General features: G+C 47.0%; 1 protein-coding gene across 1 annotated transcript; it reads right to left on the bottom strand.

The window, feature by feature from the left end:
• Positions 1-39,746: 39,746 nt before the first annotated feature.
• On the bottom strand, positions 39,747-119,676 carry LOC126529199 (ubiquitin carboxyl-terminal hydrolase 43-like). Its single transcript, XM_050176796.2, has 12 exons — positions 115,908-119,676; positions 103,833-104,051; positions 98,213-98,302; positions 87,296-87,486; positions 85,677-85,788; positions 79,974-80,149; positions 77,569-77,680; positions 74,807-74,926; positions 74,321-74,489; positions 63,909-64,326; positions 62,586-63,261; positions 39,747-50,302 (listed from the first exon to the last, which is right to left on the bottom strand). The coding sequence occupies exons 1-12, from the start codon at positions 116,829-116,831 to the stop codon at positions 50,204-50,206; spliced, it is 3,306 nt and encodes a 1,101-aa protein (XP_050032753.1). The 5' UTR covers positions 116,832-119,676; the 3' UTR covers positions 39,747-50,203.
• Between the last annotated feature and the right edge of the window lie 24,503 nt (positions 119,677-144,179).

The following is a 144,179-nucleotide window of genomic DNA, read 5'->3' as shown; positions in this document are numbered from 1 at the left end:
CTGCGCGCGACCAACGCGTTCGCGTGTTCCCGCTTTCTTTCTGAACAATGAGCGACGCAAACGGTGGAAATGCTTCGTCTTCCGCTGCTGCTAAGCGAGCTGCCAGAGCAGAGGCTCAGCGCCCCCGCCGAGAGGACCCTGTCGTTCAGAATGAAATTTTTTTGCCACAATGAATGGCGAATCTCTTGTTATTTTATTTATTTTTATTTATTTCATACTGCAGACCTAGAACAGGTCCAAGCAGGGTGGTTAAACACAACAATATTACAATGTGTTATTCAATCAAGTAAGGTGGTAAGACACAACAGTAATACAATGAGTCAATCAATTGAAACAGGCAACAACGAGTTATTCCAGTCTGTTACAGTTCGGGGAAAAAAAGAATACTTGAATACATCCGTCCGTGCAAAATAAGGTGTTAGTGAATTCGGATGATGGTGTCGAGTAAGCCTAGACGTAGATAGCTGTGCTCGAAATTCACATTTGGGAGTATCGTAATCGTCGGTTAATTTTTTTTAATGCAATTAGTGAGCTAATTAGCTTCGTTTAGTTGCGCGATATTTTAAATGTTTGCTTTATGGCACAATTGGTAATCGAAAGGTTGCAAAGCGTGATTACGAACATGTGCCCGATGAAGTTGTTTCCTTGACGTTACTTATTACACGATTCTTCTTTTTCTTTTGCGGCCTCAAAAAGAAAGGTAGCGATTTCATTTTTCAAACGTTACGCAACTGCGTTTCAGAACGTATGGATGGCAGTGCTCTCAATCATGATCTCCATGAAGAATTCGTTTTACTGAACGAAACCACGATATGAATATGAGGGACACGGCATAGTGGTGAACTCCGGATCACTTTGGACCATCCGGGGCTCTTAATCACGTGTCTAAATCCCAGTGCACGAGCATGTTAGCATTTCGAGACGTCGATCTCAGCAGCGTAAAGCCACAGCCGCGAAGCCACCGTCGTGGGTTCACAGTCATGTTTCGACAGTATGAAGCTCGAATGCACATCGTAAAAAAAAAAAGAAGAAAAAGAACATGTAAGAGCGAGTGGACACAGAATCAGACATGCATCAGCAATTTAGTTTCGAAGTAGTGAGAGCATAGATAGCTGTGCTTTGTCTGTTTATGAAGCTAAGATATCATCTGCATTTCTTTTTTTCTTTTTTTTTTGCTGTATGTTGCATGTTATTGCAATTGCCGCTGCTGACTGTTTTGTACAAACGTAGCTGCGGGCCTTTGTCAAGCTGCCTCTACGGAGAGCAGCTTTTACCCACAGCTTCCTTCATCGATGTGATGATGAAAATTATTATTATTATTATTATTAAACAGTTGAAGAAATTATTGATGAAATGTTGAAATTTAGTCCTGATCTTTACTTAAGTTGTTTATGTGTTTCTCTTTATTTACTATGTCATTGTCTGTTAACGGGTAACACTACCAAACATTCTTCTCGGAGTAGAAAAAAAAAATGTCTTATTATGTAAATGTCTACCTTTTCACTTTTTATGTAAATATGTAACCACATCGCTGTACCGACTCTGCCGGGCCTAGTCGCACAAGTCCTCGTGGACTTAGACAGGTCCGTTTCTTTGTTTTGCTTTTGGATGTGTGTCAATAAATATTATTATTATTATTATTATTATTATTATTATTATTATTATTATTATTATTATTATTATTATTATTATTATTATTATTATCTAAGCGGCGTAAGCACGCCGAACGGCAACGTGAATATCGGTGTCGCGCAGAGGAACAGCACCGACAGGAATCAGAGCATGAAATAGATGGGCGGAGGCATGGAGAAGCAGATCGGTAACGACGTTATCGAGCGACACTCAATAAAAGTCGCGCTAAGGCCATTAAGGAATGGAACGTGGAACGATACCGGGAACAGAGAGCTCAGCTTCGCCAAGACGAAGAGAAGCAACGTAAAGTGGTCGGTGACAAGTACTTGAAGGTCTCAACTTCATGGATGACCAATTTGGTTCTTCTTGCTCGGTGTGTGACAGACTGCGGTTTCGATCGGATGTGAGTAACGTGTCAAACGTTGCACAGAACGCAGCAAAAGAAGATTGCAATCCCGTGTAATCCGTTGTAACCTAGTGTAATCCCGGAATCGAATTGTGCTCGGAACGTTATGATGTCGTCAGAGCGGGATAGACCCGATAAGCAACAAAAACGCTACAAAAATTCTGAGAATCGTCTGCTACTGCGTAAGCGCTTTTTAGCTCCGGAAAAGCGATGGGTAGACGTGCCTAAGCTAGCTAAATAAGTAAGTAAAAGCGACGTAGCAGCCGAGTTAAAGAATGCTCGCTTACGCATTAGTAGACAGTTCTCAGAATTTCTGTAGAATTTTCTCTCCCCACCAACACTCTAAACGTCTCTTGCTTATCTCGAGTGCTGAGTGTTTGATGCCCTTCCATCCACCTTACATCCAAGCTCTTCTGGAAGATGCACTTTACCTACGGGTATCACTGAATGAATACCTTCTCATTCCATTGGGATGTGCCGAGTGATCCCCACATTTTCGCTGCAGCAGACACATGCTTCATATTGTTGAGAGTATCTACTGCGCTATGTTTTGGTTATTAGGCAACCAGCTCGATCCTCAAATACCAAGACACTGCCCTTCGTGTTATGGAATGGTAGGTCATGCATCAGCGCCCATAGCTGCTACCTCGCGGTAGCTGCTGGTTTCCACGTATGTTGTTCCTATAGACCATGGACGGACCAGGCAAGCGGCATGACCATGTGCGATTTCATGGGGTGTCGGCCTGCGTTTTCTTTTTTGCGAGAGATGGGGGCCAACTCAGCCAAAGTGCGATTCTGTCTGTAAATACATCTAGTATTCGTATGCATCCTATCGTGCGCATGTATTTATATCATGTCCTCATTGTTGTACATGAAATGATGTAAGCATTTCTTTAATATATTGCACGACAGTCATTTATTCAACTTTGGGTTGAAATGTACAAAATGTGGCCACCCAGTAATGGCCAAGATAGCCAGCAGTATCAGCAAAAAAAGAATGATGCAGATCCATTAATTATACACTTGTTGGAGTCGAGATTGGGCGAAGCTCTCATACAAGGGTCAATTAAATTCTATACAACAAACTTCAGTGTCTACAACGGTCCTTATTTTCATCCGATGTAACACTGACTCTTATGCAATGTTTGCTTGTGCACCGCACATATCGCAACCTTAATGTCATTTAATGCGTGCATAGGTCCGTAAACTCACTCGAATCAGCTCATTGGGCTTGGGCCGACCAGTGTTCCTTTGTGTCTTCTTTTGTCCCGTCTTTGAATCGCGCTACCGTACTCCCCTTGAAGATGCATTACCAACAAGCCCACATTGCAACCATAGTGAGGCTGAGTTCGTATGAGCCCTCCTGAGTAGAAGTTTGGTGAATGCGAACCGGAGTAAGCTCGGCTGTGCAGAATTTGGTGAGCCTCAACACACGAGAAATCACATCACATCATGGGAAGAATCAGTCAGGGAGCTGCATCTCACAACCTAATAAAAGGAAGATTAGGATACACAAATATCATGGCGTCTTTTGTATATATTGCAAGTTGCACGATACCCTAATACTAGGTGTAGTAATGACAGCGTGTGGTTATATGAGTCTATGCAGCAATAAATTTGATTTATTGAATTTGAGAAGCTTCGCTTATCTCTTGTTGGGCATGGCTTATTCCTCGTGATATGTCTGCGCACTTGGTTTGCTGTGCACCTGCAATATCCGTTCGCCCTTGAAAGGATGCTATCCTTCGCAGGAAGGGATGCAATTGGCTGACTTCACTGCATGATTTTGATCGATTAGCTTTTGCTTAGTGTGTCGTCCACTACATACAAAAAACATTGGTGTTTGCTTGCTTTCCACAGTGTTGCGTGTGTTTTACAGGAGGTAGAGGGAGAGAAGCAAGGAAAGACAGGGATGTTTACGGCGAATCAGTTTCTTAGAATAGTGTGATATGCTGCAGCCAGCATCAACGAAACAATTTCAATGCACTGAAGCAAGTGCAATACGAAATGACCTTTCTTAAAGTGAGTCGTAATACAGCTGTACAAGGATGCAATGTCTGCGACACATGAAAGGTTTATTTATTTCTGGGCAGGGAAAAAAAATGATAGATCGGGAAAAAAAAGTAAATAAAACCGTTTTAATTATACTTATCGCGCCTAAAGCTCCGATTGCAAATTGACGATGCTGTTTGTTCGTAGTCAAATCGTTAAATATGTTTTTGTAGAAAACCCATCACGAAATTTAGCTTGCACGTCCGTTTTGCGAGGTTGATAAGCAGTCGCGTCTCGCAGCGAAAGTAACGGAATCTTTAAGTGAGATAATTTACGGGGAACCATACGCGCGGAATCCGAAACTAACAGACTACAACTACACGGTCGAGCGTACGGCGCAATGTTGAAGCGTAGGATACTGTACTGAAGCGTCACATCCCATCGACACTGCCATTCGACCGTAGTCGCGTATTCCTTAAATTGCTCTTTCCGTTAAACCATAGCGCGCTACAGCCGTGACGGTTTTCGTATACCCCGAGCAGATTGCACGCAACAAACCAGAGAGAGAGAGAAAACAAGGATAGGAAAGGCCAACCAGAACAGCATCTGGTTTGCTACCCTACACTGGGGGTGGGGAAAGGGGAATAGAAAGAGGAAGAAAGGGAGAGAGTAAGAAAATCGGAAAAGCATCCGAAGGTCACGTCTTCTTGTCAGGGACACCTCGCACTATTTACAACTCACAGGGCGCGCGAATAAGCGGAAGGGCACGCAATACTACGTACTATGAGCACTCGAAGCCAACAAAAAAAAAAAGAAAGAGAGAACGTCGCTGAACTATATGAACTTATAGCGTGTCAATAAACGCATAGAACAGAACCGAATCTGCACTACAAACTTTCATCTGCCTTCTTCGCGTGTCGGTGCTGACGTTACGTACATCTCGCTCAATCCATGGCTGCACTCAATAAACAGCAGTTTCCCGGATTTGTTCCACGACACACACTTCCCAACAGCCTCCGCAACCAAAAAAAAAAAAAAAAACGCGAAATAGCCGTCACCGCAATTTCGACAATTCTTGTCCCCTCCTTTCTTTTTAATTTTAGTTTTGTTACGTTGGCGTGCAACATCGCACCGATGACCAACCGGTTGGTCGCAGTCGCCCGGATGGGGAGAGGAAAGAGTGGAGGGAGGTCGGAATCTTCGACGGCAATTTTCGTCGCTTGCGGCAGAAAGTGAACTTCTTGTACTAAGAAAGAAAATGGTACCACGTGAAACGGGCTTAACGCCTTTTCTACGAAATTCATAGAGCGGGACACGGGTGCACACACAGGCTTGGTAACAACAAAGTTCAACCAAAAAAAAATAAAAAAATTTGCAGCGAGAACGAAGCTTAAGGCCGAAAGGCGGCAGTTTCGTAAACGTGTCGTTCAACGAGAATCAATTAGAGGCGCCGCTGACTTCGGCAACTGGAATCTCCACGGAACGGATGTTGTTCACCCGTACCGGCAACACACTAGTCTAGAATAACACCCGGGGGAGTCGAAGAAATTGTTTGTTTGTTTGTTTTCGCACGCGCATCGACGCGCGTCGGTATACCTGCTACTGCAGTACTAAAGCGCCAAACAGACGACACAAGACACGCACGCTTCTTGTGTCGTCTGCTTGGCGCTTCAGTACTTCAGTAACGTGCACCAACTAGCCCAACAAGAAGTTGTGCTGGTATACCTGCTGTCGGGAGGTGATACAGGGACGAGCACGCGTCTATACACGGGCGTGGCGTCCTCGCAAAACAACTCCGCATATACACTTTGTCTCGAGTGCGCAACAGCTGGCGGTGCAGCTATAGGAGCACGCCTGTATAGCGTGTAGTGCTGTATATGTATGCCGCAGTCTCCCGGGAGTTGTCTGGGCGTTCGCTTCCCAACACGCACTGCGGCGTCTGGTATGACGCTAAACAGTCGCCCAATGTGTAGCAGAAAAAATAAATAAACTGTTGGTTGCATTGGAAAGTAAGCGCGCAGTGAAAATCGGTTCACGGGGTTTTCTAAAAAGTCGCAAAGCAACGCTGAAAAGCCTGTGAGAGACGTGCTTTAATGAGGTATCTTGCTCTTTTCTTTCTTTGTTCCTTTCCTTTTATTGTTTCTTTTTCCTTCTTGTGGTTTGCCCGATTTTCGCGTGTATTGTTCATCTGAGTATAAGTTATGAGCGCCTGTGGAAAAAATAAAGAAGAAGGAGTTGGAGGACGCATAAGCTTCGCCTTCGAGAGTGGAACGCAATAGCAGCATTCAAAGATCCCCGGCTGTTTCTCACGCTTACCGGCAACTGCAGCTTATGTAACCGAAACGTTTGACGGGAAATGCTGGCGGCGAACGCTATTCAAGAAGGCGAGCTTTCTGGTAGAAACGCGGTCGCTTACGTGGACCGCTACCGAAGGTTGTGCACAGCCGCGCCAAGAAATTACATCATTTTCAGGTTTGCACAATTGTTTCGCACTTTTAATGCTTAAGGTCTGAGAATATTTAACATAAAAGGCATGCGCTGTTTTGTTTCATGACACTTGGGGTTGTCACTTTCAAAATTCCGAGGAATGAACTTGTCAAGAATATCACAAGGAGCCAACAAACACTGACAACCAGGACAACATAGGGGAAATTACTTGCGCGTAATAAATGAAATAACTAAACGATAAATTAATGAAATATAAAGTGGGTGAAAAAACAACTTGCCTCATATATATATATATATATATATATATATGCGGCAAGTTGTAGCCTGACACGCTATATATATATATATATATATAGCTTGCAGTTCTTAACTGATTAACGAAATGATAAATAAATGTAAATAGCAGTGAATGAAAATCAACAGGCCGCAGTTGGGATATACGAACCCACCGCTTCTCATTACATGTGCGGCGCTTATATAAACACACACACACACACACACACGCACACACACACACACACACACACTGCTGTTCTTTTCCCTCTTCCCCCAGCGTAGGGTATACCAACCAGACTATTGACTGGTTAACATCCTCTGCCTTCCTGTATTCCTCTCTCTCTCTCTCTCTCTCTTCCCTTGTACTATAGTCGCGCTACACCAAACACCTCCCCAATTTCGTCGCATAGCATGACGTCGCTTAAAAGTAAACATACAAAAAAGGAAAGAAAGAAGACGCACTCAAGAACGATTTTAACGATCGCCGACGCAATGCCGTACCTGGCACCGGAAGCGGGATCCCCGTAAAACTTGCGGTCGCTGCACTGTTGTTGTTGTTGTTGTTGTTTGCATTCTTTTGTCGTGTTCTCGCTTCGCGGGCCACAGCAGTCACGCCATCTCCCACTTTGACGCCGTCCTAAATGAACCTGCGCGAAAAACCTTCGACTAGACGACAATGTTGCCGTGCCGCAGCCCGGAAGGGCCGGCGGAAGTTTAGCGACCGGAATTTGCGGCCCGGAAGTTTCCCCCGCGGCAGCTGGCGTGGAATCAACGAAAGTGCTCTATTCAAGAGGCGCGACCTTGCAGGTTCTTTTTTTAACGACCTGCCGCGCTGCGAGAACCTGCTACACGTCCGGTGACTGTTTCACTAAGCACGGCCGTGAGGCGGGCGACATTTCGCTGATGTCAGAATGGAACACGCGACGTAGTTTCAATATCAGCGTCGTCGTCGTCGCTGTTTGTTGTTGTTGTTGTTGTTGTTCTTGTTCTTCTTCTTGTTCTTGTTGTTCTTGTTCTTGTTGTTGTTGTTGTTGTTGTTGTTGTTGTTGTTGTTGTTGTTGTTGTTGTTAATGCATCGGTTTACACGCGGTGCATTATACAAAGTGTTCTACAGAGATTTTTTTTTATATAAGGAGGCAATAAGTACATGGTCTTGTTGCAGAGGGGCTGTAAGTTGAGGCGTGCGTAGTTTGCTATCATTTACCGGTGATTTAGCGGACCAAGCAACGAAAATTCGTTAATTAACTCTTCTTCCTCGGAAGTTGATTAGGACGGGGGTCTAACGCAGATGTGCGTTCCCAGAACGGAAAGAAAACCACGCCGGGGCCTGACACGGGCTGCGCCAAGCCCGTCCGCTTCACAGCAAACGGCTCATGGAACTTCCTGCAATAATTACTAGAGAGAACTTTGGCGCTGCGAAGGATCAGCCACCATGGGAACGATGCTTTATCTATGTGATCGTTAGCACATGGATGTGTCTCATCTTCGCGCGTGTGGCTTCAGACGCTCTTGTGGCTTTATTTACTGCGCTTTATCGTACCTACATCGGCCTGAACCTCGAAGCAATCATAGTTGTTTTTTTCTTAATGCAGATGGCATTAACACTCCGTGCGCATGCGCATTCGTTGCAAATTGTGGCGTTTATAACCCAGTGTTTTGTTGAATATGATGAGCTTGCAAAATCACAAATCCGTTCGAAGCCAGTAGGACGATGTTTAGTCAAGTTCACGTATACTAACCATTCTTTCCAGCGCTGTCTCAACCGCCTTGCTCGCAGCGCCCCTCAGATGGGCGCTTACTCCAGAGTTCCTTCTGTACTAATGCCATCTTCGACTGGTCGCCTCTGAGCGCTCTGGAGTGCTCTCGCGAGCGGCGTTGTCTTCGGCTGGTTGAAAGAGGATGCGCGCCCTGCGTTCGGCTGGTTCTTCTCAATTGCTCTCCTCCATCTTTGAGCGCTCTGAGGCGCTCCAAGCCCTGTCGTCGGAGCAGTCGTCGAGACTGAAACGTCATCGCAGCGCCGTGTCGCTGCTGTTGGCGACGGCCCACCGTAACCTAGGCAACCTAGGCCGCTGCATGCTGGCGTCTCGACGAATGCACGTGCCGCAGGCGCGTCCGCCGGTTTTCTCAGCAGCGCCGGGAGCTTTTCATAGGCGAAACATTGGACGTTGGCAGTAGTCACGTGGTTTCACATCTGCCATTTCCTCCTCCGAGAGCGAGTAGCACGTTCGGCTTGCGCGCTTGTCCTCTACCTCTGAGCTCGGGGAACGCCGGATCTGCCCAACTCTGCTTCGGGGGATGGAGGCGACCAGTCGAAGATACCATAAGTTTCGCAGGAAACTATACGAAAGGGTCGGTAGCCATTTCTGACCCTTTGCCCCTTTACATGGAGTACACTGTTCTGAACATTTATCGTCGATCATATATCGTCGAATTTGCCATCTTTTCAATTCCGATTCCCCCGGAAGGCTGCTACGGTCTCTCTGATTGGTTAAAGGTGCCGCAATTGCAGAATTTTACAATATGGCGGAATTGAACAAAGTCCAGAACAGCATATTCCCTTGAAGTGAATGGTTCAAGCATTATTCTTGCTTTGAACTAGTTGATCCCGCTCATGTCGAACGGGCACGCGTCCTGTTGCTCGTGTTCGTGTCTTCGTCATTTCGTGCCGCCTTATGACTCCCCTCCCCCCGCCCACTCTCATCGCCTCACTCACGCCTCCCCCCCGCCCACTCTCATCGCCCCACTCACGCCCCCCCCCCCCCGCCCACTCTCATCGCCCCACTCACGCCCCCCCGCCCACTCTCATCGCCCCACTCACGCCTCCCCCCGCCACTCTCATCGCCTCACTCACGCCTCCCCCCCGCCCCACTCACGCCCCCCCTCCCCACTCTCTTTAAGAAGTTCATGGTGTCGTACACTTTCGGGACCCTTCATCTCACCTCGGCAGCTAAGTTCACGCGTTATCTTGAAGCTCTTAGAGCTGGTTCTCGATATCGGCGTACGAAAGCCTAGCTTACGTTAGCACGCAAGCCGCTCGCCCTGTCACTGGCTTGGATGGAAGTGGCTTCAAGCATAACACCATCTTCTCCATCAGTGTTAGCTCGCCCCTCGAAACAGATAAAAATTGATTTTTTCCAGGAAAAATTCTCATTGATGTTATTGCACCTTACGCAATCCCTTGGATTGCACATTGACATATTTATTGTGACAACGTTTTTTATTATCCTTCTCCTTCTAATGTTTGTATTTCACATCAATACCATATGAACAAATCCACTCCTGCCTGGTTCACATGTTGGCCTGCAGTATTGGGTAGATAAAAGAAAAGTAAAACGCTCGTTGACATACTCCAACGTGGCAACTTGAAAGGCTAATTCTCTTTTTAGAATCTTAGGGCAGTTTATGTGACAATTTTTGAGAGCAGTGTTATTTTAGGGCGCCCCCGTTTTTCTTAGAAATAATGAAAATCGCGCTTCATGCGATAGATTGATCAAATTTCAACGCTCGAACGAGTCAATATCGAAACCGAGAGGGCCATAAACGCAGCTCGGCTCGGACGCCGTGACGAGGTTCCTGACGAAGCTTAAATGACAACACGCCACGGCAGATGCTTGCCAGGTAAAGCGGCAAGTCATCTCACGGGCACGAGTGAACTACCTAACTTACAAATGTCGTAACACACTTCGTCAGGAGACATTTCGTCTGACGTTATAGCGGGGCTGCCGTAGTGGCGCTCTCGGAACGCTCGGTTTAAATATTGCCTGGATAGAGTGTTGAAACTCGATAACGAATATCTAGAATTAGAGTGACTTGGAATATTTAAAAAAATCTAGAAAAAGCCAAGAAAAACGTGACTGCCTCTAAATTTGTCACATAAAGAATGCCCCTAAAGGGCCAATGGAAACGTTCACAATCCTTTATTCAATATCTTTATATGCTGGAGTTTCTTGGTGCCAATACCTCGATTTCATTACGAGGCACGCCATAGTGGAGGACTCCTGATTTCTTTCATCGCTTTGGATTCGTTAACATGCATTCAATGAACGGTACACGACCGGCTTTTTTAGCTCATCAGAACGCGTCCGCCGCGTCAGGGATCGAACCCGCGACCTAGAGCAAAGCAGCGACTACGATAGCAAATTAGCGGACAGCCATACGAAGCAGGGAAAGTAGTTTTATTGGCCGTATAAACTCGTAAACGTAGGCGCACTAACTACATTAACAAGCATGGTGTCACGCGCGCGCAAGCCAACATGAACGCATCTCACTCGATGACCGCGGAAACTCGCTGTCAAAACGCTGCAGCGAGGAAACGCGGCAGCAGCAGCGAGCGAAGTGACCTCCGTGCAGCCGCTCGCCTCAACGCGCACTACAGCGCGGACTCTGTACCCATCGCAGATGGCTTTCAAGATACGCCCGGGCCGCCAGGAGTAGAACGCTCCCCCCCCCCCCCCCACGAAGAGTTGCGCGCGACGGAAGGCGGCACGCTTCCTCCCTGCTTTTCGCCGTAGCGTGCGCGAGATCGAGCCGCGATCGCCAGCTCACCCCCCCCCCCCCCCCGAGCTTTCACTCGCACGTACAGCATACGGCGTGCGGCGATGATTTTATCGCCCTTGGACTTTACACGAAACCTCACGGTGACGCCAATTCCGACGACAAGAAGTGCGTCTGGAGTGTACATATATTGCTATCGCAGTAAAGGTATGCCCGCTTCACCCACAACTCCCTTACAAAAACTTTCAGCTAATATACGTTTATTTTTTTATTTTAAAAGGAAATATGTGCAATCAAAAGGAAAAATATCGACCTCTACTTATAAAAATGTGTGCGTGCCTTCTTTGTAAGGAACTTGCATAAGTGGCCTGGGGCGCCTAACGGCCTTAATTAACCGTTCGAAGTCCGGGTGCTGGTACGTCCGCATTCCCCCACCTCGAAGCACTTCGTCTCGCGTGGCCTTTGTCTCTCTACACAGCCTTATACAGCGCCTACGTCATTACCTAATTAAAGCTTTCCCTGGAAACCGTGGACGGCCCAATGGCCTGCATGCGGCACCTTTTATCCACCTAGATACGAGTTATGTTGGAGTGAGTGAGAGAGAGAGAGAGAGATGAAAAAAAACGCTTATAAAAATTTCAGTTCTTGCAATATTGAACTTTCCCAAACAAATACGAATACTCGAGAAATATTTACCCTCGAACATGGGGTCGAATATCTTTACCGTTTCTAAGCAGAGTGAAACGTAAAGTTTGAGTGAAGCTTTCACGGTAAAATAATAGTAAGCAAGGCAGATTTACCTTATTCGATAGACGTGTGTAGCGTCGTTCGCAACTGGAAGATTGGTCAGCTGGGACGCTCGTAAATGAGAAACGATCGCATCAGTTGCCTACCGCGCCATGACAATGATAGTAATACCAGAAGGGAACGGTAAGCCACCAGAAGCACGCAGAATGCTCTGCTCCTTGAAGATGAGGAGTCTGATACGTACAGTTCCGCGCACAGTTTGAAAGGAATGTAAGCAATCTTGAGACTGGTTAAAGTATTGCCTTCGCCTATATCGAGAAAACATGCAATTTTGTATGTAGGCTTGCTTAAAACGAAGTATACTTCTTTGTTGTATAGAATGGCTGGAAATTATTGAACAGCAGTTGTCTGGCCCCGTGCGCTCGCTCAGGAACTGCAGTTTCTGCAAGATAACCGCCGGCTCTCACGCCGCACAATCATTCGGAACAGTTCTTACTTGCGGCGTTGGTCCCTCTTCCTCGGGACTCCAGTAAGCCTAGTTAATTTCCATGTGCACAGAAACGAATATTAGGCAATTGCGAATGGCAAGTTCTCGAACTGAATACACATGGGAATAGCAAGAACTGTTCGATTCGTATTCGAAATTTCGAATATTCCTGGACCTACATTTAAAGTAAACAGCATTAAAGCAACCCCCGCCATGCTTCCATTGAGGGCCCCATATTAAATGGGTTGTATTAGCTTTCCCAGCCAGTTAGGCCTCTGGCAGACTTCCAAACCTATTAGTATAATAGCGAGCTGAGCAAGTTGGCTTCTCTGCAACGCTTATGCGCAATGCGGAAGCTCCGTGCGCAGGTTTGTCCTCCGCACCGTTATAGATAGACTAGCTAGACGGAAGGCCCTTCACAGACATTTCGCTGAACAAGATCTCATTGGTATCATAACCTCGCCCACCGCAGCTGCCGCGGAGGCCACAAGGTACTGTGATTCCTGGAGGACCTGTACGAGTGATGAACGCATTTTGAGAATACAAGGGCGTCAGAGAGCACTTTGCACCTCGCACACGTTTAGTCGTCATCTACGACTCTGTAAGGAATCGTAAAGTAGTGTAAAATGATTTTTTTTTCTAGCGTTATCCAAGCCACAGCAACCGTTCCGGAGCGCCCGAAAGTCTCTCGGCTGTGAGCGCCGTCGTGCGGAGAGGGAGCTAACCACGCCCACAGCTGAACTTAACGGTCGCTCCGTCCGGGTGGGACAGCCGAAGCAACAAAACTGGCAATCCCGCAGGCCATGGGTACAGTATAGAATGTTTAAAACAAGTTTATCAGAGGGTACCGGGGCGCCAGTATCTACGCGGGCTGCACGCATGGCAACTCAACCCGCATGATGCTAGACACACGATATTTTTCACGCTACGCGGTTTTTCTCTCTTCGTCGGAAGAAAATAAACGCGCCGTGCGTACTTAACTAGAAGCATCACCACTTTGGCGTCTCTTACGGTTATCTACGACTTCCGAACTGCCATCTTACAATGGGGAACAACAATACAAAAGTTAGTCGATTGTTTTCAATTAACTACCTGAATGTAGAAAATGAAAATGCTGGCGGTTTCTCGACTAGACTCCGAACGCCATGCACATGACTTTACTTGCGCTATTTTACGAGCTCCGTTTTTATTAGACTTTCTTCAAAGCTCCGTGCACGACAACTGCGACCCCCCTTTGCAATTGCTGAAGTCAAGCGCTTCTTGGATGAGCGGTCGCTTTTGATCACACTGGTTTGTAAACTGATGTAAAGCGCGATAAGAGAGAGAGAAAACAAGGGTAGGAAAGGCAGGGAGGTCAACCAGGACAGCATCCGGTTTGCTACCCTACACTGGGGGTGGGGGAAAGGGGAATAGAAAGAGGAAGAAAGGGAGAGAGGAAGCACTGAGTACGTGTGGGAGCGACACCATACACAAGGACACTATAAACGGTCTGTTAAGCCCGTGCACTTCACGCGCGATAAAAACAACGTAATGCTTCCGGCGTGTTCTTCCACAATGTTATTACTAGAGCTCAGTAGTGTTTTCACTCACTCACTCACTCACTCACTCACTCACTCACTCACTCACTCACTCACTCACTCACTCACTCACTCCACAACGTTACTTTTTCTTTCGACTACTTACAGCCTGAAGAACGACAAGCCTACCTTTTTTCTTCTTTTTAGTCTTTCTGTGCATGTGAGGAGCCCAGTCGAGTTTTAGGTATGAAATAAATTGAAGTTGTTGTCCTGTCGTTATTATTCGGTGATGCAAACGAACGTCAGCCATTTCAACCTGTTAAATTTTAGCTCCGGTATTAAACAGAAACTGAACCATTTTCTCATAACTAAAACAAAACTCTGAACGAAAAAAATAAGTTCCGAAACGAAAATCTCATTTTATGAAGGGTAATGCGTTTCTTACGAGCTAAACCTCTCTATAGTGCTGTTTTCATTTGCCCCCTCAGGCTTCTACAGGGGGGAGACAAAGGGGAGGAAAGACAAGGTGGTTAGCCAGTGTAAGTACCGGATGGCTACCTTGTGCTGGGGAAAGGGGTAAAGGGAATAAAAGGAGAAAGAAGAAGAATAGGGAAAAAAGGAAACTGGAGGAAAGGCTTCTACAAGCAACAAACTGCGTACAGTCAAATTCCTCTATAACGCAGGGCTCGGGACCTCCAAATTCCTTCGTTATACAGGTGCCTTCGTTGTAAAGGTCGCGCACCGTACGGTTCCCAGCAGAGAGAAGGTGGAGGTCATTCAACAAAATAAAATGCTTATTTAACATATATTAAAGCGAGACACAGTAAAATAAGTCGCACTTTTTTTTTGCGCACACTTAGTCTGACATAATGTGCAATTGCAGCCAAAGATTTTAGCATCCAAGGTTCACAGCACACTTGCTCAGCGGCGAAAAGCAGGAGCTACTGGCAAAGTAATGCTGCTGATTGTCGAATCGCCTCCCTTGCCGTCAAACTTCTTGGTTCGCTTACAGGATCTCCATCACTGTTGCCTTCTTTGACAATCGCGTGCTTTCCCCCCTAGATGGCGCTGAAGACGTAGTGGGTCTTCGGTTACGATTACGTCATCGCGTCGTCATCAACTGCGACGTTCCATCAGCCGTCGCACCCGCTCACGTGTTACAAGTAGCGTACGAGTAGAGATATTCCCTGAAGTAGTGCAGCAGGGTTGATTCTGACGTCAACACACCCTTCAAGTGCGTCGCTAACTAAGCGTTAGCGCTAGCGCTGAGATCTCACTTCAGTGAGATCTGTGGAGGGAAGGGGGCAGGGCAGGGCATCATGAATAACGCTACGTGTTATTCATGATGAAGCAGCAGTCGAAGCCTTTGCAATCATGGGGTTTTCGCAAGATGAATTTGTCATCGCGCAGCAAAACAACGAACAACTTCAACACCTAAAGATGAACACCAAGTGGACCTGCGGCATTTTCCGAGCAAGGACGATGCGCTCCTCCACTTGTGACATGTCCATTGGTCGTTATCGCCCTTTCGTTCCGCATCATCTAGGACGCGACCTACTTGAACATTTGCATTCTCTCGCTCACCCTGGAATCAATGTCGATCTTCCGGCACGGGCACGCACTTGTCTGGCTTGCCAAAGAAATAAGATACATCGCCATATCCGAAGTCCCTTACGGTAATTCATCCCGCCCAGTGAACGTTTCCAAAAGGTTCATATTGATTTCATCGGACCTCTCCCTCCATCAAAACAACATCTCTATGCCTTAACCATGGTCGACCGCTTTATTCGACGGCCTCAAGTCACACGACTCCCAGATATCAGAGCAGAAACTGTCGCAGAGGCTCTTGCAAGCACATGGTTATCACGATTCGGCGCCCCATCCGAGATTACAACTTATAGAAGTCGACAGTTCGAGAGTTCACTCTTCCGACAACTTACTCACCACCTCGGAATACACACACAACAAAAGGCGGCACTCAGGGCCAATGACGACTCGGCAAACTGGGTTGATGTCCTTGCAGTAGTACTTTTCGGTCCCCGTGCTGCTTTTAAGGAGCACTTGCAGAGTTCCCCAGCCGAGTTCCTTTGTGGTACCACCCTGCGTCTTACGGCCGAATTCGTCCAGCCTCTCCATCTCCGCAGCCTGGGACGCATCCTCACTACTCCAACGACGGCAACACTCGTTCACCGCGCTTCGACCCGTCCAGGTTCTCCAAAAGACCGCAGGACCCTTCACCTTCAAGAACATGAATACGACATCCCATGTTTTTCGACGGACCAACGCCACTCGACGGTGACTGGAACCTCCATATACGGAACCCTATCTTGTTTTAGACCGTAAGCCCAAACACTTCACAATTAACGTCGGTGGCAAGCCAACAGTCGTTTCCGCTGACAGACTCAAACTTGCCTCCATCGTCAACACCGCCATTCACAGTTTTGACATTGCCTCGTCTTCTCCACTTCCTACTCCCTCGCCGTCACTGTCTCCAGCCCCTTGGCGTTACAATTGGATTCACTGGCAAGCATGTCTCCGTCTCTCAAGGCGGGGGCCCCTGTGGCGTAAGTCTGGGCCACGATGCGCGCGTTGCCGGCAAAAGAAGAGACGGGAGAGGCGCGAGCTCGCCGTTCGAAAGGAAATGAAAATCAGTCTGAAGGGTTAGCCTTGCAAGAAAGTCGCGTCTTAGGTCTTGCCTGCCCATCGTGAGCGACAATACAAAACGCTCACATAGGAGAATACAGGTAGAACCAACTACAGAAGTACAAGAAAATTACTTCTTATAAGCAAGAGACAAAACTAAACGCACGGCGTCAGTTAGAATATCAAATGCCCCTGCCACAGGGGTGAAAACGATCACAAATATTTGCGCGTTTATTTAGCGGTATCTTGGTCAACGAAACAAATTGGCTGAGTGCTTCTCAACAATTATTTGCGTTGGATATGTGAACTACCGACTCGCGTGGCGCTTCAAACTGCCGCAGCGTGGACGTGAAGCGCGGTAGGTCTTCGTCAAAGCTGGCTTCTCCGCAAAAGTAGGCACGAAGCGGAGAAGCCTACTTCATGCCGTCGACATGGTTTCAACTTTTAGTCTTACAGTGTGCTAGGAGTGTCAAAGTGGAAAAAAGTGTATGTTGTGTGTGAAGTATGGGAAGCAGGTCGCGTGGTACAGAGGAGATGGTAGAGATTAGAGTATATATATATATATATATATACCGCTGCCAAAACGTAGTACGCCGCCTGAGTGGAAGCACAAGTATGCGCAAGTAAAACGTGTATTAATGGAAACTTGCGTCCACAATTTGTGATTGTAATTTACCGGGCGTTTCTTTATTAGTATTATTTATACCATACCGATTTCTTTAGTATATCGCCTGTAGAAGATAGCGTAATTTAACTTTTTCATCAAGATTACTCAGTGAGGCGGACATTGTTTATTTATTTATTTATTTATTTATTTATTTATTTATTTATTTATTTATTTATTTATTCCGTTTACCCTACAGGCTCGGAGGAGCATGGGTAGAGGCTGGGTTGCAGAAAAATGACAAATATTCAATGCAAGAAAGGGAACTATATAGTAGGAGAAACAAAAAGGTTTGTACATTGGAAAGAAAGGAACACTGGTAAACATTGGAAATAATACGTACAAAGTCAAGGGAATACAATGCAAAACAAAGCCTAAAAACGATGCAAAGGCGAATAGAATACAAAATCGTACAACATAGTCAATCGAACATGTGAAGTTCCAAAAGTTCACGAAATTTGGCAGGATCTTTTAATGAAACAATATTATTTGGAAGGCTATTCCATAGTGCGATGGCGCGCGGTAATGCAGAGTTACTTCCCCGAGAAATCGAGATGTATAAACGAGTAATTAATAAAAAAGGATATAATCGACGTTCTTAATTAATACCGTTATGGCCCATATTATAATTTACGAATTCTAGCCGGTGAGCTTGCAACGGTGCGAATTTTCAGGATGGACGCCAGCTTCCAGATAATTCCCAAAGTTTGCGACAACATACATGGGCGTTCCAGTTACTTTTGTGCTTCAATGCAGAAAACGGTGCTTGGTTTAAAAAATGTCGCAGTTTCGCACGAAAGGCGAATCATCTATTGCGATAACAAGTTAGTAGACAGACAACCATACGAAATACGGATAGTAGTTTTATCAGCCGTAGAAGCTCGCAAATGTTGGCGTACTCCCTAATTTAACAAGCATGGTATCACGCGCGCACAGCCAGACATAAACACATCTCACTCCATGAGCGCGGAAATCTGTCAAAACGCTGGCGTGAGGAAGAGTGGCAGCTGCAGCGGGCGAATTGACCTTAGCACTGCTTCTCGTTTCAACGCGAACTAAGCCACCCGAACACAGTGCACACGAAGCTATCAGCCCTCGGTGCAGCTAGACTGTGTACTCATCGCAGATCTCTATCAAGATAGGCCCCGCGCGGCCATGCTTTGTCGCGCCATACGCAGCCGCCGCCGAAGTAAACCTCCTCTCCCCGATGCCTCGCGTGCGGTGGAAGACGGCACACACTTCCCTTCCTCTCTTCCGCGCGCGAGATCAAGCCAACATTCTCTGCTCACCCTCGAACGTTTTCACTCGCACCTATAGCATACAGCGGGTGGTGTTATTTCACTTGGAATTTATATGGAACATCACCGCGACACCGACGGCAATGCGCTTGGAGTGTTCATATAATTGATATCGCAATAAAAGTGTGGAATCTCCGTATATTTCATATCGCACTTAAAGCGTTCACAGCAAGTTCCACGTGCGACATATGGGAACCAGTGTGATCCTTAGAATTCGTCCCAAGTGGATATGCCTTGCAAAGTGACCGGGTACAATTCACATATTGCAATGCGTGCCACAAATAAATTAATTGTAGTTAACTAGTATTTGTTAGTCAATTATGCATTTCGATTTCTCCTGCTAGTAGTGTCCGCCGCTTCGGGTAATATAGCTCAAGGACTATACAGTTACGCTGTCTGCCACACGGTTTTTTTTCTTAACTTCTGTATGGGATCAACCCCCCCCCCCCCCCCCCCCCCGCATGAAGTAGTTATATCGCAAGAAACGTTGCAGACCACGAACAACTGCACTGCGCCAAACGAGCGGGGTGACCTATGACCGCAATGATTGCGTAGCCTCAGCAGCCTTCGCTGCTAATCACCAGCTCTGTACAGTGCGGCGAAGACTAAGGCTTCGCCGCACTGTACAGCGGACGTCAGCCAACCGGTAACGAGACCCGGTTGTGCGTTGAGAGAATGGAGCAGCACGCCTCGCCCATTGCGCGCTGCTAATCCTTCCGACAAAGCTTCCAATCAGTCAGCGTCATGGGTAGGGTGATAACAGGCGGATAATGGACTATCGTTTCTTCTGGTTCTCTATTCTGATCGTCTGACGCGAGCCGTACAATATCTTTCTCCGCACTGCATGGAATTAGGCGAGGCGGAGTGCAGATGAGCATGCGAGCAACGTGGAAGCACAGCGAAAGGTAGCAAACTGCTTGGGCGTCCGAATGAGCTACCTGCACTTCACTTGTTCTCTCTCGCTAGCTGGTGAAAAGCTAATGAGATGCGCATTTACACCTATTTTCTTTTTCTTCTTTTTTTTCCCGGGCTGCACAAATTTACTGGTACAGAGTAGAACCGGCACGAAACCGTTGGAAATCGGCCGTACGTTTCGAGATGACCGTTTCGTAATCCACACGCATTCTCCAAGATGGCAAACGGACGAACGGAAGGAAGGAAGGAAGGACCGGAAGACGTTTCCTCCGTCGTTTCCGGTCTTTCGGCTCTCACCGCCGGAAGTGACCTCCTCGTCACCGCCGCCTTAAAGCAAACACTGGAAGGGATGCGCCCGTTTAGACGCAGTAAAAGAATAAAAGAGAGAGAGGGAAAGAGAGAGGGAAGACAGAAATCGTTTACGTCGCGGAAGGCGCATACATATATTTACGAGGCACGCACGGCCGAAAGCCGATCCGAAGGCTCAACGCTCTCGACGGCGTCCCTGCGACATTCTCGCGTGTAAGTACATATGCCGACGCGCCATGTTGTAGCCGGTTCCAATTCGGCGCGGCTCGTTTCCTGACTGAGTGTCGGGACCGCTGGCTGTTGCACGGTGCCGAGCCGCGGCTCCTCATGAATTTCTCAGGGGGGCGCCTATTTGCGAAGTTGCGTCGCACCTCATCAAAGCTTCAGAGGCCTGTTCCAACGACTTCCTTTTCGCCGTATAGCGCACAATGCGAGTGTGTGCAGAAGTGAGAACCGGCTTTGCTCGCGTGTGCCTTACAGCGCTGCGTATGACATGGATGACGCAATGAGCACCGCAACGCGCACTGAGGGGGCGCTCGTAGTCTTGTCTCCAGACGTAAAACTAGTTCGTCTGTTCTGTCCGACCCAGTATTCGTTCTTCTGCGTGTTTGTCTTCCGTCACTGTGATGCGAAAGAATGAAAATAAAACAGACGTATAGCCCATGCTCAGCCCAACTTCTGTCGTCGTTCGCTGAGCGGATAGCCAGGCATGACTCGCCGGTGTGAAATTGCTCCAGGACTGCGCAATAAACAAATATGGCAGAAGGACAGACGCGAGTAATGGTTACCAGTGACGCAACTCTGTTCTGCAAGGGAAAACTGTCGTCCACCCACCGTCGTTCTGAGGGCTCCCTTGTGGGAACCGAAACGGCTTTTAATTGTTCACTAAATGTTGCTTTAGCTAAAGCAACAAAAAGAGTAGAGTGCCCGTCCAAGCCCTAGGGCTTGGACGGGCACTCTACTCTTTTTTTTTTACCAGATACATATCTTGGGCGCAAGATCGTGGTTACTCAGCACCTGGGTCCTTTGTGAAGCGCAATGAGTCATTCTTGCTGCGACTTGGAGAAGCTCCCGGTTGGGCCGTCGAAGAAAATCGGTGGTGGTGGTTGGTGGTGGTGAATTGTAGCAACAGACGGGTTTAGCCTGGCGATCAAGGCCGGCATTTGCTACGCCCGAGCGTCTCGCACAATACCGCTGAAGGGTTTCACCATATGTCTATCAAACCGGTCTCTCTTAAGAATTCGATAAGGAGACGTGACGTTTCTTTGCGGGCTATAACTGATCCCTCTGGAAATATAAGGTGTTGCAGGCACGCATGCGGAAGGTCTTTTTTTTTTTTGCAGATTCTTCAGGAGAGCGTCCCTCTCATCTTGGAATTTCTGGCAGGACCACAACAAGTGCTTAATGTCTCCTGTCTCGTTGCATGCCGTACAGTTCGGAGAATTGATTCGCCCCGTCTTAAATAACCAGGCTGGTGTATTAGCAGATCCTGTCCTTATTCGATATAGAAGTGAGGCGGCTTCCTATCGGTGCAATCTCCTGGTTACGCAAGGCATATGCGATGGAAACCAAAGCGACGCAAAGTGATTTCGAATGTCAGATTTTTGCACTTGATTACTCTTTGGAGCCTTGGCTTTGGGAGGATGATAGAGCGTTGCGTATGCAAGCGCATCAGCTGTATCGTTTCCAGAGATACCAATGTGGGAGGGAATCCACTGAAACTTTACTGTGAAGCGTTTGTTGTTGAGTTCTTTCACGATGGCTAGTGATTTGCGTGGGAACTTGAGGGATGGCAGACCACGGTATACTTGTTGTAACGCGGCCTTTGAGTCCGTAAGGACAACCACATTCTGCGGAGGCAAAGTCTTTAGTTTGCGCAGAGCAGAAGCTATTGCTACGCCTTCCACAACTGTCGACGAGGCTACACAGTCCAGACGGCCAGATATATCTTAGAGAGGGAATATAGAATGCAGCTGCGCAGCGGTCTTCGTCTGCCTTGACAGAGCCATCTGTGTATACTTGTAGGCGAGTCGGGTAAGTCGTGTTCAGATATTCCAGGACTAATGACTTGGCTTCTGCAGATGGAATGCAGCTTGTTGAAACCTCAGTGTTGGCACGAGTTGTCGCAAACTCAGCGCTGACGCCCGTTGTTGCAAATGGGTCGCAAGCCCCAAGGGTAGGGTTGGCCTGGCGGCCTGGGGCACTGGAAGCATCCGAACGTCTCGGCAAAGCATGAGTCGACTGGTAACAGAACAACTGGTTTATTCTAACATCGCAAAAGAGCGGGCGGTCAGGTCGACCGAAGTGAGAGACGGGAGAGCACATAACTCGACAGAAGAAATCGGAGCCTCTCTCCCGGCGTCCGGGGGCAGCTGCTTTTATAGTCTCGGAGTCGAGGGCAAGAGGGAACGCCTCGATAGAGGCGCACGTGACGGGGCACGGACACGCTGAGAGACATGTTGAGACGAGTGTAGTGACGCATCCGCCAGGCCGGCGCCGTGGTCAGACCTCCTCGCTTCACACTTGGGGAGCTCCTCTCCCCGGCTGCCGCGCTTTGACAAGCGTGGGCACACACACACACACGCACACACGAAGACACGTGGCACTGAAACACGCCTGGACGCGCTTGGCGGGGAGGCGTATCGGCGGCGCTGAACGGGCCAAAATGTCCGCCGCTTTGAACGAAGCCCCGGCGTCCGTTGCATCCGCGCCGGCTATACCGCGTGTCGTAGGCGAAACGTAACAGACCGCCCCGCCGGGGGAAGGAGATCCCGATGGTCAGGGGACTGCATCCGCTGTCCGGAGGGATGTCGCTTGATGATGCTCATAACCGAAGTCGGTCGTCCTTCGGCGTTTCTTGAGCGCAGCGCACAGAGAAGGCCTCGTTCTCTCGTTCAGGTTCACACAGGACACTGCAAAGTGACTTCGGGAGAGTTGACATTTTTGTTCTCGTTCCCGGCAAGCGTTAGAACTACGCCGAAACTCAACCGCTCAGTCAGCAAGCACGGCACAACCCTCACTAAGCCCTGCCAGGCTCTTTCCCCTTTTATACTACTGCCTAGTTCCTTACAGTAGTTTAGCAGCACTCAGAACGCGTCCACAAATCGGAAAATTGCACTAGAAAACACATCATCACTTTGAAACACTACACAAAAGCAATATGTTAAAAATCCTGCCTCAGGAAGAAAAACATCAGTAACAAATAATTTTGAGGCTGATTCCCACGTTAGGGGCTTCGACTTAAGCCATCGGCGTTACCGTTGAGACTCCCCTTTTTGTAACGCACCTCAAAGGAATATTGTTGCAAAGCGAGGCTCCAGCGCAGGAGGCGGCCATTTGTGGAAGAGATAGTCTGCAGCCATTGGAGAGGGCAGTGATCCGTCTCGAAACATGCGAAGCGGAGATCGCAGCGAGCGACCGTACACTAGCTCAGCTGGCGAAAACCCCGTAGCCGCATGCGGCGCGGTCCTTAATGCAAACTTCACCCCAGGCAGACACAGCTCCCAGTCAGTTTGATGTTCAAAACACAATGCTCTCAACACGCGCTTCATGACGGAGTGGAGCTTCTCAACGGAATTCGACTGTGGGTGGTACACTGAGCTGTGTAACAGCTTTACCCCACACCTTTCGAGAAAGGCTGTCGTCAAAGCGCTCGTAAACACCGTGCCCTGATCTGACTGGATTTCCGCAGGAAAACCTACTCGCGCAAATATGGACAGTAGTGCATTGACTATCTCAACTGAGCTGAGTTCTTTAATCGGCACTGCTTCAGGGAACTTTGTCGCTGGGCAGATCATAGTCAAAATGTGTCTGTACCCCGTGGCTGTTACCGGCAGAGGTCCCACTGTATCAATAACGAGCCGTCTAAAAGGCTCCGTAATGATAGGTACCAACTTCAACGGCGCCCTCGATTTGTCCCCTGGTTTGCCCACCCGCTGACAGGTGTCACATGTCTTCACAAAGTGGTCTGCGTCCCGAAAACACCCTGGCCAATAGTACTCTTGCAAGAGACGGTCCTTAGTTTTCTTAACTCCTAGGTGTCCGGACCACGAACCCCCATGCGACAAGCGCAACAGATCCTGACGATAGCATTGAGGCACGATCAGCTGATCGAACTCCACTCCCCTGCGGTCTAGATACTTCCGGTACAGGACGCCACCTCTTTCCACAAAGCGAGCATTTTTCTTGGCGATACCTTCCTTGACAATGCAGCGTATGTTTTCTAGGCTGCCATCCTTCTTTTGCTCGGCTATCAAAGCCGCCCGGCTGACTTTTAGCAACCTATTAAGTCCGTCTGACGTAGGCGCGATGAGCAAATCTGCAGATAGCTCTTCTAACTTTCCCGTGTCGGGCATTTCCTCTCCAGTATCTGGTGCCTTTAACGCTACAGGCTCAATCTTATTCAGTTCGGGCGTGCTCTGAATATCAGCTTGCTGCGCCTCTGACCCTTTCTCATCGTTCGACAACGTCGGTCCCGCAACTACCGCCTTTGCAGCGAGCTCCCGAACCTTCGATCTGGTAAAGGCCTGAACGCTAGCCTCACCAAACAAAAGCCCCTTCTCGCGCAGGAGGTGATCGGACCTGTTCGAAAATAGGTACGGGTACTGGGGGGGGGGCAGCATAGATGACACTGCGGCCTCCGTCTCAAGCGCTCCGAAAGGTCCTTCAATAAGCACTTTTGCTACGGGCAGACACACGCTATGAGCTTCCACAGCTTGCTTGATCCATGCGCACTCGCCCGTGAACATATCGGGTTCTACGTAAGAAGGGTGAACTACATCCATTGTAGCTGCGGAATCGCGAAGCACTCGGCACTCTTTCCCGTTCACGAGGAGGTCTCGCATGTAAGGCTCGAGAAGCTTCATGTTCTCGTCAGTGCTGCATAATGACAAAAACACGACTTTTGTTTTTGTTTCTGGACACTGCGCCGAAAAGTGACCCGGCTTCTGACACGTATAACACACGCGCACTTGCCTCGTCTCGAACCGTTTTCTGCGTTCGGCTTCGGCTGCCGCCGTCTCCTTAGGTTCGGTCGGACACTGCGCCGAAAAGTGACCCGGCTTCTGGCACGTATAACACACGCGCGCTTGCCTCGTCTCGAACCGCTTTCTCATGGGCGTGAACTTCGGCCTCTCAAACTTCGAGCCAAATTCACCCTTTTGACCGTCCTTAGCTCCGCGAGCCCGACGCGTCACAAACTCCTCGGCTAGCTCAGCGGCTCTAGCCACCGTACTAACGTCTGGCCTATCCAAGACCCAGTACCGCACGTTCTCAGGTAACCGACTATAAAACTGTTCTAGCCCGAAACACTGCAGAACTTTCTCGTGGTCACCAAACGCTTTCTCTTCTTTGAGCCACTCCTGCATGTTTGACATTAGCCTGTAGGCAAACTCTGTATACGACTCACTTCTGCCTTTCTCATTTTCCCGGAACTTCCGACGGAACGCCTCCGCTGACAGCCTGTACTTTTTTAGCAGACTCGATTTCACTTTCTCGAAATCCTCTGCCTCCTCTCTCTTCAAGCGAGCGACTACGTCGGCCGCCTCGCCGGGTAACAAAGTGAGCAAGCGCTGTGGCCACGTTTCCCGAGAGAACCCCTGCTTCTCGCACGTTCGCTCAAAGTTAACCAGGAACAAACCAATGTCCTCTCCAAGCTTAAACGGCCGCATCAGGTCAGTCATTTTGAACAATACTCGTTCTCCTGCACCGTGTGCCTGACTTCCATTACGAGCGCGTTCCATCTCTACCTCGAGACGCTTCATTTCCAAAGCGTGTTGACGGTCGCGCTCTTCCTTTTCTTTCTCTTTTTGTTCTTTTCGTTCGCGCTCATCTTTCTCTTTCTGTTCTTTAAGTTCGCGCTCCTGTTTCTCTTTTTGCTCTTGAAGTTCGCGCTCCTGTCTTTTTGCCGTCTCCCTCTCCTCAATGGTCTCAAGGCATTCCGACAGCTCGTCATCCTCAGCTTCTAACTCAAGAATAGCCCTCAGCAGTTCTGGTTTTCTGAGTTTGTCTGAGACATCCAGACCCAACTCTCTTGCAAGCTCCAGCAATTTCGGTTTGCGCAACGACTTCAAATCCATGGCTGCTATGAATGCTGCTTTCTCTACTGCCTTCTATTGTCTTGCCGCAAACTAACCCGGCAGCAACGACAACCACAATTACCAGCTCTGTTTCTGACGCTAACAAAAGCCTGGCAAAACTCAGAAGAAGAAAGTCCCGCACTCACCAAACCTCGCAGCCAAGAATTCAGCGCAGTCGTTCCGCTGCAGGCAACCAGTCATCACACAGGGCTCGTTGCACTGCTCCCGGATGGTCGTTGTGCTGCTCAGCATACAGTCAACCGCATATCTTCGCTGCTGGCCTCCGTTGTCGCGATCTCACCGCTGGCAAACAGTTGTTTGAAATCGCACCACTGGCACGAGTTGTTGCAAACTCAGCGCTGACGCCCGTTGTTGCAAATGGGTCGCAAGCCCCAAGGGTAGCGTTGGCCTGGCGGCCTGGGGCACTGGAAGCATCCGAACGTCTCGGCAAAGCATGAGTCGACTGGTAACAGAACAACTGGTTTATTCTAACATCGCAAAAGAGCGGGCGGTCAGGTCGACCGAAGTGAGAGACGGGAGAGCACGTAACTCGACAGAAGAAATCGGAGCCTCTCTCCCGGCGTCCGGGGGCAGCTGCTTTTATAGTCTCGGAGTCGAGGGCAAGAGGGAACGCCTCGATAGAGGCGCACGTGACGGGGCACGGACACGCTGAGAGACATGTTGAGACGAGTGTAGTGACGCATCCGCCAGGCCGGCGCCGTGGTCAGACCTCCTCCTTCACACTTGGGGAGCTCCTCTCCCCGGCTGCCGCGCTTTGACAAGCGTGGGCACACACACACACACGCACACACGAAGACACGTGGCACTGAAACACGCCTGGACGCGCTTGGCGGGGAGGCGTATCGGCGGCGCTGAACGGGCCAAAATGTCCGCCGCTTTGAACGAAGCCCCGGCGTCCGTTGCATCCGCGCCGGCTATACCGCGCGTCGTAGGCGAAACGTAACAAGCTCTTTGACTGCAATCGTGGTACACTTAAGTTGCATGTGATGTCCTCGAATGTCCAGGGTGGTTCTATCCTTTCCCTCTGTCTCGAGCAGCGCAATCCTAATACGTGAAGCGTGTTCAGTGCTGCAAAAAAATGTGAGCGCGGCCTGTTACCTATACGTCGTAACAGGGCTTTCCCGGACGTAGTCTCACTCAATCGTAGTAGCTGGATCATGAGCGCCTGGGAAGCCTGAAGTCGCAGAGGGCGTGACTCAGCTTCGTAGAGCACTTTCTTGTTTGACGCTGGCTGAGGGACTCCAAGGCAAGGTCGGATACCTTTTCTGCGGATGGCTTCTAAGCGCTCATATTGGCTGTCTGAGGGTGACATCAGAGGTAGCTGATACAGGATCCGACTGGTAACCAATGCTGTATGTAGCCGTTGCATCGACGTCGGATGGTTGCCCCAGCGTATGCCAGCGACTCGCTTGAGCACATGTAGCCTGGGTGACGATGACGCCACAACGTGGTCAACACCGTGGCGCCAGAGTAGCCTGTGGTCTAAGGTAACGCCGAGAAATCGGACGTTGGTGACTTGTCGAATATGGTACCCGTCCAAATTCAGCGTCAAGCATGTAGATTTTCTTTTCACTCCAGGAAATAGTACGAATGATGATTTCTCTGCTGATACTGATAATCCTATCGTTGCCAAGTGGCCCTGAATGGCTTTTACTGCTCCCTGGGCTATTCGTGCGAGGCGGCGATGCTGGTAGCCGGAGACCCATATGCAGATATCATCGGCATATATAGATATCTTCACGGGTGTTCGATGGTTTAGTACTCTTGGGAGGCTACTCATGGCAATGTTAAATAATAAGGGAGATAAAACACTCCCCTGTGGCACGCCGCGAAATATACCTATTTCATCGCTCAAAGTGTCGCCAAGACGAACTCTGATGCGACGATCATTGAGGAACGTGTGTATGAAGTGCAAGAGATGACCCGTGAGACCTATAACTTGTAACTGGCTGATGATAGCTCTTTGAAACACGTAGTCGTAAGCCTTAGAAACATCCATGAAAACAGCAAGTGTCGCCAGGCCATCCGCACTGTAATGTTCTATGTGGCTTAGCAGGTCCAGCACATTGTCTTGAGCGCTTAGACGCTGCCGAAACCCATTCATGCACGATGGTAGTTTTCGACCCTGCTCGACATACCAAATGCGTCTTGTCCACGCCACCTTCTCCATTAGCTTCGCTGCACAGGAGGTCAGTGATACCGGTCTGTATGAGTCCAGAGCTGCAGGATTCTTTCCAGGCTTCAGAACCGGTACCACCCATGCTGCCTTCCATAAATGTGGCATATCCCCACTGGCCCACACTTCGTTAAAAATGCCAGCAAATCACGTCGTCTCTCAACAGGTAGGTTAGTCAGCATCTGATTACCGGTAAGGTCAGGTCCCACCGCACAGCGACGTCGGAGGCTGCTCATAGCTAGTTCCAACTCTGAGTGTGAAAGGAGCATCCATTAGAGACGACGATAGCGGCGGAGGTGGGTTGGTTGTGCCGGCTGACCCGCCGGAAGAGTATATTTCAGCAAAGGCATTCACAAGACAAGCGAGCGCCTTGCCTAACTTGAATGCTAGGGCTTCAAATGGCTTGTTTGGTCGAAAGTTTCCAGCAAGATTATTAACGACCCACCATATCCTTGGAACTGGCGTGAAGACCGATAGGCTTGCACAAAATGTTGCCCATTGATCTCTTCTTAGTTTCCTTGTGTAACGTCGAATCACAGCGTTAATCCTGTTATATATAGTCTTCATTGGTGGGTCGCCCTTCGTCCTCATCAGCCTCCGTTCCGCTCGTATACGGGCAGCGCATAGATTTTTGAGCTTTAGATCCGGAGCGGGGAAGTGGTCGGGTAGCTTCAGCTCAGCGGTAGCTTATCTCTTGCTACGTAGCATGTCCGCGAACAGGTCTCCAGATGATTCGGTTAGGCCGTCCCTCTGCGTCACAATGCGTCACAGGACAGGATCTTTCGCCGTTGGTTCTATATCCAGCAATGTTAACGAAGACAGGAAAATGGTCGCTGCCCATTCTATCTTTACTCGTCGTTGACGATGCGAGGATGTCCGCTGAGTGTAACGTCAAGTCAATAGAACATTACAGTACTGTAATGTTCTATGTTCGAGCGCTGTCCTTAAAAGCTACATCAAGCGAGCAGCGCACGAGCTCGCGCTGCAGCGCGATTCGCACGTACGTTACTGCGAGCTCGTATGTATGTTGGATCAGTTATTTATCAGTTGCTAAAGGGACAGATGGCCGCTACTACAGCGCAGGCATAACAACTTGTCTAGCGGCATGCAGTCAACAAAGATTGCAGGAGGCCCGCCGTTTCGCGGCACGTCGAAAGACCGCTGCCGTCGCGGCGCTTACGATCGTGCGCTCGAGCAGTTCGTACATGGCGGCATGCTGAAAGACCGCTGCCGTCGCGGCGCGTACCGTCGTGCGCTCGAGCAGTTCCGTACACATAATGTCTGCTTATCGCTGCTGTGAATTCATTTATAGCAAGCATTTCCTCGCGTCTGTGCGCCTGAATCTAGCAGCGTGCAAACCTTGACGTTCAACTTCGTACGCGACTCGCTTCACTTGCGATTGGCACCGCGCTAAAACTTCGCCGCTTACTTCTTGAACGGCGTACACGTATTCGGCGTTGCATAATTTATTGCCTTTATGCAGCGTGCCACCCCTGAAAAAAATATTCGGCGCCCGATATTTGCTGCAAGCCGTGGTACAACAAAACCGAAAGTGGCAGGTCCATATTGTAAGCGTGCTTTCCGAAGCAGACAACCGAGCTTGGTACTACCCAGTTCAGGACAGAGGGCGCTTTTTAGCTCCATTTTCGCAGCGCCCCCTGGGCAATGCAAGAGCCCCATAGACCTCGGCATCTTCGTCCACTTCTGAATTGAGATATCTCGATATGCCGCAGCGATGGCAATTTGAGAGCGATTGCAAAAGAAGCGTCCACAGCTTGCACGCGAGTGAGTAATTAGCTCGGAGCGCTTCCGCCATGGGCGATACAGTTGTGTATAGGGCAATTCTTTTAGAGCCTAGGCTCCGTTCATTGTTTGTAGGTTCATAAACGTCTGAGCGAAAAGAAAATGCGAAAGTGGTGTGGCTTTCAGTAGTGGTAATCACTCGCTTTTTTTTTCGTCGCAGGCGAGGGTGTCGTTCGCCGAACGAAGGTGAGCAAAGGGCAAGGAGCTTACCTTGGCCGAAGCACGGGTGGGGAACAAGGCTTGTCGTAGTGTTCTAGTCGAAACGACAACACTTGGCTGAGGCACTTCCCTTTAGTGACAAAGATCAGGCCGAAACGCTGGAACCAAGCTGGGGCATCCTCCTCTGTTAATTTACCGCACTAAAACGAAGTTCCCTTGCAGCACTGCGCTCTAGTACTGCGTTGGATTTGCGTGCTTTATTTTTCTGTTGCAAACTAAGTGTCTATCTTCGACGTGGTTAAAGGGGAGCCCAATCATAGCAAATAGACAAGTGCGTGGCTACACGCCTTCCTAGATGCAGGCGCCGCGACAGGAACGCTATAGAGATGAACTGCGCAGGCGCGAGGAACACCACAGCACGCACGAACAGTGGTTCCGCCGCGTTGTTTGCTGTACAGTCCACTTTATCTGCGCTGCGGTAGCGGTGTGTTCGTGGCACCAAGAAAACGCCACTCATGCGTTTTTGACAACCAAGTTAGCTCAGAAAAAATACGTATTTTGTCGCATATTGTACTGCAGGCACATATTTTTGGCGTGTTGAGATATAAGGAACGCACCCCTTGCGTACAGCTCATGTATTCTGCTTTCTTGTTATATATACTAAGCAGTAGAGTTCACTTGTCAGACATTCTAAGCGTACAGCAAAACTGGTACTAGAGCTGGAGAGTTCTAATTCTTGTAGGCTATTGTAACTACCGTTGTTGAAGGGTGGTGAACCGGAAGTCTTTCGGGAGCTGTCCGTAAACGTACTCTGAATGGTTTGACAGAGAAATGCGCTGGTGCGCGCCAGCGACCGCTCTTATCTGCCGCAATCCATCGGAAGTTTACCCACAATATGTGCGATCTTCTCAGCTATATATCGACAAGGAACCGAAAACGCCGAGCAGTTTTTGAAGCGAATCTCCCCCACGTATATTATGTAGGGCACGGCGCGGTAGCAAACGACATGGTGGGGAAAGCTCTCGCTGCGGTCCATGAGCCTGCGCTGTGCGTACAGGTCGGCGCAACCAAGTATGTAACGCATACCGTTTTTTACAGAAGATACTATAGAGGGAATTCGGGCACTGGTATATGCGAGAGCTGCGACTCTGTGGTGGTTCACCCGGCATGGTACTGACAGTTAGTACGTGGAATTGCCTAAACTTTCCATTCTGACTTCAAACAGCTTTTGTCGCTTTGAAAGTTATTAATTTTCAACAAAACATTGAACTATAAATGCCCTAATTGTCAATTATGATACGTCTGCGAGGACACTTATTGCCATCACGCGTTTAGAAAAAGACGTGATAAATATTGGCAGTTTCGCCCGAAGATCGAAGCACTAATAGCAAAACAGCAAGGCTTAGCTTTGCATTGAAGCTCATTTAGAGTGTGCTATAACGGACACGCGGGGGCGACGTGTTAGCGCTACGCAACTCGCGAAGTAACTGCTGCGGCAGAAACAGAGCCCTGGCAGTTTACAGCAAGGTGTTTGTGTGCGTTTGTGTGTTTGTCTGGTTGAACTCTGCGTCAACATGTGGCTGCACCATGCAGGCCGCTCAGGCTCGCGCATTCGCCCATCCGGCAAAACGCCCAGTTCGCCTGCGTCCAGAGGAATACCGGAGGCTCTAGAACTCTGTCGATTTGCTAATTTTTACGCTTAATTTAGTGATTTCGCGAATCTAACTGGCGTGGGCCAAGAGGTGGCCCAGACAAGCCACAGTATCCGCGATCGTTGGTTCAGTGCAAGTAATCACATTTCTAGAAAAAGTTTTGCATGCAGCCCCCCAAAAAAACATTACAGCAGAACCCCTCTCGCGATGTCTGTCAATGGTTATGCGATTGGCATTCGAGCAATGAAGTGCGATATCGCGATATCGTATTTCTAAAGGCAAGTTTATTTAACACCTATAGTTTTCATTATGAGAGTCCCGTTGCTCTGGCTACATGCGACGTAATCCGGTATCTTCCCACGTTGCTATCTCACTCGCTTGCCAAGGTCGCTCATGAGCACGGCGGCATTACGACTAATGTATGATGCCGACGCGCTGACCACTACGAAATGACGAAGGAATGACGTCGATCGAACAAAAAAGGCGATATGAAGACAACGTCGTGGCGACAATGTGATGACCATTCTTAAATGTTGACGATGGTTTGACGACGACGGTATCACAACAACCGGATGACGACGATGATAACACGATGACGGTTTGTCGGCGACGCTATGGCAACGGATGCATGATAGTGACTACCTGACGACAACATGATAATGGCGGCATAATTACGATTCTATGACGATAGCCTAATTACGACAGAGTGACGATGGACTGACGTCAATAGAGCGATGAAGGAGGTATGAGGACAACGGGCTGACGTTACTGCAAAGATGAGGGTGGTAAAAACGACAGCGTGACTATGACGGCACGACAACGGTATGACGACGACTGTACCACGACGATAACGTGACGACTGCATGACGAAAGTCGGATGTTGAAGTTATAATGACGATATTACGACGATATTAAAGCGAATGAATGACGACAAAATGATGATGGCATGACAACGGTATGAGGAAAACGGGATGACTACGAGTGCATGACAACAACGCTGTGACAACGCCGGCACGACGATAGTCGAATGCGAAGCTGGGCTGACGAAGATTGCACGACCGCGATGGCGTGATGGCGACTGCCTGACGATGACGCAATGATGACGATGGCATAACCATGGTAGCGCGCGATCAAAATTGAACGAAGACAGCATAATTGCGATAGTGACGAAGAAGGATTATGTCGATGGAACCATCAAGGCGGTGTACGACGACGGCGTCGTGACGACAATGGGAGGACGTAGCCGAAGGGATGATGATAATAAAAAGACAGCAAGACGACGGTGACATGGCAGTGGCATGACGACAACTGTGTGACAACGATGGCGTGACGTCGACTACATGCCTAAAGTCTGATGACGCAGTCAGAATGACGACGATGGAACGACACCGACGATATCACGACCGGGGGATGACAACGAATGCATGACCACGACTGTATGACGACGAAACAATGACGACAATGCCATGACAACGGTATGAGGAGAATCGGATGAAGACGAGTGAACGACGACAATTACGTAACGACTGTATCACGAAGCTTGTATGATGACGATGGCCTGACGGCGATGGGATGACAACAGCGGCATGGCGAAAGGAGACTGACCAAGCTGGAATGGCGACGATACAACGACCGCAATGGCATCACCATTACTAGCACCTACGTATTCGTCCAAGCTATTAGACAACATGGCCCAATGGGTCAGCTGACAAAGCTGAAAAACGACCACGACGCAACGACCACCTAGTGTCTCAAACTAGCAGTCAACTTCAGCCACTCTGTCGGTGTAAGAGGCTAGATACATAGGCCCAAACGCCTTAACGATGCAAATGATGCTAATCGCATCAAACTGTAGCAAACATGTTAGCTCTACACAAGACGCGTTTACCCATTCGGTCATTCCTTATTGCCAAACAATATAAGAAACCCATACCACGCAAGTGTGCGACCAAGAAATTCCGCAGAGACACTTATGACTCCTTACATGTGGGAATGCGAAAGCATTACACCGTTTGTAGACTTCGGAACGTAATGAACGGGCTCGGTTTATACGCTCGTGACGCGGCGCCACCTCCTCCCCATTGGCTGCGCCGTCACGTGCCCAATGACCACACGCACTAGGCCACATCTTTAGTCAGCCAGATGGATGTCACGTGACGTGTGGAACGACGCACGCACTATGGATACATTTCGTCAGCCAGAACCGTATAGAGCCGCCGTGGAGCCAGGGAACTGTGCTCGTATCGTACCTCGGAGGCCCGGGTTCGCTTCCCACCCAGACTGTAACATACCAAATGTTCTTTTAAAAATTACCGACGATTACGTTACTTCCTAATGCGAAATTTGAGCGCAGGGATAGATTCTTCTCTGCGACGGCGATGAGCTTCTGCTTCAGCCTCGCTTACTGCTGGTTGCTCTCTACGGCGGCGATGAGCCTCCGCTTCGGCGGTGCGAACGGCAGGGTCTTCACGGCGGCGGCGATGAGCTTCTGCTTCAGCCTCGCTTACTGCTGGTTGCTCTCGACGGCGGCGATGAGCCTCCGCTTCGGCGGCGCGAACTGCAGGGTCTTCTCGGCGGCGGCGATGAGCTTCTGCTTCAGCCTCGCTTACTGCTGGTTGCTCTCGACGGCGGCGATGAGCCTCCGCTTCGGCGGCGCGAACGGCAGGGTCTTCTCGGCGGCGGCGCTTAGCCTCTGCTTCGGCGACGCGTACTCCTGGATCATCTCGACGGCGGCGACGGTAAGCTTCTGCTTCGGCGGCACGCACCTCTGGATTCTGACGGCGACGGCGCTGGGCCTCTGCTCTGGCAGCTCGTTTAGCAGCAGCAGCAGCAGCAGCAGACGGAGGACTTCCATCGGTCGTCTCGCTCATGGCTCAGAAAGAACTGGCAGATAATTTCGCAGTGGCGAACGGCAGCGGCAATTTCGGCTCGGGCGGTGCACATATACAGATCCGCCGCCACCGATCTGGCTCTCTGATTGCCACCGCACAGGGCGAACGGCAGCGGCAATTTCGGCTCGGGCGGTGCACATATACAGATCCGCCGCCACCGATCTGGCTCTCTGATTGCCACCGCACAGGGGTTGCATTGGAGGAGGAGCGAAGAAAGGAATTAAGTTCGAGCCGGCGCTTTGACAACCGGAGACTCGCAGGAAGAGGGGGGAGGGGGGCGGCGTGTACACCCAGCGGCAAACGATGGGGACAGAAGCGCGCGCAGCAAGCGGACAACACGATAAAGGGAGGAGGGAAGAGATAGCAGCGACTGACTGATGCCGCTGACGCCGATAGTGAGTCAACCCCAGCTGCGGAGTTGGTTTCAGGGACAACGCCGCCGATGCCGACACAAACAATATGATACCCTCGCTTCCGCAGCGCTAAGAACCAGGTCTAGCCGTGGGAAGGTGGTCACGTATTCGTCGACGTGCCGGGGCCTACGTGAAATAACCGGCGCGTCGGCAACTGAAGAGCACCCTATCCGCCACACAAGAACAGGGGGGGGGGACCCTTTCCTCCTCTTTCTGCATGGCGGCGACGGTGTTCTATGCAGTCACGTTATCTTGACTCTCTAGCGGCGTCAGCGGCATCCAGCGGTATCAGTCGGTCGCTGCTAGCGCTGGGGGGATGAAAGGGGGGCGGAGCTGGTTACGAGGCCGACGACAACGCCGACGACGACGCGAAACCCAGGAACGGACGCCAAAGAGCTGCGCTCTAAAAACCATTAATGTACTTTGTTTAGAGGAACCTTCCTGAGAAATTCGACGTCAGTGCGAGCATTTTCGACGGGTTTTTACTCATTGCACCGTCGGCCATTTTTGGTACCATTTTTCGGTCACGCCGACGGATTTTCGCGTAATGGCACATGTAATACTTTCACATTAAAACAACGCACTACACGTTCTTGATAAGATATTGTACTACGAAGCGTGGCACCATGCCGCGGAATTTGCTGCCACCAGTGTTTCGTGGGACATGAAAACGTGAATAAATAAATTCTGTGAGTTCAATGAAAAAGAAAAAAAAAGGCAACGTATATGTTGAAGGGTTCGCAGGTCCCCTTCGAGCTCAAAAATAACGTACAGCGCGAAGGACAAGGACTGGGAGAGACGACATACACAGCGCTGTGCATGTCGTCTCTCGCAGTTTTTGTCCTTCGCGCTGTACGTTATTTTTGATCATGAATTACCAACTAGCCCAAGCAACCACCCTAGCTCCTTCGAGCACTGCAATACAACTGAAGTAAAAGCACACGATCCTGGATTGTAGCGCGAAGTGACACGGACAGAGAGTAGAAGCAGACAGGACGAACGCAGACAGGACGAGCACTCGTCCTGTCTGCTTCTAGTCTCTGTCCGTGTCACTTCGCGCTACAATCCAAGATCATGTTACCGTACCAACTCGGCCAACTTTCTATCCTTTTGAAGTAAATAAATTTGATTGATCTCACGTCATATCGGCACGTGTCAGCGGGTAAGAAAACAGCTAGGATTGCGACGCGCCTTCTAGACGAATTGAGAACCAAAATGGTGGTCCGCCAAATTTGTTGGTAAATAACTGCAGTACTTTTGCAGGTGTCGCTATCCTAATACAGCACTCTAGAGCGCATGTGCCTATAGATTAAGGCTCCCTGAGAGGGAAACGTGAGAGCATACCAGCTGCATACACGCTCTGAGCATGGCGCGTATCGGCGGTTGTAATACTGTCTGTCGTAACACTGTTTCAATGCTAATCGGCAGTAACGCCAATCGACATTCATCCTGAGGTGGCTTCTGCCGGGTTTTTCGCTTCGTTGAAGGAATAATGCGCTTGAAGGCACCTATGTTGCCGCGAGCATAATTAGGCATACAGGGCCGTTACTCCCGTGAGCAATAGTATACGGACCAGGGATTGCGCGATAAAACTCATTTTCACCTGTGTCTGTGAATGCAACGTCTGCAGTCCAAACTTGGCATTACGGATTTTCTAATGCACCCGTTAGTTTCCGTTTATGCGCGCTAATTACTAAGAAATTCGGTTTTTTCGGCGACCCTGTGGTCCGTATAGTTTTGCTCACGGTGGACACATAAGCCGATTAGTCATACGTGTCTTGTACCCAGCGGCCCGAGTGCCAGCGCGGAAAGGCGACTGCCATCCTCCTCTTTCGCCACCGCAGCCCTCTACTGCAGCCGCTACAGGGCGGAGGGGGGGGGGGCGAGAGGGAGGCGGGAGAAGAGGAGGGACTGCCGTTCCAAAGCGCTCCCTCTTCCGCTTCAAAATCACACACTCTCTCTCCGCTACAGCATCTAAACTACTGGAGGCCGCTCGTCGAGGCACTCTAATCTAAACATTCAAACGCCCCAAAGCTCTCGCGCGGTTCGACGGTGCGTCTCAAAGAGCTACAGTAGTTCTTATTATAGTAGCAGTGTGTCTGCCAAGCTGACATTTCCAAATTCCCCGAGTTTTCCAGGTTTTCCCTGTGTGCCTTTGCAGGATTCCCCGAGTGACATAGAACTGTGTTTTATGTCAAGACGGGCTGACACCATGTCGCCCGATGCTCTCACTCTCCGGTAAGCATGTAAAAAAACGACTTAATCCAATTTGAATGTGAGGAGTAGCGTTCATTTTAGTCAAAAAGAAAACGGTAGGGAGGCGTTAGTAAAATGCACAGCGAATAAAATATATTCGAAAAAAATTTCATCGCAAATAGAGTCGAAAATTTTCAGATACATATAAAAAGAAATGAATACAGAAGCAAATATTTTCGAATATGAGCTATTTCCATCAACTGATAGCAAGCTCATTGATATGAGGCCCGAACTTTGCCACAAGTGAGATACTCTCTCAGCAGTTTGAAAGTCAATCTCAACTGTACCGACATACTCTCAGCCCGCGCACAACGCCTCAGTGTTGCGTTTTACTGCTTCAAATAGTTTATTTTTGTTTGGATGAGGGACACCTGCACCTCGACGTCAGCCAACGCTTTGTTTTTTGAGCTCAAGCTTCTTCAAAGAAGCGGCGGCACACTTCCTTTCCTGTTCGATCCTCAATGCGTCGGTCCTTTCTGCCGCGCGTTCGTACCATGGACCATTTGAAGCATCCTCTTGGTCAGATGCACAGTCAACGTCCGATTTTTCGGACTCCCTGGGGGTCGCGGAGTCGTCCGAAAAAATGATTGCATGTCTTTTACTGCCCGGGCTCAAAGCACCACAGACACGCCCGAAAAAGCTCTGAAGGCCTGCCAGTACACTTATTAGGCATGTCCGTGCTCGTACTGTGATGAGACGGCGGGTGCACGCGCGTGTAATTTAGGAATACTTGCTGTGTCCCGTGACAATTGCTCTTTCTTACGCTTAAGCTTCACCGCAATACTTCGCGTATACTTCGCTGCCTAACATTTCTATATTGAGGCGAAGCTGACTTTCGGGAACCGGCGTTATGCAACGCGGCGTGCTTTACGAGCTTCGAAGTCAATCGCGAGGATTACAAAGGCGGAGCCGGTGCAATTGATGATAGCGGCGAATTCTTTGAATGAAAAACACGGCACAGAACGGCAAGAAGCTTAATAGCGAACGTTGAAGCAGCTCAACCTAGCGTTTCTGCGGTGGCGGCTACGCCAGCGGATTTGCATGCGAGAGCATCGATTCGAGGTGGCGAGATAATCAAAATGGCGGCGATAGTGGTTTTTTGGTGGTTTTGATTAATGCCGTTTCCGAAAAAGTCCGAAAAATCGGACGGCGAAGGGTTCCTGCGTCCGAAATTTCAGACGTTCTTATACACCGCCGTCCGAATTATCGGGCACGTTCAAAAAATCGCGTGTCCGGAAAATCGGTCGTTGACTGTACACTGGAAACGCCTCCAGTCGACGACACGGCGTCAAAGACGATTCGTTGCGATTCCTCTCTGTTCTCGAGCCAGCATTAGCGCGACTTTCGTTCTCTTTCAATTAAATTACAGCTAATTTTCCCTGATATAAGCACAAATGCCCCGAGTTTTCCCTGAGTATTTCCAGACTATGCAAAATCCCTGAGTATTCCCAATTTTCCCGGTTGGCAGACACCCTAAATAATAAGCCACGAGCGCACACCGAAACTCGGTTGCCCGGGAGCACGCGCTCTTTGCATAGGCGGTGGAAGACTGATCATCTGAAAACTGTCCAAGCCTGAATGATCAAAAGATAGCCATTCACTTTATTATTCTAGAACACTATGGCTCTTGCTGCACTCAGGGTGTTTTGGCATTTGTCCGTATTGTTTTTTTTCAGGTTTAGAGAGTTTGGACCCACGCTTGAAGCACACAAATGACACGTCAGGAACGTCACGTCAGTGCTTTTTAAAATGACACTGAAGAGCAGTCCTAAATAAAATTTGAATGATCGAATATATTTTTTCAGGACCCTGTTTAGATGTATTAGAAAACAGTTCATTACTACAAAGTGAAGACAAAGTTTTCTTGCGCTTTCCTTCTTTTTTTTTTTTTTAATTTCGCGGTAAAGCCGCGCAGCGCTTCATGTCATTGTTACGTCACTGACTATGAGCTATTCGGAAACGTTCCCGAAACTTGCGTGACTGTGTGCTGGGTTGCAGTCTGTAACATGGCATCCTCCTTTACCGATAAACAGCAAGAAGCAGAGACGCTGTTGATGTCATGGGTGCAGGCAGCCAACTTCGAGATGACGTGACCACCGATGATGTTGATGATATCAGCATCAGCATTGAAAAGGGGCGGTGGTACCATCTTTCCTTTTTCGAGAGGGGGAGGCACGCAGCTGACTAGAAGGAAAAGGGGAGGCAAAGCTAATACTAACACAGAAATTTCGGAGGTGCGGGGGGTGGAGGGCACGTGTCAAGTGTGTCCTCCCTCCCTCCCCCCCTCTTTCTACGCCACTGGAGAGCAGGTCCAGTACGGTTTTCATGGGCAGAGCTCGCACTGAATTCTAAGGTTGCCACCGACAAGAAAGAAGCCCCCCACGGTAAAGCTTCGTTTAATGGCTGCTTGGTTTATGCCAGCAACAAAACTGACAGAACCACACGTATAGTGAAGACAAGACGACGTAGGGAAAGCTTTAGAGATGTGTTTTTATTACTCCTCCAAGCCGAGAGTACCACTCTAAATAATTAGCCTCGGGCTGCTTAGGCTCTAAACCGAATGAACAACCGATCGTCGAATCACCACACCAAAGGCCACACGCGTACAATACGAAAACACATTGATTTTGCACTATAGCAAGCCTCCACACTAAGAAAAGCATCTGAATACAATTCGCTCACCAGTGATGACGTTCAGACACTTGCAGAAAGACGGTGCTCACACGCGCGCGCACAGCAATCATCTCAATTAAAAACCAGTGCCACACCATTTTCAAAACACTTTCAAGAATACAAACACCCCAAGGCAATCAAGAGTCAATGAGTGTGCTTACATGGTAGATGTTGCTTACATATGTACTTGATTTCACTTTATAGCAACTGGGTTTTTGCACAGAATAATAAATCTTCAATGCTACAATTTATGACTTGTGTGCAAGTTCACAACCCGAATTTACAAGAGCGCTCACATTTGGCAGGCTTCAATTTGTTGGCCATGTGAAAAAAAAAGAGAGAGAAATTCCTAAATTACAAAAACGTTCATCCGGTGAACAGTTTAAACAAGGCATTTGGGATCAGCGGTGAAAATAAAGGATAATCAGGTTGGGGCGGAATCCCCAAAGCTTTTACTTCACAAGAACGATTTGTCAGTGGCCAGTGGCTTTTAATCTTAAAAAGTTATTCGCCAAAAGAAGTTCTTACGAAGTGCTGTGCCATGCGAGGTTGCTCTGCGAATTCAGGCCCACATCCTTAAATGCACAACCGGGATATCTAAGCTGCGATTTCACAAATTTTTGGCATTGCGTTGACAAACCCAACATGGTGGCATTGCACAGAGAACAACCGTCCATGCCGCGAGAAGCAGGTGGCAAACACACTTCCATGCACGACGAAAGTGGCCTCGAAAAACCTGATCACAACCTGTCTGCGACCATTGTTGCTTCTTCACACACATAAAAAAGTGAAAAATGAACGACAGCCAAAAACCGAGTGACCTATTCTACAGTGGCCTGCTTATTCGAGGCACATTGCGCACTAGAAAAAAAAAGCAAGAACAAAAACAATATTTGAAGTGTGGGTTAAAATGCAACAACTAAATAACACGTGCATAGCTATGCATATAGACTATATAACAAATAAAACAAGCCTCTCTGTATGTACAATCTACACGTGAACAGAACAAGGTGCACGGTAAAATGCGTTGCGTCAGTTGTTCTAAAAACAAGTACAGCTGCGTTATAGGGCAATGCATCACACCGGGGACTATTTTTTCACTATAAGAACTTTTTGCACTATCTGAAGTCCTGTTTCCCACTACAACATGTGCAGGAGAAAAGAAATTCCAATACATACACAACCTAAACATATCTCTTCATATCTGTGTTTTGTAACAAAATACTATGTACACGAGCCGCCCCTCACTTCACATTATTCAGCCTACCTACAAGTCTCTCGCAGAACGACCTGAAAATACACCCTTAATGAACTTTAAGGTCAGGTTCCCCCAAACAGCAGCAAAAGTTCCTTCACTGGAAAAGTTTAGCAAACAGGCAACACACTAACATAGAAGTATACCGGAATAACAGAAGCCTTATCCAGGAGCAGCAGTGATGCTAGCACCATCTTCTGACATTGCACACAACGATAACATGCCACAGACCTTTTGTGTAGCCCGAAATATTTCTACCAAAAGCAAGTTCCAAAAATACCTTTGTTAGAATTAGGTCGCTGTTGGCACGCTTACGTAGATCGATATGTGGAATGCCACTGGTCAATGCAATAAAAGAATTGCATGCTTTTGTTGAACACTGTGTCGCTAGCTGGCGCCACCAATACTGCTGTTCACTTGCACGTCTCATGGTAGTCGTCCTGTAAACGTTTACTCTAGTAAGCAGTCACTGTGCCAGAACTCTCTATTATGGCGGCATGACCTTTTCAGAATGTGTTGGCTACGCCTTGGTGCTTAGTGGTCTGGTTATCAATACATTTGCGTCATGAAGTTTCATTTTGTACTGGAGCAGAGACTGGACAAACCACTGACTTGCACACCACCAGGTAGTCGGCCACATGTGCTACTATATATGCAAATGAAAACCACATGGCAAAATGTAAATTTCAACAGTAAAACTGTAGTACTGTTCTTGGACTAAAAGACACAGTACCACCCTTGACAGTGACTGTCAAGCTGCTGTTAGGGGGCTGCTTTTAGCTACAGCCTTCTCTACCTTTTTGATGGGGAACAAAATGTCACTGTATTACGAGGGCAAGTGAATTACCCCTGACACATAAGCTATCAATAAAATTATTTTCTCCTTTTTTTTTGTATATGTACTTGAACCATCCCATTCGTGCTCCAGTCATCCACGATAGTACAGCAGCTTATTCAATGCAGCAGCTGAGTCAGCATCTTCACACGAGCAACGCACTGATGCGCAGTTGACCAATTCTTTAATAGCACCGCGCGAGCGTCGACAGGCCAGCAAGTCAACGCCTTCTAACGGTGCAACGCGACAAGATCAGCAAGCTCTCTTGCTGATCTTGCCACTTTTGCACTGTTAGAAGGCACTGAATGGCCAGGCAGTGGGCGCTCATGCAGTACTGTTAAAGAATCGGTGGACTGTATTCTTGTGTAGAGCCAATTATATGCAAAGTGGGATTCTGCTAAAAAGAAATCACTTGCACTGCACGTAATTTTCATCCTATAGAGATGGCTTGCCACTACCGCGAAGAAGTTTTTGCTGCGCAGGGACGTTGACCTTGCGGTTAGGCAAAAGGGTGCACTATTGTAACAGACAAATGAAGAAGAAAAAAAAAAGAGCTAGACTATAGCAGCAACCAGGACACTGGGATGCAGGCTATATATGTATACATACTTTTTTATCACAGACCGCTGCCTCAAATCAAGACTCGACTACTGCTGCCGCTTGAGGCATAGAACTGAACTCCCAACTATAAAGCTCTTGTAGCAATTTTGTAGTGGCACAGGCAAAGCTGCCACATAAAAATTATTCTCTTCCCCTCCATTGATATACTTTATATTATATATTGTATATATATTTAACTTCTAATAGACCCTGCATATTCAATGCTATTTAAAAAATGGCTCAAGGCATAAAGATATGCAGGCAGCTATAAGAACAGCCTGAAAAGCCAGCACATTTGCCACTGCTATCTTAACGCAAGAGTGTTGATGGATTGCACAACACAGACACACACACACGAAGTTAGAAGCCAAGTGAAATGAACAAACTTTTAAAAAATGTTTCTTCTCGAAGGCTGTGAGAACATGCCTGTTAAATTCTTGCAGACATGAACTCAATGCTTTAATGTACATTAAAAATGCAATGCCAAGCGTACAGGAATGATGCTAAATAAATAAAGTAACGAGGCTTCCTCATCAGCTGCCTACGCACCAATGTAAAAGATAATCCACATCTGAAGCAGGCCCCAGTAAGAATATGTAAGCCCAAGCCACTATAAGAAGTGTAGCTTTAAGATACTGTTTCACAGTTCCCTGGCAAAATTGTGTTGTTCTGTCAGTTAAAAAAGAAAAGAAACAAAAGAAAAACAGATACGTCAGCTTTATGAACATGTATGGCCTAACGAGAGTCAAACGTCTTCTCAATGTCCATGTTCAGACAGTAGCTCTTTCCAGAGAAAGAACATACGTGCTATTGCCGAGCGAAACTTGTAGGATATATATACCGGACTGCCGCATAAAATATATTTCCATTTCACTGACGAGTTTCAAACAAGCAGTGAGCCTTGGAAAGCGTGCCTGGGTTACCTGTGAACTCTCTTAATCCTAAGAAGTGCTGTGTTTTTCCTTTTTCTGCTGATAAACGCACACACACGACCGATCACCACATTGCTTTGGTCCTCTGAACAAGAAAGGCTTAGGTGAAACAGCGTTGCAATCCCAACGAGACTGTGAAACATGTAGGGAGATGCACACTTCGGCAGCAAAAGCTCACACGTATTCACAACGGTAAAAATTTGCGCTCAGTCAACATTTTGCACAGCTTATTTCTTGTAATCATGATCACAATGCGACTTGGAGGGTCTTGCTTCCACAAACTCAGCATTGGTGCTACTCCGACAGAAGTAGACACTGAACTTTGCTAACAGGCGTGCAGGAACCCACCAATGAGATGACGCTAGAGTAGCAACCCTCCACTCTCCAGTGCGTTTTGACGAAATATGGCTCCTAAATCGCATAAGCACATTGCCGATGCTGGGGCGGTACATAGATAATGACAGGAATTAACCCTCCATTTGGTGATGTTGAGAAAGTGCTGCAAGTCAATTTGCCTTCGCAAAAAAAAAGCCATTTTTTTAAAAGCCTCGATTACAAATTTATGGTTTGTAAATCGCAGAAGTGTGTCAGCGTAGTATGGCGACTACACGAATAGTGACCGGCACTAACCCTCTGCTCGGCAATGTCGAGGAAGTCTCCCATCGAGTCGATCTGCTTTCACAAATACAGCCGTTCGCTTGTGTCGAACTTCTACGGCCTTCTCGTTTACAAGCAGCCGTCAAGTGCACATAAAAAAGCTTAAGTTTTCCACTTAGTCCAAGATCATCAGTCAGAATGACATTAGACAGAGTGCAGGGCCAAATTGAAACTAGCACTGCACTTGGCTCTTACAACAGCTAGCTTGCAAATGACAAGTACGGTCAAGAAAAAAAAAAGAGTATGAGGCCGTTAAGAATGTTGAGAGATCTTTCACACTGAGCACACTTTGCTATTTGCATGCAACTGCAGGCGGCACATGCACTTACAAGGACTGTGGATAAAGCAACGGATCTCTTAGTTGGAATGTGGCATTCAAGCTGGACTGCAGGCAAATTCTGGAGAAAGTTTGGAGTAACACATGCCAGATCACTGGCACCTCCCATTGCACATTAAGACAGTTACAGACTTCTGACACATTTAGCACAGGGACAGGCAGCAGTATTACGAGTAATAATTCACGAATGGTACAGAGAAAATGTAGATTTCAGCCCTCAACATTACTTCTGGAAGCTGCTTCCCCAATTGACCTTTTCTGCTGACATATACAGTAAGGTGGACCATACGAAGGTGAGCCCTGAGCAAAAGGTTAGTAAATGGTGAAAAGCTTAGAGATACCTTAAACATTCACACAGCTGGGTAACATTCCTTTTCAAACGATTATCGTTGCGTGTCCGGGAGTACAAGAGTAGCGAAGCGTGGCATCTCTAGCCCTTTTGGTTGCACTACATCGCTCACTAGCAAACACGCTATGATCACATATTGTACACCTAAAGATAACAATGTGTACATATCTGCATAAAAACAAAAAAAGCACAAACTCGCAGATCTATGGTGATGAAAGATGAGAAACGCTGAACACCTTTACAACTGACGAGACCAGAATAATAATTCAAACTATGCGCACGCTGTTCAACCAAGTCAGTTATGCGAACGACTAAATCGGTGCAAATGTAACTGCGTGTATGCGTGTTCGCAAAATAAATTATATTCCTAGCTTCGTTGCACATGCAAACGTGAAAGAAAAAAAAAAATGAAATCTGCCACTAAGCGACAGTCCTTTGCGTCTCTTCTATACTGCTGACAAACATCTCAGCTGTGAGTGCAATTTGTGACTATGCCCGAGCTCTTGGGGTTCAAAAAGCCAGGCCAAGCAAGACTACGTGCCCTTCATTACTTTGTAACAGATGCTTGCCTATAATTGCTATCTTCGTCAAGTTATAAACACCTAAATAGCTCTTTCTGGCAGTGTACGATACACACCACCCCCCGAAACCGTCAATGGATGGATGGACCGGCGAGACCAGTGCTACGGCTGTCTTAGCGTAGTGATGAATGAAACTTGTGGTGAGGCTCAGCCTTAAATGCCAATGTTAAGTTGTAGATTAGGCACACCCTGTTGAAGAAAGACGACACAGAATGTCCCAAAATGCGATGGAAGCTTCCACTGTAAGCTGGATATCCTGCAGCGACAGTTTTCTACTACGACAGAACTGTCCTTACAAAGCGACAGGACATCGAGCCAACCACAGAATTGACTGTCGCAACGGCAGTCGGCTCTCTTCGACACGATCGGTACGTTGTCTAACATCATATCCTTCTGTCGTCACGTCGATAAACATCTCACCGCAGAAACTTCAGTCAGTACGACAACTGTGGATTCCGAAGTTCAACGAAAATTCGTCCATGCCGAAAATTTCGGTTGTGTGTCCGACAGGCTTGCGTGCACGACTACCGACTGACCTGGCTGACACCATGTTTATAAAGACTACCAGTAATGCCGGCGCAGGTACCTAGCATAACAGCTCCCTAACAGCCGCACCATACAGACCAGAAGTAAACAAGGTTAGGGTGGCTGCCACTTGACAAGCAAGCACTGTATGCTCATAATCACAAGCCAAAAAAAAAAAAGTGAGCAAGAAAGTAGGAATGTACAGCACAATATGTTTCCCTGTACCAGGTAGCACCAGAGCTGCCAGCAACAGTGAATTTTTAATGGTATCTTTGACTGGCCACTTCAAAGCATGCCGGTAGGACCACACAGTAATGCGAGACAGCTACATTTCCAAGATAAGCAGACTCTAACACTGATAATTGGCTCTTACTTTGTTTTGTTATTCTCCGCATTTCATTTGGTCCAGGATGCTTCCTTTTTCATGCTTATTACCAGCTAAAGGCTTCCATGAATGTTTTTACAAAATACGTGCTTGCATATGGACTCGCTTCACATGTTATGTAGAAGATGTGGGTTCAGCTTCAAACTGGGGCAAGTTGTCTTTTTGTCCTCTTTCCTTTTCCTTGTGTTTTTTTACAGTTACCTTTATTTTTTCAGTTACGGTTATGGTTGGTACTGTTCTTGCATAGCGATTATTAAACAGCACTCGAGAAAGATGAGGACAAAGAAAAGGTAGACGTAACATGCGCTGTTATTTTATTTATGGACACTTTTCTTTGGTCCTCGTCTATTTTGAGCGCTTTTTCAATTTCCATGCCACTTTACCAACCTGCTCAACTTGGTGCACCTGTCAGTTTACTTTTCTTATTGCTGTTATTTTGTCTCATGAAGAAAAGCTACTTAAAAATTATATTGCCCATCTAGACCATGTAATGTAACTATATTTTTCACATTACGCTAACGACAGCAACTTGTGCTTGTACTGTTGGTCACTATCCTTGTAACTATGAGGCATCCGCCTCACACTACCGTGTCCGGAAATTGTATTGTTCAGTTCAATCGTACGATTACGCCTCAGCAGCCTAAGGCCCCATCAGGCAAAGTGGTTACACTGTTGGCCCCAGCTCCCCAGGACGTTTTTGTTAACGTCCCAATGAATTTTTACTTATAATAGAAACAAGCATCGTCCTGTAATAAAACCTAGTTGCTGCCTCACAAAACTAGAGAAATAATGCCGAAGTGCTTGGGAATGGTCAGTCAGAGATGTCACAAGAGAGCAATGGAATTCCAGTCACAATACGGCACACACTATGGACATGACTTGCACTGTACCAGGACCAGATTTCATGTCATCTACAACTCTCTGTTGCTACATTGCTTTTAACCATGGACCCTGCAGGAAAAGCAGACTGCATAGCATATAGTTAAAAGCACACAGGGCTGCTCACTTTAGATTCCATTCAAACAACCATAAAGATATTAACAGTGATGCCACAGTCATACTAATCTTTGCCAAAGTATATGCTACAAGAAAAAAAAATTCATAAAAAATTTGCTTAACGTTAGGCACCAAACAGACCCTTTTCAGAAACTTCAAGTCAGCTTTCTAGCCCGGCAAGGCTATTCAACATGGAAGAAATGGTCCGCGCTGACATTTTAGCACTGCCAAGCCTTTCCCATGATGCGGATGAGTCCTACTGACTACGACGTGTTGACCCAATAAGCCAAATTTTTGTGCATGCTAGCCATGTTGAAAAATCAATAAGTGCCAGTAGAAAATTGGAGTGTCTCCTATACGCAAACTTTACTTTAAAATGTGGCTCCGTGGCAATTCAGGGTGAACTGCTGTGAAGTGGGCGTATGAGTACGCGTTTCTTCTCCATTTTCCTTGCCTTTGTCCAAGGCTGTAATAATGGTCATGGGTTACATGCAGGCGCGAGTTATGCATCTGCAAAAATACAACAGGGCTGACGACTTGGAGCTTGTCACAGGTCGATGTACAGCTCACAGCGTGTGCCAGTGATGAGAATGAGCCTCAAATATCTTTATAGTTCATACCTATTACCACAAAATGTCTTTATGGTTCTAAATAACTTTTTGTGTAACTGCTTATTGCTGCCCTTTGCTGACTGGGAATGCATTTGCCGATGTCAAAGCTCAGCCCTTCTACGAGATAAATGTGCATCAACGCCAACTTTCAACTTTGTTCTTCCCTGAATGACGCGGTGCAGGCTTTCCTAAAAGTGAACTTTGCAGTTGTGCAAAGAAAGCCAGTGGCACTACAACCAGATCAAGATATTTAAATGTTTTTTTGGCTTGCATGCCAGAAGTACTCTCGGAAATTTTCTTTAAGAAGCCACTTCTGGAACTAAATAGAGTGATGTTGTTTAGCAGGGATAAGTAATTGCTACATACTAACAATTTTCCTGATATAAATTTCAATGCCATTTCTTTTGGCATGGAAAAGACTTAACAGACGTACACACACAGAAAAAAATATGAAAGAGCCATAAAACCACCATTCCAACCAATGCTGTGCTTCCACATTTTCCAAAAGGCAGTGCAGGAATGGCCACTTCCCCACTATGTGAAACAGGCTGATGGTATTTTTTCACAAACAGCAGGAGAACTTTACTGCAACGCCTTGTGCCCTAAACAAAGCAGTCAACATATTGTTTATGCTGCGTACACATCTGCTGCTACTGCAATTTGCTTTGTGAAATATTTGTTTGCAATGCAGTTAAAAACATGCCTTTTAACACTTCGATGGCGTTTTTAATTACAGGAATCATAGCCACATTTAGGGCATCCAGCTATGCAAGAAAGCCAAATCAACAGTTCTGAAAAGGGCCTATTATGAATGCCAAAAACACAGCTAACAAGAGTTTTAACTTATCACGTCCATATGCAGCTGTTGCAGCATAGATATGGACACAACTACAGAAAATTCTTGCACTTCCATGCATGCTTGCACCGTGCAAAAGAAGACGACAATGCTGGTCACAGGAGTTGCCGCAATTCGGAGACAATATGAAAGACTGGTATAAAAAACTACTAGCATCATAGAAAATCTTCTACGTTAATTGTGAAACTCCTTCGTTCTTTGTGAGTGGTTTTCTTTTGATTCTATGAGCAGTAACCTGACTACAAATGGAAGCGCTGTCGTCATTGTGTGCAGTAAGAAAGAACTTCGAGCCTGTGCAACGTCGAGCAGATGTCGCGCAGACGGCCAGCAGACGCCGAGCAGACGCCCACTCATTTTATGCCTTATTGCTGCAACAACCAAGCTAAACTTAGCCGATGATTATGATGAGAGGACGACATTCCTGTCAACAAAGTGCTAGGGGGAACACTGGGAAGGGGGAGACAACACTGTTATGGGTGCATTCTGTGGAGTAAGCATTCACAACCTTGTCGCATATTTCTCTATACTCATTCCACGAATATACGAATGACTCTGGGGAACTATATAAAAGAAAACTCTCGGGCAACTAAAAAATACAACAACTTGCGAGAAGTATATATATATATAACACACTCTAAAAAAGGGAACAAGGAGGGAGGCAGGAGGGGGGGGGGTTCCAAGGCAAAACGACAGGTTCTCGCAGCATAACATGAAGAGGGAGGGCCCTTCAAGACGTTGAAGGGAAAAAGGGGGCTAAACAAGACTAGACAAATGACGTCGTCGTAGGCTGCTCACACTGTTTCCAGAAGGCGCGGTGGCCACGTGCATTTTTCGTTGTGTGGAAAGTCAGTGCCAACCGTCTCTCATTTATCAACATTGCAGAGTGACTGCAACCGGAGTCCGGACCATGCGCACACACACACACACTGTCCTCACCTTCAGTGACTGCAGTCACAGCTGCCTTGTCGTTGCCGTCGCCTTGCTTCAAATGCAGTGTTTACAGTGCTGTCATTACAGTCAGCTTCCAGCAGATGCAAGGCTGACTGTCCTGTCGTTGCAGCTGACAGTCTTATCTTGCAATCGGCTTCAATTCAGAGGCAATGCTGTCCTTGCAGTCAGCTTCCTTCGGATGTAATGACCATCATGTCCTACCACATGGCTGCCTGTTGTTGCAGACCGCTTCTTTCTGATGCAATCTTTACACGCTGAGTGTTTTCAACTGGTGCAACTGCCATGGAGCAATGCAAGGGGTTGTGGCGCTTGTTGCGGCAGGTTTTCATTACTCAACCTAAATGTGTTACGCGGCTGCTTAGCAACCAGCTCGCGTACAGCTGGTCAGACAGAAGTGATTGTCCAGAATGCTTCTTTAAGCGACGCAGGTGTTCCGGCATCTTCAGCTGTGGAAGTAGCCTTGTTCTCTCGGCCAATGACATCCTGTAAAACGTAAGGGTTCAAGCTTCAGCCAGATGATAAAAAAAAAACATGCTTAAAGGTGAGGCTAGAAAAGAAACACCAAGTCAGGTTCAGGTTAGCAGCTTATTTCCTCAAGACTCCAGCTCCCAGATTTAGTTGAAAAGCTTCATTTGCAATTAGCATTGCAAAAAGGCCAAACTTTCTTTCTAGAATTTCCAGCATAAAACACAGATGGCAATGACACAAGTCTGACACAGCCTTGTTTGGAAGCTCTTTAACAAAAAGAATTATGTGGTGGTGAGATTTGAACCATGGTGCCTCAGTACAGTAGCCAGACAGTCTTCCCATCAGGCCTCTAATACCAGGCATGGAACAAATAACTGTCAACCTCACCCCTCTCCTTCCCCCGCAGCAGCTAGTGCCCCTTTGAGACTATCGACACACACTTCACATTTATAAGCAACAATTTGCTTTTCAAATCGAGACCACCTGTGCCCGCGGCAGCTTTCTCCATGGCGAGAACTTGGTGCTGCTGCGGAGGAGATGCAGAAGAAGTGGCCCATCGTGCAAATGATGCATAGATCAGCCATGAAGAAAGAGCACAGTGAGAGAGGGCACCCGGTCAGAGTAACGAGAGGCTGAATGCTTCCCTTAACCTGGCTTTAACCCAAGTTGTACCTGCACAGTTTTTAAAGTGCTAGCTTCTTTTTTTGACAATTCAATCCTCCCATCAATGTGCCGCTGGACCGAAGGCATGTGTTTAAGTTTGAATTTATTCAACCACATGGCAGGTACATAAAAGTGCACATGGATATGGTTAGTTGTGATGGGAAAAAAGCTGCATTTAACAGCTTGACTGGCCCCATCACCCGGAAAACAACAAAATCACAGGCAGCGGAGAGCGACAATATGAAAGGAACACACATGTGGCCCGTCACAGCAAAGCACGAGATAACACTCTGAAATATATAAAAAAAAGCATTAAACAACAAAGCAATAGATAATTGCATGACATTAATTAACCATCCCAAAAGTGACCTAATATTACATGAACAGGACATTCTATGTAGTATATCAGCATTGGACAAATTACGTAAACTTTCAATTGTTAATTTACATTTGTTCAGTAAACTTGGAAGGCAGAAATGTAATGTTTGCAGTCCGTAACTAGTACGAGGACATGGCACATGCGAATTCTCTGTATGTCGGGTGAGGCAACCGGCCGGATTTGGTTGCAAATCGGCCAACGTTTGTAAGAGGGTACTTCCTCTGCGTATTTCTGATTTAAAAGTTGACAAGAGCTTGTATTCGTAATAACTGTTCACTCTTAAAATTCTATACTTTATAAATAATGAAGCAGTGTGTGCGTTATGCGTTACACCTTCAATACACTTCAGGGCACCTTTTTTACAGCACGACCAGATTATTTAATGACGCTTTAGAGCCTGTGGACCAAACCAGATGACAATAGTCTAAATTACAAAAAAAAAGAGCATTATATAAAAATAGTTCTTGTTTTACAGGCGCTATATCGTGACACCGACGCAACGCACCTAAAACTCTGCAAAGTTTATGGCTTATGTGTTCTGTACGGTGATTCCATGCCATATGTTCATGGAAGAGAACACCGAGAGTTTTAACAGTTTGGGAAAGTTCAATTTTGTTATTATTAAGGGTTAGCTTGAGAGTCGTTTCGTATAATTTGGATTTCGTACGGAACAGTAGAGCCTTGGTATTAGAGCAGTTAATGTGTAGTGAATTTGCTATAGTCCATGCATATATTTTATTTAGCCCTTCATTTGCAGACACGATGAGGTCATCAGCCATTTCACCAGAAGAAAATAGACTAGTATCATCTGTGTAGATTACATAATCTACAGAGCTGTCAATTTGTACAGTGTCGTTGGAGGAAATTTATGCTGAGGGCGGTGCAAAAGAATTGAAGGAAAGTGGTCCAGTGGATTTGAAGAAATGAGACGATCAATACGGTGCAGCAATGGGGAAGCGGAGGAGGTATTGTGCACCTCTAGCTGTGTGCAACATCCCACACATAACAAATTGGCTTACGTAACTATCTCCGCTACACCTTAGGATGGGCTGGTGACCAGATCTGTTCTTTACAAAATTGCACAATGAAACAACAAACGGTACTTAAGTATCCTTACTGAAGCAAATGTACAACTTCAAGCACCCAATTCCCTTTATAAATGTCAAGCTTTTCTTGCCTTCCTCTCCAGGTTTTAATTTGTTCAATTGGGTCCTTGGCAACCAAAGTCAGTTCACCTCAGAGACAAACAGTAAACCGAGTTGATTCCATGCATAGGAACCACGTGGAACCAGTGCTGGAGTTTCAAATGCACTGTCAGCGCCCCCTCGTGGACATTGCGCACATTTTTTTAACCATACAAACAAAAGAAAATGGCTGGCGGTGGTACGATAGGGTAAGCACGAAATCCATAAAAAAAAGCACGGATGCCTTCAACCAGTAAGGCTGTAATATATTTCTATAGCTCTATCACCTCTTCAAACCATTACCGATGGCGACGCTGGATTTAGGTAGGGCAGGTGAGCCGGGTGAACATGGCCCTTTCACATCCAGTCGCACACCGTTTGAACTACTTCAACGGCTTGTTGAGCGAAATAGCTGTACACATTTAATTTTATTGAAAGTCAAAATGGGAATGACAGCGAACCTGGTTTCAGTGGAAGAATATATACAGCCGGCAATTTCCTGGGAATGCTAGAAGTAATGCTAGTGCCCTCTAGCATAAGCGCCCGCCGCATTTCCAACGGCACCTAGTGCCTGTTGACAGAAAAAAAAAAGGAGGCAAATAACACTGTTAACCATACCGTATTTGCACAAATGTAGTGTTCCTTTTTTTCCTCGAAATTTTCCCAGTCAAAATGCGCCCCGCGCTACATTCGGGTTCCTGACCACAATATAATGCGAGCTTTATTTTCTGTCTTCAAAAATTTTCATCCTTACAACGTGCCTCGCGCTATTTTCGGGTCTGTGACCCAATATAGCGCAGTTTTTTCTGACCTGCACCTTAAAACTGCAGTGATCGCATGTAGGATGGCACTGCGGTGCCAATGTCCGTGTGCATTGCAGTCGCCGCACACACTGCTAGACCATGCTGCGACCATCGCATTGCGCTGGGGCGGTCACACGAAACCGTGCATGAAAACTATCCAGAACAGCCTCGCTCTTCATTGTGCTTTCGTCGTGCTCACGTTTCCGCATTGCGTAACTCCCTGAGCCACTACAATCAACAGCGCTTAGTGTACCGCCTCTTTTAAGAAACAGGCGGTCCTGTAGCCCGAAGACGGAGGAAATTCAAATGCGGCGTGGCATTTTGGACTGAGTGAATCTACAATTCGAGCCTGGAGGACGGACTGGGATCGTGCCTTTCAAGCCGCACATACAGTCGAACCCACTTGTAACAACATTCGAGTGCCACGAAAATTCCATTGTTATGACTGATAATTTTTATAACCAGGTTGCACAAAAAAATTAAAATGAGGGGACGGCAGAGCTGATATGAGAAAACTATATAGGCAGGGAGGCCAGTGCCCCTCCCCACCACCTTCCTCCACCCGGCTGCTGATTGTGTTCACTCATTTAACTGCTTTAAGGGTGCTCCGATTACTTGTAACAAGCCGCGGCAGTTGGCGTTAAAGAATGGCACTGCTATAACAACTGCAAAGAGGTATCAGGGGTGACAAGCGATATGCGAGCACTGCCGAGGCATCGCATTGGTGGTCCCAAAAGGGGCCTTTTAAATATTGCGAGAAGGCTGCCGCGGCAGCCTGTCAGCTTGAGAAATCCAGAACAAACACTGAGGAGAGATTGCCACAAGCATCTCACCATGTACATCTCACTGCCTTGCACAAGAGAAGTCTATGTCCATCAGCTATGCATGCTGTACGCGAAGCTTGCCGACATCCTTCTCCAAGGCATCCAAGTGCTCCACATAACGCAGCAAAAGGTTCCTCGTGAAAATGAAGCCCCGGAGGGACTGAATCATGCCGGGCTTCCTGTAAGGACAACGTTGGGGCAACCTGCCCTACCGCGTCATCGCTGCCATTGTCGCTGTCGCTATCCGATGAAAGCACATTCGCGACGATTGTCTCATCGGTTAGAAGCACTTAGTTTCCAAATCTATAGCTGTGCGCTTTCTTTTCGCCGGCAATGTCGTGCATTGCCAATGATCGGCAGGCGGATCAGCCATCTTCTGTTTCAGTGGCGAGTCGAGCGAAGTTGACAAACTGCATGGCCAGGAATGACTTCGACACAACCAACAAAAACAAACGTGAGCGATTAAGCTGTTCTCAGAATTGCACTGAATGAGGAGCCAGTGAGCAACATGCGAGCAATCTGCTTGTGGCATAGTTGGTGCGGTCCATTTGTGTTTCGGAGGGTGGGGCGACGTGCAGCTATGGGTGCAGCCCATTCGTGTTTGGAGGGGTGGAAGGGTGACGGGAGAGAGCGGCGCGGAGGCTGTTGGAGCAGCGGCCTATCGTGGAGCGGCTCGAATTTCTCGTTTTCTTTCTTTCTTTTCAAGGATTTCACATTCCACTACCGTTCGGCTCGGACACGCAGCAGCCATACTTCATCGCTATAACCGATAATGCGGCATCGGGGCATTGTAGTAACCGGGTTATTTCACCATGCAAAACATACAAATGTCGACGGTGCAGCAGTTTCTTATTGTTATAATCGATATATTGTTAAAACCGGTATCGTTATAAGTGGGTACGACTGTACTTGAAAAGCATTTCGTGGATGCAAGAATGGCCACTACCCAACAATCGAGAAAGAACTGGCAGGATTCATCGGCAAACGTCGTGGCCAGTTTCTGCCAGTGCATGCTGAATTTGTACAGCTCAAAGCAAGAGAGCTTGCACATGAGGCCGACATGGCTCGCAACACATTTGAGGCCAGATGCTCTTGAGTGCTGAAGTTTATGCGTCGCACTGGATTTCGCCGAAGGACTTCGATCGGCCAAAAGCTTCTGGCCAAGTACAAGGAAAAACTAATGGAGTTTCAAAGCTATGTTATCAAGATGCACAGGGATCGCAACTACCCCAAAGGCCAGATAGGAAATGCGGATGAGACACCAACCTGTTTGGACATCTGGCCGGCTACATTGTTGATAAACGTGGTACCAAGGAGGTACTTGTTTGCTCAACGGGCAACGAGAGGTCCTGAGTAATGGTAATGTTGCCATGCACGGTAAACGGGCGTCGGCTGCCGTCATTCCTTATATTATGTGGGGATGCGCGACTCTCGCGCGTCCCCTGATGTTTTTCCCGCATAGCGCATCCCCTGATATGCTGTTTTCCCGCACGGCTCGCGTGGCCTGGCGCCCGCGGCGTGGTACAAGCGCGGTGCGAGAGATGGCGCGACTGTCGCGGCGGGGTTACTCGGGCGCCGAAAGGGAAGGCGCTTGGCTCTCTTGGGTTGGAGACAGCAAGCAGCACGGACGTGCCGTGCCGCGGGTGGAGCGACCTCTTTCCCGGCGGGTCGGGCGCACGGGTGGACGTCCCACGCGCGCGCGGCGACCCATGCTTCTGCGAGACCGCCTCGCGTGGCGGCCTTCGAGCGCGCCTCCGTTGGCGTGACCGAACACGCGAACGACCAGGCGTTGGGATCCAGCATGGGGCGAACATATTCGCTCGCTCGCGGTGAGTCGGACTTCTAGATTTGTCGCGCGCCCATCGGCATGTTTTGTGGATAGCCACTCGGCTAGCAGGCATGGATCTATGAAAGGTGCAATAAATGCCCTTGTGATTGTTTGCACTACTGTGTTGTCGTTCCTTTGTCCCAAGAGTACGGAGGAGGAGAAACCCGTATCTCCCACATCTGGCTGCCCAACGTGGACCTCTTGGGGCATCGGACGATAATTTTAAGTGTTGCTTCGTTCAAGACCTTTGTTTGAACCGAAGCGTAGGCCTAGCGTGGATTTTGATCGCTAGCGTCGGCGGCGTGCTTTCTTGAGCGAGGCGACGGTGGCTGTAGTGTGTTTGAACTTATCAGCATGCTAAGCCTTTTTCGCAAGTGTTTTTTTTTAATGACATTCGTCGGTACGAGAGCCACGGGGTCTTCATCCTGGGAGAGCGAGGCTGAGTGCCCGCGGAGCAGTGGCAAGCCTGAAGCGAGTGAGTACGGAAGCCTCGTGGGTGGTCCGAATTTCTTATGTAAATAGCTTCTTCTATCTCTTTGACTCGGATGAAGTCGCGGCTCTGGGAGCCGGGTGGCCGCGGGCCACGGGTGCCACGACGGGCTGACTGGTATTGCGGCCTGGCACCGGGCGCTCCGACACCGTCTGGGACGGTGGGCGCCGTCAACTCGGATGCTGTGTGCACCGAGCGGAGTAGGACCACCTCACAGAGCTAACGTCTCCTCGCGGCTGCCTGTTTTGCGCTCATTTTGAGTGTTGTTTTTGGATGCCGGTTGTTGTCAGGGTAGCGACGCTTTAGGCCTAAGGCTTTACGAAGCTGCCTGTCGCACGTGGAGGGACACAACCTGGTGGACCGTGGCGTTGAGGTGTTGCAAGTTGCTTCCCTCATTCTAGTTAGCCTCGCACGAATTGAAATTACTCGTTCGACTCGAGAAAGCGAGCTTCGTTCACGTGAACTTAGCATCTGAGTAGCTGCCCGATCTTTTGCTAGCCGAGTTGAACATCGTACCACATGGGCGATGCGCATGCAGAATTCCTCTCCCTTGCACTACTGTAGTGTTTGCCGAGTGTGTTGAGTTTATGCAGCGTGATTGGAGTCACCCCTGGTTTGCCGTCACCTGCACATCGTCTGCGCTGCTGCCCCGGACTACGATCGAGTCACCCCGGGCGATGGTGATGCTGTGGCCAGTTCGGCGCAGCGACTTCGGCGGCCTCCTGCATCCAGCTCACAACCCTCGGCGGCGGACAAAGGAGCCAGCGGTCACCGACAGCTACGGCGGCTCTTGCCAGCAGGGCGCGTCGGCGCGAGCGACGCTTGCTCGTACCGACTACTGCGTCGTCGTCTCCGGAGTCCTGGCCTGGAATGATGCCGTCGAGTCTGCAAAGCTGCTGCTGTGACCGGCGGACGCCAGCGGTGTACCCCAAGGACAGTCGGCTCGCATGTTACGGACAGCGTGTGGACATTTCCCCGGCGCGGCCACTGTTGCATGTACCACCTTGTTCGCGAAGCACGGGTTAATGTTAGACCGTGTGACATGTTTCGCCGGAATAAGAAGTGATTTAAGGTTGGGGGGATGTGGGGATGCGCGACTCTCGCGCGTCCCCTGATGTTTTTCCCGCATAGCGCATCCCCTGATATGCTGTTTTCCCGCACGGCTCGCGTGGCCTGGCGCCCGCGGCGTGGTACAAGCGCGGTGCGAGAGATGGCGCGACTGTCGCGGCGGGGTTACTCGGGCGCCGAAAGGGAAGGCGCTTGGCTCTCTTGGGTTGGAGACAGCAAGCAGCACGGACGTGCCGTGCCGCGGGTGGAGCGACCCTCTTTCCCGGCGGGTCGGGCGCACGGGTGGACGTCCCACGCGCGCGCGGCGACCCATGCTTCTGCGAGACCGCCTCGCGTGGCGGCCTTCGAGCGCGCCTCCGTTGGCGTGACCGAACACGCGAACGACCAGGCGTTGGGATCCAGCATGGGGCGAACATATTCGCTCGCTCGCGGTGAGTCGGACTTCTAGATTTGTCGCGCGCCCATCGGCATGTTTTGTGGATAGCCACTCGGCTAGCAGGCATGGATCTATGAAAGGTGCAATAAATGCCCTTGTGATTGTTTGCACTACTGTGTTGTCGTTCCTTTGTCCCAAGAGTACGGAGGAGGAGAAACCCGTATCTCCCACAATTAAGAGGAGAGACTCTCCACAAAAACAAAACTTTCCTGCCCTGAATGCGCATCAGATGCAAGGACAAAGGTTGGATCGACAGCACCACGATGATCGAGTGGCTCCGTGCTGCATGGGGAAAACGTCCAAGCGCGCACTTCCAAGATTCTGACAATGCTCACGCTGGACGCATACAAAGGTCACCTGACCTGTGAGGTGAAGGTCGCGCTCACTCGGGCCAACAATGACCTCACTGCTATTTCCGGAGGCACCACATCGCAGCTACAGCATTTGGACATCTGTATAAACAAGCTGTTCAAAGATCTTGTTCGAAAGGAATACAAGCAGTGGCTTGAAGACAACAATCATCAACTGCCATTGATGCCATTAGGTCGCATCAAGTGAGCGTCAGTCTACGAAGCCATGCCCTGGATCAGCAATGCGTCGGAGGCTTTGCCAGCTATGATAGTGCCGCGGACATACCTGAAGTGCTGCCTATCCAATAATCTTGACGGCACGAACGACGACACAGTTCTTGCTACGGGTGACAAAGAAGTGAGCAGTGACAGCGAGTAATTGTGCATGCACTTATTTCCTATTATTTTCTGATGGCTTCAACGATAAGTAAAGCCCTGCAGGCATCCACCTTTTCTTTGCTGTTACATCACTTTGCATTATAATCGTAATATATTTTCCTCATTTTTGTAGAGACCGAAAGTAAAGCCGTCAGGTTATATTCGCAGTCGCGTTATTTGCATGCTAGTACAGTAGTCTCACAACAGTGTGCACTACGTGTCACCGCGGAAACAGTGCAACGATGCTGCAGCAGAGTGTCCCCCCAATGACACCAACATATGCTACAGCTTCTATACCAGGCAAATTAATGTCCGTTAGAATAAAGCAACACAGAAACTGTTAATTTTACAAAAGGCAAACGTGTCAAACGTTTAGCAGCAACAAGAGTTCTCGTACAAGTCACGTTCGGTGGCAGTGCAGAGTTACAGGCGGTGCGCAGCTAACTGGCTCGGCTGTGCTTGGATTCCAGCCGACGGTGCCGCAAATATCAACGTATCGTCTTCTTTGTGTGAAATTACTGGGAGAAAAGGGTAAAGCGGCGACCATGGTAACATAGTGTTACGTCTTGTGAGCGTCGGCATTTTGCTAGAAGGACCCGTCGGCCACGGATCACCGAGAACTGGGAAGGCCTAGCGACATCGGCAGCAAGTGATCAGTGGCGGTGAGGGCTGCCGGCAACGTCAGCCTCTGCCACTGAATGCCCGCATTGCCGTGCGGCTCCTTCCAGAAATGGGTTCCGGCCCCACCTTCTGCACGGCACGGAGATCTCTCTGTTCGTGAGCAAAACTGTCGTTGGCTGGCGACTCGTGAACAGCGTGAGGCGAGTTGCTATGCCACTATCGTGGACATGCCTTAATATTATCCGGCATTGCGGACACATAAGAAATAAACTTTGCTTGGAGTACAGTCAAACCCGGCTATATCGAACTCGCAAAAAAACGCCTATCAGTTCGATATAGAGCATAATTCGATATAAGCCTGCTAAATAATTGGATGTCATAAAAGCACATACCATTTATAAAATCACTTTATTAACGAAACTAGCTTAGTTTGGCATAAATTAGTCCTGCATTTTCTTCTCCTTGGGCAATTTCGCTGCCTGCGACGCACGCACTTCCCCACGTTGTCTAAGGAGTTGGAGCAGCTGAGGCCGCAACCTTCCGCATTCGCGCAGAAGCGCCGGACTAATGCGAGTGCACCAATCACTTCGGAGGATATGGGCAAAGGACCGTAGTTGCGTTCCTCAATGTGCCTACTGTCATTTGTGCTCGGTACGATGTCGGCGATGTAGTCTTCGTTTCCGGGCTCTACCGTGGTCGCGACACCAAAATCTGCACTCACAAACTCGTCCACCGTTGATTCGAATGTCCCGGAAATTTTGACAGCTCGCTCCAAACTTCGGCAACACCGGCAACGGTTTCGTCGCATTCATCAGAATTTACAGTCCTCACCGAGCACGCGGAAACCGGCACGTATGAAGAACCCCTCGTACACGGCTGTGCGTATGCGTCGGGCGCCATGGGCACCGGGTTGCGAGTCTGGCCACTTTAGCCCTAATCGCGCCGAGAGTGCTCCTCGGAATCTTGCACGCTGCGGGGACATCCAACTTCTCATCGCGTTCGACGCGATTTATGATTTCGAGCTTCACGACGAAAGGCGAATTCTGCCGCTTCATCACGGCAACACTGCGGGAGAAGGCCCACAAGGCGCAAACACGATAAACCAGAGAAGCAGCCAGACAACTCGCACTTTCGCCATCTTGCACGAAGAGAGCACAAGAGCTTCTGATTGGCTGTCTGAGCAAGCGCTGTAGGCGGGCCAGGATCATCTTTTGCTGGGGAGTGTCGCTAGATAGTGATCTAAACAAAGGAAGGACGCTTGATTCTGCAACCCGTGTGGGAGCACGGCGAAGCGTCGTCAGGGGAGAGGGGGTGGCAAGTGAAAGATGATAGAAAAAGAGGGAGGATGGTGGCCTAATAGACTCCATTATGCGCGACACGGGGAGTGTCGACGGCTCGCCGGAACAGCCCGAGGCAGCGCGGTCACGGTAGGGAGAGCGGTTGGATGGAGCCGCGCCGCCGGGTTTCCCCGCTACCGCGAGGGAAAGCCAACTTCTGGGGGCACTTTTCCGCGGCTTGATGTTCGATATATCGGGAGTCACTGCAATATTTGTTCGATGTAAGCGTAATTTTTGCTATATATACTCATTGTAACTATACCGTGGCCAGAAATTGTTCGATATATAGAATAATTCGATGTAAACGGGTTCGATATAGTCGGGTTCGACTGTACACTTTCATGTTCCATCGTGCACAGTGAACAAAGTGAACTTTTCAAGCAGTACGTTTTAGAAAAATATTCGAACTTGCAAACAGCACCTACAGTAGAAACTCATTGATGTGTTCCTTGCTTTTGGGTTTCCCGGGCTGCTGCGTTGTGTTTTCGTGGTCCCAACCTAAATCCCATTGACTACAACCTATTATGTTCCTCTTTGATACGTCACAATTCTGTAATGTTCCCGCATCTTACCATGTTTTTGAATGCCACAATCACGTAAATTTAGTGGCATAAAGAAAAATTAGCTCTCGCACATTGCTACTAGGACAATAAATGTACACATTGCAATGACCGGTACATTGCAACAAGCAACCAAAGCGACTGAGGTGGCAGAAGAAGCACGCTGGGAGAAAACGCACAGTGAGTCGTTCGCGAAGACTTCCTGAAGCACCCGAAGAAGCGTGCACTGGTTACCTACCGGGAACCTACTGGGAACCAAGCACAGGGCTACATTTATTTTGGGACCAGCAAGGGTGCATAATCGCTGGCTCTCCTTGGTCAGCCTCACCACAATAGAGCTGTGTTATGCAGTGAAGCATATAAAGAGTGGAAAGGGGTCACTGTCAAAGAATATTGTAATTGCCTCTCATTTGCATACACATGTGCACGTGCCGTCCAGGGTCACACTACAAGCGCCCAGACATTTAACAACTCTACTGGCAGCCATTGAGAGCTGTTTTTGATGCTGCTGTTGGAATTTTCGGCCTTCCTTAGAATTTATATTGTCCCGGCTGCGACATTATTTTTCCTCGGTCCCTTGAAAAACTTATGGATGTGCCAGGACTCTACTGTATTCAGCTCGAGGATTGAACCAACCAGGCAGGTATTTAATTCTTTATCCTAATGTTTAGAATATTTGGAAACCCTTGCTCTTCAGCCACAAAAGAGTAACTTAGGCAAGCGGATTTCACGGAGGTGTGGAGTGCGTGCCAGATGACATTTAAACACATTTAAACACATTTAAACACTGCTTCTTTTTGCACATGTAGGACTGCTCGATGCAACTGCTTTATCTATTACCCATCGAAATGCAGCCGCCACGGCCGGGACTAGATCCCGCGACCTCATGCTTAGCAGCGCAACACCAAAGCCGCTAAGCCACCACGACAGGCAATCATTCTTTCATTTTTTTTTTCGTGCCATGCCCAAAAGTGTAGACATGTGGTGGACAGTGTTAGACTTTGGATACAAGGTTGTATACACAGAGAAACCGCACTGCTGACAGGAGAAGTGAATACAGCAGAGTGTTCAGCCATCTCTTTCTCTGTCCGTCTGTCTCTTTGCGTGCATGTATGCGTGCGGGCACGTCTGTCCGTGCAACCGTCCACTGAGGACGGTAGCGCCACCAGCGCTTAGTGTCAGGTTACTGAAGTCTTTCAATGACCACAGAGTAAGCTGCGTAGCAGCAGTAAAACATCTCCAAATTAACTGAGCTCGAGAAATTTGAAAGCCGTCGACTCGACAGCTGTTGAAAAGTGGCCGTTCAACCCGGGTGTTATCAAGACAAAAACAAACTTCAGCTACCGCCACCAAAAACATCAGAAGCGTCACACCGACCTGTTCATAGTCGAAGCTGGGGTTGAGGCTCCGAGCCGACCTCGACGACCGCGTCACACGGGGCGACAGGATCCGGCGGTTAAGTGTCTCGGGTGACAGAGGCACGGGCGCACTATGCAGCGTTTGGCTCTGAAAGACCATGCCATTGACCGGCACGAACGAGTTCTCGTCACCATTCATGGGTGAGCAGCCGCCGCGACCGCCATGGCTGGGCAGGGTCTGCTCCAGGTCGTCAACCTCCGGGAACTTGCAGGGCCACTTCGACAACGAGGCCACGCCTGCTGGCTGCGAGAACTTTGCCGCCAGGAGCGCCACTCTTCCGGTTCTTGTCCCAGAGGCATCCACATCTACTGCCGACTTTGCAGATATGGTGTCGTAACCGGTCCATGGCTTTGTCATCGTCGTTGTCGTAGAGGAACTGGCTCGCAGCGCCGATGTTTCCGTTCCCGAATTCCGCCCGCTGCTGCCACCTGCCTTCTTGGGCGACCACTTTGTCGGAGATGTGCTGAGGTAAGTGGGGCGCGGCCGGAAGCTGCTGCCGCGAGTCGTCCTCGTCGGCGAGCTCTTCGTTGGCGATGTCTTTGGTGGCGGACTGAGGCAGTTAAGCTTTTCTGTCGGGATGTCGGAGGCACGTCCAGATGACAGCGACAGGGAACAACTCTCGACCGGGCTTGGTCTGTCAGGAAATATGTCGGCGAAAAGAAGAACTTCAGTTTTAAGCTTCTCTAATGGAATCGATAACTATTAGCTGCCCAAGTAGCATGCTAGCATAAACAGCAGCTACACGAACACTTAAGAACCAATAAGGAATCAACAAAAGTCACCTTGCTTATATTAAACAAAGGTATGTAAATCTCTAAAATTTCCAATGCAAAAAAAAAAAAATTTCGCCTTCAAGTTGCCACTGCCATCTTGTCCCGACAATAGCAACGAAGGCTGCTCGGATGGTAGACTGAGGCAATGCTTCGAATGGGGTTTTAGTTTCGCACACAATTGTAATTCATAGGCAATACTTGGACTCATTTACTTGGAAACAAAACTCGTGCGCTAGAATCGAGTAAATCTAAATGCGCTACACCAACATGCCACAGTTTCTCTAAAGTCGCTTGACAAGGATTACTGTTCAAAGTGGTCAAAAGCCATGAAGCAGAAAAGTGCAAGTGCAGCCGTATACTCTTACTGCTCGTGCTACGCCTGTTTGCTTACAAATAAGCACCTGATCTAATGATGACATTGCGGAAGCACTGGAATAAATTGCACAAATCAAATACTTTAAATAAAGCCGTCGGTAGGAAGTTTCTTTCTTTGTGCACATAAACTTACGTTATATCAGATGACGCCGAGCTATCCATCAAACTTGTCTTTACAGCCGACGGCGAAAAGTCAGTACCAAGTTCCCGGAGGGAAGGAGGAGACGCCGGCGACAGCGCACCGGGGTCAGTGTCGATGCTGTCACTTGGGGACGAGGCCTGCTGTAATGGCTCACCGCGCACCAACAGGTTACTGGTGCTCCTCAACGGCGAACTGCGTGCCAGGTGTTGGTGGCTCCGGCTTGTCGGCAGCGGAGTCCTCGTGAACCAGTGGCCCGGAGAAACTGAGCGCGTCACGCGTGACGTCGCCGGCTGCCTCCGGTAGAACAGCAGGTAGGCGTCGCGCGCGGCCAGATCTTCGTCCAAGGCTCGACGGACCCTGGCGTCGTCGAACAGGTACCACTGTTCGTCCACGGGATTCTTGCAGCAAGCTGCAACGGCAACGATGGATCAGGAACTCCAAGGTAAAATGAACATACAGCACGGCCCACTTTTAAAGAAACAAAGCAGAGAAACACTTACTAATAATACTAATACTAATACTACTAATAATACTACTAATAATCAGACTAATAAGTGTTCTTTTCAAAACTCTATATTTGTCAATTTTATGGTAACAGGTTGATAATTTGAAGAAGAAATGAAGGTCGAATTCCCATTTTCCGAGTTACGTGCCGAAATGCCCGGCCCGGTACGTCAGTGTGACGTCATGGATTTCAATGTATTTGTTCCTATTTGTGTCTTTGTGGCTTAGCAAAAGCTTTTGAACCTTGCTAAGTAGTCTTTGACTCTCTTAGGCCACAATGTAATCCATATTAACAAATAAAACGTTGACTAGGCCCCAGCAGATGACGTCAAAATCCATGACATCATGGCCGGCTCATGTGGCCAATTCAAGGGGGCATCGTCACCCGTCTATCGTATCTGCACCTTTTCTGGCTAATCCATCCTCCTCCCAAATAACAGCGGCCTTTATGTCTTTGTAGAAGGGTGACATACTAATACAGCTCAAACAATTTTACTCTTTAGTGTCCCTTTAACTCTTCCATGCATGGTGATTAGCATTCATGACTATTCTTATTTTTCAGTTTTCCCTCGTCTTCATTACAGTAGAACCTTGTTCATAGGTGTAGGAGAAAAAAGATGTGAGGGAAAACATACTAACTGGGAGAACGTACGATCCAAGTCACTAAATAGTTTGGCAGACTCAACTGTAGTTGGCATCTATGTAATGCAAAGCATTGTGCATTGCTTCGTCATGCGAGTATGAAGCAAGCGTCCTCACGAAATAGCAATCTCACTGAAACGAAATAGGTCCATACCCTTGCCTTGTTCAGGTGTAGCACATAGACTAATTGTGCCTGTTTATATGCCTATGAGCTGACAATATGTGTTCAGGCTTTCTGTAGGAGTTATTTTTTTTGTCCCACAGAACACATGTGCGCACACTTGGTCGGCATACAAGGGCATACAAGCCATTTCGCTGGTACTTCCACATTGCAGCACCTATCCTCTTGCTCAAGGTCATGATTAATACGCTGTAACCACATTGACGGCATCTTACATGAAGGGAGAAAAAAAGAACACTGGACTCTCAGCTCACCACTGCTATGCATTAATTACTTCTCTCCACCTTGCGGGTTTCCGCAGAACTACTACGTCAACCACTGCTATGCAACGCACAGTGGAGTGCCTGTGAGCAGCCACTTTGTTATGTATTTCGTTGCAACTAGCCTTTAATCTCAAAAGGCTTGTGAAGCATTACAGGCCGGTATACAGTCACTCATACTCACTCACCAATGTATTTACCGGCTATGTATTCACTCATAATTACATACACTCGCTCGTGTTCTTACTAAAGTGCACTCATGCTCACCCACACTTACTCGCATTCATCGTCACTTCCATGCACACCTACTGGCACCCACTCACATACATAGAGTCGCCGACCATTTATTCGGACCTCACAGGGACTGCGGAAATGTCCGAATAAACAGGTGTCAGAAAAAGCAGATTAAGAAAAAAAAAATGAAATCTTTTATTTCCACACACTTATTCGGGCTCGGCAGTAGGCTTGAAGAAATCGTGAATGCGACGTTGCACGCTGTTGCGTTTACGAACAATCAGATAGGCCTGAATCTCGGAGAGGGTCGTATGGTCACTATAGGCGGCTGAAAGCACAGTCACTGCTTGTACATGCTCCGCATGCGACGACAGCATAGCACATGGTGGGTCAACTTCCGACTCAGAGTCATCGTCCGGCGGTGCAGCAGAAACGTGACGAATGATCTTGCCGTCATCGAGTTCTGCGCATGTCAGTACAGCAGTGTCACCACCTGTGAAACTGTCAAATGAGACGGTGTCCGGAATCACAATGCAACCGCTGTGCAGGTCTCGGCAGAACATTTTCTGCGTCAGCAGGGAGCACATCGGAAGGCGACAAATCTTATAGCCCTGTCACACGGCAAATCTAATGTCATTTACAACGAATGACATTCGCTGATAATGCCATTTGTTTGCTGTCACATGGTAAAACGTAATGACATTCGTCGAAAACAACATTTACAAATGAATGAGTTCGCATTCGTTTGGAACTGAATGTGTATCCTCGACACCACGAGTATACCAGTGCTTCGCAACAGTACATGCTTCTTTTTTTGTTTTAACAAAAAATCACTATTGTTCTATCAATTTTATTACCTAATTGTTACTTCAATGACACAGCAATCCATCACGTGCGTAATTACAGAAAGCTACTCTCAGTCCAGTGGCTAGACAGCCGTCTTTAGCTTTCGCTGCAGCAGTCGTGTTGGTTCGCACCGGAGCACCGACCGCGGCCGCTTCAATTGACTTGGCGTAAAAGCATGCGCGTGTTTTCCTGTGGCACGCGCCAAGAATGAGGAGATTAGGAGCCCGCACGCACATCAGAACGGCGATGACATGCAACTGCCCTTCTCGTACCACTTTAGCAGATGTAGCGGACGCGCCTATCGTTCTCTTCGCCCTGTTGCTTGCCTTAGCTTTGGCTTGGCTTGACTCGACTTTGTTGGCAATGTCGAGAAGTTCGTGATCGGACGCTACGGCTTGAAAGCAACGATCACATATTCCAGTGGAATTTAGCATATTGGAAAATAATTATTGGACAAAAGTGGGTTTGAAGCTATTTCTGCATGTTCTTTTTTTATTATCGTCATTGTCATCATTTTCAAATGACATTAGTTTTCACCGTGTGACAGCGCGCTGTGAGAATGACATTAATCGAAACAAATGTCATTTGTTGGAAATTAGATTAGATTTGCCGTGTGACAGGGGTATTAAGGCCTCCCGCCACCCGCTTGCCGGCATTTGCCAGCGCAGTCTGCGCGGGCACTGTCGGCACCATTAGACACTTGATGCGATGTTTCCGTAAGCCGCGTTGGATCACCGGAACCTCGACACAGCACACAAAGCAAACACCACCATGCCAATGCCAGTCGCACAAACGAGAAATGTGGCCTACTCGCAGCGTCGTGTGCGAAGAAACGAATCAGCTGCTGGATTGTCTTGACATGGCTTATTAAGCTGAAACCAGAACTGCTGTAGAGCCACTCTATCGAACCAGGCAGAAACGATGATGATTAGCGGGGATTTGCAGTAGCGCCACTTCGTGGGGGAGCAAGGAGGCTCCGTTCCAAACAAGAATGGCGTTCAGCAGGTCGAACCATGCACCGGTCAGAGTCGGTGCATGGTGCTCTCGATCGAGTTGGCTCAAGGAGTGTCCGGAAAATCAGACGAGAGGTTGCAAGGTGCCGCAAAGCAGACCAAATAATCGAGCATGTCCACATTCTTGGAATCCAGAAAATCAGTCGGCGGCTGTGCATCCATTCACGCTTGCCAACAGTCATTCATGTTCATACTCACGATTGCTCAAAGTCACTGTCACCGACTTTCCCATGAACTCACACTGACCCACAAGGTTAATATAACCAATTCTAGAGGAAAAGCTTCCCACAGCACCCTTGCATTGAAATCATAACCACAAAGGTGCAGCCATGTTGCCACTCAGCGCTGGTGCAGACGACAAGAGTGCAGCCGACAAGATGCGATTAAGACAAGATGCGCAACCAATGCAATCTCAAGCCTCCCTCAGTATAAAGTCAACGTACACTTTTTCGAACTCCCTATGGGCCGCGAAAATGTCCGAAAAATCGGGCAGCCCTAAAAAAATGAATGCACGCCTTTTACTACCCCAAAGGACTCAAATTGCCATGGGACGTCCGAAATAGCTCATAAGGCCTGCCAGTACACTTAAGAGTATATTGGTGCTCGTACTGTGACAGGAGATGGCGGGTGCACGCGTGTATAATATAAGAATACATACTGTGTCCCACGACCAGCGTGTCTACCAAGTTGACATTTCCAAATTCCCCGAGTTTTCCAGGTTTCCCCCGAGTGCCTTTGCCAAATTCCCAGAGTGATACAGAACTTTGTTTTACATCAAGACAGGCTCACACCATGTCGCCTGATGCTGTCACTCTCTAGTAAGCATGCTAAAAAATAAATAAAGCAACTTAACCCAGTTTGAATAGTAAGGAGTATCATTTTTTTTAATCAAAAAGAAATCACAAGGGACGGGTTAGTAAACTGCATAGTGAATAAAATATCTTTGAAGAAAAAAAGGTAAAACTCATTGCATATCGAGTCGAACATTCTCAAATACAAAAAAAAAAAAGGTACAGAAACAAATGTTTTCGAATATAAGCTATGCTTATCAATTAATAGCAAGCTCATTGATAGGAGGCCCGAACATTGTCACAAGTGAGATTCTCTCTCAACGGCTGGTGTGTCAACCCCAACTGTCCTGACATACTCTCAGCCCACTCACAATGCCTCAGTGTTATGTTTTCACCCACCGTGGTTGCTCAGTGGCTATGGTGTTGGGCTGCTGAGCGCGAGGTCGCGGGATTGAATCCCGGCCACGGCGGCCGCATTTCGATGGTGGCGAAATGCAAAAACACCCATGAGCTTAGATTTAGGTGCACGTTAAAGAACCCCCGGTGGTCAAAATTTTCGGAGTCCTCCACTACGGCGTGCCTCATAATGAGAAAGTGGTTTTGGCACGTAAAACCTCATAATTAAATTTTGTTTTTCAGTGTTACGTTTCACTGCTTTAAAGAGTTTATGTTGGTTTGGATGAGGGGCCCCTGCATCTCGCCGTCAGCCAACACTTTGTCTTTTGAGCTCAGAGAGCTCCTTGAAAGAAGCCGGCGGCTCGCCTCCTTTCCCATTCATTCCTCTAAGCATAGGTCCTTTCTGTTCTCGTCCTCCTTCCACCGCGCATTCACCCCGCAGACCATTTGAAGCATCCTCTTCATCAGTTGTACAGTCAATGGCAGATTTTTCAGACTCCCTAGGCGCCGTGAAAACATCCGTAAAATTGGGCAGTCGGAAAAAATGAATGCACGCATTTTCCTGCTGTTGAGGACTCAAATCACCACAAGCACGTCCAAAAAGGCCCACCAATACACTTATTAGGCATATCGGTGCTCGTACTGTGACAGGAGATGGCGGGTAGACGTATGTATAATTAAGGAATAGATACAATTACTCATAGGGGACCCTGATCATGAGAAGGAAATTCACAGAAGAATAAAATTGGGTTAGAGCGCATATGTCAGACATACTCAGATTCTTACTGGAAACTTACCATTATCACTAAAAAAAGGTGTACCATCAGTGCATTCTACCGGTACTAACATAAGCTTACCATAAAAACCGGAATATAGGTCGAACTCTTTTTCAAAAAGCTATTGCGAAAAGTTGACCCTCGTCTTATATACCGGACATGGGCAGAAAAACTATGGAAGTCTTGCAACAATGGGCGGATGAAGTAAAGAAGCGCCTTCACCTTTGCCATCAGCAGCAGCACGTCATGGCGACATTGTGGCACTGCCAATTTGCGTTTACATTGTCACAAAGTTGTATTGGTTAAAGGCTGCTTTTTCACATTTTGTTTCAAAATGAGCGGAAGCCGACAACAAGCCACCGTCGCCTTCAAGAAAAAGGCGAATGAGTGCGCGGAAGCCCACGGCAACCTCACGGCACAGCCCGAATTTAGAGTATCTGAAAAGAGCATTCGGTACTGGCGGAGACAGAAGCAGCAAACCAACAGAAAACGTCATTTCGTGGGCGGACCGCAAAACTGGAAGACAAGGTTGCGGAGTTCGTCCGGGAGCTGCGTGTAAGATCGCTGCCTGTGACAGCCGAATGCATCCGTTTGAAAGCGGTAGAGATTGCACGCGCCTCTGGACTGGGCAGCGAGAAGCACTCGTCATACGACTTTAGTTCGGACCACTCTAATCAAACGCGTTGCTCTGATTCGGAGTAGCGCTTGCGCACTTCGTGTACCTTCTGTGTACTGTACACCCAGCCAATTTTTAACAGTATCGCGCAACCATCGACCCACGTGTTTGTCAGCACCTTATCATCACGGCACGGAGTGGCGAAATAGCGAAAGTAAGCGCACGTGTACACGTGCGCATATCTCGATTGTTTCGCCGCTCAGCGCCGTTAATAAGGTGCTGACAAGCACGCGGGTCGATGGTCGCGCGATACTGTTAAAAATTGGCCGGGTGCACATGCGATCAGCATTTAAATAAATACTGTCACTATTGTGCATGAGTCGCATTTGTTTCAAGGTAAGGGTGTCTTTCGGTACTTCTGCCATTGAAAAAGATTTTTTTCATTTTTAGAATTCGTTAGTTGGGGGATCGACCTATATTCCGGTCCGACCTATAGTCCGGTTTTTACGGTAGTACCATATTTACTCATATACTGATTGCACTTTTCTGTCAAAGAAATTGACGCAAATTCAGGGGTGCGATCATTACGTGGGTTAAATTTCCCGCGAAAACAAAAATTTTTTTTCATCCCGCATTTTCTGCGGGATGACAACAGGTAAACGAGCAGGCGGCTGCCGCTGTAACAGTGCGGGACACCAAAACAAAAATGGCGGCCGGCAGAGCAAGGCGAACACGCTGAACGAAATTATTTTTTCTTCTCGTGAGTATATTACGCGCATTGAAACAGTTTTTTACGTATCAGTAATGAATAACATCGTTAATATCGGCAAGTTTGCAACAATAACGTAGACATGTCCACATTGAGGGGACAGAAACACATATGGGCGCGCTTAGGTGCCAGTGACATAGGAAACTGCGGCATTTGTCTTCGCTACTATCCTCATACGGCACGTTTCCACCAAGGGTGGGCAAATATCTTAGCTGTGTTACAAGCGTTGGAGTATGAATAGGGTACACTTCTAACGTATCAGTGTAAACGTGGCCACTATCATTGCCGCTCACTATTTGTTGAGTGCCCACGAGTGCAGACGAGAAGAATCGAAAAGCGCCTTTTTTTGTTGGTGTTGTTGGCCAAAACCATTATGAAGCCTACAGGTAATAAAGCCCAGGCAAGTTTAGCTGTAGCTTTCTTTTTATGGAAGTGCAAAAAGTGACGAAAGGAATGAAATGGGGCATCTGCTTAAGAATGTTTGGTGCGTGCAGACAGCTTGGTTTGTCTTGAAGGGCCGTTTGCGTAGCATTCGACAGATGGTAAGCGTGATTGTCATTAGCTAGACTTGGCATACGACATATCGCTGTGACAAGTTCGGGGTGCGATTATTACATGGGAAAGAAATCAAATCTTGATGACAAAATTCAGGGGTGCGATCATTACACGAGTGTGACTATTGTGCGAGTAAATACGGTATACCTATGTTCATTCTTGTGCTTTCATCTTTTATGAAAGCAGTGTTCGTTTTTGTATCAGTGTTTGCTACTATGTTTGCCTTGCTGCATCGCGATACCCATCAATGTAATTGATTATCTTTTTTTATAAATGCAGTGTTCACTTTTGTATTTGTGTTTGCTATCATGCTTGCTTTGCTGCACCTTGACACCCACCAAAGGGATTTCACCACTCCTGCCTTGGCTACCGAATGGCAGCTGGCAGTATTGAATAAATAAAAAAAAATATGGGGCAGAAACTTGGACACTGACAAAAAGAAAGCTGGAGAACAAGTTAAGGACCGCGCAAAGAGCGATGGAACGAAGAATGTTAGGCATGGCGTTAAGAGACGGGAAGAGAGCAGTGTGGATCAGAGAGCAAATGGGCATAGCCGATATTCTAATTGACATTAGGAGAAAGAAATGGAGCTGGGCAGGTCACGTAATGTGTAGGTTAGGTAACCGGTCTACCATACGGATTGCAGAATGGGTGCCAAGAGAAGGGAAATGCAGTTGGGGACGGCAAACGAGTAAGTGGGGTGAGGAAATTAAGAAATTCGCATGTGCAAGTTGGAATCCGTTGGCGCAGCACAGGGTTAATTGGAGATCAAAGGGAGAGACCTTCGTCCTGGAGTGGACTTAATATAGGTTGGTGATGACTGTCCCGTGACAATTGCTCCTTCCTATGCTTGTTAAGCTTCGCCGCAATACTTTTGCATACGCTTCACCGCGCAACATTTCTAAGCTGACTTTCGGGAACGAGCATTATGCAACGCGCCGTGCTTTCCGAGCTTCGAAGCCAATTGCGAGGACCACAAAGATGGAGTTGGTGCCATTGCTTACAGCAGCAAATTCTTTCAATGAAGAACACTGCACCAAACGGCAAGAAGCTTAATAGCGAATGTTGAAGCAGCTAGGCCTAGAATTTACCGCAGTGGCGAGGCAATCGAAACGGCGGCAGTGGTAGCTTCGATTAATGCCATTCCGGAGCTGTGGTCACAGCAAAAAGTTAGAAAAATCGGGCGGCAAAGGGTTCTTGCATCCACAATTTCAGACATTCTTATACACTGACTCGATGGGGTACGTGGTGGTGCCACGAAGCTGTCCGAATTATCGGGTGTCCGGAAAGTTGGTCATTGACTGTACACTGCCAACTCCTCCAGCTGACGACATGGTGTCGAAAGACCTATTCGTTACGATCCCTCTCTGTTACGCGAACCAGCGTTACCACGACTTTCATTCCCTTTGAATAAAGTTACACCCAACTGTCCCTGATAGAAGCACAAATTCCCCCAAGTTTCTCCCGAGTATTTCCAGACTATTCAAAATTCCTGAGAATTCCCGGTTTTCCCGGTTGGTAGACACTCTGCATGACAATTGCCTCTTCCCACTCTTGGTATGCTTCACTGCACTACTTCCCGTATGCTTCACCGCGTAACACTTCTCTATTGAGGCGAAGCTGACCTTCGGGAACCGGCATTATGAATGCGTCGCGCTTGTCGAGCTTTAAAGTCATTGGCGAGGATTACAAAGGCGGAGACGGTGCCATTGCTAACAGCGGTGAACTGTTTCAATGAAAAACACGGCACCGAAATGCAAGACGCTCGGTAGAGAACGTCAAAGTAGCTAGGCCTAGCGTTGCAATGGTGGTGGCTAGGCTGCCAGTGGATCTGCTTGCGGGAGCGCCTGTTCGAGGCGGCGAGATAATCGAAATTGTGGCGGTGGTGGCTTCAATCAATGCCATTTCGGACCTGTGGTCCTGGCAAAAAGTCTGTAATATCGGACAGCGAAGCGTTTTTCCGTCCGAAATTTCATACGTTCTTATACGTTTACTTTGTGGCGGCACACTCTGCGCATATTGCCGCGCTTTGTTATCATCCAGCCCAGCATAACACGGCTACACGCTGCACTGCGTTACCGATAAAACGCAGCGCCACCGCTGCGTCACCCGAGGTATGCGTCACCGACGGTGGCAACAAAAACAGGCTGCCCGGCTGGGAAGAGTTGCTTTTTTCCATCCGGCACCGAGACGAGCGTAGCGTTGGTATGCTCATCCGCTCCCATCGCTAGTCGAATAAGCAGTTGTTACGTTTTTAAGTTCGGATTTGTCCTTCAGCAGACACGCAATCCCACAACTCTATGGGGTACCGTGGCAGTCCAGCGAAGATGTCTGTATTATCAGGCATGTCCGAAAAATCGGGCGTCCGGAAAATTGGTCATGGACTGCAGTGGCAGCATCTAGTTTAGGTGCCTGCAAACGCATCCTTGCACGCACGGTAAATCTTTCTTGAAAAGATACGGAAAGAACATTACACATTGGTCGTATGTATGTGACTGACTATATTTTCTGATTCTGATAGATTCTGATATATTTTCTTATAGCTTCTGACTATATTCAGGTTTAGGAAAATTAGAGGTAGCAAATGGTGACTTGTTTGAAGTTGCTACTTTTGTCGACCCCCCTCCCCTTTCTTTTCCTCTGGAGCCAGCATAGTAATTATGTGCGCCAACCAGCCCTCGCCCCCGTTTATGCTCCCCATCCGCTCACGCCCTTCACTACTCACTCTCTATTTCAGGCCTGTATATATAATCAGTGTGGAGCACAAGTGAAGCGTACTCGTGAGTGAGTATGCCCCTCTATGCATGGCACTGGACTAACCCGTGTAGTGGCCCCCCTGCAGTCCTGTCCCATGATGGCTGCAGAAGGCATACAGGTCGTAGAGGGCGCTGCTCGACCCCGATGCACCCTGACAGAGGTGACTGCTGAGGTCCAGGTCTTGAAAAGGAATCTCGACTCGCGTCGCCAGCTTGCTGTGCCGGCCTCCATTCTGTGCAAGGTGAAAGACGGTGATAATGGACAAGTTACATTATTGTAAAGTACCCCCGTATAGATTGCCTGCAAGGAGCTGACAAGCTTTTTTGTAGAAGGGTAATTTTAACTCATTATTGCAGCTCAATTCATTCTTCCTTCTAGTGTTCCTATAATGAATTGCTTTGTTTACAAAACAGCTAAGCCACAAAACACCCAATGCTTTTAAAATGAGGCAAGACCGTGCATCACTTGGAAACGGTCGAGTTTTCAGGCCTTGACACAACCAGTCTTTTGGCCGAACAGCACACCTAACTTCTTTTAACGCACTCTCACCTGATGGAAGCGCTTGAGATGTATGACCAAGATCTCGGGGCAGAACCAGAGCCCCAGCTGTGCGAACCCTTGCTGCCGACTGTCGCACTGGGGACACAGCCAGGCCTCCTCCGGTTCCAGCTGGAACGAGAAGGACGCAGAAGTTGCAATTGCGCAGCTTGGCAGTGGGGTGAGCATTTGCCATGTGTCATGTCTACAGCTCCCAAAATATTGACTCATGCATGTTTTGTCCTCATACGTTATGATCACTTAAAAGTCAAAAAGCCTAAAAAACTTCACAATCACTTACAAACCGAAAATGGTCCTCTGCTGCTGGACTGACCAAAGCAAATGAGAAGAAAAGCAAGAGCCCTGCACATATTCCTCATGCATGTTTATTGTTAGAGACGACAAGTACTTGTGCAGGAAGATGGTTCTATTCCAGCGATTTACGTGGTATAAATGTCTAAAAAGAAAGGAGATACTTAGTGTTACATGGTTCGGTTTTAGCTTTGTACTTATGATCGATGTAGTGTGACATGTATGGGAGATGAGCATCAGGGCATCTGGAAAAGCGGTAGCACCGGTGTCTGAAAACCAGAGCAGGAAAGTTACCTTGCCTCACGTTGCAGCTTGCAAACATGCCGACTGTGAGACTTCTGGATCACTTACGCTTTTCAGTCATGTGGTGGTGAGGTGAGCGGTGGGAGGCTGGGGAGTGGATGCGAAGGTACTAAATGGACTACATTGATTGATTAGCTTGATAAGCTTGATTAGCTTAAGCAGGCTAGGTGACTGTTTGTTGCCACCATAGACTTTCCCACTAAAATTATTACAGGGGGACGCTGGCACTAGTGTCCACTATGGGGCTTGCAGGCACGGCGCTTCAGCCAGCATGGAAATGATGGCTAGCACAATCTGTGCTCGTTACAACAGACCCGCATACAACAGACTTTCGGATATAAAGGGCCATATTTCAACCTTAGTTGTATCTGCCTGCTTTATTAATGCAACAAAGATTGCGCTACAACGAACTGTTGGCTACAGTGGAGAAAATTAGCGGGAATTTTTGTCAAAATCGGGCGTATAAAACGGACTTTTGCCATGTAGATACAGGCTGGCAACTGACTTGCGAGGGTCGACCAAGCATCACAGTTCAATATCTTGAGTGCGAGGGAGGGAGAAAAGCGAAGCGGAAGCGCACCGTCTTTCACGCGCAAGGCACGGGGGGAGGCGAGGGAAAGAAGGGGGGTTCTACTCCGGTGGTTGCTGCTAACGACGCGGCCGCACGGGCGCCATATCTTGAAAGCGATCTGCGATATAAAGAAAGTGTGCGCTTGCTTGGGCCTCATCTCCAAAGCGATCTGCAAACTACTGCTGCCACGCTTATCTCGCTTAACAGGAAGCTTTAGCTCGGGCCCAACTCGAACGCAGCCTATTCAAATACATGTAAAATGCAACAACGCTTTTCTGAGATAACCCCTGCATGAATTTTAGTGAAATTTGTTGCATATGAGTGAGAAAGTTAAATCCTAGTGACTGTTGGAAGTGGAATTTCAATTGGTATTTGTTCGACCTGAATTTTGTACAAAGAATATTCAAAAATTCAAAGGTTCAAAACAGATAGAAGCACGAAGTTTACAAATTAATAGCTCTCCGTTAAGAACAGATATCGTGGTTCTGTAAACGGCATCCATTAGATCATTCAAAGTGGACAAATTAGCTGTGTCAATTTATATATTACATCAATTTGTTATGTTGTGTAGAAGGGTTCTGCAAAAGCTGTATTTACAGATTATTAAATTTTTTAAAAATTCATGTGTAACATATCAATTTTGCTCGCTTTATATGTACTATGAGGTGCAATTTGCAGAATTATATCGTTTTTCATTGCTGAGTTACGGAGTTGTAATGTGGATAGTTTCATTTTCTGAAAATTTCAATAATTTTTGCAAACTTTTAGTAAAAAATTGACAACCTAAATAAAAAAATTCGAGACAGACAGTCACTAGATTATAAGTTTTTCGTTTAAATGCAACAAACCTCATCACGTTTGGTGCAATGGTTGCGGAGAAAAATGAATTCTCTTTTTACATGTATTTAGATAGAAGAGCCCAAGCTAAAGCTTCCTCTTAATATGCTATTGCAATCAATGCTGCGACTTCTTTGTTTGTTTTTTTACTTTGGACGTTCGTCGTTCACTCTTTGCAATAAAGTAAGACATTGCGACGAAAGTTCCGGAAGTGAGGCGTCTCGGATATGACGGACTTCAGATAAAACAGACATTTTTTGTCGGGTTATCAGGGTCCGTTGTAACGAGAGTTGACTGTACTTGGATTTGCTTGAAGTTCATCCTTCTGGCTTCAGACGGCTTTGTGACTTTGAAGACGATTCATTTTCAACGAAATAATGGGTTATGAATGCAACAATTTGCAATAATTTTCCATGTGAGCAGTCTTATTGCCTTCTTAGTTTAGAAATGTGGGACTGCTTCAAAATTTAAGCACATAAAGGCAGATAACTCGCAATACATAAAACCGCAAGAACACCTGAAGCCACACGAGGATCAGCCAAATCCATGCATTAACCATCATTACCATGGTAGCTGAAACATCGCTGCGCCAGAATTCCCTCTAGTAATTTTTATAGGAAACCCTGCGGTTGCCGCTGCTTTTTCAACAGGATGCCAATAGAAAAATTCATTGCCATCATCATCATGTTTATCCTGCGGTTTCTCCCGCAATCCTTTTGTGGCGAGTGCATTCAACGAGCCCTCTGTGTACCTTTTCCTCCGTGAAGTAAAAGGCAAGACAGTCCGAGAGAGACACCGACGGCTCCGGCTCCTGCTGGGTCACACCGATGTCATCCACGATGGAATCTTCAGCCAGGAACAGCCTGGAAAATAGGCAGCAAGAAAGTTACAGCTGGCATGTCGACAGTCAGTTGTTGCATCGAGTAACATGGTTGCGTCCAGTTTTGGGGAGACAAGTCATTGTATTGTTCAAGCGTTCGTAACAGCTTGAACTTGGTATGAAATCTAGCAGATTTCTATTCCCATAATAGATTAATTGTCAATAAATTGATAAACAGACAGAGTGTTAAACCTATGCACAAGGTGTTCCTTCATACGTGGCACGCTTTTTTCTTTTTTTTAAGAAGCTGCGATATATAGGCCCCTACTGTTTACTGCTGATAGGCTTACGTGAATAGGTGGATGTTAGTAGCAAGAATCATTTGAGCGATAATTTGACAATTAACTAAAACATGTTGATTAACTTTCTAACTACTAACCTTAGGGCTCACGTTGTAATTGCAAAATTGAAGCCAAGGGGTAGTGAAGTCAAGTCTGCTTAGCAGAAATCCTAAAGCTAGCCCTACTTTCTAGATATCTGTCCCCAAGATCTGCTAAACTGCCTCAGTATTACAGCTAAGATCGTCCCTTAACTGTTAGAGACACACTTTCATAAAACTGTTAATATAAAATGCTCATGCATTTCGCAGCACATTTTAAGGCCACAAAGGGCACATATTAGCAGCCAAGCAAATAAATGACCCAAAAATGGTCGCTTTTCAACCAATGTGATCATCTGTGATCAACTTGGTTCCGCGAGCGCCCTTCGCGAATCGCCGGTGCAGATGAGCCCTAAGAGTGGCCATTTTGTTATTGCCAAAGCTCTTCTGCAATAACAAACGAATACAGCCTACAAATACAGCTCTATTTACTATTCCTCTTTTTTGCCCCTTTAAAGAAAGCAGGGGGCGCTTTTAACATCGACAACGTCGTCACGAGGGTAGCGACAAGTATGGTGCGTGCAATAACCGAGTACGACAGCTGGCGAGAACGGCATGGCAAAGTGCATCAATACTTGCTTGTTTCGAGACCCAAAGAACTTCCTGGTAAGGAAGACGAGAGTCATGGTTATCAGCAAGAGAACCATCACAGAAGGCAGACTGAAACACTCTTAAGACGTTGACTCTACGGGTTAGCTCTCGCGGCACACATTCGGTACACATTCTCAACAGTCAGCATTTTGTGGAGTGAAGCCTATTCATTCAAACTAGCAGAAAAGAGCTTGCGAGTTCAATACAGTGTTTAATTCAGTGTAGATGTTTTCATATATAATTACCAAAAAACATTTCTGACTTAGCTTTTCCTTTGTATGACTTATTTATGTATAGCTACAGAAACCCGAATGTGGGGTTTTTAGCAGCGTGGACTTACATTTTCTAGGGTGCATTTGCATTTTTTTATTTGAGAGAACTCGTTTTACTGAGTGAGGCACCGATCGCGAATGTCCAGACATCAAGGAATAGATTTGTCATAGGCAGCACGCATGAACTTGCATATTCCCCACCAGCTGATGGATAAACTAAAAATCTTTAGTTATAGATAGATATTCAGAGGGGCTGTGTTCACGGCAAATCGTCATTGTTGCGGTCATGACAAGTCTCTAGAGCACGACCAGGGCTCTGTAAGTACCATAGTGTACCATAGCAGAAGAGAACGCTTTAAGTATCTTTTCCTTCATGATAAGCGTGACAACGGTGTATTCGTGCAGAAAAGTAAACTTACAGAGCAGTCTTGTGCTGCACGGAGTTTGATTCTATGAAGCATGGATGCGACTTTCATTGAGGAACCCTTTTCACAAAAATAAGCTTGGCTGTCAGGCAAGACAGTCTGCCAAGTTAATGGCAGCGTAGCCGTTTTTTTTAATCAGTGCGTACGAGCAGTTTGATTATGTGGCTCTCGTGATGAAATCACGCGCAAGAGGCGGAAGACCCTAGCATGAGAAGCTAGTATTGTATTTCCATTTTAACCGTGACTGATTGTGCCATTAGTTGAGTAAACGTGCAGTGCTAAGGCAATGAAATGAAACAGTTTAGGGTTAACTAATATGTGTAACTTCTTGTTTCTACTGTCATGAATTCGTGTTACGTCGGCGTAATTTTGGCTCTTACACTTGGATCAGAATTCCTACCACCCTTATGCACAGTGACGTGATATCCCACTCACGAGTAATTGTGCTTATTCAGCGTCCTGCTCTAAACTTCCCTTTTGCATTTTGTTCCACGAGTAAGCATGATACGAAGAAGGCGCACCCACAAATTAGGAAAAGCGTCTATCCAACCGTAAATTTCGCTAGACACTCATGACAACACAAGGTGTTCGAAGGCACCCAAAACTCACCGGTCGGCGACCTGCGGCTCCCACTGAAGGACCACTCGGAGCAAGGGCGCAGGCGCGAGGTCCCTCGACGCCTCCAGCAGACAGTCCACGAACTCCAGAAAGAGCGGGTGGTCCACGTCCGCCGGAAGGCTCAGGTGCGCGTCCCACACCAGCACATCCAGCCTGTTCACCAAGTCCTGCACCGAACAGAGGGAGCTCAGACAGGGAACACAGACAGGAATACCGGGTAAAACAGTGCAGAGTGTATAAAGTCGAACCCGAATACCATATTCGCCCGAATATGTGCCAGCTTCATCCTGCAGTTGAAATACATAGGCCACTGCTGCTGATGCTCCTCCTACAGATAGTGATGCCAGCCAGAGTTTTAAGCTGACCCCTCCCCCTCCCCCCCGAATTCAGAAGGTTATAAAACGTAAAGTAAGCTTTCCCTCGAAACTTTCCTTGCCCACCAAGATTATAGCAAGCAACAACAGTTGCATAAGACAAATCACATCTATTACCAGTGTCCAGTGACAGCCATGCATGTCATGCCCCAGCTGACTGTAGGCTGCACTGTACCAACACTCTGTGCTGCAGTGCCATTGTTGCCAACCTCTTGCTAAAAGCAAACTTTTAAAAAGAAAACAATGACAGTGCCCACACTGCATGCATTCAATGCTGTCAAAAGGGCGCATTGTTACAGTAAACTGAATTTATTATAAAGTCCAACTGCGGCAGTAGATAGTAAATGTTAGCTACTGTGCTGCCTTTTGGTACTGGCATTAGGGGCAAGCCACATTTTTGTTTATTTATGACGGCTGCCGACGAAATCTTCAAATTTTAGCTAACCTAGAAGTTTCATAATTCATGTTTTTAAACAGAATTTGTGGAGAAATAATCGAGGACGGTTGTCAGTGTAAGCGAATAGCCAAACGCTTCTGGAAAGTTACAGTAAAATCTTGATACAGTTGACTTCCGTTAATTCGATCCTGACAGGACCGACGAAACTGGTCGAATTGAACAAGAGGCAGAAGATGCGCTGAAACACGCCGTTCATTCACTTGGCGATAATACCTCAAAAGTTAGCTTTGCTGCGATACAGGCATGTCAAGCGGCGAAGCATGCCACGCCGGAAAAGGCGCCACGGTTACGGCACATAGCACGTGTTCCTTAATTTACACACGCACTGTCTCCAGTCACAGTATGAGCACTGAGATGCCTAATAAGTTTACTGGCAAGCCTTTAGAGTTCTAGCCAGACCCCTGCAATTTTGTTGGCTTTAAACGTCTCCTCGAGGAGGAGGAATAAACTTTTATTGTACAACTAGCACTTTATGATGGCCGGCCCTAAGCCTCCCATGAAGGGACGTTGAGGGCTTGCCTCGCCGTCACCTCGTGGGTGGAGCTCCGTAGAGCCTCATGCAACCTGGACGAGAGAGTCGACTTTCAGAATTTTTTCAACTTACTGCGTTCTTTTCGGCTAGTTTTCTGAAAACAGATAGTTTTTTCCCCTCTCCTCGGTGCACGGTGCATGCGCGCGCGCGCATATAATTAAGGAACGCATACTAGGCCCCGTTAACAGTCTTATAAACGAGACGCGTATGGCAGGCGAAACGAAGGCTCAAATGAACACATCTGTGTCAGAAACAGCTCTGAATGGCTGCCAGTATGCTTATTAGGCGTATAGGTGCATGTACTGCGACACAAGACGGTGCGTGCGCGTCTGCACAATTAAGAAACGTGTGCTATGTTCCGCGACATTGGCCCCTTTTTATACTTGATATGTTACGATCACCTCAATAAATTGCGTATGCTTCACCGTATAACACGGCTGTACTGCAACGAAGCTGACCAGTGAAGTTCGAATTATCCGGCGGAGGCAAATATTGAGATGGAAATAACGGAAGTTTGGGCCCACACAAATGTATGGGCCCTGGCTGGGACCTTCGGTGGAGATTGATTTAACGGAAAAATCGAGTGAACCGAAGTCAAATTAGCGGAAGTCTACTGTATAAGGAACCTCGTGGTGCCACTGAATATCATTCATTATTATAAAATACAGTGGTATAGAAATCACACACATTTGCGTTCCCACTAAATTTAACGAGGAGAATCCATTTTCTATTCAGCGCACATACCCAGTAGCCATATTTAATTGCTATAACTAGAGGTGTGCAAATACTGAAGAGTAGACTTCGGATGAATAGCTAACCGAATAAAGAAAGAAAAGCCAAACACTAAATCGTATATTGAATATCAGAAAATTTAACACCCATTTACACATACAAATTTTGTGCAATAAGCACACTGCTGCATATGCTCAAGAGGCTACTCACATTACGTAACAAGAATGTAGCTAGCTATCAGTAACTTAAGTACCTTGGAATCGAATTGTGTAGTAAACTCTACTCTTATTGAAGGGAACATCCAATTAGGATGACAGCACCGATAACAAGTAAGCTCGTATATGAAGGTCTTGAAAATATCTTTTATTGATAGAATTTCAGTTGAATAGAATTAAGTGCTTTTTTTGTCTCTGAAGCTGAAGAAATAGCGAAGCTGTCCTAAGCACCAATGAGGATTTCAGTTTAATTATGGGTCATACTGCGCTTAATGGCAATCTTCTATTGGTTAAAAAATTTTGCTTTCCAATTTCCTTCCATGAAACGGGAGGGATTTTCCAACTTTACAGGAGGTAGTCTCTGTGGGCTATCAGCTAGTTAAGGCCAATCTGCACAACAGACAAAAGCGGCGAATGCGCACCACGTCCCTCAGCACCGTTCCGTGCGGCCATTATGCCGCACACGTCGACTGCGGCTGGCGCCAATCGTAAGGAGTTTTCAAATTGGGAGGCCCATGGCAAGTTCGCGTGACACATAGGTGCGATCACAGAAAGCAGTCCCACGACGCTTTCTGAAGGTCGTGCAACCGCTCTGAATAGATATGCGTTGACTCGGTATGAAACCATAACGTAAGTCGCCAACACCCGACGATGTAGCTTCGATTAGGCCTGACGAGCTAGACAGTGTGGCCAATGGTGTGGCCCATGACAAAAATTCGCTGCCGGCCAATGTGATAACGGGCCACAAAGCGTCGTGGAAAGCCTGTCACTAATACGTTCCTACGGCATGCTCATCAGTGATCGATGGCGAGATCACAATGCATGCCTCAGTGCCTTTGTACATACAGCGTCACAGCAACGACCACTGCCCGGTCATTCACTATGGACTACTTGAAAAACAGAATATTCGAGAAACCGAATACTAGACACTGGATTGGCAGCTGCTGGAGTGGTGTTCAGGCCCACAAGTCGGCTGCTACCGCGGGCACACGTGCCAAGTTCATCCGCATGCTTGCATGTGGGCAGAGAGCTCCAAACTGTGCGAATCTACGTGCGTGGAAACAACACGCATATCCGACATGATCAGCATGCCTTCCAGTGGCTAATCAACCTGACCTTCACACATCCTTCTGTGCTTTTCATACGCACTGCTTTTGTTGTTTCCTCTGTCTGATATTGTCAATCATTTCGATCGGTCTGGTTGACAGGGTCGAACCTCGTACCGATGTGATCTCAAGCCACGGTAACACTGCGTGTGTCAAGGCACCACCACGACCCGGTCATCCACTATGGAATCTCTGAAAAACAGAATACTAGATACAGCCGACGACAGATAATTCGGATTCCACGGGGAACCCGAACTATCGAATGTCGAAAGAAAACGAATGTGTCCAAACAAAGATCACTTTATTTACGTCTTAAGGCCCCTGTGCAAGGAACAAGTGGTCGATGCGTAGCTGCACGCAATTCCGTTTACGTGCAGCCAAGTCTGCCTGTATTCCTGCAAGTTTTGAGTTTTGCTGTGCGCCGATGCAAGGACTGCAAAGGCTTGAGTCAGATCCACACGTGGAAGGCACTGGAGCACACGGCGCACCATCATCCGAGTCAGAGTCGCTGTCTGACAGAGGGAGAACTCGCTCTACTATTTCGTCATTGTTCAGTTCGACAGGCGACGAAACCGCACTGTCGACATCTGAAATGTCTTCAAATCTAATGGAGGCACGAACTGGTACACCGCAACCTAGCAGGTCATCAATGATATACCCATTTGAGCTTGTTGTGGTAGGCGGCAGTTCAGCCTCTTCAGTTGCGAAGTCAGGCTCATTCGGAGTGCGAGGGCACAGTTGGTGCTATTTGACGCGGCCTGTCTTTAACTTCACGAGAAGGACTTCTTGGAGCCATCAGTGCGCTGTCTGGAATGCAAACTAAAGAAACAAGCACAGCATGGTAGAACGCTGTCCGCAAAGTAAACTCAACAAACAGAACGGCAATAGCAAGCCATGCGCGGGGGTGCCAGAAAAGGATGTGATGATCGCGACGTTGATGGGACTTCACAACCCAAGTAAAACTTCCAAGATCGGCATTTGCAGTGAAATCTCAGAGGCGTACAGCGGCAACCAATGCAAGGCCTCAGAGATTACTGTCCAGTGTGTAATCTCTGAGGCCATACTTGTCTCGTCGAGATTGAGAGAAGATACTGGCGGCAGAGTTGGCGTATGCTACAGCCACAGACGGAGTCCGGATAAACGAATGTAGAGCTGATGACTGTCCGAAATATTGGTCGCCTTTACACATTATGTCTATGGGAACCATTTGCAGTGCCGCGAAGCAGTCCGAATTACCCATCATGTCCGGATTATTGGTGTCCGATTTATCGGTCAGCGACTGCATTCGATTTGCAAATCAAACGATTCAAATGCTCGCTATTCGATTCAAATCAAATATTCAAGCATTCGCACACCCCTAGTTATAATCGATAATGCAGCATGAAAGTAGTGTAGTAAGCTGTTTGTATTACCTAGAATACATAAAAAGATTGATTGTACATCAGCTGCTCATTGTTATATCCAACATATTGCCAAAGCCGGTATCGTTTCAATGGGTTCGACTGTATCTCTGACAGTACCTTGGACATTGTGGCGCAAAGTGCGGAGGGACATTTCACTGGGAGTAGAGTGACGTCATCAAGGCTTCTCCTACAACAGCACAACCACAAGATGCCTGCCAAAGTTCATTGACACCATTATCGGTAAGTTGCTGTGGTGACAGAGTTCTGGGCCAGTATAAGGTAGAGATTCCTTCTGCACAGTTCTATGCCACTCTTGTCATCCACCGTTATTGGCCGGCTGATGCTGTTAATAACACAGGCAGAGGATGGCGCCACTCTGACGACTGACAAAACGTGACGAGGAATGGCACTGGCATAGAATAATTACATTGTCCCTGCCCTGTTCTCAATTTCTTCGTGATATCGCAGCTACACACGAAGCATGAAAACATTTGCGCAGCGACTTTGCCTTTGTATTTTTGCAGTCGTATTTTTGCAGTCGCAACTACATTGCGGCGGGAAAGAATTTATATGTAGCCGATATTTAGAGATATCAGAGTTCGAGTAACGAGTGTTTTACTGTATTTGCAGGCACAACTTTCCTTCCTACAGTATCGGCAGAGTAGCCGAGTAGCTGAGTGGAATCTTGGAATCCAAATCCATGGTTCCAAGGTTCGAATCTGTGAGGGGCACTGCAACTTTTTTCTTTTCATTTCTTTTTTTTTTTACAGATTCTCACAAAGCAGTCCGGGATTCGAGCACTGGTGGTACTGGCTGGCACCAAACCGACCCCGGCAGTGAGCCCGTAACAGCTATCATTGCGAAATGATCCTTGCCTGGTCTTTCAGTGCTGACTGCCTTGATGTGGGGATGCCCTCGAGCAACTGCTTCTTCAGCTCCAACACCGAGACTTCCCTGGAAACCCAGGCTGCTCGCGTGGCACCCAGGCTGTGGGGAACATGAACGCAGAAGCGTGGGTCACAATTAAAAGCGATGGGTCAAATAGAGTAGTTGAGCCCGTTCTTAGTAAACGGAGCTTGACAACTCGACGCCATGCACACATAGTACGGTTATCTGAGGTGCACAACTGGGACAAGGGTGGTCGAGGCAAGCTCCGACAACCCAGAAAACAAGAAACTTATATTGATTACAAAGCACAACAAAGATGCGTCACACGGCAATGTTCGTAACTTTCGTAACACCAGGTTGAGACGCAAGGCACTAAATTTTTAGCTAAAAGTCCCTAAGTGATGATGATCCTGATGATTTTCTCAAGGCTTTCTTCTTTTTCCTGTGTTCTAATTGCCAGTGAGCGTCTTCTTTAATAAACTAATTCTTCAGGTTACCTCTCACGTCGGAGAGTCAGTGGTTGAAACATCAAGACAAAAGAGGTGCCAACTACCTTAAAAATGATATCAAATGTCAGATTTCAAGACTTTACTTGGCCCAGAAAAACAACTTTGATGCACCCAGATGGCTCACCGATAAGATCTTCGGTACGCCTTTAGGACATAGTGCCAAGTGGAGGCAGATATCCTACTTGGAATAAAACGAGGGCAAGGCATTGAACTTAGCCTAGGTCCAGAGAGGAATTCTACCAGGGCAATTTACTGGCTGTTTAGGTTACTAAAAAAGCCACAAAGACTCACTAAAGCCAAAGCTGTCGTTAAGGTGACTAAGAACACGCTAAATTTAGCAACTTTCTTGCCATTTTCCCAAATAAGAGCTCGCCAAGTATACCAACTTCCTTGCCATTCTACCTGCACTGTTGCACAACCATTAGCCTAAATTGAAACGTTTTACTTCTGGAAGAAGTGCGCTGCTCTTTCTGTTGCTACCTTCTTAACTTCTTCCACGCCCTGCTATTATCCTGAACTCTTACAAAGAATGGGCATTTTTTTTTTTTACTGTGGGATCCGTTTTATCATAGACAACACTGTATCTGCGAAGCCACCAGGGGCACGTGGTTGACCCACCTATGACCCACCTAGCACGGGGCTGATAGTTCGATTTGGCCAACTAAGCAGGCTGGCCACTTTCTAATAAATACATTTTCTAACCCTTAATAAGATCATTTCTGTAAAACAATGTAGACAACACTTTAAAAGCATTTGCTTATACAATATCTTAGCCACTCGTTGCAAAAGTTATGTTTAACAGCATTATGCATGAAAATGAGGATTGCAAGAAAACAAAAACAATTGTCCATGAGCTGAGCTCATCCTTGGTTAATATTACAAAAAATACGTACAAACCCAGCTTGACTAGGGCACGGAAGGAATTAAGTCACTTCCTGGCATGAAACAAACGCTGCAGGTTTCATTTTTAAGCTAATTTTAATGATCTTGACTGAATGTTTGCCCTTAATTTCACTTGAAATGCTTGAACTGTCTGTCCTTGGGCACTGTGGGCTTTCAAGAATGTCAGCCTCCACCGAGATAAAGGAACGGCTTACCAAGGCCCAGACGTGCCGACCCTCGACCGGCACAGCACGAGGATCTGGCTGTCCTTGGGAACGGCTGGGTCCGTGCTTGCAGGCGCAAGCTCCAGGGCGACCAGGCGGGAGTTTGCTGACAAAGCGCTGGCAATCTCGTCGCCCTCGAACAGCAATCCAAACCCTTCTTTGGTCTCTTCCAGCAGCAGTAGCTGCAGTTTATGTACAAGTAACAATTATATGATTCTCGCAATACCCCTCAAGACTTTCACCCCATTTTTCTAAGCACTATAAGGTAGCCATTAGGTGCCATATATCGATCTCGCAAACCAAGCAGGAAACTCCGCAAAGGCACTTTGTGCACCACTTTCAACTATTCAGAGCAAATGTGCACTGAAACAGATTTCTGACTTCAAAAACCAACATACATAGCTCTCCGTATTAGTAATAATATGCTCCTCTGTTGCTATCAATAGCCATTTTCCACACAAGCATCTCCAGCTGCTGTATTTGAGTTTGTGGAGATTTTAGCAAGACAAACAGCTGTAGCATGGAAAAGCATAATGGATAATGGAAACTTAGGACATGTTACACAGGGAAAGAAATATTTAGAGGAAAGGCAACTGATGTCCTGGAAAAAAAGCAACCACTAACCAAAAAAAATGAAAAGAAAGGTGGCTTACAAAAAAAAATAGGGCTGTAGTTTGCCTGCATATGCCTCTATCTGTAACAGTACAAACACAAGCTGTCAAGTTATTGCCATTGACCCTGTCAACCATTGTAAAAAAAAAAATTTAGAACCTGCAGACACAACGTTCTTGAGTGACAACACAGTAAACGTCCTGACTGTGGTATGCAATGTCTGGCATTGCAAACGTAGCACATATGACAAGGATGCCATTTCTCACGTCGTCCTGCATGAAAAATATTAATTTGCACAAATTTACACAGGCCTTGCACTGATGCAAAGCCCCCGTGCTCATTGCGTAAGCGTTAAGATCCCGGCATTCTGGAGCGCTTGGATTTCACATTCGTAAATACTGTGTTCCCACTACAGCCAGCTACACAAAACCTGTACAGTGCAGTCCACTTATAACGATACCACATATAATGATATTGTGAAGAACAAGACGCGCCTCGCGGCACAGACACATCGCCAACGCGCGGCTCGGCTCCGCTCGCGCTGTTGATTACTGTCGCCTTTTTTGGACAGTGCTTCAGGCTGTCTCGCCGTTCCCGGTCGCTGCGCTTTTGCCTTAGGAGCCGCCAATAAACCTCTTCTCAATTGGTGGAGGTGCTGGGACTCGAACCCCGTCGCTTGTAACCCTGGAGCTGCGATCAAGAACGCTATCGCCCGCCATGACCGACAGCTCATCCCAAACGGCGCCGACGCCACAGACCGTCACTTGCACCGGCGTTGCACGACAGCGCGACCCCAAGATCTTCAGCGGTGCTGACGACGAAGACGTAGAAGACTGGTTGGCGTCATATGAACGGGTGAGCGCACACAACAAGTGGGATGATCCAGCAAAGTTAACCCACGTCATCTTTTATCTGGCTGGTGTTGCCCAACTCTGGTTTCACAACCACGAAAGTGACTTACCCACATGGTCAATCTTCAAGACAACCTTTACAGAAGTGTTCAGCCGACCCGCTGTTCGCAAACTGCGCGCTGAACAACGCTTGCGCGCCCGAGCACAGCAGACGGCAGAAACATTCACGAGCTACATTCAAGACGTCGTGGACCTGTGTAAACGAGTCAATGCGGCAATGCCCAATGCTGAGCGAATTCACCATATACTGAAGGGCATCGATGACGGCGCTTTCCAGATGCTACTAGCCAGGAATCCGCGCACTGTGTCTGAAGCCGTCAGCCTATGCCAAAGTTATGATGAGTTACGGAAGCAACGCGCTTCGACTCGGCGTACTCTGGGCAGCGACGACTTGGTGGCAAGCCTTGACAGCATGTACGACCCATGCTCATTACTTCAACGGGTCAAGGACTTCGTGCGTGAGGAAGTTGCCCGCCAACTTTCTTTAGTCCCCTTCACTCAGGCGCCCACCTCCCGTCTTCCAAACACGCTCCGCACTCTCATCTCCGAAGAGGTCGCTCAAGTTGTCCCTTCCGCACACCATCAGCCGCCTGCAGCCACGAATCTCAACTCTGCTCTGGCAGTGCAGCCTGTCGCGACTCCTCCCACCTATGCGCAGCCAGTCCTGCCTGTGGCTGCGCCTCTTACGTACGCGCAGGCAGTACGCAGGCCTCTGCCTGCGTCTTTCGCGACCCATTCCCAACCGGTGCCACCGGAAGCCCATGCTGCATCTTGGACCGCACCGAGAGCTAATCCTTGGAGGACGCCTGATAATCGTCCCATCTGCTATTCTTGCTGCACTCCTGGACACGTCGCCCGATATTGCCGACGTCGGCCTCAAGCGTTCGGCGACGCCTCTCGGCCCTTCCAGTACGGCAGCCAGCCCTTTCGCCAATACGCCACTCCTTCCCACCAACCGTATGCTCGTGCTGACCTTCCAGAATTTCCTTCGCGTCGCTCGCCATCCCCTCGCCGACGCTCGCTCTCCCCAATGCGTCGGCGACCCGCACCACCTGACCAGGAAAACTGAACGTCGCAGTTCACGAGGCAAGAACTGCGCCCCATTCGAACTGTCTAAGTCCTCGCGCCTGTCCTGCTAACGTGGTCGAAATTAGTGTAGAAGGTGTTCCTGCATTCGCTCTTGCGGATACCGGCGCAGCCGTTTCTGTGATAGCCGCCAAACTGTGCCGTTCGCTGCGCAAGGTGACCACGCCCCTTTCTGGACTGTCGCTTCGTACGGCAAGCGCTCAGCACGTCACTCCGCACGCAGCCTGTACTGTACGTGTGCTTATTCACGGCATTGTTTACATAGTCGAGTGCATTGTTCTTCCCACCTGCTCGCATGACGTCATCCTCTGATGGGACTTCTTATCCCGTCATAAAGCCATGATCGACTGCGCACGCGCCGAAGTTGAATTTTCCCCTTGTGACGCACCCTTGCACGAAGATTGTGACCGCCCTTCTAAACTTACCGTGCGCGAGGACACAGATATTCCACCTGGCTCCTTCGCTCTCGTACCCGTCTCTTGCGATGCCATCACTGATGCAACGGTCCTCTTCACACCTTCCGACGTCTTCATGAGCCGTAAATCTCTCCGACTACCCTTCGCAACACTTGACATGGCTGGCGGCTGTAGCAATATATACTTCTGCAATCCCCTCTGTGCGCCTATTACATTGCTCGTTGGTGAATGCCTTGGCATCGTGGAACTCCTCGACTCTTCGTCTTTGGTTGACGTCCCCGGAGACTCTTTCGATGTCGACTCCGGCCAGTCGTCTTCGATTTCCGCGTTTGAAGAGACGTCCAAGGATGCATTCTCGAGTGCCATCGCCGATACCCTCACACCTGCCGAACGTGCCGACCTTCTTGATCTCCTGCACCACTTTAGAAGTTCATTCGACGTTTCACAACCTCACTTGGGCCGCACGTCCGAAGTGCAGCACTACATTGACACCGGTTCACATCAGCCGTTACGTCAACGACCCTACCGCGTCTCGGCCGAAGAGCGTCGTGTCATTACCACCCAAGTCGAAGATATGCTGCGCCGTTACGTTATTCAACCTTCGCACAGTCCCTGGGCATCGCCTGTCGTTCTCGTTCGCAAGAAGGACGGGTCTATTCGCTTTTGCGTCGACTACCGTCGGCTAAATAAGGTAACGCGCAAAGACGTCTATCCTTTGCCGCGCATCGACGACGCCCTCGACAGTCTTCAGGGAGCAGAATTCTTCTCGTCTCTTGACTTGCGTTCGGGGTACTGGCAGGTACCGATGGCTGCAGCCGATCGCCAGAAAACCGCATTCATTACGCCTGACGGCTTATATGAATTTAACGTAATGCTGTTCGGGCTTTGTAACGCCCCTGCCACCTTTGAACGACTCATGGACAACACGATGCGTGGCCTCAAGTGGTCCATATGTCTGTGTTACCTCGACGATGTCGTGGTTTTCTCGCCTGATTTTCCGTCTCACCTGCTCCGTCTCAGACTTGTTTTGACCTGTCTAACGAACGCTGGCCTCCAACTCAACCTCAAGAAGTGCCGCTTCGCTGCGCGAGAGCTCACCATTTTAGGCCACGTTGTGTCCAAGCACGGCGTTCTACCCGATCCTGCAAAACTTCAAGCAGTCACTGAGTTTCCGAAGCCTCAGACCATCAAAGAACTTCGGAGCTTTGTGGGCCTATGCTCATATTTCCGGCGCTTTGTTCGGAATTTCGCATCGATCATGGCGCCATCGACTCAGCTTCTGCGCGGTGACACCACCCTCTCCTCCTGGTCCCCTGCATGTGACTCCGCCTTCGCTACGCTGCGTCGTCTTCTCACCTCCCCACCTATTCTTCGCCATTTCGACCCGTCGGCTGCAACTGAGGTACACACAGATGCCAGCGGGGTCGGTCTCGGCGCCGTCCTCGCCCAACGAAAGCCAGGCTACCCCGAATACGTAGTCGCCTATGCGAGTCGCACGCTCACGAAGCCTGAGGCCAATTACAGCGTGACCGAAAAAGAGTGCTTGGCCTTAGTATGGGCACTTGGCAAGTTCCGACCATACCTGTACGGGCGCCCATTCGACTTGGTCATAGATCACCACGCGCTTTGTTGGCTTGCCAACTTGAAAGATCCCACTGGCCGCCTAGCCCGTTGGGCATTACGCATTCAGGAGTACGATATTCGCGTCGTATACCGCAGTGGGCGAACACACTCCGACGCCGACGCCCTGTCTCGTTCACCTTTACCTCCGGACTCGGCCTGCGGAACAACTTCCGCACACTCCATCTCATCTCTCGACATGGACTCCTTTGCCACCGCACAACGTCGTGACCCGTGGATCGCTTCTCTTTTCGACTATCTTTCTGGATCATCGACCATCCCTGTATCCCGAACCCTCCGACGCCAAGCAGTTCATTTTGCCATTCGTGACCAGCTGCTCCACTGACGCAATTACTCTCCTGAAGGCCGTCGGTGGCTTCTGGTGATTCCCCGCAGCTTAAGGTCACAAATATGTGCCGCTTTCCACAACGATCCACAGTGTGGCCACGCCGGAGTCTTCAAGACGTACGAACGAATTCGCCACCGCTACTACTGGCGCGGCATGTACAATTTTGTACTAAAGTTTGTTCGGTGCTGTCTTGACTGTCAACGCCGCCAATCGCCGCCTTTACGCCCGTCTGGTGCCTTGCAGCCGCTCCCGTGCCCTCCCACACCCTTCGATCGCGTCGGCATCGACCTATACGGCCGGCTTCCTATGACGCCAGACGGCAATCGGTGGATCGTAGTTGCTGTTGACCACTTGACACGCTACGCCGAAACTGCTGCTTTACCAAGTGCTACGGCACGGGATGTAGCCTTTTTCGTTCTACATCGCTTCGTGCTTCGACACGGCGCACCTCGAGAACTCCTCAGCGATCGAGGTCGCGCCTTCCTCTCCGAAGTCGTCAAAAGTTTGCTCTCGGAATGCCATATTATTCATCGGACAAGCACGGCATACCATCCCCAGACTAACGGACTCACAGAGCGATTTAACCGCACACTTGGTGACATGCTGTCGATGTACGTGGCATCTGATCATGGTAACTGGGACTGCATCCTTCCATTCATCACGTTCGCGTACAACACCGCGATCCAGGCCACTACGGGATTTTCACCTTTCTTCCTTCTGTATGGCCGCCAGCCTACGCATACCATCGACACGCTCCTTCCATACCGTTCTGACGCCTCCGAGTGTCTACCTGTGTCCGACGTCGCCCGACAGGCCGAAGAATGCCGCCAGCTAGCGCGCTCCTTTACGGCCGAGCAACAGCAGCGCCAGAAAGAAAACCGCACCGACACGCTTCCGAACACCACCTATGCTCCAGGCGTTCTTGTGTGGTTGTCTGTGCCTTTCCAGACTCCGGGGCTTTCCTCGAAACTCGTCCCGAAATTCGAAGGGCCTTACCGAGTCTTGCAGCAAACATCTTTGGTGAATTTTCTAATTGAGCCACTGTCACCACCTGAAGACTTGCGCCGGCGTGGACGTGACATTGTCCACGTCTCGCGTCTCAAGCCCTACCACGACCCTCTGCCTCCTGATTCTTAAGGCGCCAGGATGGCTCTTTTTGTCCAGGGGGAGATTGTGAAGAAGAAAACGCGCCTCGCGGCACAGACACATCGCCAACGCGCGGCTCGGCTCCGCTCGCGCTGTTGATTACTGTCGCCTTTTTTGGACAGTGCTTCGGGCTGTCTCGCCGTTCCCGGTCGCTGCGCTTTTGCCTTAGGAGCCGCCAATAAACCTCTTCTCAATACTATATTAGCTACAACAATGAGTCAACTTAAGAGAATCAACTTATGCATTAGGGCTATGGGACGGACAGTCATATATAATGATATTTTATTCACCACATGTCAGATATAACGATCGAAATTTGCCTTTTGAACGGCACTTTCCATGTGGAATGTAACCTTACACTCATCATCCCACAATATCTGGACACAACAGCACAAGCATGTATAATATGTCACCCAGCAAGGGATCATGATGGGCAAAATCAAACCAGCTTACATTCAGAATATCCTGTACAAATAGGGATACTGCCAAAAAGGACAATGCACTACGACAAAGATGACGACTTAAAAACTGAAAATGCACACGCAATAACAATGACAGCGCCATATTGCACAATCATGCAATAATGGAACCCGAATGCGAGAAACGAAACCAATTAGCTTTGTTTTCCTTCCCACATTTGTAGGTGTGTGCGGAACTGGTGTGCTTACTTACTAGTTGCTTGCTAGTTACCACTTACTAGTTGCAGGGCTAAAGTGCACTTCGTGCTTGGCCACACCATAACACACAGTTCAACGGTAAAACTTACTGGAAGGATAACCGGTGCTAGTGTCAGTGTCAATGGTACAGTGCTTCAGTTGGCACGAGAATGATCAGTACTAGTGCACACACTTGTCTATACTTTGTCCTTATGGATTTGAACAACCTTTCCATTTTCTTGTTTTGTCCTAATATTGTCGCCTCAAGTATGCTTTATGAAAATGATTCGCCTCATTTAACGTTCAATTTCTATTGTTTACAGAACATTACGAAGAGATATATCCTTTAAAACATCTAAAGTAGTCACTCGTCATGGATGTTGCTGCCCAAGAGCCATCCAGATATATATTACACTTCATACCTACATAAAGTTGAACCTCGATATAACGAACGTCAATATAACGAAATTCTTGTTATAACAAATTATTTAACTCTTTATAACTTCCCATCTGCAAAACACCATGTTTAGATACATGGTCAACAATATAACATCATATATCAATATAACGAAGATTTTTTATACACAATTTCAATATAATAAAATTTCACTGCCACTGCAAAGAAATACCGAGGCAATAAATGGAAACTTCCACAGACGCAGATGCTAAAATGGTTGAGTTAGCACAGTCAACCACAAAATTTCACGGAACACGAAATCTGAGAAAAAGCTGAATATCCACGCAGTCTCACAACGAAGCCTAGTATTCGCATTTGCGGCCACTACCAGTATATGTGAACAACATTGTGATGTTTGATTTTACTGACTACTGCTACAGGCTGCTCAGAAATCGAACGTTTCTCGAGATCCCGTAGTCCGTAAGCTTTTGTGGTTGACTGTTCATGCGGCTGCTTGCGAACGCACCTCTCGGATCACAAGCTGTGCAACCAAGAATGACCACCGAAGTGCAGTAGCGTCATGTTCCGTGCAAAGTCCAAGTGCAATGAGATCCTATCACGCCCCACATGCTTATGCTTTCGGTGCAAGTGAAAGTATGCGAGGGTGAGACTGTCAAGCTGAATAAATTTCTTTCCCACCCACATTTGTTTAGTTTTTTTTCACTTGCCCGATAATTAAGAAAAATTTTCTGCCCTTTCCGTAAGACAAATTAACTGGAAACTAACTTGCACAAAAGGTCACATTTCAACATAACAAAGCGAAATTTCCTATTTCATCAGCTTTGTTATATTGAGGTTTAACTGCAGCAAGCAGCACTACGGAAGCTATGCAAGTGGTGGAGTCGTAGACATCTCACAGTATGCGTTTTGCGACACAGTTGGCTCTAATTTGCAGTGCCTTTATATGAAATAACTATTCCCCTCTATTACAACTACAACTTGCATAAATATTTAAGGTTACATCAAATTACACAATATTGCATAATTGTGTAAGAAGTTGAAAACAGCTTCTTAACAAGAAAAAACGCATTTTTCGACACTTCAAGCTATCTGGGGAAACCAAAGCAAAAGCTGCCTACGTAGCTATCGCATCTGAATATAAAATGGCCATTCTCTCAGCCAAGAATTACTTTTTTTCTGAAACACTACCTCATCTGCTCACAACTAATCCTAAGAAGTTTTGGAACATTATTAACGTAAGCAAACCCACAGAAATTGTTCTGAAAACAGACGATGCATTTCCTGTCCCCCGTGAGCTTCGCTCAACGGTTTTTAACAACACCTTCCCGCTATCTTTTTCCGACGCTCTAATAGATACTTCACCGTCCCCACGAGCCTTTACGTACCCCGAGATGGAGCTGATTTCGATCAATTTAGATGGCATATACAATTTGATTAAGAAAGCTAAACTTTCTTCGTCGGCAGGTGTTGATACCATAAATTACAAATTCCTTAAAAGTACTGTAGCGTATTCATCTGCTTTCTTGTCCTATATTTTTACGCAGTCTTTGCAGAGTTCAACACTTCCGGACGACTGGAGGACGACAAAGGTGATTCCAGTCCACAAATTCAGTGATACACATAACCCCTTAAACTACCAGCCAATCTCCTTAACTTCTATTCCATGCAAATTATTACAGCACATAATCTACTGCAACCTGATTAGCTTTCTCGAGTCTAATCATTTTTTTGCGTCACAGCAGCATGGTTTTCGCAAAAATTATTCTTGTGAGACTCAATTATTAACCTTTACTAATGATTTGTCTTCCGCTTTAGATCGAGCTTCAGTTATTGACTGCATCTTCCTTGACTTCGCGAAAGCTTTCGATACCGTCTCACATCGACTACTATTACTGAAACTTTGCACACTCCATCTTGATTGTAATTTGCTTAAGTGGATTGAACGTTTCTTGCAGAATAGAACACAGTACGTTTCTGTTAATGATCATGACTCTAAATCATGCAATGTAACATCCGGTGTTCCTATGGGGTCAGTCCTAGGGCTTCTTCTTTTTCTAATTTATTTTAATGACCTGCCTGATTCTGTTACTTCTAGCATAAGGCTGTTTGCAGACGACTGCGTTCTGTACCGCATAATTTCTAATGAGTCTGACTTCTCCGTTCTTCAATCTGACTTAAATAAACTTTCTTCTTTGTGTGATGCATGGCTTATGAAACTAAACATTAACAAATGTAAAGCAATAAGGGTGTCTCGACAGATTAACCAGTCCATTTCTCAGGGCTATGATCTTAACGGTTGCCCTCTTCAGTTCGTCGACAGCTATAAGTATCTAGGCGTCCATATCACTAATAATCTGTCATGGCAGAAGCATATCCACCATGTTATTAACAAAGCTAACAATTCCCTTGGTTTTCTTAGGCGGAATTTCCACCTTGCTCCCGTTCTGCTAAAACTACTACTATATAAAACACTCGTGCGTTGTAAACTCTAATATGCTTCATCGATATGGGACCCGTACACTAGCTCGTTAACACAGTCCATAGAATCGGTTCAGAACCGCTCAGTTAGGTTTATCCTCTCTAACTACTATCGCTTAGCCAGCGTTTCTCGCATGAAGCAAATGCTTGAACTACCTCTCCTTTCTACTAGACGTCGAATTTCCCGCTTATGCCTGTTTCACAAAATATACTACACTAATAATGAGCTAAAAATGATGCTTTTTTCGCCACCGAGCCATTTGTCATTCCGTACTCATCATCGAATGAAGGTTGGGGTGCCACAGTGTAAAAGCAATGTATACCTCGAAGCCTTCATCCCGAAAACAAGTCAAGACTGGAATTGCCTTCCCGCATCCATCATCACTATCACAGACCATGATGTGTTCAAGTCAGCTATCTGTGACCATGTGCTGCCTCATTAGCTATTTTTTTTTTCTTTTTCTGTTGCCACTCCTCTCTGTAATGCCTGTACGGCCTTGAGAGTAAATAAATAAAATGAAATTTGTGCGCCTTTGTGCTCCCAGTATACAACACACTAGGTTTTGGCTAGAGCATAAGTGGTCCACCATGACCGCAGAAACATGTCATTCAATTGGTTGTGTGGTAGATAGGTTCAGATTTGCTACGCCTTCCATATGACAGACACGCCATATTTTACAGAACAAAAGTACAAGACGTAAATCAACCTACAAGACACCATACCTATATCTTTCTTTCATACCTGACACACTACTTTTTGGTCCAAGCAGCTAGAGAGGTCCTCTAAGTTTTCATAGCATCGCTTGCTTTGCATCAAATGAAGTGATATGACACGCCTACTCGAAATATTGAGACTAACGTATGCAGTTGGAACTCCATAAGAGAACGAAGGGTGCTGTCAATGCAAAACGCTTAAATGCTGAAAAAAAAATGCTGTGTAACTAGCATGCAGCACAGCTAAACGACAAGGAACAGTAAAAAGCAGCTGCAATTTATTTCTCAATGAAAGTCGAGCCAAATCACTGAAAACCCCATGTGCCTTCTATAATTTCTGTGGTTATTGTATGACCAAAGTGCCAGATTTCTCTGGTAATTGAGATTGCAAAACAACACGCGTCATGATCAGAGATTGCAATATCCAGTGATTAAGAGTAATAAGTACGTGCCTTGCCATGCACGCTTCATGCCGGCGGGAATGTGCAATGATAACGCCTACCTGGTCGAGTGGAATGTGGCACTCGGTGGCTATCCGGAGTCGCACTTGCTCCATCGGCGCCCCAAAGTCCATGTGGAAGGCCAGCTTCGTCTTTGAAAAAAAAAAGAAGAAAAAAAGGAACGTTGAAATTTCTTTCTTTCTATCCCACAATTTATTTCCGAAGCCCAGTGCACTGATGTCTGTCAGGCGCGACTCTCCAAGCCCTCAAGGTTCCAACTCGCCTGATCTCTTGCACTGGCCCATTCGCCGCCGGTGTTAGACATCTTTAGCGGAGTGTCACTTACGGACTGCTTCACTCACATTTCGTTCACTCAGGTGCGTGAAATGCAAACGGAAATGCAAACCGATGCAGGGAACAACACTGATCTTGCTGGGTTTTTTTAACAAGTGCGACTTCCAGAGACACCAGCGACGAGCAGTCAGGTTAGCTGTAATATGAGAATGAAACCAAGTATAGATGCACCCTCATTCTTCACTCAAATGGCTTCGTAGCAGAGTGTTCTTCTATGTTCAGCCGCTGGCATTGCGTTGTACACACAGTGCGTTAAGTGCTCCCACAATGTAGATGTGTGCAACTTGTTCAAATCCACTGATCTTAGCAGAGCAGATTGTAAAAATATATTTTAAGAATTTATTAATACTAGCATAAGTATAGAAAGCTCTGTGCAGGATTAATTTCACTGAACTTCCTCACAAGCTGAGTGATCCAGAGTAGTTTGGTTAGCCTCTTGATGCCAGTTGTGTTATGCATGCTGAACTTCTGACGAGGTAAACAGATTTGCCAGGTTCGTTATATAGTGGTTCTAAAAGAGATCACGTTGGACCGTACGGAACAGGAGAACGCACTTCCAGCCACGAGCCCCCTTCACAGTTCGGTAAAGCAATTAAGCATCCTTGTGCATTAATGACAATAGCGGTTCGAAAGAGAATAAGCCCGAGAGCGACCAAAACAACTAGGTGCTTTATTTCCGGAAGCGGTATATGAAGGCATGAGGAAGGAATACACACGAAAAGGCGAAAACGATCAGCATGATAGATATTCTATTTATTTTGTCAATAGGGAGAGCGATGGAGAGCTGATGCATATGTCCCTGCACGTGAAGACGCTAAAGGTTTCAAAAACCTCGCATGCACGCTGCTCGCGGCATACTTGAGTAGGGATGTGCGAATATCAAAATTTTCAAATACATATAGAATACGAATACTGAGCTTCGAACATCAAATCGAGTATCGACTAATGATATGCGCATGCACTTCTTACCAAGTTGGGTTATATTAACACCTTGGAACATCGCAGATACAGCGCTAAAAAATTACACTAGTAAGCCACTATAGCAAAAGATTGTGTATTTGGCTTACATTAACTTGGAAAATTTAGTACTTACTACTAGCTGTCTGTTCTCTCCAACCTATGCCTTATTATCATCATCAAAGGCCTGTTAACTCGGAGGCATTCGATCCTATGCCAGCCGTCATTCATCGCATTTGCTGTCAAGCAATAAGCTCAGGATTGCGAGCGGTGGTGCAAAAGAGTGTATGTACCCATGCTATCTGCAAACCTATGCCCCTTGATAGGCCAGCTTTACCACAAAGCTTAGACTCCTGGTGGCTAAGTGTGGTTTGCAGGCGAAATTTTTCCAGCAGCACAAGATTATCGCAAAATTCAGTACTAAATCAGATACATATTCTTAGATTAAATAGATACAAACGCTAAGAACCCTGCTTGCTCCTACACAGCTGGCAACATATTCTATTTGTTTAGAATATTCGCATCCCCAAATGAATGTTCGAAAACTTTCGAATGCCTAGTTTTCAAACCGAATACGAATATTTAAAAAATAATATTTGATAATGTTAGAAATATCCGTACATTCGCATGCCCCTACTTTTCAACTGTTCTGCACTGTCCAAAGATGGGGAAACACAACCATGCTCGCGTAGCTCACTGACACAGCTTCTTGTTTGAGCAACGAAAAGCACTTGCAATTGAGTGGAATCTCGTTTGCGAACCTCCATGCAACACTCAAAAACACAATGCGCATGCTTTTTAGAGCAGGACTGTTGGGGATGCGTACGTCAGCTCTCCGACCCCCTCTCCATCAACAAAAGAAATAGAAAACCTGTCGTGCTGATCCCTTTTTTCCTTTTCATGATTCATTCCTCATGCGTTTATGTGCATATCACTCCTGGGAATAAAGGATTTGATTGTTACTCAGCACTGTGGTTCTCTTGCTGTGTCCTGCATTGCACTGCTTAAAACTGTTGTTTGACAAGACGTGCCAACCGGCTCTAACGAACTAGCTCTTAATGAACCGAAGAGCTTATTAGCGAGCCATCTCGCTGCACCAAAGCTGCTTTTCTAGGCAAGGCATAATCCTGACACCATTTTAGAATATATAGAGGGCTATTTTCTTTTTCTCTTTTTTTCACATTCCAACAGCTGACCACACCACAGCAGGAGGTAACTTAGAGCTATACGTTGTAAGAAAGGTTAGGAAAACATCTGGGAAAAATTTAAACAAAGACCAAATCCATATCAAGTCAACCTAATACAGTAAAACCCTGTTAATTCGGATCTCATGGGAGCAAAAAAAGAAAGATGTCTCAATTAACCGAATTATGAATTATTAAGGGTATCAAGAAAGCAATAAAACAATACCAACTTGCCTTTAATCTAACAGATTGTCTGTGCATCGCAATTTAGCCAGCACATTTGATGCCAGCAAGTGGGCTGCAGTAGAATCCCTCTTCATCCTTAACAGCTTCTGTCGAACTGTAATAATCAAATCTAAACGACTACTCGCTGCGACTACTGCGGATGAAACTGTGGTCGCTATTGACATGCTCACGGACGGTGACTACGCAGTTCTGAACGCGCACTGTGTCAAATGAAACTACCATTTGCTGTAACCGCCGCGGATGAAATTCTGGATGCTATCGATGCGATCATGGATGGCAACTGATGCAGTTATGAAGGTGTGTGGCCAATGCAACAACATTCATGGCGGTGAACGCAAGAGTAATGGCCAGGAAGCCACAAACAGGCACGAAGTGTTCCGGCGTTCTCGTCATTCACGTACTATTTTCGTTGACGACTATGACAATGCCGATTTGGCTGCCTTGTTTTGGTTGGACGCTAGTGCAGCATTTGCTCGTTTGTGTCGCACGTTTGCAACGCTCCGTGCTCGCTGTCAGAGTTGTACAAAATAACAGATGTGGAGCATGTCCAGATTAACGAGAGTTTGATGCCGATAATGCATACATTTGCTGGGACCAGAGGATGAGTTTGAATCATCTGATCTTCCGAATTAACGAGGTTTTACTGTAATTATCATTGGTTAAAAATTTTTCGCTTAAGTGAGGTGTTTGGGGCCACAATCTGGCGACCTCGTCGTCTTGAGGTCACCAGTGACAGTGTCGTTTTTGTTTAGCTTTTAAAAACACGACCTGTCCATTTGAGAAGTGAAGAACAGGTTATGGAATCACACATAATGCACGACAGTTTTAAACACACATGAAATGTCTAATGTGACAGATCACCTGCAGTCCACGCGTTTGGGCATAGAGGCTTTAGAAACAGGAAGAGGCTGGGCATAACGGTTTACGATAAGGGGTGCAAACAACTGCAGGCTTGAAGTGATTTTTCAGGAAGCAAGCACAGATAGAAGTGGTGAACAAGATGATAACGGCGAGTCGAGAGGTGCGCTACAGTCGACAGTGAAGGAACAGTTTGCAAGGTGGTAACAAATTGCAGCGTTGAGCTCAGCTCGGCAGTCAGTTCAGCTTTTTTTATCTTACTGGTGCATTTTCACTTCTATCCAGCAATTATTGACACTTCATGCTCCTTTCCTCAGTGCCCTTAGCGTTTCACAGGAGCTTCACAGCTGGCGTTCTGACAGTTAACACGCAGAGGCGTGTTTTCGTGATGTGAGGGGCATGGCGCTTCACTGCACGAACCCTGCTCCGATAGGTACCGCAACGACTACTATGTATAGGAAAACAATGGCACAAGCTGGCAGGACAATTCGTTCCAGCAGGCAAAGCTGTCTAACCTGAGGTCTTAGAATACGGCTGCTTCTGTGCACCAGTGTGTGCAATTGGAACACAAACATGCGTAGACATATTTCTCCAGTTGGTGTTCGAATTCTAACACAACTACAGTTAATGTGAGTAATGTTCTTCTGAAAACGTATTACAGCTAAAGAAATCAGTATTTATAAGTGTAATAATCAACGATGGCGAAATATTGACCGGAGTGTTCGCATAATGGATATTGGAATAAAATGTGCCAAGCGCCTCAATGAGCTGGCTTGCCCGCAGGGAATGCTTAAGCATGTTCTGTTTCGCTTGCTGTGGCATGCGCCATTGGTCTAATGGTTAGAGCATCGGGCGGCTGTGCAAGGGGTCGTCTGTTTAAATTCTGGTATTCTGCAATATTATTTATATTTACTTATTAAATATGATATATTTATTTGGAATGTCATGGCGACTAGTGGTCACAGGGGCAGACACCCAGCAGCACATATCGGCCCGCACTTACTGCTGCACAATCTTCGCGATCGGCCCACGGTAAGAAGCTAGGAACATACCCAACCCAGTGAAGTGGTGGTAATTCGCTCAGAAAGACCTTGTATTTAAAGAAATGCCCCAGACCTCTGTGGCTCTGGTTCCATTAAGTAGTGCAAACAGCAGCTATGTAACCACGATTATCAAAAAATCTTTCTATATGCTTTTGCCTTTGTTTCTTGAACATTTGAAGCTTACATTATGAATTACATAATTTTTCATTGTAGCTAGGCAGGATTCCTGGCCGCATCCCATATACACACTCTACACTTCACACAAGTATACACAAAAGAGATTTCATGACACCACTAACTTTGTCAAACATGGATATTTACCGATGCGGGAAAACAATTTACCAGAGCAAGTATCATGTGCTCGGTCGCACAAAAGCATACTTGGTGCAGTGGCTAAAGCATTCAGCCAGAAACCCAGCGATCGTTCATTTGACCCTTGCTTGAATCTCCTTTTTTTTATGGGAAGTCATGCCATACACGAAACCAAAGCATGACAAACAAATGAATGAACATGATCAGCCTCACATCTAAGCTAATAACTATGGAATTGATTGATCAACGACATAGTATGTTCATAATTACAGGATGCACACTGTAACCTGACAGGATGAATCAAGATGCATGCAGATACAACAATGGGTCACGTGCACTACTGCTTGCATCATCCCAACAGGTAGCGCTGTTCCTCCTCCTGTTAAAATTAAACTGCAGGCTTTAACGTTTGAAACTGCGCAAGGGGTCATGAGGGGTGTCGTAGTGGAAGGCCTGGGATTAATTTTGACCATTTAGGGGTCTTTAAAACACACTTAAACCTAAGTGACATGACAATTTTTACATTTCGCTCCTCTGAAAATGTGGCTGCATCAGTCTGGGATCCAGCCCTCAACCTTGAGCTCATTAGCGGAGCAACACGGCCACAGCGGGTGCCCTGCTGTTTGCAGTAAGGAAAAAAAGGTTTGCACCCTGAGAACAGGACACTGTCACCCTGGTTAGCGCCAAAGAGTGGAATGCAGGAGGTAACAAAAAAAATTGGCTCTCACAGGCGGGGAGTTGCGTGGGACAAAGTGAACATGACAGAGCCACTGGCTTGCCGCCGGTATGGGCAGCGAGAGACAGACGAATGGGTCGAAGGTGTTGCTCTGCTGGCCACAGCGCGGGCACGTCAGCCGGAGACGAAGCTGACCGGCAAACAGCGATGCAACGGGGCTCCCCTGCCATGGTGTCGCTGCGCCGCCGCCTTTCACCGAGGACGATCGGCTCTGAAACAGCAGCACGACAACCTTAAGCACATCTCACAGAGCAAAGGGTGAAAGCGATTTAACACATTCGCTGCAGCGGCACTATTTGAACTCTCGATTCCTGTGCGTCACTTGTCATATTTTGCTCTGGTGCATCATGACCCGCTGGTGAGTCACCGGGGAGTTGTGCCCCTCAAGGTGCAGAGAGATGGTGCCACAATGCATCGCACCAGAAGTGACAAGAACTTTATTTCTAACAAAAGACGCCGCGTAACCACTGCAGAATAGCCCCGTACAGCCTGCACAGTAGAAGTAACTGCCTGGACCCCCTCCCCACTTGACGCAGGCTGCAATGAACATGTTAAAAGGACACCACCACTTGTTGAACATGGTAATAAAAATATTCCAGACTTGTAGACAATGCTGCTGCAAATGTACGAGCCAAATGTTATTTCTTTGCATGCAGCAGGCAGCCTGCAACCTTTTAACGTGGACCGCTTGCCCTCTCCTGCAGCTTTTCAATGTCCCACTTTCTTTATTTTCCGCCCTAGACGACGTCAGCGATGACGTTACATGGGGCACAACAGCTGATAGACGCTACCCACTGAGCAGACACACATGTGCAACTTTCCAGAATCAGATTGCAAGAACCGTAGCAAACAAACACGACATGGTGTAAAGACTGTCAGTTAACAGACAAACATATCAGAAGGGAAGCCATAAAAAGTAAACAAGTCTTCTGGCCTTCGTCACTTCGTGCTACAAACTGATAATATGGTACCACAGAAACAAGGAGAATAAAAGAATGGCACAGTAGGCAGGGCACTGCTACGAGCGCTGCCCTTGCAGAAAGCAACCGATGAGTTGATGGCGAATGGGAAAAATAAACGTTGCCCTGTTCAGATCTTCATTCATATTAGATTCTTTTCCAAAATTCCTTGAAAGGCATCGCACTCATTCCATTGTGCTGCTCAGATTTCAAAAGAAGCCATTTAAGAGCCTCTTTAAGACAGATAGCGCAAAAGTCATTAGAGGGTATTGCAGGAATGTGTGCCAAGTGGATGAATCTGTGACGAAGAACAGTACAAGACAGCTAAAGAAAATCTGGAATACCAGTGGCGTTAAGTTGGGGAGACGAATAGAATTAATGGATAGTAGCACTTTCTTGGGGAAGTAAATTTCTTCTAAGCTTTGATAGTTTGTTAATACGAAACTTGGACATTAACAGCTGAGAATAAATACAGCAATAAGGTTGAAAATAATTAGTTTGGTAGCACCACCTACCATGTAATTTCAAAGAGGAAGCTAATGAAATCTATCTATTCATCTATAAGGTTGAATATATTATAGGATACAAACAAAACCATATCTTGAAGTCATCAGTTTCAGGGATACCGCCACTTTCGCGTGATGTTGCATCCAGCGAGGCGATGCAGTGTAACTACGGGCGTTGTTGTTGGATTAGCCAATCAGAGTCTACTGAAACTGGTCGATTCAGAGTACAGCTGTACTCCATACATTATGAAAAAAAAGCAAGTTTGTATGTAAAGTTAGCTGAACGGGTTATAGGTTAAACATGTAGCAACAGGATCATGTAGTTTCCGTATAATGAAAAAGCCAGTAGCGTGCCCAGTAACAATTCAATGCACAACTACGATAGCGTGCGTGTTATATGCAACAAATTAATTTACAAGTTTATGATTAGCCATAAAAGCTATAAAGTCTTTTTTCCAAGCTGCTCAGTTAAGTCTACCATAGTACCAGCCCTTGACACTCCAAACGCCTTCTGCACACATCAAAAGAAACAAAAAGAAATAAGCCACAGCAAACTGCGTTTACGGCTTTGATGTTGGCAGTGAATGAGGCAGCATTGCTACACGTCAACGCAAGCAGCCAAGACTCAAATCTGCAATCTCCGACCGAGATAAGGAGCCTGCACAGCCATTTCCCGCTCGAGTGCGAAGCAGCCACTATCTAACCACAATGGGGATTCCGACCTGTTGACAGCGATATCTCCAAATTCCTATCTCTCTCCCAGAGAGCTCCTGGCCTGTAGTAAACAAAAGACAAGGTGTGAATGGGGCCAGCAATCGTGCGCACGAGCCTTGTGACAGAATGTCGTTAATGTGTCACGCTTGACAAAAACAGCACTAACAGAGATGAGGACAATGAAAATAAGGTATATAGCTTCACCTACAAGCATTGGCTCTCCAACTAAGTTTATTCCCGAAAAAAAAAAAAGGCAAACATATACATACACTTGACGCAGACAAATGAACAAACTTCTACTTAGCAAAGGCAATAAGATATGGCAAGCTTTGATGAGAATATCTTTGACAAGTTATTCAATAAGAAAACGATTAGATGATAAACTCAGCAAAGATAAACAATGATACATGAATAACTTTCTAGTTGAGAGTCAGTGCGTGTTTGTGAACCTACCTTAATTTCTTAGCCCTCGTCTTTGTCAGCGCTGTTCTTGTGAAGTATAAACCTACACTAACGTGACCAAGTTTCCCTGCTACTGCTATTGTCAATGTGCACGGAGGCACCTATTCAACAAAAGTTATCTGCAGCCAACATATCCGCACAACAAAGCATAGCGTTTCGATGGAAGTCCTCAGCGCAAGGGCAGGAAGCCCATTATTGGTGTCGAAAATTGATCATGGCTAACAGACAAAGACTGACACAAGTGCTTGTGTCAACAGCGTCCCTCTCTTCGTCTTCCTTTAGACTCATACCAACTAGCTCTGTATGGCCTACCTATCAGGCAATGCTAAACTTGCATGCTCTAGGAGACTTTCACGGTAATGCTGTTCAAATGTAAGTCGAAACCAACTCAACTGACTTCAAATGCTCCAGCAATTTTAGACATTATCAATACATATGCTCAACAGAGCCGCATGTTTCAGACCATTTGTTGTTCGTGAGTAGGATAAACACTTGTGTCTCCAAGTACACAACGATATCTAGTCATAGTTGACGCCTTCAATCACCTACCGCGATACCGGATGATGAATCATCATTGGACGTCATCATTCTTGATTCCCTGTCACAATATTTTTCATTGCTGTTACTGCAGGAAGTGACATAATTGAGTGACTTTACAAACTACAGTTATAAAGAGTTCCTTGAGCCATGTCCTACAGTGACCCACATTTTCAAAACGAAGCTGGATTTGGTGTCGCTGCCGAGTTGGACACTATCTCGGCGGACACATTTGTGGATATATAATGCCACATGGCACATAAAATTACATGAAAGTACCCGCAAAGCGACTTATGTTAATCCTAGTATGCTGACTAAGTATGTGCACCTCAGTTCTGCCCAACAAAAAAACATAACGTCCAACATAAAGCCTCAACGTATAATGCCGGCTCACAGGCATCTCTAAAGCACACCGATCTGTTAACATTTACTGGCTTCTCTATTTTACTTAGGTTTCGTTTATTTAGCCATTATGTACATGCCACTAGGGGCATGCCTATTCTTGGCCAATCCTTATGAGTGGGTATGGTCCAAGTGTGACACACAAAGTAGGGTATCCCTAAAGGTTGTTTGATATGTGTCATACTTTTCTGTGCCATACATCTCTCGTGACCATTCTTCCCTCGACAAGCATCACACATTGCCTTCGCACCCGTCACATCGCTGTGTAAGTGTCTCACAGTGTGCATCCACCTGAGTTGGCATTTTGGCACAGCTTGTGAACGATACAGTACATAAATACAAAAGATTGTATGAGAATAAAGTTGACCTTTGTGGAGGATAAACATAAACATTCCATAGATTACTTGTTACATGGCATGAAAGTAAATAACAATTGTATGCATCACTGTTAGTTGTAAAGCTTTTAATGAACTGCTTTACTTAAGCTTTGTTTCACAAATTCCAGCATGTGCATTGGATTTGCTTATTCTTTTCTTATTCAAAAACTTTAACACAAGATGTTGTGCTTGCCGCTGCTTCGTTTGCACTGTAACCTAGTAACAAGAATGCATTCTTTGGTCGGTATTATGCAGGAGGACACTTCGAATTGTTTCTTCACATGGTTTTTTCCAACTTATTGTTGCCAACAAGTTGCCAAAACCAATACAGGACATCAAATCTCCAATGACAAGGTGTGCATGCAACAACAGTTTGTCCTTTTTTAAACAAAGCAGACAGCAAGGAAGTCAAGTATTTCAGTGTATAATGCAGGCCAAAAAACTGCTGTCATTTCTGGCAAATTCGAGTACAGGCAATACAGCAGCACGCAAGAATTTTTTGTCTTCTAAAACACGAATAGCTTGCTTCAGTTTTCTCGCCTGTTCTCATGGTCGGTGGCTGGCAGTAGGAGGTCGGAACAACAATGCTGACGCGGAGGGCATGTGTGCTTGTGTTACGGGGCGAGTTTGTTGCCAAACACTAAATGACGTCGCTCTTTGAGATGCACAAGCTGTCCACCTATACTACCGCTAAAGATGCGCTGGTTAACAGCCCTCTTCTGTATGAAATTACACAGTGAAACTACAAATGCTACCTAAATGTCCTCACAGCAACACATATATATTACCAAGCTCACCATTCCTTTAATAAACTGAAAAGCTTTCTTGAAGCATTCGACTATTCACTTGCATTGGCAGTCACCATCGATGGTTACTGCACAAATTTTTTAACACATCAGAACAAAAGCACAGGTCACTGCATCTTGCTATGTTCTAAACGTCATACTCATGCTGAGCTATCCATATAAGGATGCTCTTTTCCCAAATGCCAGCGACATCCTGGCACAGAGCACGATGCACCCAGTCGCAGCAGCTGTTCCCAACATTGCTGCGTGAATCACTCTCGCTTAACAACTGTCAAGGCCACCGCGGCATAACTTTCCCTCCAAACCACACTGGCTGCATGGTGGCTGTTTCGAATGCCTGTCAAAACGGCGAGCAACTTCGATGGAACCATCCGAAATTATGACACACGACAATGCTTGATGACACACATCTTTTTGCTGATGACGTTATTGAAACGCTGAAAGCATTACTCATTCAAAAGGCTCTGTTATAAAGGATTCAGCTTTGCAGAGCGTGTACAATCCGTGTCTTTTGCCGAGTAAGAAATGGGAGCATAATCTCTGCTCAAGCAAGCACTGAGATAAAAAAAAGTATTACTACTACCTGATTAACTGGGTTTTGCTTCCCAGAGCTTCACTTGATGCTATGATCACGAAATGTGAAATGTGTGGAAGCGTGGATTTATCTAGACCACATGGTTTTCCATAGCAGCAGGTGATAGTTCATTTGACTGGCCCCTTCCAGCTTTCTGGATGCACACTTTACATTCGGCTGTTCAAAAGCAAGTGCTCTGAATATGTTCCCCTAGTTTATTCCAGAGTGCCCCGCTCCTGCTCAGAATGAAGTTTGAAGTTTGAAGTTTATTAGAATTTTGACAATACAAGATTGTCATGGTGCCGGAGCAAAAGGCGAGACTATACACGCCTGACTAGGCCCCTGGCGCCACGAGCACAGCAGACAACAGTGCAAAAAAAAAATATATACATATATACACATAATACACACATATACATACTTATATATACGAATGTTACAATTATACATACAAGAAATCATTGCAACACAATCAGTATAAATAATGAAAATGAAGAAATAAAGTGCGTACAGAAAGATACAGGAAGGCCAAAAGGCCACATGGGAACAAAAAGTCTTGCAACGCATGAAATTGCATATCAGTCGAAAAAACAGGAAATAAATTACAAAAAAACGGGTGTCATTTGTTGGAAAAATACAGTTTTGATTTCTTTCTGAATATTGACATGGTTGAGGAATCTTGCATGATATCAAATAAAGCATGCTCATCATTAAGTAAATTAGGAATCTGCCACTGTAAAAGCTGATTGCCGTAGTTTGTTCTAGTTTTTACCTTAATAAAATTCCTAGCTCTTAAGGTGTAGTTAGTTGTGGTATTAGTATATATAGAAAAAAAGTTCTCACGATTACTTATGAATTCTAAAAAAGCTTTTTCGGATAACTTTTGTTTATACAAACTAGCGACACTCAAAATACTGTCCTGGTGAAAGTACTCAGAGGTATGTTCGTACATCGATAGGTTATTAATAATACGAACACACTTCTTCTGCATTCGTAATAGAGTTTCCAAGTTAGCCTTAGAAGTGACACCCCAGATAAGTAGACAATAGTGGAGTCTAGAATGGATAGTAGAAAAGTATAACTGACGTTTAAGTTTTAAAGGTAACAGCGTGCGATGCTTATTGAGCATACCAGTTAATTGTGCTATGCTACGTTTAATATAACTTACGTGATGCGTCCACCGTAGATTTTCATGGAAGAGTACACCCAAGAACTTGTACTGGGAAACCCTTTCAAGTGGTTGCGATTGAAAAATTAAAGAAGATGCGAACTTAACTGGTTTGTTAATAGGAGTAAAAACAATATACTTTGTTTTTTTAACATTTAGGCTCAACTGATTAGCCGATAGCCACACTGAAAGGGAATTTAACCAGTTGTTAATAAGAGGAATTAGAGTAGAGATGTTATCAGAGGAGAAAAAAACGTTTGTATCGTCGGCATATAATACAATATCGGGTGTTCCTGGTATTGCCACGATATCATTGATATAAAGAAGGAAAATCGTAGGACCTATAATAGAACCCTGCGGGACGCCGTACCTAATGTCTGCTAAATCTGATTTTATGCTGTTGAGTTCCACAAATTGGGAGCGGTGCGATAGATAGCTACGCAGTAAGTCTAAAGCAATGCCTCTAATTCCATAAAAGGGTAATTTAGAAAAAAGTATGTCATGTTTAATTGAATCAAATGCTTTATTAAAGTCTAAAAATAAGCCTATCGTGTATTGTTGGTTTTCTATATTGGTAACAATTTTGTCACGTATTTCAAGTAACGCAGATTCAGTGGATTTACCCCTTTGAAAGCCATACTGATTCGGGGATATAAGGTTATGCTTTTGCATGTGTCCAGTTATTCTAGAATTTAAGGCTTTTTCAATAATTTTTGAAAAAACTGGAAGTATTGATATCGGCCGGTAATTACTGATGCAATCAGTTGCGCCACCTTTATGCAAGACGACGATCCTAGCAATTTTCATGTTATCCGGAAATGTGCCTGTAGAAAACACAATATTTGTTATGTCACAAAGAACACTGCATAATAAATCCGCGACTGCTTTAATTGGTGCTATTTTAATACCGTCATAACCACAAGAAGAGCTGTTCTTTAAGTTGCTAATAATGTGTGCTATTTCTGTAGGTGTAACAGGACGAAGATACATAGTATTTTGCAAACTGGTGTTAATATAGTCCTTAAAGTTGTTGCTAACTTCTGAGTCAAAGGAGCCAAAGCACAAGAACTGCTGATTGAATACCTCCGCGAGGGATTTACCACTTAGCACTCTATCGCCGTACGTAAGTTCCTGGGGAATGCTATTTTTTGTGTGCCGTAATAGGTCCTTTAGAGTTCGCCAAGTTTTCTTAGGATCATAAAGAATGTTCGTAAATTTGTTAGCGTAGTAATCAACACGTGACTTTTTTATGTCGGCATTAAGCCTGTTCCTGACCTTCTTATATTGCTTAAAAATTTCTGCGTCCTTATATTTCAGGAAGTTGCCGAAGAGCTTATCTCGTGCTTTCATTCTCTTGACTAAGTCGTAGGTAACCCAGGGTTTCCTCGCTTTCTTAAACTTTCTAACAGTTACCAAAGGAAAAGAATATTCGTAAATTTCAATAATTTTCTCGAGAAAACTGTTGCACAGAGCACAGAGCCGCTCTCAGCTTGTAGCTTGCAGCGTAGTCAGAAACTGACAAATTTCCGGTTACTAGGCAATTCAAGTTCCTCTGGGAGAAGGTGAAGATTTGGCTCGGACATGCTTTACTCTGACTCTAATCTCGGGAGGCCTCTGCACCGGTGTAGACCAATTGGAAGCGCGGTAGGAACCGGCCGAACGAACCATTAGTCGATGCATGCAAGTGTTTTTGCATCCCACCTCCATTGAATTGCGTCAGTCGTGACTGGAAATTGAGTCCACGATGTGCTCGGCCACCCCACCGCAGCAAGTGGTAGCAAGGACATGATTGCCAATTAAGGAAACTTTTCTCCGAGTGTTGTTGAAACAAACATGAACAAAATCCATCGTTAATCGTTCGATACGGCTTTACAGTGAGAGGTTGGTTAAGTGCTGAAAAACGTTTCCGAAACCGCACAAACTCTACCGCATGCATCTCGCATGTAAAAGTATGACACTTAGCGTATGCTAAGGTTGGGAAACACTTTTAGGTTAACACGACACTATGTTGTTCTACAAATGGCAGACCTGGCATCATTGACGTTAGTGTGACATCGAGATACGGATCAAACTTTCTCACATTATGTAGCAATAACGCTAAATATAATGATGTTCATTAAAAAAAAAAAAATTTAAGGATGCTGTGTGCCTTTGTTCTGACTTTCCGTGTCTCTGTGGCAGCTGCAGCGAAGACAGGAACGGAGCAAACCAATGTGTCATGATGTCATAACGCATCCACATACTCATTACCAAAACTTAATTTATTTTCAGTGAAACAAGCATTGTAGTAAATTATTTATAGTGCTCCGATGTTTGACAGCTTTAATTTCTAGAGATAAAAAGGTGTCGTACTATCATTCAACAGAAACAAAAGAAAAAAGAAAGAGCCCACAATAAAAGCAAGTCGGGGATGTGAGATGAGTATACGTCTAAATGCAGAACATAATGAGATTTCTTGAACTGACATTGAAATTAACAGAGCATGTCTGGGTGGAAATAAAATGCAAAAAAAAAACAATAGACATGAATGATAATACAGCACAAATAATTAGATACTCATCTTTTTCTTTTGACAAGGATGGTAAGAAAAAAAGACAATTGTATAATAAATTGCACAACTGGCGTCCTTCCCCATTGTAATGATTCGTGTTTGGTATGACGGTCAAAACGGCAGCTTCACACCGGAAGATTGTGAAACTTCTTTGCACAACCTCGGGTATTCTGCTGATATTTCAGCTATTGAAATGACCATTTGGCTCGACAAAGACAGAAAAAAAGAATGCAGTCCCACAGTATAGTTGGTCTTTCCAACTGACCTGGCCCCAGGAAAGATAGCTTTGTGCGAACAGGAGCTGGCAAAAAACAAGGACAACGCAAAGCCTAGAAAAGATATTTCAGTAAGCATTACAATGACAACAAATGTGAGGAGGAGAGAGCATGTACAGATGTGAACAGTTGAAAAAAGAAAAACGAAATGGGAATAAAACTATCTTGCTCCGCTTCTTCTTTCGAGCAACTGAAGAAGTGACCAGAATTTCCGGCCCCCCAATGTAACAACGTAAAACTTAAACTACAGTTTTGTGCAGAAAAACGACCAATACCAAAAACTGAAACTATGCAGTCGATCTGCACAGTTCGCTTTACGTGCTTTGTTTGTTTACTATGCGTACACTGTAGAAGATTTGTTCTGATGTCGCACTGTCTGTGGCAAATCAGTTCAATCATGTATTTCTAGTCAACAATAATATATGCCGACAATCTGTTCATTTCCTTTACTGACACAGCATACAGAATCCCCCTGCTACAAATATTTTTAGCGGACAGTGTGAAAAAGGGAAAAAAAGAAGGAAGGTTTCTTCAAGGTCAGTCAAAATTTTCAAACTTTTTGCATCTTTGGAGTGAAGGGGAAAAAACCAATGAGAAATGTGCTCAAAGGGGCCAAGAACGTGTGTGTTAAATGTTATTTTGCTGCACAAAGTTGTAGCTTTCGAGGCATCTTCTGTTATGCCCCGCCTATGATGTCGTGGGCCAGCACAGCAGCCCAGTAATGCAAGCCACCAGGTAATTTGTTCGCGACTGCGAGTCCCACCATAGCGAAATCTCGCACACACATACGTGTACTTTCAGTCTTCTAGCAAGCAGAGGAGCCAATGCGTCCTGTCACTGCTCCTTTGTCACTCTCGGCAGTCTTTTTCAGATGCCAACATTGAACGACAGGCAAAAGTGCAGGGCAGAAAGAAGAAAAAAATTTAAGTTAAACTCAACTTCAGTTGACGTCAACGTAATGCCAAGCATTCACGGTTTGTTAGACATGGTTCTTACGAATAATTGAACTATTCTGATGCGAACGAGTGGCAAACCAATGAAGAGTCCTGCACATTGTGTTTGCTGCTGTTGTAATGCATAGTGAACCAAGTTTCCGTAAAACAAGTTTACTGAACAGTTGCGCATAGCCAGTGGCACATATCACCAAGAACGGCCCTCACTTTATTTTGACTGCAATACCTTTGGGATTGGACTACATATTTATACCAGTGTCAGATGGTCACTTTCGACCATGGTTGAGCCAGAGCTGGATAGAAATTCTCGACCGCAACTGGCTCCCTTCTGCAGATTGAGCGAAGAAGCCAATCGTGACTGTGAAATTCCATCCAGACGGGGCTCGATCCCGATCAAAAGTGCGCCATGTGACACTCGTATTAGACTGCGCTATCTTCAGGACCAACCCACAAGAATGGCGACATACATGCTACAGAAAACTGGATTGAACGTGTCCAGAATGGTTTGCGTTAAAAGTGAAAAAGGAGCAGTAGGCTGCTCGCTCATAAGGTCCCCACACCAGCTGAGAGGAAACATCCTAGAAAGGAATGACAAAAAGCAAACATTGTGCTCTGTATGTCTGTTGCTATCAGACGGTTTTCAAACATTTCTGTGAGGGCATATTCATTGGAAAGCATCGCACTCTCTCTAGTGTGTTCTCAGGTCTGAAAGAAAAGGGCTTGCGGTATCCCTTCAGGCCACAACGACAGTGTTCAGAGCTGCGTGAATTTACTGCAAAGAAGGTTTTTGCTTTCTCTTCCCTAAAAGAGAGAGTGAACAACCTGCCAAACAACACATACCGAGCGCACAATGACAATTATTGTTGCCAAAATTAATGGCGTTTTGGGGCGCACGCCAGCTAACACCAAACTTTGTCCACTTGCAGAGCAGATGGTAGGCCCTCTGGTGCAACAGGACAGAGTTGAAGCCAGCTAATGCTTGTTCTCAATGCACTAAACCACTATCGAGCATTTGCATGGGTTGACTTGCTACAATGAGAAACTTGCTTGGGAATACAGCATTTTGTCATCTCTCGCCCCATGTAATCTTTCGCAGTTAAGTGTGCATAGCCCCTTTTGTAATGCGTGATGACTGTGTTAAATAGCTTTCTTTCCTCGAGCCATTGTTCGCTAGTTCAGTGTTCATAGTTATCAGACTTGGCTATCAGATCAGAAACGGCCAGCACATTCTCAGAAGCTCTAAACTGTCTCATATATTCAGATGATACATCTTAATTTTGTTCTCAAATCAAGTACAACTTGTCTTTTTCCTTCCCTTACTTTCGATGCATGTATTACCTTACGTTTAGTACGTTGATTCTTATGTCCTAGTGTTTTTTTCCACCAATCCACTTGTTTTTCTAGTGGGTGTGGTATCCACTCCTGTAGCACCTCTTTATGGCTAACAGTATACGAGTAAATGAAACATAAACCAGTGCCATAAGGCAGGAAAACCACGACACATCATCACGGTACAGATTACGTTGCCGTTACGGTCAAAATCTATGGAAAATAAATCATACACGCAAGGCGCCACGCGTGTGTCATTTGTTTCGTTTTGTTTCGCTTGTCCGTAACGCGCTACGTAATCTGTGCCAATGACACATCAAGGGGCCCAAAGAGGAACGTCATCACGCGGTTGTCACACGGCCAAGAAAGACGCCAACCGGGAGACGCGAAACGCTCCCGAACATCATCGACTTCGCTCGCCGCCGAAACCTCCGAATCAAGGAACTGCGCGTACCTTGGAACGCTTCAGCGATCCGCGCCTCGACCGAGAGGCCGTGTTGGTCGACGACGAACTTCCACCACCACCGCTCGACGTCGTCGCGTCGTCGGCGAGCAACTCCTCGTGAACTTTATCCAAGAGCCACATGAGGAACTCCTGCGCGTCGTGCTGCTCACTGCCTTGATACTGGCTGCCGTGCTTCTCGACGCAAGCCTTGAAGCGCGCCGCGAAGTCGCCCTCCGTCCGGCACGACCACAAGGCGCCCAGTACGTGCGCCAACTGTTCGGTGACGCGCGCCGAAGGCGACGCGAAGCCCCCGCCGCGACCCTTGGCTCGCCCCAGGTCCTCGCGGTAGCTGCCGGAGACCAGGTACTCGGCGAAGGCGTCCGTGTTGCTGAGACACTGGAGCACGGCGTTCATGAAGCAAGTGTTGCCTTCGTTTCGAATCCCGGCCACGGCGGGAACCGCGGTCCGAGACAGGGACGATCCGGCGGCGCCGTCCTGGTGTTTCTTGCCTCCGTTGCCCGCGAAGAACGTGTCATCCCCGCCGCCGGGGTCCCCGCCCACGGCCCGGGTCCGAAGGTCCCTCAGTGAACCACTTCGAGAGGGCGCGGGGTACTTGACGCCCCCGTTCCACGACGACTCCACCGACGACGTCCCGCCTCGCTGGTGGTGACCGACGTGAGGCGTGAAGAAGCGCTTCACCATCTGATCGAAGAGGCTAGGGCGCTTGCGACGCCCCGAAGTCGTCGCGGCGGCGGACGTCGGCGTCGGGTCCTCGAGCGATCGCAGGCTTCGGTACTGCAGCTGCTTTTTGCTGCCGCCGCTGCCACCGCCGCCCATCCATCGGGGAATCGTGAAGAAGGATCCGGGGTGATGACTGCCTCCGCCGCTGCGCCGACGCGACGACGAAGGCGGTGAGGAATTCGAAGAATGCATAGCGTAGTAGCTGCGGTCGTCGGCGGCGCCGATGACAGCGACATGGGAAGGTGCGCGAGCGCGTCGACTGCCTTGACAAGCGGCCTGGCGTCAGCTCTCGCTCTCCAAGGAACGCGCCGACGAACCAGCGCTGGGCGGTACTGGTAAACCGCCGCCGACCTTCGAGATCGGCAAACACTGCCAAGCGCGCGGTCTCACACAGTTGTCGTCGTTGCTACACGGGCGTCCGCTCTGGACGACCACGAACACTCACTCCCGCTTGACCCTCAAGAACAACAACAAAATCAAACGTCGCCACCGCCTACTCTTCCTGGCTGGAAGAAGAACAGCTGGGCTGGTGGTGGTGGTGGTGAAACAGTGTGGCGAGGAGGAGGTCTACGACGTTGCGGGGACGGCGAGTCGTCGGCGATCACACACACACACACCACAGATCACAATCAAAACACGAGCCGCTTACTCGAATGTGCGGCCCGACCACGACGACGTGTTGACAGAGTACTGATGCAGCCGCGGAAACAGCGTCGACGGATCGCCACAGCTACAGCGAGGCAGCGGATGCGCGAAATTCATTGTTCCCTCGCTACGTCGGACCGGGGTAAACACCACTCGTCGAGGCGAAAAAAAGAAAACTGCGCAGTGGCGCGAGCGGCGCACACACACACAAACACATACACGCACGGGACGGGCGCTCACGCACGCGTGACGCGTCGTCCGTCCGCCTCGGCACGAAACAAACGACGACGGCCGAAAGTTAGCGGTGACGCGCAATCCTTTTTTTCCTCGGTGGGCCACGGGCCCGTACGCATCCGTCTCTTTTTCGTCGGGGCGAGCCTGTGGCAGCGTTTCTTGGGTGCGCGTTATGTAGGTTACCGGTAGAGTCGCATTCGCTCGGTGCCCCGTCTCGTAGGAGGAGGCCTCTCTCCGTCGTTTGGTTCCCTCAATGTCACATTGCACGCGGCTGGGGCAACGAGTAGCGCGTCAAAGAAACAGAACATACACACAACAGGCGACGGGGTTACCATTACGCGCAGAGCGCGACGTTCGACCGTGCTGCGCCCTGGCGAGTGCCAGGAGAAGTCGCTACTTGACAAAAATAAACGCTGTTACGCAGCGATCAAAAAAATTCTCACTATTATGACTGCGACCAAAGCAATCCACCGATATTTAAACAGAATTTGGGAAAATGTGCCTTGCAGCTATGCTTTCTGTTTTTATTGCTGTCAAGTATTAAGCGAGTATGTCTGTTTTTTTTTTAGTTTCGGTTTCGTGACCCTTGCGCGCGGTCTTTTGGTTCCGTTACTCAATGCTGCGGAAGAATTCACAGCAGTTTAGCAGTGGAGACCAATTGTTTTTGCTAAATGTCTGCTTCTTTTTCAATCTATTCCAATCAGAGCGTGGCATTACACCATCGCGACTAAATTTGCAGGCTGCGACGATTTTTAACCGGTGCTGCTCTACTCCGTTTAAACGTTCTACAATTACATCTATAGTAATACAAAGCACAAATAAAAAAAGTGTAAAGGTACGAAAGGATGGGTTTGGGACTGCGAAGGAGAGATGACGGATGGCCTTTGCAACTAATTCAAATGACTGCTAGTGTTATATACCTAATACTGTAAGGCAGCCGCTCAACCTTTTTGAATAAAACTGGTTGCAATTGAACAGAATAGTCAAAGCCCAGTGGCCACGGAGGGCATACTATATTTAGGCCGGAATTTTTCTAAGAAACATCATAAAAATGCAAAAATGTATGAAAACTTGAAGCATCCATTAAGTGTGTAACTTCGTAATAAAACATATATTGCCGCCGTAGATAGTTTAAACCACAAATAAATTATTATTTCGGTTGCAAAAAATGTTCTGCGATTTTACGTGCAATAAGACACGCAGTAGTGGGAACGCCGGAATAATTTATACCATATGGGGTTCTGGCGATGGATGTTTAAGTATAACCTCCTCGGTCGGTCGGTCGGTCGGTCGGTCGGACGGACCACGGAGGAAGGAAACTAAGGAGAGGCCCTACCCCCTCCGCGCGCTAGGAGAAAAGTGTGGCGGAAATGACGTAGTAGGTTCTCATTTTTTTGCTGCTTTTTTATTTTTTTTGTTGTATGGCCACGCCTTTTGGGCCACAATGGCGGCGTTGTTATGGTTTTGAGCGCTCACACGTGTTGCTCTGGTAGGTTTCGGGCCGTGGCAAAGGCGCTGAGTGGGCGGGTTTGCGTTAGTCACCGTGTCTTGTTGCGCTGTGTTACCTGCACCGTGCTCTGCCAGATGTTGCGCGAGCGCGCGACACCACGCGCAGCGCGGCGTGGTTTCGCGAAAGATGTAAACAAGAGAGGAGGGTGGCCCAAAAGGCGGAGCATCGCCATGAGCAACGCCAAATTCCGGCTTCACTTTTGCTTCACAAAGAGTGACGTCAGGGCCTCTCCTTAGTTTCCTTCCTCCGTGGGACGGACGGACGGATGGATGGATGGATGTTATGAGCGTCCCCTTTGGAACGGGGCGGTGAGTTGCGCAACCAAGCTGTTGCCATTATACTGCCTAATGTCCTACCTAGGTTAAACAACGAAAAAAGAAAAAAAAAAGCACTATGAACTACCACGCCCAAATTTTCTGATCCCCTATTGCGAACTGTGCTTTTGTACGTCTCCGTCTTTTGTCGTTTCCCTACTTTTCTTCCACCAATCCTCCAGTCGCCTATTACAGCAGTAGCGCTGTACGGCAGCGCCATCTTGTGACACTTTGTTTAACCACAAGAGTTTAAGAATGTAATCGCTTTAGTGTTGCATTAGTGTTGTCGGCGTGAAACGGAAATCAGGCAAAGAGAGAGAGAATGAGCACCTGTACGCAAATAGTTATTATTGCCCCCGCTTTTGCTTCAGTAGTTAAGCAGAAGGGGGTCACTGCAATTATTAGCTTCAGGAGCTATAGCTGAACTTAGCGTCACACGGTAGTGACATTATACGGGGCGATCATTTCTCAGTTTTATGGATTTTTTAAAGATTGCCTCTTGAAGATACTATAATTCTAGTCTTAAGTTGGGTTGTTCACACAGGCAGACATACAAAAAAAAAGTAATCGATACACGCTTTCACATAATTAACAAAAATGCCCTCATTAACTTCCCAATTCGTTACGTTACGGCACATATTGTAATTTACGAATTGTAGTCGGTGAGATTGTCTGGAGTATTCATTCGGAATGAATTTCTAGAATGATACCAGGTTGGAGATATGCGCCATAAAACTCGCCGTAGGAAGTGCACTGTTGATCCACTTGCCTTTTTACGAAAACGCTCTTTTATGCATTGAAGCACAAAAGTAACTGGAACACCCATGTATTTCGCCTCACACTTTGGAAAATAATATCTGGAAATTGGTCTAATCCTGGAAATTCATTTCAAGTGAATGCCTCGTGCAAACTTATAGGCTACAATCCCTAAATTGCATTATGTACCGAAGAGTAATTGATGAAGTTAATTCGTAAATTCTCGCTAATTAGTTGAATATGTGTTTCGACTTCTCTCCAGCTCAATCCAGCTCAACCACAAGGATTATACTATCTGCCACAGACCGTTCCTAAGGATTCCGTAAAACATAAATAATGATCACCCTGTAGAATTCCAAGTAAATAACAAAATCTAATTTCTGATTTTGTGTCAGTAGATATTAACGAAGATCTGCGACAGGGCTTTTCATTAGCGCCCTTTCTTCTTTTGTGATCTATATTAAGAAAAGGAAGTTACAGGGAGCAGTAAAGTATCGTTTAACATCTCACGTAAAAAAACAAAATACAAATGGGGTAGCGGAATAGCCACCACGCTTAGTGTATGCAAACGGCATCGTTTAATTAACCGACACAGCCAAATTGATAATGAACGTTCGTGTTGCTAGGATTTAAGACTGTTGGCGCCTAGAAATCCTTGACACAAAAGAGGGAAAATAGGGGGAAGGCGGGAGAAGATGGAAGACAGACAAAAGAGATAATTAGAGAATCACAAGCGCGCTGGTGCTCGCGTTATTGTTTTTGTGCCCGTGGCTTCTGCGCTCTAAAAAGGGAAATAAAGAAGAAAAAAAACTTTGGTCACAGAACACCAACTATCTCACTCTGACAGATTGTTATGCGCTGAGCGCGAGACCGGGACGGGTGCCTTTCAGCGGGGGCGGAACGAAAAAAAAAAAAAAAGAAAGAAGAAGAAGCCTCGTATGCACTGGGCTTTGGACACCAGATGGTCAAAATTAATTTGGAGTCCCCCACAACGACACGTCTCGTAGTCAAATCGCAATGTTAGTGCATAAAACATCGGTGTTCTTTTTTTCTTTTCTTTTTTGACGGTTTGCTCATATCTGTGCACAGAAGAGTGAGAAGCTGATGTGTTCACATTATGCGTGAAAAAAAAGAAGAAAGAAAAATCGGGCCTCGTGTTTTTTTTTTTTTTTTAATAGCAATGCAGTTCAGCTTGTTTCAATGCAGGATTGCTGGTCACCTACAATAAATGAACGCAAATATGTGGGGGCGGGGATAAATGAGGGAACAATGTAAGCTTGAGGACCCACGAAGATGCACTGAACGCAAATGGCGATAAAGATGCAGCTATATTGAAACACAGAACATGCTGGCGGTGTTATAAGTACGAAGCAGTCAGAGGACAGAAAATTGGTGATGGTTTCACGGTTTACCTACGTAAGCTTCGAGCAATGTCTAAATACAGAAATATTAGTGAGGGTTCGCAGTAAACCAAATAGCAGTAAGCGCCAAGAGCCCGTGTAAGATACTACAATTAAAGCGGTAGAAGGAGTCATGGAATTCGCATCTTTCGGGGTTAGGGAAGCACAAAGTACAATATATTATGGGACGAAACAGAGACATTTGGAGGACAGCAGACTGGCAGCAAGGGTGTTCTAATGCGAAAGCATAATATATGGCCAATGAGGCGGAAAATACGGCGTTGACGTGACCACACGATGGTCCAAAAGGGCTATACGAACCACCGACCTTCGGTGAGAGTCTAACCCTCCATCTTTCTCAGGAGTGGAACCCACGACCTTTGGTGTTAAGTAATGCGAAGTTAATTGAGGCACAATTAAGATAAAGTTAATTAAGAAACTCGAACCCAAGACCTTCGTTCGGAGTCGAACACTCGACACTTTGGTGGGAGTCGAAACCACGACCTTGCGTAGCGCGCGCCTTGTGACGAACACCGTTGGTCACGTGACGTCGCGTCGTTTCTGTTGACGTGGCCGCTCGAGTCACGTGACTCCGCCAGTGGCGCCCCCGGACGTGTCCACGATGCTTTCGCATTCATCCACGTAGGGTTAATGAAGTTCCCCTTGAATTTTTTTTTTTAGTATTCGTATAAACCAAACGTGGATTACCAGTGGCGGCAAAGAACACGAAAGCTGGCCAGGAGGTATATATGCCGGCCGACGGGCAGTGAAGCTCGGAAAAGCGTAAAGCTTAAAAGTTAGATAGGCAGAGTGCGAGCACTGGTTCGAGAATATGGCAAATAAGACAACAATGAAAAGCTAAAATATAAGCGAAGGACGAGATCGAGAAGGACACTTTCTACGACAAATCGAGGGCCAGTGCACGTCTTGTCGAAACTAGGGCAGGTTGTCTAAGAGCGCGATGTTGTAAAAGAACGTTCGCTTCCCCTCCCCCTCTCACAAAAGAAATATTAAATTATGGGGTTTTACGTGCCAAAACCACTTTCTGATTGTGAGGCACGCCGTAGTGGAGGACTCCGGAAATTTTGACCACCTTGGGTTCTTTAACGCGCACCTAAACCTAAGTACACGGGTGCTTTCGGATTTCACCCCCATTGCAATGCGGCCGCCGTGGTCGGGATTCGATCCCGCGACCTCGTGTTCAGCAGCCCAACACCATAGCCACCGAGCAACCCAAGCGGGTGTTTGCCCCAAAAAGGTGATCTGCGCTTAGCATGTATGTAGAAAGTTGTACATGCGGAGACAATTGCGCATGTCCCGTTGAAGTGTCAGCATATACATCCAAAATGAGACGACAGTGTCATCAGATCATCTCCACCTAAAATCGGTGTTTAATGGCAGTAATGAGCGGGCAAACACCAGCGCAGTAAATATAAGCATTGCAAGAGATGTTTAGAATGTCGGTGGCGTATCCATGGGCAAAGAAGAACCAGGCTGATGTCGAATAAAGAAATTGGTATGCAGTCTCAGAATGATGTAATCATACGCTTACTATTTGGAGTTGAAATTAAAGCGTATCTAATGATTCTAAAGTTCCATATAGAATGCAGGACGGTAACTTGTAATCGTCCGTAGCTCTCTTAATACGAGACGTTTCACACGAATTGTGTTGCGAATGATTAACTTTAGCTGTGCTCTACGCGTCTACAAAATTTGTCCGAACCGTTTCAGGGGCCCTTTAAGGGAATTTCAATCATCATCATCATCATCATCATCATCTTACGAGTGCTGTTCCAGTATTCCGCAAAATGTCGCATGTATTGGACAGGCCCGAACTCTCAACAGCGGCGGTGAAAAGAAGAAAAAAAAAAAAGAACAAAAAGTAAACGGTACAATGCTTTATTTATGCATACGGAACTAAAGACAACGACAACAATAAACAGCGAGGAATGCAGGTTGCGTAGAAGCTGGTCGAGTTTTCGGCTGAAAAACAAACAAAAATAAAAAGTATAAAATGTTATACCGAAGAAAAATAAAACGGCTAATCCTAAACGGCACACGGCGGCTATACATGTATACATAGTACAAGCATGTTGCGCTCACAAGCGCCAACGCGTAGCGCAACACATAACTATTACAAACCTTCAACTAGCATGCCACAACCAATTCCACGAACGCCGGAAGTAGGAAAGTGAAGTTTCGGCCACTGGAGCTTGCTCCCGGACAGAGGGAGTGCTATAAGTATAACGGCGCGTAGGAGCTCAAACTTTGTCAAAACCTGCAGCAGAGATCGCGCGCGATCAAAGTACAAGATAGACGCCCTGTTTTATACCGTAGTTTATTTTCCGCTAGTTCGCTTCGGTTCGCTACGCTCGTTTTGTTTCTTTTTCTTTCTCTTTTTTTTTTCAATCGCCACCACTCCGCATTTTTCTCCGGTCTTTGTACATAGGGCGCCCTTTGAAGTGATGGCGTGGGCTCTTCTCTCTCTCTCTTTTTTTTTTTTTTATCCTCGCTCGTACTATATAGTGTGCTTGTGTGGCTACAGCACGTACGCGTGGCACCGTATGCAGCTGTCGTAAAATGTGCTACGCACGTCGCTTGACGAGAAGTAGGCAGCACAAAGGAGCGCTATAACCAAACCCGACGGTTTCAACAGAGTCTCGCGAAAAAAAAAAAAAAAAAATGAACGTGCACCGAAAGTGAGTCAAATACCACCTTTATATGTACAAAATCCGTATAAGTATAGAGCAAATACAGCTTCCTTGCATGATAGGACCAGAACACGGAATAAGAAAAAAGAAAGACTAAACTAAAAATTTCATTCGACGAACTAGGGGAGTGCCTGTGAGTTATATATATATATATATATATATATATATATATATATATATATATATAGCTGCTAATTTTTGTCTTTGTGTTCTGCACTGTCCTTTCAATTTTTTTATTTTATTATTATACATGTCATGTGGTTGCCAGAGTCCAAACGCATACGCATAGCTTGATTTGCTTTCTGATGTCGGCCGCGTCATTTAATCTGCCTCTATCAATTTTCCTTTCAAGTCCACTTATCTGCCTTTAATTGATAATTTAATGATTACACATTATTATCGATTGATCTCCCTTCATGAGAAACATCTAGAGAACTGTTTGTATTACCGTGCAGTGAAACGGTGGTTTATTTCAGATTGAGGTGGCATTCGAAGAAAATAATATTTTCTTCAAAAGCAGGAAACACTGCTGCGTTTGCAGTGGCTGAACGCAAGCCTATATTGGCTAAATAGATTAAACGGATCCTGAACCGCCCCTCGGACTCGGTGAGGAAACGCAGACCATGGATAGCATATGCGCTGCTCTGAACATCTCAGCCAAATTTTGCACTCGTGGAACGTGGCGGCGCTCACAGCCGGAGCGCGAAGTCACCTCTTTCTCATACGCTCTCTTTTCAAGCAAAGCCCTCCCTTCCCCCTTTTCAAGGCTGCTGGCGGCTGCCATATTTCGTCACATAGCAGCTTCCCATGGACGGCTGTTATTGGTCGATAGCTAGCATCATTCGAGAAAAGTGTGGGAATCAGTGTGCTTCTATTCCTACTGTTACCATGTATATTTGTTGACGCAGTTTATACTAGACGGGCTGAATTAGGTAAGGGAAAATCCGCGTTTCGAATTTCTTTACCGATTACGAACTTCCGGAAGACGTCGGCTGTCGTCTGCTCACGCTCAGCCGCGGCAGCCCACATAGGAATTAAAACTTCGACCATGCACACTGCTTATCGGTGACGTAACCGTCAGGTCTCGCCGATTTCGACTAGCCTTTTGAACCTTCAACAAGCCTCGAACCACGCGCAACTTATTGGTCAGACCACATGCTTTACACACTTGCCAGCGCACGATCCCTCCTTACCACTCCTGGCCAGACGCCTTGGCAGGCTTCGTTTCGTATTGAGCTATATATATGGACAGTGCTTCAAAAACGCGCAGTTTGGATGTGGCTGCACTATCCTTCGGTCAAGGTGCTGCAGGTCAAGGCCTGTCCGCACCAAGTGGCACGACCAGTCTGGGGTACATTAGCGCTAGCGCACACTCCACAGCCCGCAAACATTGCGCGATACAGTTAGCCACTACAGCTGCATGTAGCCACGATGCATGTAGCTGCGTCTGCTACGCAGCGTAGGCAGCGTAGGTACCACGGCCGCCGCAGGGTGCCGCGACGAGTCCGCTCGCTGAGAAGAGAGAGAGACAGAAGAAAGGGGAAAGGCAAGGAGGTTAACCAGACGGGAAGATCCGGTTTGCTACCCTACGCTGGGGAGAGAGGGCAGAGGGCGGTAAAGTGTTGCCTGAGGAAGCATGAAATTATGTACTGGGGGAACTACAGAATGCGGTTCGGACAAGCCAGACGCTCGGAAGATAATGTGCTTGTACAAACTCATTGCACAGAGATTTCAGTAGCTCAGGTTAGACCTTTATGGATAGCATTTCTGGATATTAAAGGAGCCTACGACAACGTAGACAGGGAATTGTTATTGTTATGGGATTTTCTGAAGCACGAAGGGTGACGATTTCGTGGAGCTGCTGAGGGAGATATATAGAGGCAACCGAGTACAAATAGTATGGGAAGGCTGAAAATGTAATGCAGTGGTGGAACTTCACTAAGGACTGAAGCAAGGATGTCCTCTGCCTCCAATGTTGTTCACGCTTTATGTTAAAGGGACTGACGACCAGACGGAATGTGATGTGAGGCGTTGGTGGAAATGAAATGACCATGATAAGATCCAGCACGCTGTTGGCGATTTAAGTAGCAATTACAATTTTAACTTTGCGAACTATGTCTCAAAAACCACTAAGTGACGAGGCCTGGCGGTGAAACCTTGGTACTCGATTGAATGTATTCGGACGATATTACTGTACGTAAGTCGACTGTTGTTAAGTACAGCATAATTATTGCTTAATATTGCAGTTGGTATATTATTGGTCACTTGCGCTCTATTATATGCCTCGGATATCAAAAGCGCACGCATGGCTACGACAACACGCTGAACTGCGTATCACGTGTGAAAGCGTTGTTTCGTTTTCGATCCAATTGGTTTCGTTTTGAGCGGTTAAATACCAAAGGAAGTGGGACAGAAAACCACGACCACGAGTAGCTATTATCGCAGAAGTACTTTAACACATTGGAAAACATTATTCGCAGGAACATCAACTTGATGAACAAAACAATACTTTCTCGCAGCTATGGCTGCACTTTCGTCTGCCCCCACTAATGGCGTATAATCGCCATCGCGCTCAGCTATCACCGTTTTCAGCATGCTTCCAGCGAATGGTTACGTCTTCACTGCAGATCGCAAAATTCTGATAAAAAAATGTCCCACGGCGTTCTCGCGTTACTACTTCATGTTTAGACTTCCTGACTGGTAAGCTTTCCATTGCTTTGAAAAAAAATGAGTACCATGAAAATTGGTTGTCAGACCCTTGAAAGGCATAGAAGACGACTGGAAAACTTTGAATTAGTGTTTGATTTATCCTACATGCGTAATGAACAAATGGTGCAACAGAAGGTCGCCGGACTGATGCATGCGGACTACATAGTGCTACTAGCGGACAATACAAGAAATTTACAGACACTGGCGAATATCTGTAGCAACGCAGCTACAAATCCAGGCCTTAAGTTTAGCACTGAGGAATCGGGAATTATGGTCTTTGATGAAGAGACAGCGATTACTTCGTGTCAATTCAACAGCCAGCCAAACCCACAGAGAAGAAATATAAGTATACCTTGGCGTATGCACAAACGAAGGAAAGACTTACCGACTAAGATACTCTGAATATAAATGGGGAGCGGAATGCAGCAATAATGCAACATAGAACACTTTGGAGCCGCAATAAATATGAGGTGGTGCCTGGAATCTGAAAAGCATTAAAGGTGCCAGCGCTAGCTTTCGCAAATGCAATTCTGTGCTTAAAATCGGATATCTTGACGGGGTTGGAAGTTAACCAAAGATCGGTAGGCCGGTTGACTTTAGGAGCCCACGGTAAAACCACAAATGAGGCAGGGAGACGCGGGTTGGGCCTCTATTGAAGTCGGAGAAGCGCTGAGCAAAATTAGTTTTGAAGGAAAACCAATGAACGTGGACCAAACAAATGGGCCGCTAAAGTGCACAAGTATCTGTACGTGAAAAGCGTGGATACAGAATGGAGGAAGAAGTCAAGAAAGTTGGTAACCACGTACAGGGTAATTTAAAGTGTAAATATACAAAGGAGCCATCAGAAAGAAAGGGAGTGAAACAGAGACAGCGAATTGGATGCAACGAATGGAAACAAGGAAGACCATGGAGATTCGACAGAATGGGAAAAAAATTAAATTAGACGGGAAAACCTGTGTGATATCACAAAGGGCCTTGCTATTTCAGGCTCGAGCTGGTTGCCTAAGGTCAAAAACATACCGGAGTAGATATTCGCAACAAGAGTAGGCATGCATATGCTGCAGCGAAAATCCGGAAGGCGCGGAGGGTCGGCCGGTCGGTCGGTCGGTCGGTCGGTCGGTCGGTCGGTCGGTCGGTTGTTCCGCCGTCTGCGTTCTAGCTCAATCGTCTTATCATCACGCCGTCGGCGTCATACCATCAGGATAATTAAAGCATCAGTGAGATGTTTTCGTCAGGCCACCGTCCTCATGCCATCTTTTCATCGTCGTCCCGCGTGTGATTTGCATAATCGCACCTGACAAGTTTATGTTTAGCGAGACAGTTCCCAGTGAACGAACTAGGTCGTGCGACATCTACTCGGAAATGTTCGCTTAGAGGAACATCGTTCTTCACTAACACCAACAAAGGCTTCGCTAAACCGGTCACTAACGACTTTCAGATTTTTTTTCGAAGAGGGCTTTTCATACTGGATATTGTTCCATAAGCTCGCAGGCTTCCCAGCCTATGCATTAAACCGAAAACGTCATTTACACCGTCCGCACAGATTCTTTCGCCTCATAAAAGTGACGGGGAGGGAGCAGTCGGTGGCTAGACTCAAAGTATGTCTTTACTGACGTGGCTTAGTCCAACTCCTGTAAAATATAGTTAACACCACGTGAATTCAAAAGACAACCAGGCCAGGGAAAGCCTAGGCGGAAATTATTTGTTCTTTTACAAATTATATGTATATACGAACAATAAATTAGTGGGAAAGGAAAGCGGATGAAAAGGCAGCTTCTGCCTTAGCTGAAAGCTGAACCCAAGTATTATGCCTATGCGAGGCTACCTGGGCGGTTACCTTCCCTTACGCGTAGTTAGGAACATATTCTAAGACAACAATTCTTGCACCGTGGCCCCATCCACCGCCGGCTTAGGAAACTATTCTTGCGGTTCTGCACTTCTTAAAGTTCAATGGCCTGGATGATCGTTTATACTCCTGCTGCGCGTCCTCCTGTGGGCGGGCTGTGCTCACTTTCTCGCTCTTCTCCTATTTTCTTTTCCCTATTTTGCTTACTCCCAGTGCAGGGTAACCAACCGCACGCTTACCTGGTTGACGTCTCCCTGCGTTTCATCTCCTTGCTTTCTCTCGTGTGTCCGAAAGTAGGTTTATTCCTTCGAGTGTTGACCAGGGGAACAGGTCAACTGGAAGGGGGCTCCCACCTGGGGAACTATCTGGTTGCTTCTCTCTTTCATCTCCTCTTTCCTTATTGTTTGTACATTTACATTAAAAAGGCGACCTATATTTTCTCGTGCTTCCGAGTAAAAAAAAAAAATCCGCATTAACCATCGGAGATTATTCTCAAAGCCAGCGATGGCCTGTTTGAACCACAAACAGTCACCAGGCCCACAATCTTTTCCTTTCTTTTTTGCAATGAGAACGCACAAAAAGGGAGCCCCGGTGGTGTGCTGCCCGTCAGCAAGGCACACCAGCCCACGCGCTTCGAGCCAGGCCACGTGGCATCGCAAGCCAGTACCACGCTGCTCTCTCGCCATTACTGGCACGTCTTCCACGAGTCTATACTGGTCGTTCTAGTGGCTCAAAGTAGTGCTCACGAGGGTTTCGACGGGACTTGAGGGGCGTAGGCTCCCTCTCCAAGCACAACACCCCTGAGGAAAGCTGAGTGTTAAGCCGGGGAAGCGCTTGTGCCCAACTTTCGACGAACCGGTGGGTGGCCGGCGGCCGTAGGAATCGAACCCACGACCTTCCGCAGCCGAGGCGGACACTCTACCAGGTAGCCACGGCTGCGGTGAGGACGGTGCGTCCGCGAGGGCTATTTTGTCGTTACGCTTCCAATCCGTCATGACAGTTGGAGGTGACGTCTTTGCAGAATTGGCGTTTTCGCCTTCGCTCTATATCCAGATGATGATGATGATGATGATGATGGTGGTGATTGTACAGCGGGGCGGCTATGAACGTGAAACACTGGCAATATTATAGAAATTAAAGTAATGATTAGGAAGCTTAAGCTTAAGCTTAGTTCAAGATGACAGGGATACACTGATTTCTGGCGACTATTTCTCCGCATCGATGCTCTATGGTCGTGGGGGATTGGTCTTTAAAGAGAACTGGCTTGTCGTGTCGTCTATCTCCAGCGCACTAATTGGTCTTTAAAGAGAACTGGCTCGTCGCGTCATCTATCTCCAGCGCACTACAGGCGGCGCTCTGAATGAATGACTGCATCTGGCCCCTTATACATGTAGTGAAGCCAAGCTCTTGTGTTAAAGTGGTTCCCTCTAGGGTTGGAGGAGGCAGACGCGTGCAGTGCAGGACCACTTGCTCCACATTCTCTGATCATCTGGACAATATTATAGATTGTAGCACACACGCGCTACAAGGGCGCCCGCGCGTACTCCAGTCCGATCGATCTCTTGGGGTCTCATAATGATGATGACGACGATTTATTGGCATCCCCTTTGAAGCAGGGCGCTGACAAATAGTCGCTTAGCATTCTTGAGTTAATCAGGTATGCTGTACATGCTTTTCATTTTGGCATTTTTGTATACATATGCTTCATCTTTTTTCTCTTCCTCAGAACTTCTCTATGAACCCTGTTCCGCTACATAGGGTTCAGTGGATCCAGTCGTATCGATCGACTCCGTGCTTTCTTTCCACCATTACTCTAAACGTCTCTAGCTTATCTCGGCCACTGACCGGTTGATGTTTCTGTCCGCTATAAATCCAAGCGCTTCTGGGAGGTGCACGCTACCAACGAGTCTCACTGGGTGGATACCTTCGCATACCGAACACCTTCAAGAGCGCGGTCCAGAGTGTCTAAAAGGAATCTTCAGCTGGGCGAGCAAAATCTTCCCGCGAGCATCAGCCCTTGTGTTATAGCGGTAACCCATATGCGGACACTCCAGATGAATTTCCGCCGTCGTCATTGCCGTGATGTTCCGTATAAAGTCCAAGTGCGATGTCCAGGGTCGAAAGTCCGTATGCTGTAGGTGCAAGCGAAAGATTTCGAGGGTGAGCCGAGAAGGATGGTGGCAATATGCAGCGGTGTCTTCTCGTGCTCGCAAGAAAGGAAGGCGGGGAGGTTGAGCTGCGTCTTCTCATGCTCGCAAGGGGCGGAGCGGGGAGATGTTCGCTCGCTAAAAGGTGGGAGGAGGCGGGGGGGGATGCAGGTTAAAACCCCTTAAACTTCGTAAAGTATCGACACTCTCCTCCTCCGCATTCACTCCTCCTCCTTCCTCCTGTCTTTCACGCTCTCTCCTCGACCGTGGCGCCGCCTACACTGCTCGAGCGTAGCAACGGCGCCAACATGCGCTCCTCGCCTCTCCGTAGGCGCTTGTCGAGCAAAAATGGCGCTAATTTACGGCGCGAGGACCCACGTGATGCTATTAGGCCAATAGCGACGCAGGGTCGGCCTCAGCCACAGCGCACGAGGAGGAGGCGGCATTCTTCGAAGAGTGCCGCTACTTTACGAAGTTTGAGGGGCTTTAAGGCAGGTTATTGTGCATCTCCTCGTCTACTCCAGCTGCGGTGGCTGAGTGCGTTTACGCGCGTCCTATCTTGGAGCCAATGCGCGCTGGGTTCGAAGGCTAGCTGACAGGACTTAGTGCTGGCTTCATGTGCGCTATGTTTTCATGTGCCTATAGGTCGCGTTGAAGCGAGAACTAGCACGAAGAGAAATTCTGTCATTGCAGCTGCCGTTCCTCATCACGCCAGCGTTCTGACAGCGAGCGTCCGCAGTCATCGAGAGAGATGTGATCATGTTCTTTGCATGTGTGCGCGTCACAACGTGCTTGTTAGCTTAGTGAGCGAATGTTTGCAGCAGTTAATGCAGCTGATAAAAGGCCTAACCTTCGTATATATAACTGTCTAATAATTTGCTATCGCAATCAATGCTTCACCTGTCGGGCGAAACCGTGACTTTGTATTTAGGTCATCAATTTGTACACAAAAGTTATTGAGTACTGCTAAATTAAAAGAAACCTCATAAAATGAAAGCTGCAGCATCATGTATGCAACTGCAACTCAGAAACAAAAGATATCGCACTTTTGTAAGAAGCACAAATTGAGAGATCTAAAGCGTACAAAATTAAAGTATTACACATCGCTCTGGAATACGCCATATATTTGTGAGGATGACTTTACAAAACCCACGTTAACATTGCGGAAGTTTCATGTAAGCTATAAAGTCGCATATCATATTTGTCAGCTTCAGATGCTGTAACAGACGCAGCCTACAGAAATGAGATATCTCTTTTGTTATACAGTTACTAAGTTTCCTGCAATTTTTGTAAAAGTTATCAAATCTTCCATCAGAATTTTTCTCCCAACTGTTCGAGGAATTGAGATGTCGCTCTCGAGTGCAAGGAATTTCATTTAAATCCGTCCAGTGGTTGTGTATTGAGGGAATTTCTGTGTTTCACGTGTGTTTGAATATAGAATTCGGAGTTGTTCCCACAGTAAGGCTTCCTCTTGAAGAGAAACATCACGCAACTGAACTGCTAGGTACCCTGCCATAAGTACAAAATGGCTCTGCTAAAGCCGCTCGTCCAGTCCCGTGGCATGCAGGATGTCCACTAACACTTTCGTTGTCTGTGTTCGCAGTTGTATCATCAGGCCATGGGCCCAGAACACAGAGACGTCACACAGAGCTGCTGAGGCGCGGCGTATTGGCGTGTTGAATATGTTTCTTTCGGGACTCCCTGGCGTGATACAAGAAGTGCATTACATTCCTCCGCCTAGCCGTAGGCCTCTAAACAGTCCTCGTGTAAATATAGAGGCCTTCACAACCAGTGGCGTAGCCAAAAATATTTTTTCGGAGAGAGGGCACGAATTTGGCTGGAGACAGGGAGGAAGAGGGTCGGGGGGAGCGGGACTGGGCAGGCTGCATACTAACACAGAAATTCCGGGGGAGGGGGGGGGGGGGAGGCACGTGCCCGGTGCGCCATCGCCTGACTACACCACTGTTTTTCGACCACTTGCACTGTCCTTCGCTTCAGCTGACGGCGCGATACGCATCATCTCCGACCCATCCGCCTACTAAAGTACACCTTAGCCCCATCCCCTTTGACCCGGTCGCTGGAAACAATGGCCACGTAGATTATGGAGGAGCCCTACGAAAACATCTGTCCATGAAAAACAGCGAAGACATCGAGAGTATGGGATCGTTCCACACCGAGCATGACTACACGCGCGCATAGGCCTCGTGCAGGACTAATGGCGGGGCTGCGAGCGCGTAGGTCACTTAGGGATCACGTCACTTAGGGTTCCCTGGATGCAACTGTTGCGTTTCCATTGCCTGCTTGAGCGACATGCTTTGTGCGCCTCCTTTCTTTAATTGTTTAATTAGTTTGCGATCCTCGCTTGAGCAGTCATTCCTCTTGGATAAAGTTCATTCTTTCGGCCTCACTTGACCAGCCGCTGTATCTCAGGGGCTGTATCGTGGCGCTGTTGAGGTCAAGGGTTCGGTTCCCGGCCCTGACGGCCTCATTCCGGTGAGAGCAGAATGAAAAAGCGCTCGTGCACCTTGCTTTGAGTGCGCGTTGAATAAACCCAGGCCCAGTGAGCCCTCCCTAGCTATACTGCGTCCATCGGAAACCATTGTGCAGTTTATGGACGTTAAAAACGCCAACTAAGTTAATTAATCGCCCTCACTTGTCCACTTCTGCTCTCAGTGAAGCGTGACTTGCATGGTGCTCTGTAATTACTGAATATATTTTTTTCGAACACCAAATTTCTGAAAGCCGGTATTATAAAGAAACATACGTCATGCTCCTTATTATGCTTTTTGGCATCCGATAAACTGAGATCTTTCTCGGTCGCGACAATCAACCTCGTTCCCGGGAATCAGTCACGAAATATTGCACCAAGACTTCGTAGTTCTGAAACCGAAGCATGATTACACAGCTGAGTCACAAAATGGCACTATGGCAAGGCAGGTGGGGTTCCCCGAGGTCAGAAAGCTTGAGAACCCCTGCTCTAGAGTATACGGTCCAGCAAGGCAGTCTCGCAATAATTCTTTGGGGCTGGGGTCGGGGGCATACTGCATTCTTCCTGCGTAACTTCTAGAATGTTGTCACAAAAGGCGAAACGTTTCTCATTTGGATGAACGCGAACAACACGTTGAAAGGTTCATATCCCTCTCGAGGAAGTTGAGCGGAACACTGCAGAACGCGGCATACCAAAGAGACAACACAAATATGTTTCCGCTGAAAGTTTTTTTTCCCTGCTTACCACAGGCGCCGCGAAAATTGTACTTAGTCCTGACGATGTCCTTGAGCAATGCGTAATGTGGAAGTTTAGGAATTATGCTTCCTTCTTTCAAAATCTTAGGTTTGGGCCCTTCATTGAGCACCTCGAGCATTTATGGAAGCAAAGCCGGAAGCATCTCGAATGTGCATTCCAGAGCAAAAGTCTAGAGATCACGGCATCAAAAAAAAAAAAAAAAAAAACTCCTGGTACAGTTGTGAAACGTGAAAGTGTCACTCATAATGTATCATCATCATCATCATCATCAGCCTAGTTACGCCCACTGCAGGGCAAAGGCCTCTCCCATACTTCTCCAACTACCCCAGTCATGTACTAATTGTGGCCATGTTGTCCCTGCAAACGTCTTAATGTCATCTGCCCACCTAACTTTCTGCCGCCCCCTACTACGCTTCCCTTCCCTTGGAATCCAGTCCGTAACCCTTAATGACCATCGGTTATCTTCCCTCCTCATTACATGTCCGGCCCATGCCCATTTCTTTTTCTTGATTTCAACTAAGATGTCATTTACCCCCGTTTGTTCCCTCGCCCAATCTGCTCTTTTCTTATCCCTTAATGTTACACCTGTCATTCTTCTTTCCATAGCTCGTTGCGTCGTCCTCAATTTCAGCAGAACCCTTTTCGTAAGCCTCCAGGTTTCTACCCCGTAGGTGAGTACTGGTAAGACACAGCTGTTATACACTTTCCTCTTGAGGGATAGTGGCAACCTGCTGTTCATGATTTGAGAATGCCTGCCAAACGCACCCCAGCCCATTCTTATTCTTCTGGTTATTTCAGTCTCATGATCCGGGTCCGTGGTCACTACCTGCCCTAAGTAGATGTATTCCCTTACCACTTCCAGTGCCTCGCTACCTATCGTAAACTGCTGTTCTCTTCCGAGACTGTTAAACATTACTTTAGTTTTCTGTAGATTAATTTTAAGACCCACCGTTCTGCTTTGCCTCTCCAGGTCAGTGAGCATGCGTTGCAATTGGTCTCCTGAGTTACTAAGCAAGGCAATATCATCAGCGAACCGCAAGTTACTAAAGTATTCTCCATCAACTTTTATCCCCAATTCTTCCCACTCCAGGTCTCTGAATGCCTCCTGTAAACACGCTGTGAATAGCATTGGAGATATCGTATCTCCCTGTCTGACGCCTTTCTTTATTGGGATTTTGTTGCTTTCTTTGTGGAGGATTACGGTGGCTGTGGAACCGCTATAGGTAGCTTCCAGTATCTTTACATATGGCTCATCTACACCCTGATTCCGTAATGCCTCCAGGACTGCTGACGTTTCGACTGAATCAAACGCTTTTTCGTAATCAATGAAGGCTATAGATAAGGGTTGGTTATATTCCGCACATTTCTCTATCACCTGATTGATAGTGTGAATATGGTCTATTGTTGAGTAGCCTTTACGGAATCATGCCTGGTCCTTTGGTTGACAGAAGTCTAAGGTATTCCTGATTCTATTTGCGATTACCTTAGTAAATACTTTGTAGGCAACGGACAGTAAGCTAATCGGTCTATAATTTTTCAAGTCTTTGGCGTCCCCTTCCTTGTGGATTAGGATTATGTTAGCGTTCTTCCAAGATTCCGGTACGTTCGAGGTCATGAGGCATTGTGTATATAGGGCGGCCAATCTTTCTAGGACAGTGTTCCCACCATCCTTCAACGTATGACGTTGTATGACGTTGATCAAATAGGCGCACGTAGGCAGTACCAATTGATTTCAGTGTTTATGCCGAGGCTGCGCAGAAATTTTTTTAACGGCACCTCTGGTCCCCAGACTTTTCCTTTCGACTGCATATGGCTTCTTGGAAGGCCCTGAAACAAAGGCTGTTTAAGGTTTAACGTTAAGTTTTAATCTTTGCTTACTTTTTTTATAGTGATGGCAACACTGACACTTCCAAGGCATGTTTACTATTCAGACATTTACTCTTTCAATGTTAAAATGCGTATGATATACTTTCGCGGGGAATAGCTGCAAACAAAGTGAGAGATAGAGGCAGATATATATATATATATATATACTTCATTTGTAGATAGTTGGCGAGGTCAGCCTGAAAGACTGAAAGACCAGCTGGTAAGGAATCAATGTAGCATAAAGAGAAGCGCACAATGCCAATATGAATTAAAAGAGAGCGCGGGGATTAAGGATTAGGGCATGAATGAGAGAGGAAAGGAGGATGGCGAAGGAACGTAGCCGTAGCAAAAGAAGGAATACAAGGATGCAAAGAAAAAAAAACAAGAGGAAGGTTTAACTCGGGGTAAACTCCGATTTCTCTATTCAAATAAATGTAAAATGCACAAATGGTTTCATGTGAAACCACGTGAGTGATTTGAAGGAAATTTGCTGTACTTGAGAAAGAACTTTGAATATTACTAACCCTAGGAAGCATAATTTTGATATAGGAATCCGAATTTTTACAAAAAACTGACTAAAGTCGGTAAGCTTCAGAAAAATAGAAGCGCTACATTTACAAATCCGTAACTCTGCACCGCAAACAGAAATCGCAGTTCTGTAAACTGCACTGGTTAGAGTATCTCAAGCAGACAGATTCGAAATAAAATAATTTACAGTTTACATAATGTTGTTGAAGTTTTTATAAGGGTTTCGCAATAACTCTACTAGCAAATAGGTTGTATAGTTGAGAGCGCTGTATGATGCAGAAATTTAGTCCGCTTAGCACGTATTTGCGTGCAGTTCACAGAACGTTTGCAATATTGCATTCGTTACTTAGTTAGAGAGTTGTGAACTTGATACTTGAGACTTTCTAAATTTTGCAATTCTTCATTTAAAAAAAGATGTAAGCCCTATATAAAAGGTTAGCATCCTACAGTTGCTTGATTTTAACTTATTTCTTTTGAATGCAGCAAACATAATCAAAATCAATTGCTGAGGAAAACAATTTCTCCGGCTGTGTTCCAGTACTCGCCTTAGAAACGGCAAAGTATAGACGGCCAAGCGGACAGCTGCCATCTTAAGTCTTGCTCTAATTCTGACGAAGACGTCAAAGTAGACGGCTTCGCCAGCCCCGCAGCTGCGCGAAACACCGCATCGAAGTCACAAACGATGCAGGCTACTTTGTTGTCCAAACAAGATGGCGGCTAAGCAGGAAGCTCGGAAACTAGACGGGAATGCCTTCTGCGCATAATAAAACGTAGCCAAGTTTTTGTATGCGCTTAGTGTAAGTCACGTTGTGTGTTTCCTAGGTTCGCACGCGCAAGGAGTTAGAATACAGAAATCACATGTACTTTCCTTCAGCTCTTTCTTCTCGCTGCCGCGAGGTGGCGTCACGTCAAGTTTTTTTTTTAACCTAGGTAGGACATTAGGCAGTATAATAACAAGAGCTTGGTGGCGCAACCCACCGCCTCGTTCATGTACATGTACCTCTGTACACTGATAATGAGCGAGAGTTTGCTACATTGCGATTTATGAACGCGGCAGTCTAGTGCGTTCATGAGTGGCTACTCTTCTCAACTTATTTATGACTGTTTTCTTAGTATGCCAAGATTTGCTGCCTGTGTAAAAAAAAAAAAAAAGCAGGAACGCCCGCTGGTGACGCAGCACTTTTTTTTTCTGAGTTACATAGGCGATGTATAAAATTCTTGTGCTTTTAGAGCGGCTTATGTAACATGCATAGTGACAGAGTGAAACTAAAGCTACTGGGTGTTCTGTTGTTTTGTATTTCTTGTTATGCATCAAGCACAACATTATTTGGGTATGCACCGTAGCATTTCAACATAAAACATAATATGTATGCTCACTTCAGTTCATTGCAAGTGCTCGGCTTACAAGCTCAAAATTTGAAGCATGTGTCGTGAATATCACCTGGCCATTGGTTTCAAGCTCGAAATGCGTATGTATAAATGAGCAAAGGATAAGTGGAAAAAAAGGAAGTATCATGGGCCTCGTATTGACCATGTTTTTATTGACTGCGATCGTCACAATCTGCGAAAAACAAGTGCCATATGGGTCGAGTGACTCGAGGCGAGAGCGCGCTCACGTGCGCGGAGAAATCATGCGAGTACCTGGTGCACGTGAGGACGCGGAATTCTCGCGCGACAAGTGTGCCTTCGCGTGCCACGAGCACGGAATAACCGCGTGTGTTGAGCAACAAACGCGTACACGTGTACCCGCGTCAAGAGTGCAAGACACGAACGATCCCTGCAATGAACTCCTATTTTCATCGCATCGCTAACACCGCGTGCACTTCGCTTAAATATCTTCTAAAACAGTGCCGAAAAGAACAAGCAAGGTGTACTTATACCTCGCACATGCAGGTGTTTTTTGTAGGCTTGAAGTTCTTCCGGCCGATTCTGTGTAACCACGCAGAACGACGCTCTCGGTCATTCTTCCCCGGTCGGAATCTAGAAAAAAGTGATTCCAGACTCAGTTCTGTTGCTGCATCCGAAGGCGCAGCAGCCAGGCCTGATTTCCTTGCAGTCAAATGCGAGCGCGACAATCCGAAAAAAAAAATAGTAGGGAACCTGCACTGCCTGCGCTCTAACTCAGCCGGCCCGCCCGGCGCTTGGAAGGTATATGACACCCCAGAGGTCACATGGTACGGTTGGGCCAATGAACGCGTCGGCGGCGCGGGGAAAACGAATGCGGTACTCCGAAATTTTTTCCAGTGACTCTAGCAGTCGCACGTGCAAAGCGCCATCTAGAGTCCGGAGATAGGCGACACGACCAGCGCCAGATCCGCAAGCCAGTTCTCTTTAGGGACCAATCCTTCGTTTCAGTTAATTTATTTACCTTAACGACCCCACAGGAGGCATACGATAAGGGGTGGGTGTACATAAAGAAGAAATAAAACACCGAAATTTGCGACAACAGGTGCTCAGTCACATTGGCAGAAAAAGATGAAAAAGAAGTTCTACAAACATTGAACATCACGCCAATGCGGCGGAAGCGTCGCCACTAATAAATATTTTCTTCTCTTATAGAACGAAGTGAAACTTTTTAATAATTATTTTTATTTCTATACCATTTCCAAGATTTCAGAATTACAGCTGCTCCCCGCTACAAAGGAAAACGCGCGAAATCATTGCTGTCACCGCCATCATCATCATCATCATCATCTGGCTATAAGGCGAAAACGGTAATTTTGCGAAGCAGGGGCGAAATCAGCTCGATCTGTCATGATGGATTGAAAGCGTAGCTACAAAATAGTCCTCACGGACGCAGCATCGTCACCGCAGCCGTGGCTTCGTGGTAGAGTGTCCGCCTCGGCTGCGGAAGGTCGTGGGTTCGATTCCTACGGCCGCCGCCCACCCACCGGTTCGTTAAGGTTGGGTACAAGCGCTCCCCCGGCCTGGCGCTCGGCTTTCTTCAGGGGTGATGTGCTTGGGGAGGGAGCCTACGCCCCCCAAGTCCCGTCGAAACCCTCGTGAGCACAACACCGAGACACTAGTATGACCAGTATAGACCTATGAAACACGTGCCAGCAATGGCGGAAGAGCAGCGTGGCGCGCGGTACTGGCTTGCGATGCCGCGTGGCCTGGCTCGAAGCGCGTGGGCTGGTGTGCCTTGCTGACGGGCAGCACACCACCGGGGCTCCCTTTTTGTACGTTGTCATTGCAAAAAAGAAACAATATTGTGACCCTGTGACTGTTTGTGGTTCAAACAGGCTATCGCTGGCTTTGAGAATAATCTCCGATGGTTAATGCGGAATTTTTTTTTTAGCTATATATCACGAGGAAAAACAAGTGGCCTTTTAATGGAAATGTACAAACGATAAGGAAAGAGGAAATGAAAGAGAGAAGCAACAATATAGTTCCCCAGGTGGGAGCCCCCTTCCAGTTGACGTGTTCTCCTGGTCAACACTCACTAGATTAAACCTAGCTATGCACGCGCGTCAAGCAGGCAGGCGTGCGGTTTGGAGCCCTACGCTGGAAGTAAGGAAAAGGGGGAATAGAAAAAAAAGGAAAAGAGGGAGAAAGTGAGCACTGCCGGCACACAGAAGGACGCGCAGCGGGACTGTAAACGGTCCCTCACGTCGTTGCGCTATAATAACCGCAGAACCGAATGAATCCGAAACCAGTGACAGGAGGGGCCACAGTTGTGAAATGTCTGTCTCGGAAAATGTTGTGAAGATGTGTAAAGGAAGGCGATCGCCAAGGTCGCACATGCCGAAGATGCGGGTTCGAGTTTGACCTGATCGAGAAGCTGTTTCTTCGTCCGCTTTCTGTTCCCTCTATCTAATTGCTCGTACACATCAATTTTAAAAGGACAAATAATTTACGCCTATGCTTTCCTTGGCATAGTTGTCTGTTGCATTCACGTGGTTGGAACCATATTACACTGGACTTTGACTAAGCACGTCAATAAAAACACACTTTTAATCTACCGAGTGTCTGCTCTCTCCCCGTGACGATTACAAGGCGCAAGAAATTGCGCGGACAGTGCAAATAGCCTTTTTCGTTTAGTGCAGATAGGCTGCACAGCGTGCATTTATTTGGCACGATATACGGAAAGAAAAAAGAAAAACCTTCTTCGAAAAGAAATCTACCAATCCGACGCGCTGTGGCAATCGGTGTAGCGACGCTTTCATTGGTGATTGCGAAGGACAATGTTCCTCCTTATCGAACATTTCCAAGTAGAGGTCACACGAACCGCTCGGACACATTTTTACCGGGAACCTCCTCGGTCAACATAAACTCTTGGCGCTCACATTATGCGCATGACGACGATGAAACGGAAGCATGGTGGCACGAAGATGACTGTAAAACGACGACGACGTCACAATGACAGCGCGACGAGCCCATGTCGACGACGCTGGAATGATCCTATAGGTATGGCGCCATCGGCACGACGACAATGGGATGACGATGCTTAAATTATTAGAACGGTACTTGGACGACGGCACGAAAATGGCACGGTATGATGGAATGACGGCGACGGCGTTCTGACGACGTCACGAAAATGGCACGGTATGATGGAATGACGGTGACGACGTTCTGACGACGTCACGAAAATGGCACGGTATGATGGAATGACGGCGACGACGTTCTGACGACGTCACGAAAATGGCACGGTATGATGGAATGACGGCGACGGCGTTCTGACGACGTCACGAAAATGGCACGGTATGATGGAATGACGGCGACGGCGTTCTGACGACATCACGAAAATGGCATGGTATGATGGAATGACGGCGACGACGTTCTGACGACGTCACGAAAATGGCACGGTATGATGGAATGACGGCGACGGCGTTCTGACGACGTCACGAAAATGGCACGGTATGATGGAATGACGGCGACGGCGTTCTGACGACGTCATGACGACGGTGGGATGACGAAGGCAGAATGACTACGGCGCAAGCACGACGGCGGCGTGACGGCAACTGGATGATGAGAGCGGAATCCCTACGACATAATGACGACAATGGATCGACAACTATGGCGAGGCAGTGATTCTTTGACGACAACCTAATGGCAACAATAGCCTGACGATGGCGGAATGATGAGGACGGACTCGTGACGACGGAATGACGTTCACGGTGTGACAACAAATAACTCCCAGAACGTGGTGGGATAACGACGATACGACAACGTAGTTACGGCGGCCGAGCGAGGACGGCGGAAGGGGGACGACGACATGACAACGAAGGAATAATGGTAATGGCAGGAAAGCAATGAAATTGCGACAGCGGAATGACGACGACGGCATCACAGCGACGACGTGCTGGTGTTGGAGCTAACGTCCACGCTTGGGTGCATCACCAGAAGCCGTTGGCTGCCTCGATTCGCATCATGCCCAATGCTTGTTCGTATTACGTCCGGTAGCAGGCAGTCGTGCAAGCCTGCAGTTAGTGGTCACTGCAGTGAGCTAATTGCGGTATTTGCGGTATGCAAGCAACCTCCCTATAGGGATTTCATATATTATGAAAAGGCATTTGATTAAGGCATTTACGCCACACGACCTCTGTGATAACACAGTAGCCTGGAATCTTCCATTGGTCTTTCCGCTCTGACCGTTCTATAAAAATAAAGTTTTTCCTCTGCGGGGGAACAAAAAAAAAAAACAGGAATTGACAGTCACTTAGGTGTCCTTACGTGATTTGAATGCAACAGCATAATGACTTCTCTTATCAATTGGGTACGCCCATGATACGAGGCGTCAAACATTATCACGCGTCCTTCACACTACCTTAATCCACCTTTCTCTAATGTGTACCAATCGTATTCCACCTTAATCCACCTTGCTCTAATATGTACTAGCCTTATTCCCCCTTAATCCTCTTTTATTCACGTTCGTTCACTTTACTTCAGCTTAATTCACTCTAGTTCCCCTTAAAGGGAAGCTGAAGAGTCTGTCGAATTCAATAAGACGCTCATATACGGATGCGGTAACCTTATAAACCATGTAGGTAAAATTTGGGTTTTTTTTTTTTCAATTAGGAGCGACGTAATCGTCGGTTGAAATTGCGCTGTAGCTCCGCCCCCCGTCGAATGCCGCGCGCTGCTGCTGACGCTGACGATGCGAGCGGAGACCGGAAACCGCGGTGTTGTGACGTCAACTCTAGTGTTGCGTTCCTTCGCAGCGTCCGCGGCCGTGCCTGACCGCGCTTGTTTCTGCGTGCGTGCCATCGTAATCTGCTTCGATCGACCCTGCATTCCTTTGTTGGTGCGTCTGCGTGTATGTAGAGTGGTAGTCAACGTGCGTGGTAGTCAACGTGAGTGGTAATCAACGTGAGTGGTAGTCAACGTGGTAGTCAACAGATGAAGGTCACTACACGTACTGCATGAACCGGGAAGCTTTTCACGCGTTTAAATCGTCTTTATAGATTGCCGACAGCTTTGGACAACGCACAAATGCCGACGATCGCATCACCGCTTACGTTCCACGAGGAGGCATGCAGGAACACAACACTACAGTTGTTTGACCGGAAACGAGCTCACTAGATCGGCGAAAGATCGGCGAGATCACTAGATCGCTTTGCAAAAAACATACTCACCAAAGAGCATTTCCAACACGAGGAGATCGCAAGACTTTGCTTTCGTTCGCGTCGAAAGCACTGCTTGCACCAGCATCGTTTGCTTCTTCGAGAGGCCGGCTCTTCGCAATCGGCTCGTACATGTAGGGAGTAACGCCGAACTCCTCAGAAAAACGCAGTCTCTCTAAATTTTCCATTACCGTCTAGAAAAACAGCACAAAACTACCTGGCACCGCGCTTCATGTGTAGCGGCAGCGGTCGGTTACTAGTGTTGACGTCACGAGGCGCCCGACCAATCACAGGCGGAAACGAGACGCGCGAGCTGGGCGTGTCCGCTGCTGCACTTTTCGTCGAAATAAAATATATTTGCGCTTTCTTTCGCTCAATTTCGATACGATATTCGAATTCGGAGGGTTGAAAACCATTATGTACAGATGTTCACTCATTTTTTCTGGAAAACCTTTCAGCTTCCCTTTAACTCGCCTTACTCTAACTTATTCAAACTTTGATTCCGTATTACTACTGACGTCGTACAAGACGCTGATGACGTCTCTGATGATGATGGTTTTTGTTAGCTCGTTGCGGACAATACCGGCTTTTCTGCCTCATGGGACATATAAAGCTTCTGCATTAATAATTGACGGGTCAAGCTTCTTCCTCGTCCTCAGACGCGTGACTTTATGTGAAACTTATTTTTCCCCATCCTTTACCAGCACTGAATGCAATGAAGTTTCACTGGTCTTACGTTGCCTGACGCCAACGTCATTGCTAGACCAGTGGATCCTCCCCGAGGTGTTGAGCCACTATGAAATTCAGCCACTATGGACTGAATTATAGCCGAATAGCTGTACTGGGAGCCCACATCTGACGCAACAACCAATCAAAGGGAGCCGTTACTTTGAACCCCGCCCCGCGAAGCGTTCTTCCCCTGCCCCAGACCATATATTTATTTGTTTTGTCAAGAGGCGTTCTGGTTTATTTGATGAAGCCCTCAGAGAGTAAAGCACCGCAGTGAGAGGTCACACAGCTCAGGCAATACAGGCACAAGGATTCGAAGAACTCTTTCTCGAAGCAGG

The sequence above is a fragment of the Dermacentor andersoni genome, chromosome 8 (assembly GCF_023375885.2).
Source record: "Dermacentor andersoni chromosome 8, qqDerAnde1_hic_scaffold, whole genome shotgun sequence".
Taxonomy (NCBI): domain Eukaryota; kingdom Metazoa; phylum Arthropoda; class Arachnida; order Ixodida; family Ixodidae; genus Dermacentor; species Dermacentor andersoni.
This window is presented reverse-complemented; position numbering and strand designations above follow the sequence as displayed.

Excerpts from the sequence above, each read along its gene's own strand:
- LOC126529199 (XM_050176796.2), bottom strand. The coding sequence starts at position 116,831 with ATGCATTCTTCGAATTCCTCACCGCCTTCGTCGTCGCGTCGGCGCAGC. Across the intron at positions 74,927-77,568 it reads TTTACTTCACGGAGGAAAAG|CTGGAACCGGAGGAGGCCTG; the intron begins GTACACAGAGGG and ends TTCTCGTTCCAG. Across the intron at positions 50,303-62,585 it reads CCAGCTTCGACTATGAACAG|GATGTCATTGGCCGAGAGAA; the intron begins GTCGGTGTGACG and ends TACGTTTTACAG.